At 49.5% G+C, this 119,823-nt stretch overlaps 6 protein-coding genes and 1 pseudogene across 6 annotated transcripts; 5 read left to right on the top strand and 2 right to left on the bottom strand.

Moving 5' to 3' along the window:
- Positions 1 to 6,639: 6,639 nt before the first annotated feature.
- On the bottom strand, positions 6,640 to 24,462 carry LOC117007084 (zinc finger and SCAN domain-containing protein 2-like). The gene is made up of 4 exons (XM_033079965.1): positions 24,384 to 24,462; positions 23,585 to 23,941; positions 15,696 to 16,373; positions 6,640 to 7,093 (listed from the first exon to the last, which is right to left on the bottom strand). Exons 1-3 carry the CDS (start codon positions 24,460 to 24,462, stop codon positions 15,706 to 15,708), a joined length of 1,104 nt encoding a protein of 367 aa, XP_032935856.1. The 3' UTR covers positions 6,640 to 7,093; positions 15,696 to 15,705.
- Positions 13,085 to 15,690, top strand: LOC117007085 (flocculation protein FLO11-like). The gene is given in 3 exon segments (XM_042779975.1): positions 13,085 to 13,089; positions 13,479 to 13,688; positions 13,690 to 15,690. Coding segments are annotated over 3 exon segments (954 nt in total). The 3' UTR covers positions 14,429 to 15,690.
- Positions 24,463 to 32,092: 7,630 nt separating the features above from the next.
- On the top strand, positions 32,093 to 60,452 carry LOC117007151 (DLA class II histocompatibility antigen, DR-1 beta chain-like; the record flags this gene model as incomplete). The annotated part of the gene is made up of 4 exons (XM_042779974.1): positions 32,093 to 32,537; positions 59,554 to 59,835; positions 60,162 to 60,268; positions 60,369 to 60,452. Coding segments are annotated over 4 exons (843 nt in total), but the record flags the coding sequence as incomplete, so codon positions are not given.
- LOC117007148 (zinc finger protein 180-like) lies at positions 33,049 to 43,261 on the top strand. The gene is made up of 2 exons (XM_033080087.1): positions 33,049 to 33,136; positions 38,989 to 43,261. The coding sequence occupies exon 2, from the start codon at positions 39,012 to 39,014 to the stop codon at positions 39,918 to 39,920; it is 909 nt and encodes a 302-aa protein (XP_032935978.1). The 5' UTR covers positions 33,049 to 33,136; positions 38,989 to 39,011; the 3' UTR covers positions 39,921 to 43,261.
- A 228-nt stretch (positions 60,453 to 60,680) lies between the features above and the next one.
- LOC117007150 lies at positions 60,681 to 64,049 on the top strand (annotated as a pseudogene).
- A 3,609-nt stretch (positions 64,050 to 67,658) lies between these two features.
- Positions 67,659 to 75,555, top strand: LOC117007149 (gastrula zinc finger protein XlCGF49.1-like). Its single transcript, XM_033080088.1, is given in 3 exon segments — positions 67,659 to 67,720; positions 74,644 to 74,993; positions 74,995 to 75,555. Coding segments are annotated over 2 exon segments (741 nt in total). The 5' UTR covers positions 67,659 to 67,720; positions 74,644 to 74,669; the 3' UTR covers positions 75,412 to 75,555.
- Positions 75,556 to 75,828: 273 nt separating this feature from the next.
- On the bottom strand, positions 75,829 to 78,221 carry LOC117007083 (flocculation protein FLO11-like). The gene is given in 3 exon segments (XM_033079964.2): positions 75,829 to 77,417; positions 77,419 to 77,623; positions 78,215 to 78,221. Coding segments are annotated over 3 exon segments (951 nt in total). The 3' UTR covers positions 75,829 to 76,678.
- Between the last annotated feature and the right edge of the window lie 41,602 nt (positions 78,222 to 119,823).

The following is a 119,823-nucleotide window of genomic DNA, read 5'->3' as shown; positions in this document are numbered from 1 at the left end:
GGTGACAGAACCGCATTGGGCCCACAATCATCTGTCCTGCTGCGACGTGACAGGTGAGCTTGGCGAACCGAACTACGGGACAGGACATGTCCGAGGAGAAAGACCATAATAAAACCATGCTTGCTCTTCTGGGGAAGTTTGGCTCCCCCATCCTAAAGCACGACTTTAAGTGACTTTTACGATGGGTGTCTCACATGTTTCCTGACACCACCCCTTCTTCTATTTTTACCCTCCTCTACTGGGACAAGGTCAGCATTAAGCTCTGTGACCTGGCTGCTATGGAACACAAGTAGGCAGAGCATATGCTCCTGGCCTGGAGGGTGATTTTTGAAGCATTTAAAAAGGAAGAGCAGTCTCAGGGTGTATCCTCTGCAGATGCCGCCTGCCCCCTGCCCGCTCTGACTCTCCCTGGCACTCCTGGTACTGCAGAGTGGCCGGAGCCATCAACCCCGCCTCTGCCCAGACAAAGGAGGGAAAGGCATTCTGTCTCACGGTCCTTAGCAGCCTGTATTGCCGACTGTGGCTCTAGCAGTGAGGAGAAGGGGTTCCCCTTCAACCCGGGACCAATAGATCCAGATGTTGGGCCTGACCTATTCCCTCCTGACCATATGGAAACAAAGGACTTCCAAATGACAAATGAATGTGATTATGCAGAAGTTGATTTATTGTTTACTTTAGACCCTACTTATACATTCTAAAACTACTGTTCACATGATCACGCTTTTTTTTATTGGTGCCTCTATCTTGTCCACACACCTTGCACGTGCTTTGCAGGTAAAATAATTGTTTGTAGTCCAGCACATCACCACTCACCTTTAGCTTAGTTCTTCTAATCTTGGCATTCTGTTTTTCAGTTTCTTCTCTCCCAGTTTAGCACAATTTATGTTTCAGTAGCCTTGAGGAGCACCAGGGTGTTTGAGAAAATTGCAGAAAAACAGCTAAAAATGGCTTGGCTGGTGCACCTGGTATAAACTATGGCCTTAACTATTCAAATGCATTGCTACATGACCCTCATGAAAACTGGGTACAATTAAAGAGAAAGGCTCTGAAGGAGGGGGATTTTGATAGCGCAGCAAAAATAGTTGCTCCAGTCATGTTTCGTGGTGCCAAGGGAAATATCCCACGGTGGGAACCCCTCGCTTCTCTGGAAATTAAGGAACTAAGCTGCACGGCCACAGAACATGGGCTGGGATCTCCCTACTTTGCTAATCTTGTATGGTCTATGTTGTCAACTCATCTTATGATTTAAATCTCATGATTTAAAGGGACTGGAGAACTTACTGTTAACCACAACTCAGTATGTTGTTCTTGATGCTCAGTGGAAAAAGGGGTTAGAAGCTTTGCTTGTGAAATCTGTGGGGCTTGCACAGCAGAGTGGAGCACAGCCAGCCCCAGCCCAGCCGCCACAAGCAGCCTTGGCCGGACCGTCGCTGATCTACAACCTGCCACAGCAGGGAGCGCTGCAACTCTGACACAGCAATGTTCCTTGAGTCATCTGTTCCTTTGCTTCCCACAGGAGCTTTTGGACCACCGGGGCAACGTATGCATAACACCCCAAATATGCTGGGTACAGCCTAGAGTAGAACAACGCCCCACATGCCAAGGTACCCTGACATTAAAAGGACAAAAGTTATCCCTTGTCAGTCTCACAGACACAGAGGTTGTTACTGTTATCTCCCAAGCCCAACGGCCCTCACGATGGCCCCTTGCTGAAGTGCCCCAGGCACTTTCAGGCACTGGGGGAAGCAGCCTTAGCTGTCAAAGCCTCCATTTGATACAGATCGATAGCCCGAGGAGCACCTCGCCTCAGTCAAACTGTTGGATTACCAGTTGTTTGGCTTTTACTCCTAAGTTTTAGCAAGTTTTTTATTGTGAAACTTTCCGTACACTCTTTAGTAATTCAAGTGTAATTATTCTTCCTTGCTAGGTTTCAGTATATGAAGGACCACAAATAGAGTAAACAGCAGCTTACTCTTTAGAACAAACTGAACCCTTAACTTTGTAACTGTTTGTATGCAAGGATCAGTCTTACACACCCACTAAGCTAACCAAGTTACTTGTGTAAAACTCATTCTAATTGTTACAGCCTTCAGTATTTATATCTTACTGCTTTTATTAGGTCGAACTCAAATCTGTCGTACAAGCATTCTTTAAAAAGCTGCAGTAGTTGAATTCCTACAGTAAATTCATGTTGCTACTATCTCAATACAGTTGTTTACTTGCATGTTTAACTGTTGTACGACAAATTTTCAGTAACTTTTTGTAATGATAGAATCAAAATGAATTAAGATTCTGTTAAGGTCAAGTACTGTTAATTTTTGCTAAGATTAAGTATTAGACTAAGCAAAATTAAATTTAAGTGCTATTCAATTTAAGTCCTATTATTTTAAGTTCTGTTAAGTGCTATTAAGTTCAATTCAGTAATGTTAATTTCGAGTTCTCTTAGGTGTGCTTCTATTATATCTAAGTAAGGTTAAGTTTCAGGGAAATTAGTTTTAAGTTCTGTTAAAATATGCTTGTTTAAAATATAAGATGCAATTCTTATGATATAGAGATGAGTAATGTGCAGTTTGCATGGAGCTAACTTCTGTTAAAATCTGTTCATTTAAACTTCAAGATAGAGTTATTTTATTGTAAACATAAGACAGAACCAATTAGTTAAGCGATTTAGTACTTTCTTTTTTGCTTTTTTGCTTTAATGTCATATATGAATAAATGTCTAAGAAAATATTACCTCAATTTCTTAAGACAGTTACTACTGATATATTAATAATCCTGTTTATGTTGTTAATCTCATTATGTGAATTCACTGAGTTTTTGTAACAGGCATTGTCCATTAAGATATTATTACATTACTAATTTGCTATTTGTCTATGGTAGCTTTGACTTTAGCTGAAGATAAATTACAAAGCTGGTTGCTTTACAGACTTTAACATATGCTTGTTTAGCTATCTAAAAACTTCCTAACTATTATTACTAAGAAGATTTTAGAATATGTTAGGGAGACTCTTCCAGTTAAGGCCTGGACCTTGGCTACATCTCAGCCTTTCCTGGTCAAGAGGTATGTCAACAACCTGGGTTTCTTCTGCATCAAAATTATACTTAACTCATTTTGAATTGCTGAATTTGGACCTATAATAGCTGGAACCCTTTTTAGATTGAACTTGGAAAATCTTACCCAGGAATGGTTCTCCAAGCCCTTACTCTAAAAGGAGGCATGCCAGTTACTGCAGACTCTGGGTCATGGTACAGTATTTAGGGAACTGATAATGCATTGCTTTTAATTACCGTTCTATCTTTCATGTACTACAAATTTTGTGTTTTATCTAATTTATTTTTGCTTGGTGTGAATTTATGGTTATGCCACATGGGTTTGGTTTTTTTTGCTTTTTATGTTTCCTTCATTTTCAATAACAGGAGACACATTGTTGTTTAAAAACAAAAGAAGAGGGAATACGGCCCCTGAAAAATGTTTAAATAATGCAATATTTATACTAAGAATTTTAAAATTAAATTGAATCAAATCAAATTTAATCCCTGGCAGAGTGAGACTGCTTTGAAGATTTACATGTGCAGAGGCACTTTCTAAAAGTTTCTATGTAAAGATCCCTAACTGAGTGTACAGTGATGAAGCCTAACTGATTTACTGACTTAGGGAGATGTCGCTTCTCCCACAGGGGATGTGCCGGTGACACCGGGGGACACTGCAAGTAACCCCTCGAAGGGACTGCAGGGTCGGGGTGGCTCCTGGAGTCCCCCCCTGTGTGACAGCTGGGGGACCCAAGATGCTGTGGTGACAATTTGGGGGTTGGGTGCACGTTTTGGAATCTCCAGGGTGGGTCCCAAAGTCCTCTCCTATCACTGCAAAGTCATCCCCCCAGCTCGTGCCTCAGTTTCCCCCTTACTCCGCAGGGACCACCTGGAACCGATGTTCTGATATTGGATTTATTTGGGGGGGGTTTGGGATTGGGGCTACTGGGATGGGTTGGTGGGCCAGTGGGGTGGGCCAGGCTGGTGGTCTGCACCACCCTCATCTGGGCTGGGGGCTGGCCAGGCTGGGGGTCTGCAGGGTCAAGTCCACACCAGTGTCCACCTGGGATCAATCCAGACCAGCGTCCATCCAGAGTGGGATCCATGGGTCTGGTGGCCATCTGGACAAGTGTCCAACCTCTCCTGCCCCTATCCATCCCATACTCCCTGGCCAGGGCTGCTCCTCACTGCAGAGTGGACAAGACTAACAGTCAATCCCAAGATGACCCCAAACCCCCTCCCACCAGGAAATGCTTTGCCATGGCCAAGATGAAGGTGCTGGTGGCACTGTGGTGGCACAGGCAGTGGCACTGATGCCATCCCAGTTCATGTCTCCATCCATGTCCAAGTCCCCTCATGTCACTCTCAAGTCTGTGTCCCCCCATGCCCACATCCATGTTCCCCATGCCCTTACTCATGTCCATGTCCCCACCCAGGGCTGTGTCCTTACATGTCCCCACACATCCCCATTCACGTCTTGCCGTATCCCCATTCATGTCCTGCCATGTCCTCATCCATGTCCAAGTCCCCGCATGCCCCAACCCAAGTGAATGTTGTCCACATGTCCCGATTCATGCCTTAGTTCAACGTCTTTGTTCTTACAATTCTGCAATTTCAGGGCTTTTGAAGGGATGAACAAAAACCTTGACATTTCAAGCCAAAACAAAAAGATTTACATGTTCCTGCTGACAGAGCATTCATGTGCTTGGTTGGGTGGGAAGAAGCTTTTGTGGAGGGATTTCCAACCCACTGTCTCCAGAATCATGAGGTTTGACTCAATCTGTCCCCATTTGTCTGTGGAAGATGATGGTGGGCAAGAGAGAATTAAAATGCAGGACTTATGTTGGAGAAGACCTCCAAGGCTATCCAGTGTTGCTTGATGCTCGCAGAAGATGAAAAAAGTGAGATTTTTCTGGGGTCAGAAGAATCAAATCTGCATCCCACAATGGATTTCTGATGTTGGTCTGAGGATGTGTCAAAGTGCCCATGGGGAGCCAGGATGATGTGGAGTCCCCCAGACAGGTGTGTTCCCAACACGGATCAGCGACACCAGAGATCACCAGCCTCTGCCCACCAGGAGTCACTGGGGATCATCCAGCACAGATCCTGCCACGGGGGATGGAACTGGAGCAGCGCACAAAGCTCTCCCCACACTTGAGGCACTTGCAGGGCTTCCCTTAGTAGAGCCTCCATTGGTGTTGGATCAAGGTAGAGCTCTGTGAGAGGCTCTTCCCACACTTAGGACACTTGGAGGGCCTCTCCCCAGTGTGGATGTGCCAGTGGATGATGAGGGTGGAGTTTTGCTTGAGGACCTTCCTATAGTCAGCCAGTGTGAATGCTAAAGAGCAGGAGAAGATGGGTGTTGTGGGCTGGTCAGGTTTAGAAATTTTTCCCATTATTATGTTAAGCTAGCCGAGATGGCTCCCCTATTAGCCGTTAAGAGCTGAAGACAAAGGAATGGCTGAACCAGCCCGATGGCTCCATTAGGGAAAGGTGGAGTCCTGCTTTTGTCCTTCAGTGAGTAGGAGGACACTCGCAGCTCGCCGACGGAGAAGAGAGGTTGTTTCTTCTCTGTGTTTTCTTCCCCGCTGGACTCGGACTGCAAAAGCTTCCTGCTTCTGAGAAACAACGCCGAGAACCCATGGGACGCCCACAGTGAGCAGAGTTCTTTCCTCACCCTTTCTTCCACCTGGGGCGGTGCCGCCACCTCGCTCCCCTGCTCCTGCAGCAGCCGCGACTGAGAGGTCGCCTGCCCTGCTCCATCGGAGAGCCATCAGTGACTGAAAAAAAAGGGACTGGGACTGAGTTCCGTTCTGTTCTGTCATTGTTTTTTTTCTTTCATATAGCTGATGCTGTTTTTGTTTGTCTTATAAATATATCAGTAAAGAACTGTTATTCCCAACCTATACCTTTTTTTCCTAAAAGTTCCTGAATTTCCTTTTCCTGGCAATACTGTCCCTTTAAACCGGGACAGAGTTCCCCTGCTCTCGCAGCAGGTGGGGACACGAGCCCACTGGCACCTGTGGTGGCGGCGGCATGAGGGGACGGGAGCCCGCTGGCACCCATGGCAGCAGTGGCAGGAGGGGACAGGAGCCCCCCTGCTCCCATGGCGGCGGCAGCAGGAGGGGAAGGAGCCCCCCTGCTCCCACGGCGACAATGGCAGGAGGGGAAGGAGCCCCCTTGCTCCCACAGCGGCAGGCAGGGACGGAGCCTACTAGCACCAACGGCGGCGGTGGCAGGAGAGGAAGGAGCCCCCCCTCTCCCACGGTGGCAGACAGGGACAGGAGCCCTCCGCCTGCCCCTGAGCCGCGGGGCCGTCAGGAGGGAGCCCCCTGCCGCCCTCCTGAGCCGCAGGGATGGCAGCACGGAGCCCCTGCCTCCCCCGGGCTGCGGGAGAGGAGGGAAGGAGGGAGCTCCCCTGCCTCCCTCCCTGTCCTGCACTGCCAGCATGGATCCCGGCTCCACCTGCTGCGCAACAGAGTAACCAATTTGTAACAATCGCGTAAACCCGGGTTTTACTGGCTGGTGCTCGGCTCAGCACCTCAGTTTGCACTTCTCGGGTTGGAAATGTCAGAAAAACATTCACATATTAGCTGCCCCTGAGTGTAAGCCGCATTTCTGGTGTGGGAGCAAAATTTTAGTCAAAATGGTGCAGTTTGTAATCATGAAATTACTGTAATCATTTTATAGTCCTTTTCCAAGGCGAGTGGCCTTTGGCCAAAAGGTGGGGAGATTTATGGACTATTGTATGTGGAGAGCGTTGCTCCAAGAAACAGGTGCAGGACAGAACACTACAGCCAGTACTCTGCTTGCGAGCAGCGTACCATGGCAAGCAGCAGGCACTGGCAAGCACACCTGCACACAGTCCCTTGGCAAGCATCCACCTCGCCTAGGCCAGAAACTCCTGTCTAGGGTGAGAGGTGGGGTCCTGGGGTCTCAGTCTCTGATGAGGGTCGTGAGGCAGATCAGGGAAACTTCGGACCAACCCTTACAGCAAGTGATATCCCAGGAAGATCCAAATGGGCAGAACCAGTAAGTATTGCACTCAAACCAGGAGCCGTATCTGTAAGGCAAAAACAATACCCTGTGAAATTAGAGAACCATAAGGGATTGGTATCTGTAAGTGAAAAATTCCTCCAACACAGGTTACTAGTGCAATGTGAGTCCAAACACAACACCCCCAAGTTAGCTGTTAGAAAAGCAGATAATAAGAATTATCAATTAAGACAAGATGTAAGAACAATTAACAAAATTACAGAGAACATACACCCAGTGGCAGACAATCCCTACACCCTTTTGACCACAGTGACAGATGAATTAGGGTGGTTTGCTGTTGTAGACCTGAAGGATGCCTTTTTCTGCATTCCTGTGCACTAAAACAGCCAAGAGCTTTTTGCTTTTGAGTGGAAAAATCTTGAGACAGGGAGGAAAAGTCATCTTGGACAGTTTTACCCTGAGGTTTCAAGAAGAGCCAAACAATATTTGGAAACCAGCTAGCAAAGGAATTAGAAGACTGGAAAAGACAAGAGTCAGAAGGAGTTATTCTTTAATATGTGGGTGACATCTTGATTGCAGCCAGAACCAGAGATGACTGCATGCAATTTACCCTAAGTTTATTAAACTTCTTGGGACTGAGTGGGTACAGAGTTTCTAAAGACAAAGCACAGATTGCCAAGGAAGATGGGGCTTGAGATCATCCGTAGACACAGTTCAGCAAAGAACAGAAAGAAGCCATCTGTCGACTCCCAGGGTCCCATACTTTGAGAGAGATGCAAGCTTTCCTGGGAATGGTAGGTTGGTGTCATTTGTGGATAACAAATTATGGACTGCTGGTAAAAGCCCTCTGTGGAGTATTAAAAGCAGCCAAAAAAGAAATTATCATATGGACAGAAAACACTAGAGTAGCTTTTCAACAGCTGAAACACTCTCTAATGGCAGCTCCTGGCACTGCCAGACCTAACTAAACCTTTTGAACTTTTTACATATGAGAGGCTGAACGTGGCTTTGAGGGTACTGGCACAGCACCTTGGGAACCAATGCAGGGCTGTGGCCTCCTTTTCCAAACAGCCAGACAATGTTGCCCAAGGCTGGCCAGGATGCCTAAAGGCCGTGATGGCCACTGTCATCTTGATGCAGGAGGCCCAAAATCTCACCCTTGGTGACACATTGCAGTGTATGTACCCCATGCCATGGCAGCTGTACCCAAACAAAAGGGGGACATTGGCTGTGCAGCAACTGATGCTTAAATACCAATCACTGTTATTAGAGCAGGATGATGTTACCTTGAAAACAACTTCTGTTGTGAACCCTGCCATGTTTCTGTCCTCCAGCTGAATTGATGATGTGCCTGAGCAGGACTTTGCAGACAATTGAAGAGGTCTATTCCAGCTGACAAGACCTGAAAGATGTGCTCCCAGAAAATCCAGATTGTGAGCTTTTTACAGATGGGAGCAGCCTCGTGCAAAATGGTAAAAGGCTGACAGGTTATGAAGTAACCATGCAAGACAAGGTGACTGAAGCAAAGACCCTGCCAGCAGATGTGGCATCACAGAAAGCTGAACTGGTTGCACTAACGAGAGGCCTAGACCTGAGCAAAGGAAAGAAGATAAATACATGGACTGACTCTAAATATGCATTTAATGTTGTCCTCACCAATGGAGCCATCAGGAAGTAGAGAGGACTTCTGAACCCTCAAGGTAATCAAATCAAACATGCTGAACAAATACAGTAATTTCACGACCATAAGGCGAACCTCCGGGAGTCAGCAAATTTCGCAACTTTGTACATTATATAAGGCGCACTGGACTATAAGGTGCACTTTCTCTTTGCTGTGAAGATTCGTGCCGCACGCAACAAAGTAAAGAATTAGTAACGGAATCCCGTGGGAATCCCGTGATCGTGGAGTTTACTGACAGGTGCTCAATTTGCAAACATTTTTCACAGATTGGTGTAGCCTTTAAACACAGCACCAAGCGCCCTCCCTGTGCGCGGGGTGTGGCACTCCCGCCCGCCTCCAGCTGGCAAGGTGGGGTTCAGGGCGGTCACAGCTCGCGGCTGCCGCGGTTCGGGGCAGCTACGGCTCACACCTCGGGGTTGCTGCGGTTCAGGGTGGCTTGGGGCTGCCCGCAGCTCGGGACCATCCGCAGCTTGGGGTAGCGCGGCGCTGCCCGTTCCCTCTCTCCCTGTGCTACTGCTGGCTGGGGGCTGGCTGGTGCCGCCCAGTCCACGCAGCTGCTGCTGGCCGGGGGCTGGCCGGTCCCGCACCCCCTCGTGGCTTGGTGCTCCTGTGGCGCTGCCCCGCCTCGCGGCTCGGCTCACGGCTCGCACTTTTTTTTGCACTCCCACCCAGCTCTGGTTGGCGCAGCTCGGCTTGCGGCTCGGCCACCACGGCCGCCGGCAGCTCCATCCCACCATGCCCGGGCTGCAGCCGCCGGCTTCTTCTTCCCCCTGTGCCCAGGCTGGGGCCAGCGGCAGCTCCCTCCTTCCTTGCGTGGCAGCCAGGGCCGGCACTGGTGCTGGCTCCTTCCCTCCCTGCGTGGCGGCTGGGACCGGTGCCAGTGTTGGGTCCCTCCCTCCCCATGCAGCTCCTGCCAGCTGTGGTCACCCGCTCCCGCCCCCCCTCGCAACTCGGTGCTCCTGCGGCACAGCCCCCCTTTGCAGCTCACACTTCTGGGCTGGCAAATTTTACAACTTTGTCCATTATATAAGGTGCACCAGACTATAAGGCGCACTTCCGGGTTAGGGGGAAAATTTTAGGCAAAAGGGTGCGCCTTATAGTAGTGAAATTACTGTACTCGCCCTGTTAGAGAGCATTAAAAAACCTGCAGAGGTAGCTGTTATGCATTGTAGAGGTCACCACAAAGAGAAAACCACTCCAGAACTGGGAAATTATTTTGCTGATAAAGTAGTAAGAGGAATTGCAGAAAAAAGTACTCTCATAGGAATTCCACAAAAAGAGATTGATTTGTCAGGGTTCACCCCAAAATATGACTAAGTAGACCACAAACTAATTAAGTTTCCTAAAGCTGAGATCACAGAAAATGGATGGACTGTAACATCACCAAATCAGATTGTAGTCCCATCCCTGATCCTTTGGGAGCCAGTTCAGAGAGGACATGAAAACACACATTTTGGGGTTGAAAATATTCTGAAACATCTAAAAAAGGTAGAAATAGGAAAAGGAATGACTGATATTGTACAATCAGTAACGAGTGAATGTGAAATCTGCTGTAAAAACAACCCTGGTGTGAGGAGAAGAGTTGTGTTAGGAGTAACAAAGACAGGGGATCTTCCTGGAGATGACTGGCAAATGGATTTTGCAGAGTTACCATACAAAGAGGGATACCAGTACATACTGGTATTGGTTGACACCTTCATTGTGTGGCTGGAAGCTTTCCCCTGTCACACTAACACAGCCAAGGAAGGGGTGAAAGTTTTGCTCAATCATACAATTCCAAGGTTCAGGGTTCCATTGGGGATGTCATCAGATAGGGGACTGCACTTTGTCACAACAGTATTTAAAGGAGTTAGCCAAATTTTGGGAGTTACAGTAATTTCACGAGTATAAGGTGCACCAGAGTACAAGACGCACTTCCGGGTGTCAGCAAATTTCCGAACTTTGAGCAGACCACCATATAAGGTGCACTTCTTTTTTTGCAGTGAGGATCTGCGCACAACAAAGTAACGAATTAGTAATCGTGCGACCACAGGGTTTACTGGCTTGGCCCCACTCAGGGCCAGGCGGGCTTGGCTTGGGGCTGCTGTGAGCTCGCACTTCCGGGTTGGTAAATTTCCAAACTTTGTCCATATATAAGGCGCTCCGGGGTATAAGGCGCACTTCCGAGTTCGGACCAAAATTTTAGTCAAAATTTTGATGTCTTACACGCATCAAATTACTGTACTTCGGATCTGCACACACCTTACAGATCCCAATTGAGCGGTAAAATTGAACATATGAATAGGATTTTCAAAACAGAAATTAGTGAATTTTGTCAGGAAACGTCCATGACATTGGTTCAAGCCTTGCCTAAAGTTTTACTGGGAATCCACATCCAACCGAGGCATAGGGATAACAACAGTCCCTGTGAAATACTGCATGACAGCCATATCAGATCCCACATGTTCCAGGTGAAATTCACATGAAGGGGAAACTTGATTTGCAGAGATATCTAATGATTTTAGGTTCCATGTTACAGAAACTCCAGAATTACATCGTGCTATCCAGACCCATAGGACTGGACACACCTGCACCTCACTTCCAGCCTGGAGACTGGGTCAGTGGGAAGTGGTGGGACAGTGATCGTCTACAAGCCAAGTAGAGAGGACCATTCCAAGCCCTGCTGACCACCCTCACCACAGTCAAAGTGACTGACAAAGGACCCTGGATTCACTACTTCAGAGTCAGGAAGGCATTTGCGCCTAATAACAACTGAAAAAAACAGAGACTGAAGTAGATACAAATATGTTTTAAATTATTCCTCTTCCGTTCCCAAAGAACTGTTCATAATAATCATTATTCTTCTTTGCATGATAGCCAACTGTGCAAGACATTACTACTGTTAGATATTTAGTTATAGTTACTTATCCATTATTAGATATTTATCTGTTGTTAGATGTTTATTGTTGTTCAATACTTATCTGTTAGATATTTATTTACTTTTAGTTATTTACTGTTTGGTATTTATCCATTTGTTAGGGGTTAGGTTTCTTTTGTTTTGTTCCTTCTAAGCTATAGAATTTTTTGAGTGAGTTGCTAGAAAATGCTAACTGCTGATATTTGCTGGTGCTTGAGAAAACAAACATTGGACCGGGTCGAGTGAAAAGGAATGGGGGCAACTACTCGCTCTCTCATGGCTTTCAGAAGACACACTTGGAGCTGCTGTTGCTTATGGAAATGAAGTCGACATAACCCAGCATGGAGTTGCTTCTTTTCCTTCTCCTTCTCCTTCTGTGGGGTGAGCCTCTGCCCATAAGAGCAGCCACTGACCTAAGACCTTATTAACACCCACCTCACTAAAAGAGGGATCTGTCACCATCTGTTTGAAGCCAGCTGCCGCTGCCCGCTGCTCCTTCAGCACTGCTCTGAGTTTCTCTGCACTGAAGCCCCACACTGCCCTGCCCTGCTGGGATGTCCTACTAGTTCCAGCTACTGCCACAAAGTTCTCTGATACATCTCGTCCACCAGCCCAAGATCTGTTGTTCATTCCTGCTGTTCCAGCTTATGCTGTTCCAGTGCTTTTCAGAGTCCTGCAGGGCACTGGGATCAACTGCCCCGGGGCTTTGTGAAGCAAAGCCTCTCCTCCATCCTTTCCCATCTCAGTCAAAAGGGTTGTCACAGGGTCCCTGGTTGTGTTTGTTATTAATTCCTTAGTAGTTGCTGTTTTGTTTGCCTTGTTATGCATACTAGTAAAAAATTGTTATTCCTACCCTCATATCTTTGCCTAAAACCCACAAATTTTAAAATAATAATAATTCAGAGTAAGGGGCTTTACATTCTCCAATCTGAGGGAGAGTCCTGCCTTCCCAAGCAAACACCTCTCTTTCAAACAGAAACAAATTTTGACACCCAACAGGGAGCCTAAGGGCATAAAGAGAAAAGAGTGAAAAAAGAATAAGAGTTCTTTAGTAACCTAGATTTTTTTTGTGTGCAGAATTTGGAAACTTTGTTGGGTGCCACCATGTGGTCTAGCTTACCCTAGTTCAGGTAGCACATAGTCATGGCTGTATTTCTCCCATTTGCAGCATCTTATCTGCCATTGAATCATTAAAATGGATATGTTCATGGACAAAGATTCTCTAACGAGTTAAAGTCAGAAAGTGGTTTATTAAGACACCAATGGGCTGTATGGGGCCAGTCCCCTAGAGACATGGAACCCCCTACAAGGCTCCTTGACCTCTATTTATTTTCTAAAGTCTTACACTCTGTACAAATGCATAACCCCAGCACCTCCCATCCCTGCTCCGTATTAAAATGAGGCTATTAGTCTTTCACACATGCACAATTCTTCTCTTGAATTGAGTTGGTGGTCTCAAATTGAGACAGTAGTCTTGAAGGATGAAGTAAGGAATGTCTTCATCAGGTCTCCGTGACTCTCTGGCACAATCTCATGTCCCCTGTTTAGTGATTGATTGGTATAAAGTCCAGGTGCTGGTCAATGTTCTACTGGTTTGAATCTGTTCTTATAAAGGTTCACTAACTCCATCTCTTTCTAGAAACAAAACTGAAACAAGATCATAACAGATAACAATACCTCTATTATCTCTAGCTTAAGCATCTAATAATCATCAGCCTATCATTTGTTTATCAAACTTACACCCTGACAATATGAATTGCTTCTAAGCCTTAGCTAAAATCTTAACTCTTACAAATCGTGAATCACTGGAAAAGAGGAATTGGGACCACAGGAAGAAGGGTCCCTTGATGGCCGTGGGGCACTGGGGGTGTGAAGTCGGGGTTGCCCTGGAGCTCTTGGCTACTGTGGTTGCTGGGGGGTTGCTGAGGGGACACCCCCGGACCTGTGCCCTGCACACACAGGGCTGTTCCAGGAGATGGTTCAGTCCCAGTGTCACTTCATTAATGGCACTGACCATGGGAGGTTCATGGAGAGGAACATCTCCAACCGGGAGCAGTTCCTGCACTTGGGCAGCCATGTGGGGCTGTAGTGGGGACACCTCCTTTGGGGACAAGGTTGCCAGGTACTGGAACAGCGACCCGCAATGGATGGAGTACAGACAGGCTGCGCTGGACAGGCACTGCCAGCACAACTCCGAGTTGTCCAGGCCGTTCCTCGTGGAGCGCAGAGATGAGTGTGGGGCAGAGCGTGTCCCCTTGGGCCCTGACCTGGGAATGACCCTGGAGCCCCTCAAAACCTCCCTGGGAATCACCCGAGACACCTCCGCCCTTCCTGTGCCCATCCCTGGAGCCTCCAACCCCCTCCTTCCAAGGGACTCCAGTGGCTCTCCCAGTCCATCCCAGTCTCTCCCAGTATCCTCACAGTCCTTCCCAGTCTCACCAGAGTCCCTCCCAATTCCTCTCAGTCCACAGTCGTTCCACTCCCAGTCCCATTCCAGTCCTAACTGCACTCCCGGGCCTCCACTCTCTTTTCCACTGCCATGCCAGCGCCCCTCCAAATCTCTGCTTTCTCTCCCAGTGAACCCCCAGTACCTCCCAGTCTTTTCCAAGTCCTTTTCAGCCCAGTCCCAAATCTCCACCCTCTCTCCCTTTGCCCCAATCCACTCCACTCTCTCCAAATATTCCTCCAATCTCTCCAATTTTGTTCCTAGTCCTTCTGAATGCTGCACCAGCCCTCTCTCATTGGGGAACAGATCAGTGGCCACCACATGCCCCAAAAGCTCCTGCTGGCCTTGGAAGCACCTCAGCTGGATCTCGGCAGGGTAGAAATCCATCACAGTATAGAGCAGGCAGCTGGAGCTGGGCTGAGAGCTCGAGGGCCACAGTGAGATGGACACACTGGGGGGCACTGGGAGAGAGTGGGGACACACTGGCATCAGCTGGGGGGAACTGGGAGGGCACTGAGTGAGCCTGGAGGAGCTGGAAAATGACCAGCGATTGGAAAATGGGTTGGGATGAGGTTGGTTGTGCTGGGAAGAGACTAAGAGAGTCTTGGTGAGTCCTGGTGGGGCTGGGAAGGGTCTGGGAGAAGGTCTGGGGGCCCTGTGGTGGTGGAGGACAACTAGGAGGGGGTTATGAGATCCTGAGAGGGACAGAAGGTGCTTTGGTGGGTCCTGGGGAGGCTGAGAAGAGACAGGGAGGAGGTTTCAGGGGGTCTAAAGAGGGCTGGAGGCTATTGGGAGGGTGCTTGGAGGTGGTTGGAGTGTTTGTGAGAGGTTTTGGAGGTCCTGACTCCTGTTGAACCCTGAGGTGCTGCAAGATGCTGCTCATCTGCCAGCAAGATGCTGGGGGATTGGGGGCTCCGTGTTTGGTTTCGTCTTTCTGGCGCTGGGTCTCGTCTTCTTACCTGTGCAAGAAGGTGAGGGGGGATCCCTCCCCCAGACTGTGTGTGCTCTCCCTGGGGCCCCTAGACGACTGTCACTCGTTATCTCAGCCTGCAGAGCACCTGACCCAGCAGAGGCTGCAGCCCCTCCCTGTGGCCTCGGACACAGCCAGGACTCCCTGGTCTGTCCCCACGCTAATTCTGGGGAGGTCGTGTGTCGCCCCCAAAGCTGCTGTCACTCTGGCCCTGCTGGCGGCTCCCAGTGTTCCCAATAAGGCTTCCCAGTTAGACCCAGTTCCGCTTACTGAGAGGCGAGACTGGGGAGGGACTTTGGGGGACCCCGTGGGGGAATCGTGATTGGGGGGGGGGGGGTCCAGGTGGGGAACACTGGGTCCTGCAGGTCTGCCCGGCAACCGGTGAGTCATCAGAGCTGCTCTCTCTGATTGGCTGACTCTTCTTCATCGCATTGTCTGATTGGCTGAGGAGAGGCCCGGGAGTTGAGAGAAGGAACAGGAGAGATCCCGCCCCAAGAACCGTCAGGGGAAGAACAGACCCAGCCTGGGCACGGGGAGGGAATTTATTACCAACCAAATCACAGCAGGACAAGGAGAAGGGAAAGAAATCTCTCCAAGACATTCTCCACACCCAACACGGATAACTGGGACCAGGGCTCTGCCCAACAGGGATCACTGGGGATCATCCAACACTCACAGGGCTTCCCTTAGTGGTGCCTCCGTTGGTGTCGGGTCAAGTTACAGCTCTGTGAGAAGCTCTTCCCACACTCAGGACACTCGTAGGGCCTCTCCCCGGTGTGGATGCGCAGGTGGACAGTGAGGGTCTTGTTCTGCTTGAAGCCCTTCCCGCAGTTGTGGCAGTGGAAGGGCCTCTCCTCTCTGTGAATCCGCTCATGTACAATGACACAGGAGCTGGTCTGAAAACTCTTCCCACACTGAGGACACTCGTAGGGTCTCTCCCCGGTGTGAATGCGCTGGTGTCTTTTCAGGTGGGAGCTGTTCCAAAAGCTCTTCCCACATTCCCGGCAGGTGTAGGGCCGTTCCCCAGTGTGGACCACCTGGTGCAGCATCAGCTGAGGTACTGTCCTGAAGCTCTTCCCACATTTCCCACACTCGTAGGGCTTCTCCTCACTGTGGATCACCAGGTGCCGGATGAGCCTGGACCTGTAGCTGAAACCCTTCCCACATTCCAAGCACTTGTGGGGCTTCTCCACCAGCTCTGAGCTCTGCCTGGATCTCCGGCCACCTTCCCAGCTCAAGGAGGGTCTTTCCTCCTCACAGCTCTCTGGGCTGGGTTTGCAGCCCCTCCTTGTCAGGGATCTCTGCGTCTTTTCCTCCTCCATCTGCCCACACTTTGGGAATGAAAAATCCTGGACTGGGGGAAAAACAAAAGGAGAGGGTCTTGTGCTGGGGGTCCCTCCTTGCTCAAGTGCAACTCATGAAGACATTGGGCATCTTGTGTCTGTAAGAACCTCCAAAACACAAGGATTCAGCCCAAAAATCCTCCAAACATCATGAGAGAGATCAAAAACCCCCCCAAACACCATGATTCAGACAAAACCCCCTCAAAAATAGAAAGATTCAGCCCCTGCAAAAAAATCAAAGCACCAACATTTAGCCCAATAAAGCTCAGACAGACCATGATTTACCACAGAGAAAATCATGGATCCCCCTACGCTGTCACCTGCTGCACGTGATGAGGACAATGCTCCTGGGCCCTGGGGAGAGGCTGGAGGTACAGGGACAGGTGCAACCTTGTGCTGCTTCCTGTTTCTGCTCCTGCTCCTCCTGTGTTCCTGCTCTTCCTCCCACTCCTCTTCGTCCTACTATTCCTCCTCTGCCCGCACAATCCCACCTTCTCCTCCCACGTCCATAGTTTGACCAATTTTTTCTTCAAGCCTGATTCTTCATCCCTTCTCCTCCTGCCCCCAGACGCAGCACCCACTGCCGGCTCCCTCTTCCCCCCAAACCCACAGCATCCCAGCCAAGGGGCAGGGATGGAGCTGGGGCAGCAGGGGATGGATGCTGTTAGTGTGCTGGGAAAGGATTGGGTGAAGGGGAGTGTGCAGGAATACCTTTCAGGCAAGAAGCAGCAGGAGCAATCTATGTGGGAAGAAGGAGGAGAGAGAGAAAAATACTGAGGATGGGGATGTTTTCCAGCAGGCTCTCATCCTCAGAAGTTGCCAGCTGATGCACATCCTTTGTGTCCCCGGTTGCCAGGCCAGGCAAACAAGGAGGTCAGGATTCCAGGGGATTTCTCTGTGCTGGGCAGCGGCAGGAGCGGGCACAGAGCTGCGGCACCGGGAGCACGGGCTGGGGGCCTGTGGGGAGCTGCGGGGCCGGGCCGGGGCTGTGGGGCAGCCGGGGCTCAGCGCCGGGCGCTGCCTGAGCCCAGCACCCCCCGGGCAGGGCCGGCAGTGGCCCCCGGCCCCCATGAGGCTGCGGGACGCCCCGGCCGCTGCCCGGCCCCATGGAGCTGCCGGCCCTGCCCGCCGGGGGGGCCGCGTTTGGACACTGCGGCAGGACAGGCACCGGCTCTGGGATACAGGTTGGCCAGGGCACGGGGAGCACAAGGACAAGGAACAGCTGGGAAATGGGGATTGGACCTGGAAGGATCAAGATCAGCTTTTAAGCATTTTGTTTGGATCACTGCAGAAAGGAATGGTTTTGCAGCAAGCTCAGCAGCTGTCAGAGGATGAGCACCCCCAGGCACTGAGGGGGCTGCAGGAGGGGCAGAAGAAGCCCCTGGAGCAGTTGCTCACAAAGGCACAGCAGGGGAATGCAAGAAGGGATGAGGAAAAGGCCAAGGGGAAGGCAAAGGCCATGGCAGAGTTTCTACAGCCCCTGAGGGATGAACCCCAGGGCCCAAGGGGGCCCCAGCACCCAGGGGACGGGGTTGGCCACAAGGACCTGGCACAGGCATTGCCCTCCTCGGCAGGGCAGAGCCGACCCAAACAGCCCCTGGGAAGGAACCAGGGTTCCATCTGCAGGGCACAAGGACACTGGAAGCAGACACAGGAGCACCCTCAGGAGGATCAGGTCCAGCCCTTGATGGACATGCATTGTTAGGGGTCTCAGAGCTCCCATTACACCTGGGACCCACCTTGAGAACATTCAGGGTGGCTCTGGATTGAGAGAAGGCCTTGCCTGACGGACACAGGGACCTCTCCATCCACTCTGAATCTTTGACATAAGGGGGTAAAAATGGCAAAAATGCCTTTGATTCTTCAGGAGATAAGCGGGAAAGATGAGCTGCTGTGTTTTATTCAAGCACTGTTAGCAGAGAAGGGGGATGAGTTTGAAATGCAAGAGTTTTTATTTGCTCCTAATTGTGATTGTAATTTACTGGCAAGGGATTTGATGGTTAAATTGGGAATGCAAGTTAATAATGGAAATGGTGATACAGAGGATGGTTCTGCTGTGCCATTGTGTCAAATGTCTGGCAAGGCCCGTGCTGAAGTGAAACCAGAAGTGTGGGCAGCTCCAGGAAAATAAGGAAAATGAGATATGGAGCCTCTCTAAAATAGTTTGAAGAACCAGGACAAGTGGCGTCTGAAAGAAATAACCTATTCCAGGGGAGGGAAGGAAGGGTTTACAGCCTGTAATTGTGTCCTTGCTAAAGACAGGGTCAGTCAAGAAACTGGATGGATGAGCACCAGGAGGAAAGCAGAATGATTAAGTGGTTAAAAAGCAGACTACAATAATTTCATGACCATAAGGTGCATCGGACTATAAGGCGAACCTCCAGGAGTCAGCAAATTTCGCAACTTCGTACATTATATAAGGCGCACTGGACTATAAGGCTCACTTTTTTTTGCTGTCAAGATCCCTGCCACACGCAACAAAGTAAAGAATTAGTAACGGAATCCCATGATCGTGGAGTTTACTGGCAGGTGCTCAATTTGCAAACATTTTTCACAGATTGGTGTAGCCTTTAAATGCAGCCCCAAGCACCCTCCCTGTGTGTGGGGCCTGGCACTCCCACCCACCCCTGGCTGGCGAGGCGGGGCTCGGGGCGGCCGCGGCTCGGGACCATCTGCAGTTTCAGGTAGCGCAGCGCTGCCCGCTCCCTCTCTCCCTGTGCGGCTCCTGCTGGCCGGGGGCTGCCCGCTCCCTCTATCCTTGTGCTGCTCCTGCTGGCCGGGGGCTGCCTCCTCCCTCTCTCCCTGTGCGGCTGCTGCTGGCCCAGGGCTGCCCGCTCCCGCCCCCCCTTGTGGCTCGGCTCACAGCTCACACTTTTTTTTTGCAGCAAGGAGCTGCGCCATGTGCAACAAAGTAACAAATTACTGGCAGGTGCTCAATTTGCAAACATGTTTCACAGATTGGTGTAGCCTTTAAACACAGCCGCGGCTCCTGCCTACCACCACATGGCTGTGGGTCCCAGCTTCCCCAGCCTGGCGGCCACAGCTGCCACAGGCCCAGGCACTCCTGCCTGGCGCTGGCTGGTGGTCCCCAGCTTCTTGTTCCCCCCGCATCCGAGCCGGGGTCGGTGCTGGCTCCCTCCCCGTGCAGCTGAGGCTGCAGCCAGCGCTAGCTCCCTCCCTCCCCGCGCAGCTCCTGCTGGTTGTGGCCGCCCGCTCCCACCCCACCTCGCGACTCGGCGCTCCCGCGTCACCAGCCCCCTCATTGTGGCTCACACTTCCGGGTTGGCAAATTTCACAACTTTGTCCATTATATAAGGCGTACCTGACTATTCAGCACACTTCTGGGTTCGGGGGAAAATTTTAGTCGAAAGGATGAGCCTTATAGTTGTGAAATTACTATAAGTGAGCCTCCTGTCCTGGCCCTACCAGACAGGGAAAAAGAATTTGAATTACAGGTGGATGCTAAACAGGGCCTTGCCAAAGGAATTCTCGCACTAAAATGTTTAACCCAGGAACCAGACTGGCCTCATTGTCTGCAGAATTGTGCAGCCCCAGCTTTAACGGGACCTCATGCCCAAAAACTGATGGCAGGACGATCTCCTGTTGTACAAGTCTGGCACCAAGTTAAAGCTTTGAGAACCAAAAAGCCTCTACACGGATGAGCAATGCTCAGTGACTACAGAATGAAACTTGTTCAGTGGCACAGGAGGATTTAGAATTGAGGACAGGGGAAGGGTCTAACCCAGCCTCCTGTTTGAACAACCTGCACAGAAGCTGGCAACAAACCCATGGCTGCATTCAAGGGACAGAGCTCCAGAGCCAGGACAGGAGAGATTGAGGAGACATTCCCTGGCCTCAGGGACAAAATGTGCTTATGGATGGGTCTGCAAGGGCAGGAGAAGGCAAAAGAGTTCCAAGACACACTGTGATTAAGGAAAGGCAATCAGACCAAGACTTACACTCTTCCTAAGAGTGCCAAGAAGCACCACTGGTGGCCAAGTGCCGTGGCCCATCCCAAGTGTCCCTGAGCACAGAAACAGCCGCCAGCACAGCTCAGCATGGGGGACCCCTCACCCTGGGCTCAGGGGCTCTCAAGCCCCGCATATTTGGACTTCCCGGCTGCAGCACCAGCGCGGGAGGCGCCGCTGAGCCTGCACTGAAGGCAACGCAGCAGCAGCCAGGGCTCCACATCGGGCCCAGCCCCTGGGCCTGCCCACACATCCTCTGCTGAAATCCTCTGCCCGGGCACCCTCCTTTGGCATCTCCAGCCACTGGGGCCAATCCTTACTGCCACTGCTGGAGCTTCGTTGCTTTCTGTGCCTGCACTGCCACAGCTGTGGGGAACACAGCGGCACAATTCCACTCTGGCTCTCAGTTACACTCACACACTGGGCTGCCTGGGATTCGACTGCTGGAAAATATAAGAAGTGGAATTTTTACAAAATCTTACATCCCTACTCAGGCTTGGTTTGCCTTTGCCTTGGGGAAAGGAATTTTAAAGTGTTTTTTTTTTTTATGGGATGTTACACCATTCACCAGAGATGAGTTTACCATCTCAACAGACTGGGAATAGCCCAAAAGATACCCACAAAGTTCAAAACCAGCAACAGAACATCAGCGACCATCAGCAAACATCAAGCAACATCCACCCCAGACACTGCCCCGGCAGAGCTGGAGACACCTGGTCTGGAAAAGGCTGAGAAGGAAAATCAGGAATGTGGAACTAACATCAGAGGAGGAGAAATCCGGGTGCAATAGTAAACCAAATACTAAGAACTACACAACTGGGAAGCAATCAACATTAAAGGAATGGATTTCAATGGGTTCAGACTCTGTAAAGCGTAGGAAAAACATGATAAAACTCATGAGTCATGGAATGATTTTCTCTGCACACCAGGGCTATGTGTGCATGAAATGATTTCTGTTGCTCACCCTGGACAGAATCAAGGAATGTCTTAACTCTCTATACATTAAAGATATTGTTGGAGAGTTTTTGTTTTTCCTGCAGTTTCAGTGACAATTCTACAACATTAGAATAATTTTTCCTAATAATCCTACTTTAATATTGTCAGTTAGGTTTAGGCCAGGGGTGCAAGAATCAATTTTTTCTTCTAGGAGAAAAATTTAAAAAAAAAAAAATTATTCATTTGTACTATTTTGCGTATGTGTTTGAGTGGCTGCTAGAGATTGCAAAATCTTGGTGTCAATTTCATGGTGTTCACATTTAGGTTGCAACAGCAAAACTGGAAGGCCTTTAAAGGTGACCCTTTAATGCATAAACAGTTAATAGTATACTCAAAAGAAAAAAAAAACAACACCGAAAAAGACCCTGACTTTTGTGGGGGTCACATGTGAGTCATCCAATGGCTGCTCAGGAAGAGAAGCAGGGCGTCAGGACAGCCAAGAGAGGAGCTTTAGAAATGCAAATTAACACTGCTGGAGCAAAGTGTGGACAATGTACCAGGGTCTTCTTGCCTGGGGGAGCAATTGGGCTGATTCCCTCTGTCCCTCACCCCAAGCTCTGCCTGCTGGCACAGAGGGAATTTGCACAGCTAAAGGCAGAGCCCACAGTGAGGATATCTGACTGCAACAGAAACTGGTTAAGCTGCAAAGGGAAACAGCAAATGCAGAATGTTGTGAAAACTTCACTACAAAAGTGGGGGAGAATCATCCCTCTCCCCACTCCAACATGTGCTGTCACTGTCTAGGTCATACAGGGTGTATTAGAGCACTGGGGTGTTTTTGTTAGTCCAGAGTAATCAGTTGGGAATCCAAGTATTTGATGATTTAATTAGAGAAAAGTGGTCACTTGATGCAGCCCTGGCTGGAGGGAGTGACCAAAAATGGGGAAAAGATGAACAGACACCAGAACAAATCCTACAACAACACCAAGGACCAGCCCTGTGAACCCTAACAAACACATATCAGCAGAAAGAAAATCCACTCATAATTTGACTGGTATAATTAGGTTATAAAGTAATTATTATTATTATGATTATTATTATTTCCTAAAGAATATATGATCAGTACTCGAAATAATAACCAACCAGACAGATCCAGCTCCTGACCTTCCTGCCGACCAAAGCATTCCAAGGAAGAAGGAAACATTTCACCATTGGATGGGATCAGATTATCCATGAGCACAGGAGGAGTTTGTGGAAAATTAAATTACTAAAACTGAGGTTTGTAAATAGAGGACAACCGAAAAGTGGTGAAAAAGACAACAAAGGAAATATGAAAACAGCTCATATTAGGGTCCAAATATATAAAGTATGGGAAGTAGTGGGAAACGTTTTTGTGGTTGACTGGCAGACCACAGGTTAAACGAATGCTGTTTCTCCTCTGATGTGCTGTAGCAACTCTAATTTTTTTCCCATGCACGATACCTTGCTGAGTGCAGCTCATTCAGCAGGTGAGCAAGAGGATGATGGTGGCAGCCAGGCCTCCTGATCCAGAAACGGCTACAAAAGGACAGGGAGTGTGGTCACTGACAATAATTCCAAAATCAAAAAGGACCAAGTAAGGGTCAATGAGTGAATCTGCTTGGAGACAGGGCCGAGAACTTGTACATGAGAAAGCAATGGCAGAAATCTTCACTTGCAGAAAGTTAAATATTGCTAATTGACACGGACTGCTGCTCAGCAAAGATCCTGCTCCATTCCTGAATTTCGAGAAGGAGAAACACTGAACAGAGCCGTGACCATCGGATGTTATACAAAAGGAAGGGTGCATATTAACGAGGACATGCAGCAAGCAGATCGGGAATTCTGAACCTTCCAAGTACCTCAGCGAGTGCGGAAAGGGAGAGGCAGATGCAGCCGGGAAAATGAGGATAAAAAGGAGGCTGCGTTTTAGAGACCGCATGGCAAATGCCGCATGGCCTCTCCCTTTGTTCACGAATAAAGTCACTTTCCCAGGACTCCTCTGTCTCCTTTGGGCACACAAACCTCTGGTGACGGGTATTTTCATGCCCAGCCCCGGGCCCAGGGCAGCCACCTCTGTGCTACCGCCAGGAACCGGGACGAGCCAGCGCTGCTCCGGCAGCGGCTCCTGCCGAGGCCCCAGCGGGAAGGAGAGCGCGGGCAGCCGCTCCCGCAGCGCCCTCAGCCCAGAGGGAACACGAGCCGGCCATGACACAACGAAGCCGCCAGAGCCCCCTGCCGCCCCCTCCGCCCGCCCGCAGCGAGTCCCGAGCCCCTGCAGAACCAAGCACAGCCCTCACCTGCGCTGGGGCCGCCTCCGAGCTCCGCCGCCGCCTCAGCAAGCCCGCACAGAAACCCCCCACGATAGCGCCTGCGCTGCCTCAGGAGCGCCCTGGTGTCGGCCCGGGGGCTGGGCTTGTCCGCACTCTGCCCAATCAGCGCGCGAGAAGGAGGAGTGACGGCAGAATCAGCCAATGGCAGCGAGGGGCGGGCTCTGCACACGGCCCAGCCTCGGCCCGCGCTCTCAGGACCCCCCGGGCTGTGCGAGGCAGAGATGAGGAACAGCCCTGGAATGCGCCGGGCCCGAGCTGGGATTGGCCTCACAACACAAACAAAGTTCTCCGCAGCTCCCAGGTCTGCATGTTCGCTGGCTAAGCCTTAGCGGGAAGCCCTGGAGACTCACTTCTGCTACCTCCTAATTAGGAGCATCAGTGTATGGCTTTGATTCTCCTCTAAATCGGAGAAACTGCCCCTTTGGATGAGTGGAGGAGGGGAGCGATTTCTGGCAGAAAACTCCACAAACTCACAGCAGGATAATGAGAAGTAAATGAAGACCCTTCAAACCAGCTTTCCCCCACCCCTCCCTCCTTCCAGCTGCACCTCCTACCCCGGCAGTGCAGGGTGAGAGAAACGGTGCTCACTTTGCAAAATTTTAAAGGATAAAACCTTGACGAAATGTATTAAATGACTTGTGAAAAACGACGCTCATTTTTTTAAATTTTAGAGGTTTATGAAACCTTAGCAGAAAAATACAACAAAAGTCTGAAGAAGGAGAAAAATCCGTGCTGAGAGCACAGGACTAAACCCCCCCGTGCTCACCTACAGAATGGATGTTCTGCCTTTTATGCCCCCGGGCCCTCCCAAAGTCTTGTCGGTGAACTCCTTCTCTGCCGTCCATTGCTGGACACTTTCTTACAGCTGGACTGGAGCTCAGGTGTAGGAACAAGCCGGCTCTTGGGGGTTGCTTTTTTCCTTCCCTCTCTGCCTGTGGAATTTTTTCCCATTGACATGCTAAGGAGCACTGATGGCTCGGTCCTAGAGACCTTGAGATGGGGCAGGGAGAGCTTCCCTGGGTTTTTTGGGAGTTTCTCTCGGAGGAGGGCGGTGGGCGAGGGCTGTGGGGGGAAGGGTTGGAAGTGCGCGAGGTTCGAGGCGGGTAAAGGAGAGTTGGGGGCAGTGCTGGCACTCGCTCGCTTTTGGCTCTCGGAGCAGAAGCTGCTGGAAAACCTCGCCCCGCCATCCCAGCGCCGGGAGCTGCCTCTTCTGGTGTTGGGTCCCTGCTAGGACGCTCTCCTGCCTCAGCCTGCCCTCTCCAAGCGTCCGCTTTGGAGCACCGGGAGCAACACTCCCAGGATCATTTTTCCTTCTCATATGGCATTTGGCTCAAACAATTGACTCTTATTTTCAATTCTGAGGATTCATTCTTACTTTTCAAAATTGAGTTTTTTCATACTAGCATCTGTTAAGGTGGGTGAGGACAGTGGGAACAGAAAAATCTCAGCTTTTCCTTAGGCCCAAATTATTCATAATGGACAAAAGGGAATCCCAGAGGTCTGGTGTGGCCATTTCCATGCTGATGGGGTAACTGCCCATAGCAGGTGTATCTTACCTGTTAAACACCAATTGAGGAATGGCAGAGGTCTGCTATGGCCTTTTTGCCCGCACCTTACCATGGCTATAGGGTTGCCATGTACAGGGCTGTACAATCTTCTCAGTGGTGAACACAGGGGCCAGCCCGGTCTTGCTCTCTATTTCTTGTCTGACTCCACTTTTTGGTTCCTAAGGAAACAGCCCCAGCACTTCTTACGGTTCCGTGTGAACTTTCCCTCAACAGATGCTTGTAATTTTCATCCATTAAAACAGGACAATTACATTAATAACTGATATGGTTCAAAAACCCCACCAAAGTGTTGTTAAACCAATCTTTGAGCTGGCTGGTGGAAGCTTGACCCCCTTTTCGGATGTCCTCGTACTTCTTTGGTTATCTCTTGGTCTCTGCTTGAGAGTCAATTCTATCTCACCCCATCTGGATGTTATAGTTTATTCTTTGGGTTCTTTTGCTGGGCCTTTCATTCTGTTGCCACGAGTCCACTCCCACTCTGCAGTTCCCAGAGCCCATTCAGTGGTGAGCAGTACCTGAAAGGGACCTCCCCACTGAGGGGTTAAAAGCTGCTCTTTCTCTAAAAGACACACACTGCAAACAATGTACATCAGGTAGCATTTTTCTACACAGCAGCTTCCTGTTGTGTCCTGTTGTGAACAAGGAACTGAAATGCTTAATGTGTCTGAGACTCAGACAAAGGTGGAGAGCAGAGACTTAGGAAGCGTTGTTGAACAAAGCCAGATTAGCAGGCAGTTCTATTCTTCATGGCTATTTCCACCCCAGCACTGCCCCACATGCTTCACCCTAAGGCAGTTGCCCACCACTGCTGACACAAGGGAACTGGCTGAGGGAGCATTACAGTTATAGAGAGGTTTGCACCTGGCATGGCCTCTTGTCCTGATGGCTGTAGTTTCTAGGGGATGTGGGCGAGAGCAGTGGATGCACATAATGATGCCACTTGTGACTTGGTGCATTTGAAACACTCTTGTTTGGTATGTTAGATTTAAAAGGTCAGTATAAATCAAAACTTTGGACATGACAGTGAAATCTATTTAGAGAACAAACTGCCATTCAGAAACACCCGTGCAAAGCATGCACGGATTACAGGGATTCAATGGAAACTTAAACACACTAAATTTGATAGAAATCACTGTACACAACCTTATATACATTTTTAGCAAAATTATACTTAGGGGTCAATTCCTCTCCCTACAAGAACACAGTGTACACAGGGAGCCAGGGGCCACTGCATCCAGCTGAGCCCGCAGTGACAGAGAGACAGACACACAGACACACATGTACACTGTGCAAAGTAGGACGGGTACACTTCCATCTGGGCACACTAGAAAATGCACGTGTGTGCAGTTCTGCACACTGACACACGTGTGCACTGCGGTGTCTGTGTGCACACAGAGCTGGGCACACTGGCACACACATGCACAGCACTTTTCCAGAGCCCTCCTGGCCCTGACCCCCCCTGTGGGTCTCTCTGTGGGATCATGACACAGTGGGGATGGGGACAGGAGAGGGGACTATGGGTGGGACATTGTGGCTCAGTTCATGCCTACAATTAGTTAAAATATGTCACAAGAAGTTCTTCTCACTTCCCCAACCCTTCCCCATACACACACTCGAAGATAGGTCCTGCATTCCTGCAGGTAACACAAGGCTACACAGAACCCTGTCTTCGGGGACAATTTCTTGGTTATTTCCCTCTGGTGAGGCTTAGGGGGGGACATTGGGATGGTTCCTCTCCCCTGATGGTCTTAGGGGCAACCAATCCTGTTCCTTTCTTCATCTCACTCTCTACAGAGCTCTGCCCACCATCATTCACCTTTATTGAGGAAACAAAAGGCAACCTAGAGATCTCCCTGCCAGTGCAAACAACACACAGAGAATCTGTGCTGCAAAGAGAGCACCCACAGTGAACAGTGAGCTCACTCTGCACAAACAGGAAAGGCCAGGCCAGTGCTGACATGAGACGAGTCCCATCCAGTGCTTGCCACCCTCCCAGGCAATATTCAACTGCTCAGCCTCACAGACCGATGTTCTAGCACTGCCAGTGGGGTCCTGGAAAGAGAATGGAGGCACATCTACTGCCTGCTGCCCCCCTCTGGGCAATATGCCACTGTTTAGTTCACAGACTGATCTTCCAGCACTCTTAGTGGGGTCAGCAGAGCCACTTCCTACTGGTGGGGGCAAAGAGCCCCTCAGTGCCTTTGCTGTGGGAGCAGACAGTGTTGTCTCAAAGGAAAGGTCAGAGAGAGACCATGCTGGACCTCTGCCTCCTGCCCCTCACCCCACAAAGGCAGGGGGGCACCAAACTGAGCACCTTTTTATTTATTTGGTCCCATCTTTCCCAGGACCTTGAGTAGCTTGAAGGAGAGGATTAGACGGATTTCTTGAGGCTCACTGCCAGTGCACAGCACACATGGCATCCCTCACCCCTTACTCATCATGGAATGTAGGGGTAGGAACCAACAGCCCTACCCCACTGCTCCAGAAGCCAAAAGCCCCATGCAAGCATTTAGTTATGGCTTTCTTAGAGAACCACATTCCCACCCAAATCTTCCCCTCTGCAGCAGCTCATTCCCCCAGGATGGGCAGAGCAGATGGGGTTTGTCCATTGGCTGGCTTCCATTGCAGTCTTTGCCCTGGAGCTGGCACAGCAGTAGAAGGACTCTGGTGAACCGTCTCCTCCTCCCATGTAGGCTCTAACCCAGCTGCCAGAACTTCAAGTTCCCAGAGCACTTCTGGGCTTTGAGCAGCGGCCATGGGAGGAGGAGATGCAGCTCCAAAGGCAGCAGTTCCCAGGCCCAGCTCCTGCTATCCCAGTGGGGCTGTTGGGTGGCTCAGGAGAGGAAGGGAAGGTGAAGTGCAGGTGGCAGTAGCTCATTGTGGACTGAAAGAGGGAAAGGTGATTTATTCATTTTGAAATCACTGCATTCAGGCTCTGATCTTCACCTGAACGAGAAGTAGCAGCTGCTGGTGTTAAATTTGTGTGGAGAACAACTGTTACACTTGATATGGTAAGCAGTTAAATTATCTGAGGGAAAGGGTACAGCTAAAATTTAGTGTTAGAGAGAGAGAAAAAGGCAGGAGGTGGCAAAAGGGAGGAGGAAAACAAAGCACAGCCCAAGCCAGTGTTTTTCCCAAATCCAGGATTTTCTGTTTGTACAGAGTAGCTTTCCCTTGAGATTCAGGACTGAGAGGCCAGAGCTGGAAAGGTTGTTCAGTGAGAAATCCCCTCTCCCAGATCTCTACCAGGGTTGTTCCTTAGCTTTTACATGGATGTTTAACACCTGACATATCCATTCCTCATTTGACTCATCTCACCGCCAGTACATATAGTTGGACTTAACTTCTCTCTTAGTCTATTCTATTATACAGTACTGTACCATCTTAACTTCTTTGGTGCTGAAGCCATATTTCCACATGGCTAGTTTTCTTCCCAGAGTGCTATTTAAGGGTATATCTCTGATATCTTCATATTTCTTTTTCCCCTTGGGGATTCCTTACTTGCTCTTAGTCCCATTCTTCCTGCCAATCACTGTTCTCACAACAAAAGCCTTCCTGACAGCCAAGTACAGCTCCTCGTAAGAAAAGCTTGCCTTCCCAATCAGCTAGAAGGAGAAGAACGGACAAGAAAGAAAGGAAAAAGAAGGAAAGGAGAAGGAAAAAAGGTTTTACATTCCTCTCGAAAAGTAAAAACAATTTCCCGACGATCCAGGGACCCCATAGCACCTGGTGGGTTCCGCCGTTCCTCTCCTCCTTGGCTCGGCGCCCCGGTCCCACGGCTTTGTGCCGGCGGCTATTCCAGGGGAACCGCTCCAGCCCGGCACCCTCCCCCTTGCCGGTGCCTTTTGGCTTCTCAGCGTGGGGCAGCTGCCGAAAAGCCCCTCCCCGCCGTGGGCTCTTGCGGGCCCGTGTTGTTTTTTCTGCCGGCGGATCCCGCAGGAACCCGGCACAGTTCGGGTGCCCCCGGCTCAGCCCCGCTCTCCAGCGGCGGCCCCCGCGAACCGCGCCCGGCGCCGCCGCCCCCAGCCCGGTGCTCCGCGGCTCCGCCCGCTCCGATCCCGCTCGGCGCGGCGGCGGCTTCATGGGGGGGGGCCTGGAGAAGCCCCTGACTCGAGCCCTTGCACAGTGCCGAGAGCAGCTTGGACTGGGCTGGCAAGCTCCGCGCTTTCCGAGACCCCTCCCGCACAGCCAGGCTGGTTCTCCACCCTCGGCCACGCTGCCCACGGCACCTCTGGGCTGGGGAACACCGGGAGTTGCTGGGCTGGGTTTGGTGGCCGCCACTCAACGCTTTTGGCCGCTGCTCCCGCGGCACCCTGGCGATTTTCGCTGGCAATCAATGCAAATTGGCCAGGAAAATCCAAAAATGGATCCCAAGGGCATTCCAGAAGGGGTTTCCTGCAGCCAGACACACAGCAGCAATTTCCAGGAGCTGTCACTTCCTAGTACGCCGCTTTCAGGATGCTGTGGCGGTGCCACAGGAGAAGACCCTTGGTGTTGTGCTGGAACAGGTTCCTCCAGAAGAAAAGGTGATGTTCCCATGTGCAGGGAATTCTGTGGTATCAGCAGTGGAGGAGCAGGGTGAGGGAGATCTCCAGCTTTGGGATATTTCTGCAAGAGCCTTCACCCCTGCCAGAGCCTGGGTGAGAACTGCCAGAGTGCAGAGGGTGGCAGCCCTTTGGACAGGCGTCCCTGCTCCCTCAGAACCATGGCTAGGAGACAAACAGCCTCATCCCTGAGGATGCAGATGGACAGGAAAAGCCCGGAAGTAAAAAGGGGAGCCCAGCCGTGTCCAAGAAGCTGTTCCCAGAAGCAGTGTCCTGGCAGGAAGTGTCCTGGAGCCACTTGTGTCCAGCCTCCAGTCAGTTCCCAGAACGCTGTCCCTGTTCCAGTGGGGAACCCCCCATGCTTTGCAGCAGGAAAGATTCACATGAAACCAAGGAGGTTCTTCCATCTGCAGGAAAGCTCCCCCACTCTACTGGTCAGATGGCCTCTGACTGCCAGGAATGTGTTAATATTCGGAGATCTGATCTTCTTAGGAGCATTAGTGTTAAATAAATTAGGATTTTCTCAGAGAACTGTCTGAATGTTCCCACTGGTTTGGATTTGACTGGGCTTCCTTTCTTCCCAGAAAGTGGCACAGTGATGGGATTGGATGCAGGATGGCAATGCTGTGTATGACAGGGAGAGAATTTGGGTGTTGCCAAGCAAGGCTTGCTCTCCTCAAGGACTCTGCAGGGTCCTGGAAGCCACTCAATATGCCATGCTCTGCCATCGAGGAGGTGACAAAGAGCCTGGAGGGAGCATGTCCAGGAGAGCAGAACAGACTGGACAGAGGGATATTCCAGGTGCTGGGAGCACCTGGGTGTGGGAGCAGGCAGCTCCTGCTGCCTTTTAGTGGTGCCTGAGCAGGGCTGTGACAATGCCAGGGACATCCTGCAGTGACATCTCCCCTGTCCCTCTGGGCATGCACTCGGTCCCAAAGCTCACCCTGATCCTGATCTCAATCTCACTCCATGTTCAGACACACTCACACTCCTGGATTTAATCTCATCCCAGTTCCAGACTTGTGCAGTCCCAGAGCCCATCTCAGACCAGGCCTAAGGAAAATGGCGCATTTAGCCTTAACCCCAGTTCTAGCTCTAATCTAAAACCCTGGCCTAACTGAAAAGACCATCCCCAATTCCAGCCCCTTGCCAAATGCTCAGCCATTTACCAAATACCATATTTACCCCTAAGCCAAAAGCCAGCCCCAACTGCAACTCTAAGCCCAACCCCAATGGCAGTCTCAAGCCCTAAGTGCAGATTCAAGCACCAGCCCACACTCCAATGCCAGCTTTAGCTTGAACTCAGCCCCAATTCCTGCCCAAAGGCCAACACCATTCTTGGACCTAAGCCCAATGGCAGCCCCAGTCACACTCCCTAGCCCAAGCCCGGCTCGAAACTCAAGGCCACTGTGATAAATATATTAGTGTTGGCTTTATCAATTGTTAGAGTGAATACTATGTTTTTTATAAGGTTGACTGTTATAAAAGAAGTTTTGCTAAAGTTTAGAGATCTTCTAATGTGAATGTTGTGTTGTGATACCAATGCTGGTGAAGAGTTGTTGACATGTTAACATTTAACCAACGAGGGAATTGAAAAGTGTTGAATATATTGAAAAGTAACAAATGATCAGGACTAGGACAACAGCATATTCTTGAAAAACGTGGGACTGGGGAAGAACTATGTTAAAATGTCTGAATATGCATAACCTTTTGTAAACATGTATTAAACTGATGCAATACCCACAGGGTCCGGGGGTAGTGTCTGCCCCACTGATTTGGGGGGACTGGAGCTGGCTCCATAATCCTCTGATTTGGGGGATAAGCATAGCCCGTGTTGTTGTAGATTAGCAGTGTGATGGTTGGCTCTCACTGTTAAAAGATGAATACTGTAATTATGTTAAAAATAAATTTTGAGGATCTCTAGTGATGTTACTGTAGTATATCCTCCCATAATCCTCTTTCCCCTCCCCCTTGTATTGTTGTCACCACCTGGCTTAGATAGTCGGGCACTTGGGCAGGGCTGGCTTGTTCCTACACCTGAGCTCCAGTCAAGCTGTAAGAAAGTGTCCAGCAATGGACGGCAGAGAAGGAGTTCACCGACAAGACTTTGGGAGGGTCGGGGGGCATAAAAAGCAGAACATCCATTCTGTAGGTGAGCACGGGGGGTTTAGTCCTGTGTTCCCAGCACTGATTTTTCTCTTTCCTCAGTCATTTGTTATATTTTTATACTAAGGATTAATAAACCTCTGAAAGTTTAAAAGAAGCATTGCTTCTCCCACCCTGCACTGCCGGGGTAGGAGGTGCAGCTGGAAGGAGGGAAGGGTGGGGGAAAGCTGGTTTGAAGGGTCTTCATTTACTTCTAATTATCCTGCCCTGAATTTTTAGATTGTTTGCCAGAAATCACTCCCGTCTCGCAATCACCAACAGGGATTTGGAGAAGTTTTCCTTTTTGGGGGGCAAGTCAAAACCTTGCACTGACGCTCCTAATTAGCGGTAACAGAAGTGAGTCTCCAGGCCTCTCCGCTGAGCCGGAGCCAGCGAACACTCAGGGCTGGGAAAGGCGTGCCGGCAGCTGCGGAGAACTTTGTTTGTGTTGTGAGGCCAATCCCGGAAGAGCCCGCCCCTCGCTACCATTGGCTGATTCTGCCGTCACTCCTCTTTCTCGCGCGCTGATTGGGCAGAGCGGAGAAAAGCCCGTCGCCGGGGCCACTCCCAGGGCCCTCGTGAGGCAGCAAAGGCACCATTTTGGGGTTGTTTGGGCGCGTCCGGGAACGGGGGCGGCGGAGCTCGGAGGCGGCCCCAGCGCAGGTGGGAGCCGCGCTCGCTTCTGCGGGAGCTCGGGGCTCGCTGCGGGCGGGCGGAGGGGGCGGCAGGGGGCTCTGGCGGCTTCGTTGTCGCGTGGCCGGCCCGTGTTCCCGCTGGTCTGAGGGCGCTGCGGGAACGGCTGCCCGCGCTCTCCTTCCCGCTGGGGCCTCGGCAGGAGCCGCTGCCGGAGCAGCGCTGGCTCGTCCCGCTTCCTGTGAGTAGGACAGAGGTGTGTGCCCCGTTCCCGGGACGCGGCGCTAGGACTGCCTCCGAGCTCCGCTGCCGCCTCACCGGGCTTCGGCCGCTGCCGCCGCTCCTCGGCCCGCACAGTCGCTCCGTCACCGGCGGCTTTGTCGCGCCAGGTGCGCCCTTGCGACGGGGCCGGGCTTATGCCCGTTCGGTCCAATCAGCGCGCGTGGTCATTGAGTGGCGGCAGAATCAGCTAATCGCAGCGAGGGGAGGGCTCTGCACACGGCACGCACTCCCCTCCCCGAGCTCCGCCATTTCTCGCAAACCTCGCCTGAGGAGCTGTCTCGGAGATGGTCCCGGCCCGTGCATTAGGGCAAAGAACCGCTGCTGTCCTGAACCACCGGTAACTCGGGGTGAGCGGGAGCTGAGCGCGGTGGGAGCTGGGATTCATTCCGGGATAGAGCCGGGACCCACCTGCAGGCTCGGTAGGAGCCCGGGCCGGAGGAAGAGATGTCTGAAAGAGGCCAAAACCTCTCTGTCACTTCCCTCCTTACCCTGGGTAGGGAACAGAACACATGAGCAAACACTTGGGGATCTGGATAAAGGTAGGGACAGTTCAATCACTGCTTAGAGTTACTACACACTTGACTTGGGGACATTAATTGAATTTCTTATAAAACAAATCAGAGCATGATAATGACAAATTAGCCAAATCGTAAACAAAGATCTTTCCCCCCACCTCTCCCTCCTTCCCAGGCTTAACTTCATCCCATATTCCCTCCCCACCCAGAGGCACAGGGGATGGCGGTCACAGTCAGGTCATGTCACAGCCTCCCCTTCAGGGACAGGAATCCTTGTTCTGCTCCAGCCCGGGCTCCCCGCCACGGGACACAGTCCCTCAGGAACAGGCTGCTCCAGCGGGGATCCCCCATGGGCTCACAAGTCCCGCCAGGAGCCACTTCCATGGCCCTGCAGGGCCTTCCTACGAGCTCGGGGCATCTCTCAGGTATCCCCTGCTCCGGCTGGAACTGCAGGTGGGTCCTTACTCGATCCCGGCCTCGGCGGGCGCTCCGAGCGCCTTCAGCTCCAGCTCAGGCCGAGCTCCCGGCGGTTCAGGGCAGCAGCGGCTCCTCGGCCTCAGCCCGGGCCGGGCCCTGCCCCAGTCTGGGAGCGCGAACGGGCTGAGAGAGCCCCGGGGCTGCTGCGGGGATGGGCCAGCCCGCCCCTCGCTGCCATTGGCTGATTCTGCCGTCACTCCTCGTTCTCGCGCGCTGATTGGGCAGAGCGGGACAAGCCCAGCCCGGGGCCGCCCCCAGGGCGCTCGTGAGGCAGCGCAGGCGCCATGGTGAGGGGTTCTGTGCGGGCTCGGTGAGGCGGCGGCGGAGCTCGGAGGCGGCCCCAGCGCAGGTGAGGGCTGTGCTTGGTTCTGCGGGGGCTCGGGGCTCGCTGCGGGCGGGCCCAGGGGGCGGCAGGGGGCTCTGGCGGCTTCGTTGTGCCGTGGCCGGCCCGTGTTCCCCCTGGGCTGAGGGCGCTGCGGGAGCGGCTGCCCGCGCTCTCCTTCCCGCTGGGGCCTCGGCAGGAGCCGCTGCCGGAGCAGCGCTGGCTCGTCCCGGTTCCTGGCGGTAGCACAGAGGTGGCTGCCCTGGGCCCGGGGCTGGGCGCCAAATTCCCGTCGCCAGAGGTTTGTGTGCCCAAAGGAGACAGAGGAGTCCTGGAAAAGTGACTTTATTCCTGAACAAAGGGAGAGGCCATGCGGCATTTGCCATGCGGTCTCTAAAACGCAGCCTCCTTTTTATCCTCATTTTCCCGGCTGCATCTCCCTCTCCCTTTCCCCACTGGCTGAGGTACTTGGAAGGTTCAGACTTCCCGATCTGCCTGCTGCATGTCCCTGTTAATATGCACTCTTTCATTTTGTATAACATCCGATGTTCACGGCTCTGTTCAGTGTTTCTCCTTCTCGAAATTCAGGAATGGAGCCGGATCTTGGCTGAGCAGCAGTCCCTGTCAATTAGCAATATTTAACTTTCTGAAAATGAAGATTTCTGCCATTGCTTTCTCATGTACAAGTTCTCGGCCCTGTCTCCAAGCAGATTCACTCATTGACTCTGTTTTTCCTTCCTTGGTCCTCTTTGATTTTGGGATTATTCTCAGTGACCTCACTCCCTGTCCTTTTGTAGCCGTTTCTGGATCAGGAGGCCTGGCTGCCACCTGCATCCCCTTGCTCACCTGCTGAATGAGCTGCACTCAGCAAGGTGTCGTGCATGGGAAAAAGATAAGAGTTGCTGCAGCACATCAGAGGAGGAACAGCATTCGTTTAATCCGTGGTCTGCCAGGGAGCCATGAAAATGTGTCCCAATTCCATCATTTCCCCAGCACATGAGCTATTTTCTTATTTCCTTTGTTATCTGTTTAACCACTTTTCCATTGTCATCTATTTACAAACAGCAGTTTGAGTAATTTAATTTTCCAAAATCTCCTCTTCCTTCTGTTAATAGATAATCTGATGCCATCCCATGGCAAAATGTCTCATTCTTCATGTCAGTGGATTGGTTGACAGGAAGGTCAGGAGCTGGAGCTGTCTGGTTGGTTATTATTGCAAGGACATTTTTTAACCTAATTATGCCACTCAAATTATGGATTAATTTTCTTTCTCCTGCTATGAATTCTTTAGGGTTCCCAGGGGCTGGTCTATGGTGCTTTAGGATTTGTTCTGGTGTCTGTTCATCTTTTCCCCATTTTTGGTCACTCCCTCCAGCCAGGGCTGCATCAAGTGACCACTTTTCTCTAATTAAATCATCAAATACTTGGATTCCCAACTGATTTCTCTGGACTAGCAAAAACACCCCAGTGCTCTAATACACCCTGTATGACCTAGACAGTGACAGCACATGTTGGAGTGGGGAGAGGGATGATTCTCCCCCACTTTTTTCGTGAAGTTTTCACAACATTCTGCATTTGCTGTTTCCCTTTGCAGCTTAACCAGTTTCTGTTGCAGTCAGATATCCTCACTGTGGGCTCTGCCTTTAGCTGTGCAAATTCCCTCTGTGCCAGCAGGCAGAGCTTGGGGTGAGGGACAGAGGGAATCAGCCCAATTGCTCCCCCAGGCAAGAAGACCCTGGTACATTTTCCACACTTTGCTCCAGCAGAGTTAATTTGCATTTCTTAATCTCCTCTCCTGGCTGTCTGCAACCAATGCTTCTCTTCCTGAGCAGCCATTGAATGACATGTGGCCCCCCCCACAATCTGCTTTTTTTTTTTTTCCTTTTTAACTGTGTTCTATTAACTGTTTATGTGTTAAAGCAGCACCTTTAAAGCTTGTCTGGTTTTGCAAAATCCATCCTAAAGGTGAGCATCCAAAAACCCATAAGGAAATTTTGCCATGACTAAGAGCCACCCACAAATATATACAAAAAAATTCCAGTGCAATCAAGTTTTTTCTATTTCTTCTGCTAAGAGTAAAAATTTATTATCACACCCCTGGCCTAAACCTGACTGTCAGTAAAAAAGTAGGATTATTTTGAAAAATTATTCTAATGGTGTAATCTTGTCACTGGAACTGCGGGAAAAACAGAAACTCTCCAAAAATATCTTTGGTGTTAGAGAGTCAAGGCATTGCTTGATTCTGGTCAGGATGTGCTACAGAAATCATTTCATCCACGTTTCCCAGGGGTGGGGGATGCAGAGAAAATCGTTCCCTGACACGTGAGTTTGTTGGGGGTTGGGTTGTCCTCTTCCTTTTTCTGTGGAATTTTCCCCATTGTAATGTTAAGAAACTTGTTAGCTACACCCTAGGATGATGTTTAAGGACAAAAGGAAGGGTGGGGAGGACACCAGGGAGACCGGGGTGGGGTGGGGGAAGGAGGGGGAGAGCTAATTGTGCTCTGGGGGACTCGCTGGACCGTGGTGGTTGGAGGAAGATGTCCGAGGGCTGTGACCTACCACCCCCTGGCATTCCCAACGCAGGGAGCCACGTTCGCTGCTGCACTGCTGCTTTTTTCCGATCCAGCCTGCCACCTCTGGACAGAGGCGAGCACCACACTCCACACAGTAAGCAGAGGGAGTCCCTCCTCTCTCCCTCTCCATCCTGGGCCGCTGCTGCCATTGTTCCTGCCCTCCGTGGCTGCGGGGGACCTGCCCTGCCCCACCGCCACCGGGACTGAGAGCAGGGAGACAGCGTCTGCGGCCGGGAAGGACTGGAACTGAGTTACACTGTTCTGTTTTGTCGCTAATTTTCATAGGTGGTGTTGTTTTTGTTGTCATGTAGATATATTAGTAAAGAACTGTTATTCCCAAACCCATATCTTTGCCTGAGAACCCCTTAATTTCCAAATTATAATACATTGGAGGGAGGGGGTTTGCTTTCTCCATTTTGGGAGGAGCTCCTGCATTTTCTTGGCAGTACCTGTCCTCCAAATCACGACAGCGTTTTACTAGATTTTACTTAAACTTTATAGAGTCTGAACCCACTGAATCCATTGGTTTAATGTGCATTGCTTCCAAATTGCATAGCTGTTAATATTTGGTTTCTTATTGGACTTTGATTTCTCCTCCTCTGGTGTTAATTAGGTCCCACTCCTGGATTCCCTTCTCAGCCTTTGGTGGGCCAGGTGTCTCCAACTCTCCACAGCCGCATTTTGGATAAGTGTTCCTCGATGTTTGCTGATGGTCGTGGATGTTTTGTTGATGGTCTATTACTTTGTGGTATTTTTTGTGCTGTTCCCAGTCTGTTGAGGTGTTAAACTCATCTCTGTTGAGTGGTGTAACAACCCTTAAAAAACCCATTCAAATTCCTTTCACCAATGCAAAGGCAAACCAAGACCATGTAGAGAAATAAAATTTAAAAAATTTAAGTGAGCTATATTTTCCAACACTAGCCCAGTTTTTTTGTGCTTTTCTGATAACTGTGAGCCAAGTGTGTGAGTGTAACTGAGAGCCAGAGTGGAATTGTGCCGCTGTATTCCCCAGCAGCTGTGGCAGTGCAGGCACAGAAAGCAGCGAAGCTCCAGCAGTGGCAGCAAGGATTGGCCCCAGTGGCTGGAGATGCCAAAGGAGGGTGCCCAGGCAGAGGATTTCAGCAGAGGATGTGTGGGCAGGCCCAGGGGCTGGGCCCGATGTGGAGCCCTGGCTGCTGCTGCGTTGCCTTCAGTGCAGGCTCAGCGGCGCCTCCCGTGCTGGTGCTGCAGCCAGGAAGTCCAAATGTGCGGGGCTTGAGAGCCCCTGAGCCCAGGGTGAGGGGTCCCCCCATGCTGAGCTGTGCTGGCGGCTGTTTCTGTGCTCAGGGACACTTGGGATGGGCCACGGCACTTGGCCACCAGTGGTGCTTCTTGGCACTCCTTAGGCAGAGTGTAAGTCGTGGTCTGATTGCCTTTCCTTAATCACAGCGTGTCTTGGAACTCTTTTGCCTTCTCCTGCCCTTGCAGACCCATCCATAAGCACATCTTGTCCCTGAGGCCAGGGAATGTCTCCTCAATCTCTCCTGTCCTGGCTCTGGAGCTCTGTCACTTGAATGCAGCCATGGGGGGAGTGCCAAGTCCGGCCGCCCCCCGCGCTGTGGTGGTGGGAGCGGCTGCAGTGGGGACCGAGTGCGCGTGGGAGTGGCCGAGAGCCCAGCGCTGCCCCAGACCGAGCTGCCCCAGCTCCATCCCTGCCCCTCGGCTGGGATGCTGTGGGTTTTGGGGGAAGAGCGAGCCGGCAGTGGGTGCTGGGCCAGGGGCAGCAGGAGAAGGGAAGGAGAAGCAGGGTTGAAGAACAAAATGGTCAAACTATGCAGGTGGGAGGAGAATGTAGGATTGTGCAGGAGGAGCAGGAATAGTAGGAGGAAGAGGAGTGTGAGCGAGAGTAGGGACACAGGGTAAGAAGGAGCAGAAATAGGAAGCAGCACAAGCTTCTACCCCTCTCTCTATCTGCATCCACTCCCCAGTCCCCACCAGTGTTGTCCCCATCACATGCAGCAGGGGACCGGAGAGGGGGATCTGTGATTTTCATTGAGGTGAATTGTGCTTTTTCTGAGCTTTATTGGGCTAAGTGTTGGTGCTTTGGTTTTTTGCAGGAGCTGAATTCTTTTCTTTTGGAGGGGGTTTGGGTAAATCTGTGTGTTTAGATGGTTTGTGATCTGTGTGGTGATGTTGGGAAGATTTTTGGGCTGAATCTTGGTGTTTTCGGAGGTTCTTACAGATACAACATGCCCAATGTCTTTCTGAGATGAACTTGGCCAAGAAGGAACCCCCACCAAAGCCCCTCTCCTCTTGTTTTTTCCCCAAACCAGGATTTTTCATTCCCTAGGCAGATATGGAGGAGGAGGAAAAGCCCCAGAAATCTCTCACAAGGAGGAGCTGCAAACCCAGCCCAGGGAACTGCGAGGAGGAAAGACCCTCCCTGTGCCTGGAAGGTGGCTGGAGATCCAGGCAGAGCTCAGAACTGGTGGAGAAGCCTCATGGAGGGGAGAAACCCCACAAGTGCTTGGAATGTGGGAAGAGCTTCAGTCATAGCTCCAGCCTGAACCGCCACCAGAGGATCCACACTGGGGAGAAGCCCTATGAGTGTGGGGAATGTGGGAAGGGATTCAGAGACAGCTTCCATCTGATCCGGCACCAGAGGATCCACACTGGGGAAGGGCCGTACGAGTGTGGGGAATGTGGGAAGAGCTACACCGACAGCTATGGCCTGATCCGGCACCAGAGAATCCACACTGGGGAAGGGCCATATGAGTGTGGGGAATGTGGGAAGAGCTACATCGACAGCTATGGCCTGATCCGGCACCAGGTTACCCACACTGGGGAGAAGCCCTACAAGTGTGGGAAATGTGGGAAGAACTTCAGCAACAGCTCCAATCTGATCCGGCACCAGGTGATCCACACTGGGAAGCGGCCCTACACCTGCTTGGAATGTGGGAAGAGCTTTGGATGGAGGTCTGACCTGAGAAAACACCAGCTCATCCACACTGGGCAGAGGCCCTATGAGTGTCCTGTGTGTGGGAAGAGGTTTCAGAGAAGTTCCACTCTCATCAGACATGAGCGGATTCACACAGATGAGAGGCCCTTCCGCTGCCCTGTGTGTGGGAAGGACTTCAATCGCAACTCCACCCTCACTCTCCACCGGCGCATCCACACCGGGGAGAGGCCCTACGAGTGTCCTGAGTGTGGGAAGAGCTTCTCACAGAGCTCAGCCTTGACCCAACACCAACGGAGCCAGCACTAAGGGAAGTCCTGTGAGTGCCCCGAGTGTGGGAAGAGCTTCGTGCTCTGCTCCAGCTCCATCCCCCATGGGAGGATCGGTGTTGGATGATCCCCAGTGACCCCCATTGGGCAGAGCCCTGGTGATCCATGGTCCTGGTGATCCATGTTAGGGAGACACCTGGCTGGGGAGGTCTCTGCATCATCCTGTCTCCCTGTGGGCATCTGGATGAATGCAAGGGCAGGAGCATCCATCAGGGCAAACTGACATTGGGAATCCATTGGGGAGAGCGGATTTGTTGACTTTTAACCGCAGAAAATCTGTGTTGAATCCTATCTTTTTTGGCATCCAGGAATACTGAATGGTCTTGGAGGCCTTTTCCAGTGTAGTGGTTTGTAAAGATTTCCTGAAATCTTTTACCTGCCAGGACCTGGGCAGTCTCCCTTGTATCTGACCAGAACCAATCAGTATTCGATTTTTATTACTGACACATTGTTACATCAATGAGCAAATTTATACATCTCTGTGAAACACACATGTACAGACAAAAAGCCCCGGGGAAGTTCTCTTTCCCTGCCGGCCTCTCCCAAAGTAACAGCATCTCGGGCCGGGCAGGGGCAGGCGGGCTCTGACTCAGAGCTCAGGAAGCCGCCGGGCCCCGTTTTCCAGCAGGGACTCCGATGTGCAGGGCAAGGAAAGGCCAGGCCCGTTGCTGCCATCCCTTCTCCCCCCCGGCATGGCTGCGACTCAGCAGAACCCTGCCCTGGCCCGGCCCGGAGCGGCTCCGAACGGCCGGGCCCGCCCCGCTGCCCCCGCGGCCTGGGGGAAAAACAACTGAGCCCCGTTCTGGCAAGGCCCCGACAGCCTTGTCTGCTGGGCAGGGGGGAGGAAGAACCCCCGGCCCGCGGCTGGAATTGAGTGCAGCGGGCGCTGGAGAACAGCCATGAAAGCAGAAACTCATCAGCGCTTCTCGGGTTGAACCCTGCAGTCCTCAGCCAGCCCCAGCGGGGCCTTGAAAGACTCTTTATGGTAAATAACTTCGACTGCCCACCTGGAAAAAAATCACAGAACCCTCTGCTGCCCGGGCAAGGTATTAACTCTTTCAGTGCCCAGAGTAAACCTTTACAGATGATACTTTATTCTCTCTCTGAAATAATAATAAAAAAACCAAACCATAATCAAAATAGTAATACACACAGAAATAATATAAAAACATCAAAATCAAACAAAAAGAGAACTCAAATCCTAAATAAAGAAAGCAGAAAAGTCATGAACTAAAATTTCTCCTTTTTTAAACTGTGGAGAAAAAACTCTTGTTTCCTCTGTAAGACATAAAAATGTTATGACATGAATATGACTGTTCCAACTGGAAATATAAAGAAAAGCATTATTATTAAACAAATGTTAAAATTGCTGTAATCCCCCAAGTTTAAATAATAAGATAACCGCTTACTGCTCCCCCAAAAAAAGAGAAGGAAAAAACCTTCTCTTCTCAGACATAAAGTATGGTTTTGTTTAAAAATATAATCATTAAAGTATACCCCATAATTTAACATAGTCCACAAAAAAAGTTACGAGAAAAACTGTTAGTCTGAAAAAAGGGTTTTTTACATATTAATCAGATTTCCATTCTCCCAGGTGGCTAATGACTGTAACATCAAAACCACCAAAAAACTTTCTTGTGAGGAAATCTCCATAGACTGAAAAAAACCTCTCCTCTTTCAAGTAAATTAGTAAAAAACTGTTTTAACTAACTGAGTTGTTTTTGTACTTTTTCAGTATTAAAAAGAAAAAAGTGTGTGGAAGAAAAAAAGTAGTCTGAAGTTTTATTTTAATTTTATTTTTCTTATAGTTTCTAGTAATAAATTTTCTCTGTATGCCATTTAAAGTTAAACCTTTTTTTGTCTTCTTCCTAATCCTATCTCACAACAAAAAATTTCAAATTTATAAACCAAACCACTACATCCAACCTCAGTGATTCCCGGGTTTTGATTTCCTATTGCCCAAGGGTATCTCCTGCAGCCAAATGCTGATGAACTGGGGAAAGACCAAGATTTTGGAGACAGTGAGGTGGAAACCCTTCCAAAAAGGTTCTTCCCTCCCTCCTAAGCACCTGGATCCTCAGCTCGCACAGACACGTGTTGCAGTGTGTTTCTTGTTAATGGTATATTCTGTTATTGCCCAGGTTAATGGTTTAGTCCAAAATTATACCCTCCAAACCACCTTGTCAATCTATCCTGAATTCCCTGTCAATCCTGCTTTGTGCTAGCCCCCTGCTTGGAATTCCCCTTTGGAAATCCCCTAAAAGTCGAGGTCTCCTTAGTCCATGTGACCCAGTTTTCCCCCCTGTCTCTTTCATTGGATAATGCCTTTGTGAACCCTACCCTTTATCCCTCCCCAGAATTTCTCCAATATCCTAAGTATTTGTACCTTCCCCTTGAACCTCCTTCATATTTAAGTTGTTGCACCTTTGCCATTTTTGTCTTTTGCCCCGCAAATTTCCCAGAGTAATAAATCCTTTTAATCCTATGCAAAAGACTCCCCTCCTCCTTGCCTCCTTCAAATGCAATCTGACAGCCAAAAGGCTGTGGAGCCACAGCTCAAGCCACATCTAAGGCCTCCTGTTCCAGAGTGTGACCCACTCTGGGCATGGGACCGTGTGCCAAAGTGATTTCAGATCTGGCCTTGTGTCAGTTGGTGCCCACTGTTTGGGTCCCCAGTGAGCAGACCCCATGGATGAACTGTGGATCTTAATCCACAAGAGTTCTGGCTGTCAGCTGCCTTGCAGTGCAGCTGGCTGGAAAGTTTTCTCCAGCAGCATGTTTTGGGGAGGAAGTGATAGCCCTCTGGCTCCTGAGGAACGCTTTCCTGAAGGAGGATTTTCCAGTGGACCAAAAGGAGGCTGAGTATCCCCCAAGTTAGCCTGAGGGTGCTCCAAGTAGAGGGAAGGGTGCATTGGCCCTCGGGTGTTGAAAGGGGGGCCCATGAACCTCCAGGCTACAGCTGCTGAGACAGCTCCCTGTCCCTGAAACTAAAACTGGCCCTGGGCTCTTATGTTTAGTCTCCTGTTTCTGTTTGCTGCAATGAAAAGTGGAATTTTGTTGTGCCAACGTAGCTTAAGATCAGGGAATAGTGGGTGCGAAACCGTCTGCACAGCAGAGGGGGACTCATTTCCTCATTGTGGCTTGGAGGGTAGGAAAAGAGAGTTTTCAAAGCAGTTGTTAAAGCAGTTTATTCAATGACTTTTCCTCTGCTTTCCAAGGGTATCCTCTGAGGCAATACCAGCCATTCCTCTTTGGGACACAGTTGAAAGCAAATTGACAGAGTTAACAAATAAAGGGGATGCCTCAGTTACTAAATTCTTATCATTATTTGTGCTAATTCAGTCAGTGTTAGTTGTGGAAAGGAAAGTGGAGGAAAAGCTCGAACTAATCCTCCCAGCTCCCCTGCCCCCTGATCCAAAACCTTTGTCCCCTACACCAGAAAGTCTGTGCCAGGCAAACCGCAATGCAGCGCAGGAGAGCCACCAATTCCCTGGCCTCCCACAGACTTTTCAGTACCCTTGCCTTGATAGTGATGGCCAGGCTGTCAAGGACCTTTCCCCAGATCCCTCTTTGCCAGCTGTTAACCCTCTGCTTCAAGTTACAGTCAATTCACGAATACAAGCCGCACTGAGTATAAGCCGCATCTCTGGGTGTTGGCAAACATTTCGGTTTTTGTCCATAAATAAGCCGCACCCGAGTATAAACCGCTCTGTTGTTCGCAGCGAGGACCCGCGTGCAACAAAGTTGCCAATTAGTAACAGAACCACGGGAGGGCGGCGTTTACTGGCTCAGCTAAGGCTGTGCAGGCTCGGCCCGCTCGGGGCTGCCGACGGGGCCAGGTGGCCCAGCCCGGCACTGCCGCTCAGCGGGGCCGCTCGGGGCCAGCCGCCACTCGGGGCCGGCCGCCGTTCGGCACCACCGCTCGGGGCCGGCCGCCGTTGCCACTGGGCTCGGGGCCGGCCGCCGCTCGGCGCTGCCGCTCGGGGCCAGCCGCCGCTGCCACTGGACTCAGTCACCCCGGCCCGGCGCTGCCCCACGGTGGCAGGCAGGCAGGAACGGAGCTTCCCCCGCTCCTACGGCAGCGGCGGCGGGCAGGGACAGAGCTTTCCCGCACCCGTGGCGGCAGCGGCGGGCGGGGACGGAGTTTCCCCGCTCCTGCCGCGGCGGCGGTGGGCCAGGATGGAGCCTGCCTGCTCCTGCCATGGCGGGCGGGGATGGAGCACCCTGCCTCCTCCCCAAGCCACGGCAATGGTGGCATGGGGCCCCCGCTGGCTCCCCGAGCTGCGGCAATGGCGGCGCGGGGCCCCCACCGCCTCCCCGGGCCGCGGCAATGGCGGCGCGGGGCCCCCTCGTCTCTCCCCCGGGCTGCGGCAGAGGAGGGAAGGAGGAAGCTCTCCCGCCTCTCTCCCCACCCCCTGTGCTGCCTGCAGGGATCCAGGCTCCACCCACGGCGCAACAGAGTAGCAATTTGTAACAATCGCGAAATGCCGGCTTTGCAGCTGCTCGACTCGGCTCCGCACTCTGCCTGGCACTTCTGAGGTTGTAAATGTCAGAAAATTATTCACATATTAGCCGCTCCTGAATATTAGCCACATTTCTGGTTTGGGAGCCAAATCTTAGTCAAAATGGTGCGGCTTGTATTCGTGAAACTACTGTAATACTCTCAAACAAGATTCCCAAGTTTTCCCTGAGGCCGTTCAGAATGGTTCCTGAGAGACACAAGATGGTAGAAGCCAAGTGGCTCAGCCCCTCCCTCTTCTTCCCAAAATCCCTTTCACTCTGTCGCTCCCAATCCCTTCTCATTCCCTGATCCTGCCCCTGCCCACATCCCTCCCCTCCCCTGTCCCCAAACACTGTCACCCCCCTGGATTCCTCCCCTTCATTTCCACCGGCACTGTCTCCCGTTCCCATGACATCATCTGTTCCCACGATGTCACCTGTAAACAACACCCCCCCTTCCAGTTGTTGTCCCATCCCTGTTCCCTCCTCCTTCTCTGGCAGCTCTCCTACTTTTCCAGCTTCAGGTTCCCACAATGTCATGGGAACCAGAAGCAATGAGCTCAAAGAACAAAATGTGGTACAGGAGACCATTCCCTCTGCTGCATCTTTTACTTATACACAGGCAAGAGGAATAGCTTGGTGGGAACCTTTTGATTATCAACATTTAAAAGAACTTCGCAAGGCTCAGAAGGAGTTTGGGAGGAAAAGTGAATATTTTAAAGGCCTTCTAAAGGCCACCTTTTCCTCAAATATATTAGTTCCTGATGATATCAAGGATTTGTTTGCATGTCTCCTAACCCAAGCAGAGTATCTGTTGTGGGAGAGGACATGGAAAAGATTATTACAGGAGCTCCTTCCTGAGCTCTTGCAAAGCCCTGACTGTCCCATTGATGCAGATAACAATAATATCTCAATGGATCACTTGTGTGGTGAAGGGAATTGGTCACAAGCTAGAACACAATCTGAAAAAATACCAGAACCTGTGTTAGAACATGTGAAAAGAGCTGCCGAGAAGGCCTTTATCCTTATGCCCACAAAAGAACCTAAACAAAGTTATGTGAGTATTAAACAGTCTCCCTTTGAGGCTTTTATAGATTTTTTCGAAAGGCTCTGAGCCGAGGTGGAGAGGCAGGTTGAGAGTTGGCCCCTATAGGAACAGATAATATTGGAGGGGGCCCAAGCAAATGCTGATGACATCTGCAAGATCATCCTGGGCCTGCCGTTCGTATTGCTTCTGACTCTCCACTTGATCATTGAAGCCGGCACAAAGAGAGCCACTATCCCAGAGCCTCGAGGAAAAGGACACAGAGTGGAGAGAACAGCTGCTGCTGCTGCTCCAAAAATACACCAACAACCTTTTCAGTGCTTAACTGTGGGCAGGAGGGACACATAGCAAAAGTTTCCCCAAAAAGGCAACTTCTGCAAAATAAACCTATAAATTCACAGGGGGAGGGAGACAACCACTTCCAAAAAACTAGATGGGGAGTGGGCGCCTGCCTCGCATGTAGAAAGAAATGAAGCAGGTCAAAATCAGGACCCAGAGAAAGTTTGGAAGCCACAAGCTCCTTTTAATGTGTTTCCTTGACACGAAACATACTCTTTAATACAGACCACTGGCAAGTCGTGCCACTTGACAAGGATTTATTGGACTGGACTGTAAGTATGTCGTTTTTGGAGACACTAAGCACACACCCCAAGAGATTGCAATCTCTCCGGAATCATAACATCAGAGCTGGAAGCACTCATTCTCATGGTGCGTTGTGTTTTTTATTCCATGGGGCCAAATCATCACCCAGGTGATTCCATTGCCAAATGAATTGCCAGTGGATGATTCTTCACCAGATGTCTACTGGGCAGAAGTCATTGCAGAAAACAAACCTTAGATAAAGTATGGACTCCAGAGAGGTGAAGATTACCTTCACCTCCGTGGAATGTTGGACATAGGGGCAGATACGATGCTCATCTCCACCACCAAATAGCCGTCAGATTGGGAATTGCAACCTGTGATATGTAAAGTAGAGGGTGTTGGGGGTACCCAAGTAGCCAAATGATCTAAAAACGTCCAAATTGAAGGGCTGGATGGGCAATTGGCCAGTTTATACCCATTCATTTTAGACTATAAAGTTCCCCTGTGGGGGAGAGACACCATGTCCCAATGGGGAGTGAAAATTGAAATCCCAAATACCCCTCGGAATTTTTCATAGCGGCCGTTCATGTTGCCCTGCCCAGAAGCTGAACTGGAAAACTGACCAGCCAGTCTGGGTAAGTCAGTGGCTGCTGAATAAACAAAAATTGAAGACACTCAATGAACTTCTAGAGGAACAGTTAGCAAAAGGCAACATTGTGCCAATCACTAGCCATTGGAATTCCTCAGTCTTTGTTATCAGGAAGTGGGGAAAGGACAATTGGCGGCTCCTCCACACCCTCAGAGAAATTAACAAAGTCATTGAAGACATGGGTGTCTTCAACCAGGATTGCCCTCCCCATCTATGATCCCCCAAAACTGGAATTTAGCAGTTATTGGTATAAAGGACTGTTTCTTCCAGATTCCCCTTGACCCTGCCGATGCCCCACAGTTTGCCTTCTCAGTTCCCTCCATCAATCCAGGAGCCCCAATGAAGCGCTACCATTGGAAAGTTTTGCACAAAGGCATGAAGAACAGTCCCAGTATCTGCCAGCAGTACGTTGCTTCATTGCTGTCCCCAGTGCACGCCAAAGCGAGGGAAGCCATCATCCTGCACTGTATGGATGATGTGCTCGTGTGTGCCCCTGATGATGATACACTACAGCACGTGCTTGATCTAATTGTCAGTGCTTTGATCATTGCAGGATTCGAACTCCAAACAGACAAAGTTCAACTGATGCCCCCTTGGAGGTATCTGGGGCTCCAAACTAGCAAGAGGATCATTACTCCTCAAAAACTGACAATCAGAAACAACCCAAAAACCTTAGCTGATCTCCACCAGCTGTGTGGGTCCTTAAATTGGGTCAGACCGTGGCTGGGCTTGAGAACAGAAGACCTAGCCCCCCTTTTCAGTTTATTGAAAGGGGGAGAGGAGCTGAGTTTCCCTAGGCTCCTGACCCAAGAGGCCAAGCTAGCTCTGGAGAAAGCTCAAGAAGCAATGGCAAAAAACAAGCTCATCGCTGCCTACCAGACTTGCCGTTTAAGTTTATTGTTTTGGGAGAACTGCCACACCTCCATGGCCTGATTTTCAACTGGCACCAGGGTCAGAAGGATCCGTTCTTAATTATAGAGTGGATATTCCTCAGTCACCAATGGTCCAAAAGTATCACCAACCAGAGTTGATGGCTCAATTGATCCGGACGGCCAGGACAAGAATGTGAGAACTGGCAGGGTGTGACTTCACATGCATCCATCTCCACTTACCCTAACATCAGGTAAGTTAAGAAAAGAAGTTTTGGAGCAGTTTCTTCAGGAAAATGAGACACTCCAATTTGCTCTAGATAGCTAAGCTACCCAGGACAAATTTCTAATTTACAATCCTGGACATAAATTATTTAATTTGGCATTCAAATTAGTCCCCAGGGAAAAGCAAAGTCAGAAGCCACTCAATGCTGTGACAGTTTTCACAGATGTGCCTGGAGCATCCCACAAGTCAGTGATGACCTGGATGGATCCTCAAACTCAGCAATGGGAGACAGATGTTAAAGAGGTTGGGGGCTCCCCTCAAATTGCTGAGTTAGACACAGTCGTCAGAGCCCTCGAGAGGTTTTCTGAACCTTTTAAACTAGTCAGTGATCTGGCATATGTAGCAGGGGTAGTATCTAGAGCCAAGAATGCTGTTTTAAAGGAAGCCTCTAATCCCAACCTCTTTAAGTTGCTATCAAGATTAGTTTATCTTGTTTCCCACAGAGAGCAACCTTCCTATGTGATGCATGTGAGGTCACACACCGACCTGCCAGGTTTCATCGCAGAGGGGAACAGAAGAGCAGGTGCCCTGGCCATCCCAGCCAAAATGGTCAACCTGCCAGACATTTTTCAGCAGGCAAAGTTGAGCCATCAACAATTCCATCAAAATGTACCTGGCCTGGTACACCAATTCCATCTAACGCGGGACCAGGCCAAAGCCATCGTAGCTCCATGTCCCAGTGTCCAAAGGTACACAGTACTGACCTTGAGTGCCAATGTAAATCCAAGAGGCCTCAACAGCTGTGAGGTGTGGCAGATGGACGTGACTCACGTCCTGCAGTTCAGCAGGCTGAAATATGTCCACGTTTTGGTAGATACTTTCTCCAGGAGGGGTCTGTGCTTCTGCCCATACAGGGGAGAAGAACCCCAGATGCACAAGAACACCTAGTGCAAGCCTTCTCTGTGCTGGGGATCCCCAAAGAAATTAAAACAGATAATGGTTCCCACATATACCTCCAAGGCTTTCGGGGAGTTCCTGCAGAAATGGGGAGTGAAACACAAAACAGGCATCCCCCACTCCCCCACAGGTCAAGCCATTATTGAACTGGACACATCAGTCACTCAAGAGAGTCCTAGAGCAGCAGCAAAGCAATACCACCAGTGATCCACCACAAATTAAGCTCTGTAAGGTGTTGTTTACCATGAATTTTTTGAACTGCTCGTTTGAACACTTAAGCCTGCCTGTTGTCCGCATTTCAACAATAACACACAGCTGAAATTGAAAGAACACCCCTCAGTTTTAGTAAAGAATCCTGAAACAGCAAAAGTAGAGGGACCATTTGAGTTTATCACCTGGGGTCGCAGGTACACGTGCGTGTCTATGACCTCCAGGTTAAGATGGGTCCCTCACAAGTGGGTCAAGCCGCACATTCCCAAGTCTGTACCACGATCGGGCCAGTCCACCAAAGATGTAGCTGTGGCTTCCCTCCACAGGCACCGGCGCCAAGGAACCAGAAAACCCGATCCCCTACTTGATTGTGCCAAGTTGTCCCTGACTGTTCCTTTTCCCAATGATATGTCAGATGTTTTTAGTTAATGTTTACCCCGTCTCTGATTTCCTCTCCGCAGAAGAACACCATCCTGTTTCTTGCTCAGTGCACTTGTCCCAGAATGTTCTTGGAGTAAGAGAATATGTTTTTGAATGCCATTTGGATCCTGACTCTCCTGTGCCAGTCCTCAGAAGCATGCATCATCCCTCAGCCAAGAAAAAATGTGTGGGTCACCCTAGCCAGGCCCTGATCAAGATCACATGTGCCTGTCGATGGCAACTGCTGATGACCCATTGTCACCCTGCCTAGTGGGGATTCCATTTAAACCTAATGAATACCCAGAAAGTTTAAAAACCCTACACACAGAGATGAACTCTCGAAAGCCCCATCAAACTCCTGTTGAACTTAACTCGTTCTAATAGTAACATTTACTCCACAAAAATGCCTGTAACAAACCCACTTATTTTATGGAGAAATTGGATCCAAAATTTACCTGTAGCTAAGGAAGAACCCCAAGAGTTTGAAATTTTGGGATCCTCCTTTCCCTCTTATTGTGTTCAGTTCGTGTATCAGCCACAATAAAAAAAAAAAAAAAAAAACCAATTAGTTTCAGTTATTCAGTATAAAAAAAAATACATTGCTTCCAATTGGTACTAAGCGATCAGCCATATAAAAATATCTTCCACTGAAAATTACCACCCCTAAAGTTAGACAAAGGCACCTTCTTAATTTGCGGTAGTCGGGCATGGCCAGGAATCCCCTCTCACCTTCTTGGAGGCCCATGTACTTTGGGCAGCTGTCACCGTTTTCTCCCAACAAAATTAGGAATTGGCAAAACTAAAAGAATGTTTCCATCATCCAAAAATGAAGTATTAAGTATTTGGACAAAGATTGCTATTCTGAAATGTTTAATTGGTCACACTTCGAAAGATCTGCTGTCTCTCCCTTTTTGCCTTGGGGTAGCCTCAGCAAAAGCTCTAAGTGGACTGGGCCACTTAGGGTGTTGAGTTACAAAACAAGCAAATTTTACATCAACCACTAGATGACAAGGAAATAACCAGGAAAGCAACCTTATAAAATTGTGCTACCATCGACTTTTTTGTTTCTTGCACATGGCCATGGGTGTGAAGACTTCAGAGCACTTTGTTGCTTTAACTGAATATCCAAAAGCAAACGTGTCCATGCTTCCATCAACAAAATGCAAGAACTCATCGGAGACATCAAACAAGAAACTGAGGACTTACTCGGTTCCATCTTTAAAGAATGAGGACAAACAGGATGGCTAGCTTCTATTGTCAGGACCATTATGTTGATTTTCTTAGTTGTGTTCCTTGTTCTAATTTCCTTTCCTATTCTGAAGAGAGTTCTGTTAAAAACTGTCCAAAATACCATCTCTCCCACCAAAGAAGTCAATCATGTGGCAGTATCCACACAGCAGTCCTGGTAGGAAAATGTGTACCAGCAACAGAATCTATTCCACAATGCCACAACTCATCTTCTTAAACAGAAAACAGGGAGATGCTGCAGTGTGCTTCTTGTTAATAGTATGTTCTGTTATTGCCCAAGCTAATGGTTTAGTCCAAAATTATAACCTCCCAACCACCTTGTCCACCTAAAGCACCTGTCAATCCTGCTTTATGCCAACCCCCTGCTTGGAATTCCTCTTTGGAAATCCCCTAAAACTCGAGGTCTCATTAGGCCATGTGACCCAGTTTTCCCCTTAGCTCTCGTTGAACAATACCTTCGTGAATCCTACCCTTTATCCCTCCTCAGAATTTCTCCAATTTGCTAAGAAATTGTACCTTCACCTTGAACCTCCCCCATAGTTAAATTGTTGCACCTTCACCATTTCTGTCTTCTGCCCCATGGATTGCCCATAGTAATAAATCCTTTTTATCCCATGCAGAAGACCTTCCCCTCCTCCTTGCCCCTTTGAATGCAATCTGGCAGCCAAATGGCCATGGAGCCACAGCTCGAGCCACATCTAAGGCCTCCTGTTCCCAGAGTGTGACCCACTCTGGGCACAGGATCGTACTGGTAAAGTGAGTTCAACTCTGGCCATCGCTGTCACCGCCACCCTCTCCCATTACCCCAATCTACTCCACCCTCTCCCAGTGTTCCCCCATTTTCTCCAATTTCATTCCCAGTCCCTCTCAGTGCCACAGCAGCCCTCTCCCATCTCTCCCAGTTCCCCCAGCTGATCCCACTGTGTGTCCCTGCTCTCTCCCAGTGACCCCAGTGTGTCCATCTCACTGGTCCCTCGAGCTCCCAGCCCAGGCTCGGCCACCTACCCTGCTCAGTGATGGATTTCTACTCTGCCAAGATCCAGCTGAGGTGGTTGCAGGGCCAGCAGGAGCTCTCAGGGGCCACCAACCTGAGGGAAGATGAGAGCACCTCCTTCATGAGCCGAATTTATCCAGCTGAAGTTTGGTGCAAGATCCTGCCGAGCTTCGTCTGCAGGATCAGAACCACCAGTGTCCTTTGGCACCTTCCCACTGAGCAGACGGGACCAGCTGGAGCTCCAGGTACAGCTCTTGCTTGGTCACAGCTGAGCCTGTGGCAAGCTCCAGGAGCTCCTGCCATCTCCTCCCCGTTGGCAGCTCCCTCCCTCCATTCCTCAGGCCCTGCCCATCCCCTGCTTTGCCTCCCAGCTCACCCCTTCACTTTGCCTTCCCTTGATAAAGTTTGGTTTGTTCACTTCACCCACGTCTCTGTGGAGCTGAAGCGGCGCCAAACCTGAGCCCTGGGACACACAGTGCCCTACTGCCGTTCTCTGCCACGCTGTGTTCTGTGCACGGACAGAGAGGAACAAGGGCAGCTCAGGCTGCAAAGGTCCTTGTCCTGCAGGTCCCCGTGCACAACAGCGTGGAGTTAAAGGTCGTGCTGAGCACGCTGAAGGGGACGAGGAGCCTGGGTTTTAGAAGGGCCAGCTTGAGCATGCCCTGAGCCCAGCCTTGAGGGATTCCCTGGCAAGCATCCACAGAGGGCAAAGGAGCTTGCAATGCTGGAAGTCTTCACAAGGTACTTCCTGAATGCACAGCAATGCTCCATCCCCATACAGGGATGGGAAGAGGGCAGAACCAGAGGCCATCGTAGCCTACCAGTGAGCTTTGGGTTTGCATAAAAGTAAATGAAGCAGCAGCAGCAGCAGCGGCAGCAGTGACTGAGACTCAGAGGCGCGACCATGGCAGAGGACGGAGCGCTGTCAGGCAGTGCCTGCACGCTGGGTGAGGTTCTGGGGATTCTGGTCTCCCCACAAGCGAGGAATGGCAGCCCCTGCCTCAGAGCCAGTCAGAAACCCAAGTGAGACCAGAGGCAGGGCACTGTCACAATGGCCAGAGCTGAACTCACTTTGGCACTACGGCCCCGTGCCCAGAGTGGGTCACACTCTGGGAACAGGAGGCCTTAGATGTGGCTTGAGCTGTGGCTCCATGGCCTTTTGGCTGTCAGATTGTATTTGAAGGAGGCAAGGAGGAGGGGAAGGTCTTTTGCATAGCATAAAAAGGATTTATTACTTTGGGGAATTCGTGGGGCAAAAGACAAAAATGGCAAAGGTGCAACAACTTAAATATGGGGGAGGTTCAAGGCGAAGGTACAAATTCTTAGCAAATTGGAGAAATTCTGGGGAGGGATAAAGGGTAGGGTTCATAAAGGCATTGTCCAATGACGGAGGTAGGGGGGAAACTGGGTCACATGAACTAATGAGACCTTGTATTTTAGAGGATTTCCAAAGGGGAATTCCAAGCAGGGGGTTGGCACAAAGCAGGATTGACAGGGAATTCAGGATACATTGACAAGGTGGGTGGGAGGGTATAATTTTGGACTAAACCATTAACCTGGGCAATAACAGAACATACTATTAACAAGAAGCACACTGCAACACGTGTCTGTGCAACCTGAGGATCCAGGTGCTTAGGAGGGAGGGAAGAACCTTTTTTGGAGGGGTTTCCACCTCACTGTCTCCAAAATCTTGGTCTTTCCCCAGTTCATCAGCATTTGGCTGCGGAAGACACCCTTGGGCAATAGGAAATCAAAATCCGGGAATCACTGAGGTTGGATGTAGTGGTTTTGGTTTATTAATTTGAAATTTTTTGTTGTGAGATAGGATTAGGAAGAAGACAAAAAAAGGTTTAACTTTAAATGGCATACAGAGAAATTCTATTACTAGAAACTATAAGAAAAATAGAATAAAACTTTAGACTACTTTTTTCTTCCACACAAATTTTTTTTAATTCTGAAAATGTACAGAAGCTCTCTGCTAGTTTACCGTCTTTAAAGTAGTTTTTTACTAATTTTCTTCAAAGAGGAGATTTACTTTAGTTACAGAAATTTCTTCACAAGAAACAGTTTTCTTTTGGTTTTAATGTTACAGTGATTAGCCACCTGAGAAAATGGAAATCTGATTATTATGTAAAAACCCTTTTCTCAGACTAACAGTTTTTCTCATAACTTCATAGCCCAGGTAAATAACTGTTTCTTTCACCATCTGGGCTTTCTTTTGGGATAACCGATACCCCTGCAGGCCCAAAAGTTTAGGAGGCTTATCGTCCAATCCACACATGCCTCCTCGGTCCGGGTGGCTATTAAGAGGTCATCCACGTACTGAAGTAATTGTCCTTCTCCTGGTGGAGGTTCCCAAGACTCCAAATCCTTTGCCAGCTGTTCTCCAAATACGGTAGGGGAGTTCTTGAACTCCTGGGGTGGTACACATCATGTGAGCTGAGTTTTACATCTAGTTTTGGGATTCTCCCATTCAAATGCAAAAATTTTCTGGCTGGCTTCACGGAGAGGGAGGCGAAAGAAAGCATCCTTCAAATCTAAAACACTAAACTAGGTTAATTAAGGTGTCAGATGAGTTAACAATGTCAGTTATTTTATTAACATCTTTTTAATCTTGTCCTAACCTGTTGAATTCCATTTCTATCTTCCCTCTTCACAGCATATTGTTTAGCCCTCAACGATTGTTTTCCTTCTTTAAGCCATATTTGTGCTGGTAGAACATTCTTTGCTCTCCCTGGTGTTTTATAGGCTCACACTCTAAGGAACACCGCATTCATGTTTTCTTAATATTTTTCTTTATTTTCAGCTTCAATTTCATTGGTTATTAACCTTAGGCTTAATTTTACATCTTGTTGATCTTTTACCTCCAAACTAATTTCTCCATCTTTAAATATTATTTTTGCTTCCAGCTGCTCTAGCAGATCCCTACCCAAAAGTGCAGCTGGAGCTTTAGGCATATACAAAAATCGATGAATTCTCTACTGTTTCTCCAATTTATACTTTAGTGGTTTGTAAAAATATGCTTTTTCAAACTGGTCAGTAGCCCCCTTTATTATAACATAATTATTTATTATAGATATCAGGGCTTTATTTAACATCAAATATGTTGCTTTTGTGTTTACTATAAATTCCATTTTTAGGTATCTTTGACTTATATATTTATTAAACTTAAAATTTTCAACAAACTGCACAACAAAACACAACTCACAAGTTAAAGTCACAGCTCTTTCTTGGACAGGGAAGTTCCTTTGGCTTGGGATCATTCTCTGAACTTTTTATTCTTTAACATGTAATTATACCAGCAAAGAGAAAAGGAAAGAAATTAAAACAACCAACAAAAAACGGTTAACATGAAAAACCAGCGAACCAACTCACTTAAAATAACTCTTTTAAAGCTCAAGTCACTGACAAAAACAAATGGTTACTTTTTTTCCAACACAAATTGGCAATAGTTTTTGTTTCAAAATGTTTACTACACACACTGCACAACTAAAGAGAAACTCTTTTTATTCACCTCTAAGCAAACTCATATCACAACCAAACACTCTCAAACACTTTACTTACAAAACTTACATGAAATAACAAAGCAAAAATTTTTTTTTTCTTTCCTTTAAATTGCTCATTACAGGTTGCTAGTAAACCAAACCTTTCTCGTTATATCTTGGGTTAAATATTCATAAAGCTACACCAAAAATCTGTCAAATTTTGGCCAAGACACAGTTTCTCTGCGGTGGGGGGGGAGCCAGCAGCTTTGGACTCATGTCGCTGCCTCACCCCTCTGCACTTAGAAACTAACTCTTTACACCAGCAATTCTAAAACTTCACAAATAACTAGCTATATTTTTCACAGTTAAAACAAACAGCCAAAATTAAAACTTTTCAAGGTTGAGCAGAAACAGAGACGTTGTCTATGCAAAAACTTGGATCACCCCACCAATGTCTGTTGCCGGGATTACACTGGACTATGTTGGGCATAATTTTTAGACCGTGTCGCACTGCTCACTTCTTTTAAACACAAAACAAACAGCTCAATCACACACAACTGCTATTCTCACTCAGTAATACGCTGTCTACAATTCTGCTGCTTACACGCACACAGTCAAATTACACATACAGCTTAGCTCATGTAATTCACACAATGCAACTGCTCCAAATTCCTCAATTTTTTAGGTGTCTACTACTCAGGCGTAAATTTCAAAATTCTTTCACAACTTACACACACAAAACTTTTGCCAACACACTCTCAAAAACACAAAAAATAAAACACGTACAGCGTGCCACTAACTCACAGTTGAAGCACACAAAGCTCACAAAAACAAGTTGCATGCTCAAACACACACATTCGGCGCACACAAACTGCAATCGCTGTATTCTGCAAACCAAAAATGCAGTCATCGCACCCCAATGCCCGTAGCCGGTGCCTCAAGCTGGAAATCACCACCGCACTTCCTTTAAACTACAAATAAATCTGAAGCCACCACTGCTCTTGTACCACAACAATGCTGGCATTACATACCAATGCCTGCAGCCAGTGCCCTAAGCTGGAAATCACCACTGTGCTGCCTTTAATCTACAAATAAAACTGGAGTCACCACTGCTCCTGTACTACAATACTGGCAATGCTGTTATTACAGTTGCCCGAGCTCCATCGACCCCCGCCGTGAGAGCTCTACCTTCGGGAGCCGCTACTGGCCCACCGCTACTCCACCACTACGGGGCAAGAATTCCAGCCTTTCCTGGAACACAATCCAGTTCGAGCTCTGCCGAGCCGGTGCCGTGTGAGCTCTACCTCTGGCAGCTGCTACAGGCCTGCCACTACACCCCCACTATGGGGCACAAATTCCAGCCTCACCTGGAACACAAACCAGTACCAAATTCCATGGAAATTTGCAAACAAATCCACTTTAGGCCTTTCCACTGTGCACACGATGTCTTGCAGTGTCTTATGAGTTTGGTTCTCCTAAAGGAACCTATCTTTAATTTTTAAACATGCCTTTTTGTCCGTCTCTCCGGCAGTTCCAGTGCTAACGAGGAAAAGGAGCCCTCCTCCTAGGAAGATCCCAGGTGGGCGCCCTAGAGCGGTCCTGAACCTCGCTGGCCCCTCATCCAGAGAGAAGTGTCCCACCAGAGTCGCCAACTGATTTACCAAAATATGAGTATTGGTCTAGTACTGATACTCAGCTGTGACAGAAAAAAGACTCTCTAACAATTTAAAGTTAGAAAGGGTATGTTTATTCAGCGCTGGGCAGCAGCATGGGGTAGCCCCCTAACACGCACTGCAAAATTACAGGTGGTCACAGAGTCTATTTATTGACAAAAGGTTCAAACAAATACATATTCATAATACCAGCCCTTTCCATCTTCCCTGCTTCCTATGGTAATTAGCTTGAATAGCTATTAAGCATGCGTGATTGGCTTCTTGAATTAAGTCTGGGGTCGTTTTTTGTGGGGAGGGATCTTAAAAGGAGGAAGTAAGGTGAGTCTTCCTCACCCTCACCTTTTCTATTAATGACAATATAAATGGCTTTTGGGAAACTCCACTTTTGCAAAGAATGAGTTTCTGGTTGCAATTGTTTGTGTTCTTTGGACCTAACTACTAGTTTCATCTTTTCCCATTGCAAGCACAGCTGAGCATAATATAAATTGACAGGCAATCAATTATTTAAGTTTCAGGTAACTATCTCCAGTCCAGTTTCTTTTAACTTTTAACTTTTAACTAAAATCCTAATTTCTTTAAGATAAGTGTTTCAGGCAGAGCTCTGCAGAGAGTGAGATGAAGAAAGGAACAGGGTTGGTTGCCCCTAAGACCATCAGAGGAGAGGAACCATCCCAATATCCCCCCCTGAGCCTTGTCAGCAGGAAATAGCAAGAAATTGTCCCCAAAGGCAGGGTTCTGTGCAGCCTTGTGTTACCTGCAGGAATGCAGGACCTATCTTTGAGAGTGTGTGTGGGGAAGGTTGCAGAAGTAAGAAGAAGTTCTAGTGACATATTTTAACTAATTGTAGGCATGAACTGTGCCACAATGTTCCACCCATACTCCCCTCTCCTGTCCCCATCCCCACCGTGTCATGATCCCACAGAGAGACCCACAGGGGGATCAGGGCCAGGAGGGCTCTAGAAAAGTGCTGAGCACGTGTGTGCCAGTGTGCCCAGCTCTGTGTGCACACACAGACACCGCAGTGCACAGGTGTGTCAGTGTGCAGAACTGCACACACGTGCATTTTCTAGTGTGCCCAGATGGAAGTGTACCCATTCTGCTTTGCACACTGTACATGTGTGCGGGTGTGCACAGCACTGTTCACATCTGCGCCCTGCTGTGTACACATGTGTTGAGTCTGTGCACAGCTCTGTGCTTGTGGGTGTGCACAGCTCCACAAGGGTGAGCCTGGCTCTGTGTGGGACATCCGTGTGTGAATGACATTGCACGGATCAGTGTGCACGAGCTCTCTGAGTACAACAGCTCTTGTGCTTGTAGGCATGTGTGCATTGGTGGAGACTGTGCATGAGTGGGTATCTGTGTAGCATGGATGTGCTGTTCTGCACGGGTGTGTGTGTGTGTGTCTGTGTGTGTCTGTGTGTGTCTGTGTCTGTGTGTCTGTGTGTGTCTGCCTCTGTCACTGCTGGGCTCTGCTGGCTGCAGTGGCCCCTGGCTCTCTGTGCACTCTCTGTTCTTGTGGGGAGAGGAATTTGCCCCTACATGTAAGTTTGCCAAAATGTTTATAAGGTTGTGTACAGGGGTTTCCATCAAATTTAGTAGTGTTTAAGATTCCATTGAATCCCTGTAATCCGTGCATGCTTTGCACAGTGTCTTTGGAGGGGAGTTTGTTCTCTCAATAGATTTCACAGTTGTGTCCAAAGCTTTGATTTATACTGACCTTTTAAATCTAACATATCAAACAAGAGTGTTTCAAACGCACCAAGGAACAAGTGGCGTTATTATGCGCATCCACAGCTCTCACCCACATCCCCTAGAAACTACTGCCATCAAGACAAGAGGCCATGCCAGGTGCAAACCTCTCTATAACTGTAATGCTCCCTCAGCCAGTTCCCTTGTGTCAGCAGTGGTGGGCAACTGCCTTAGGGTGAAGCATGTGGGGCAGTGCTGGGGTGGAAATAGCCATGGAGAACAGAACTGCCTGCTAATCTGGCTTTGTTCAACAACGCTTCCTAAGTCTCTGCTCTCCACCTTTGTCTGAGTCTCAGACACATTAAACATTTTAGTTCCTTGTTCCAATACTTAACAGGAAGCTGCTGTGTAGAAAAATGCTACCTGATGTACATTGTCTGCAGCGTCTCTCTTTTAGAGAAAGAGCAGCTTTTAACCCCTCAGTGGGGAGGTCCCTTTCAGGTACTGCTCACCACTGAATGGGCTCTGGGAACTGCAGAGTGGGAGTGGACTCATGGCAACAGAATGAAAGGCCCAGCAAAAGAACCCAAAGAATAAACTATAACATCAGACCAGGTGAGATAGAATTGACTCTCAAGCAGAGACCAAGAGATAACCAAAGAAGTACGAGGACATCCGAAAAGAGGGTCAAGCTTCCACCAGCCAGCTCCAAGATTGGTTTAACAAGACTTTGATGTGGGAAGTGTTGAACCACATCAGTTATTAATGTCATTGACTCATTTTAATGGATGGAAATCACAAGCATCTGTTGAGGGAAAGTTCACAGGGAACTGTAAGAGGTGCTGGGGTGGTTTCCTTAGGAACCAACAAGTGGAGTCAGACAAGAAATAGAGGGCAAGACCGGATTGGTCCCTGTGTTCACCACCGAGAAGATTGCATACATCTCTCCCAGTGCCACCTCAGTCCATCCCAGTCCCTCCCAGTTCCTCTCAGTTCCACATCACCCATCCCCTCTCTCTATTCCAGTTCCCCCAGCTGATCCCAGTGTGTCCCCACTCTCTCCCAGTTCCCGCCAACCTGTCCATCTCACTGGTGTCCTCAAGCTCCCAGCCCGGCTCCAGCCACCTGCTCTGCTCCATGATGGATTTCTACCCTGCCCAGATCCAGCTGAGGTGGTTCCAGGGCCAGCAGGAGCTCTCAGGGCACGTGGTGGACATCGATGTGGTGGCCAACGGCAACTGGACCTACCAGCTGCTGGTGCAGCTGCAGATCGCCCCCCTGCGCTGGGTCACCTACCTGTGCCAGGTGGAGCATGTCAGCCAGGAGCATCCCCTGAGACAGCTCTGGGGTACGGGGCAGGCACTGGGAGAGAGTTTTGGGGTGCTGGCTGTGACTGGGAGGGAGTTTGGGGGTGATGGGTGTAACTGGGCAAGGATCTGAGTGAGCCTGGAGGGGCTGGAAGGAGATTTGGGATGGGAAAGCGGCATGTGGGGTGAGGTTGGTTGTGCTGGGAATAGACTGGGAGAGGTCTTGGTGAGTACTGGTGGGGCTGGGAAGGGACTGGGAGAGGGTTTGGGGGTCCTGAGTGGGCTGGGGGCGATTGGGAGGGTGCTGGGAGGGGCTCGGGGTGTCCATGCGAGGTTTTGGGGGGTGCTGAGCCCTGCGCACCCCCAGAGATGCCGCCGGACACTGCCCACAGCAAGACGCTGACGGGGATCGGGGACTTCATGTTGGGCTTGGTCTTCCTGGCGCTGGGGCTCGGCTTCTACGTGCACAAGAAGGTGAGGGGGGGTTCTGGGGGTCGTGTCCCCCCTGTCCCGGAGCGTGTGCGCTCTCCCTGGGGCCCCCAGCCCGGTGTCACCCCCTTTTCTGTGCCCACAGAGCTCCTGAGCCGGCAGCGGCCGCAGCCCCTCCTCGTGGCCTCGGACCCGGCCGGGACCCCCTGGGCCATCCCCACGCTGATTTTGGGGGGCTCGTGTGTCCCCCCCAGCGCGGTGTCACTTTGCCCTCGCCAGGCTGCTCCCAGTGTTCCCAAAAAAAGCTTCCCAGTTGGATCCAGTCCTGTTTATTGGGGAGCACTGGGGAGGGATTTGGGGGAGGGGATGCCATGACTTTGGGAAAACGGGGGGATGCCAAGGGTGGGAGTTGGGATCGGGTGGAGCGGGAGGGATGGAGGAGGAGGAGGAGGGGGAGGGGGAGGAGGAGGAGTGTTGGAGACTGAAAAACCGAGGCCTCTCTGAGTTCCTCAAAGAAACGTCAAAATGCAGGGTTTGAATTAAAGCTTTTAGAGTAATTAAAATATATTCAGCCACTCATACATGAAATAGAGGTGTAAGTTTAAGTAGGGAAGATTATGTTTTAAGTGCCTTAACATACATAGTCCTCGACATCAGTGGAGAAAAAGTCTCAGTAAGTCTCAGTAAGAGATTAAAAACACAGTCCTAGATATCAGCGTAGAACACAAGTCTGAAAAGTACCTCTCAGTGAGAACTCGAAAATATAATTTCAGACATAATAAAAATAAAGTAAGAATATTACTTACATTTTCCAGACAGAACCAATAGGCCATAGCAGAGATTATACATAAACTTTCGTACTAGACAACTGGAATTCTAATAGGTTAAGAAGAAATGCTTCAGATTGGTGTTTTTTGCTTATCGGGTAATTTGTAAATGAGAATCTGTGCTTTGGGCACAGACGCTCTATAGCTCTCTCGCTTTTCTTCTTCACTCACCGCCATCAGCACCGCCCGGAAGAAAGAGGAGCACCCCAAGGTTCCCCCTCCCCAAAAATCCCCACCCGGGCCCGCAGCGTCCCGGAACCGCCTCAGCCAATGGCGAAGCAGGCGGAGCGCGCTCAGCCAATGAGAGTGCGGAGCGGTTGTTGCGTCATCACCTCCCGGGCCGAGCCGCTGCCAAACGGGTCCCCAAAAGTGCCAAAAGTGCTCGGAGCCAATGAGAGCGCGCGGCGCTGCTGAGCCCGCGCTGCTCCGGCCTGGCGCTCCCAGCGCAGCCCCAGCGGCTGCTTTGGGGCTGGCGGCACCTGCCCGGCGCTGGCCATGGGGCGAGGGGCGGCAGCTGGGGCCGGACTGGCGGCACTGGTGGTGCTGGGAGCCCCCCCTGGTGCGGGCGCGGAGCTCTCGGGTGAGCGGGGGGCGGGAGGCGGTGGGACAGGGGGGAGAAGGGGGAAAAGGGGGCGGGGGGAGCCCGAAATGGAAGGGGGAGGAGGAGGAGGGGAACCCCCAAAGGAAGAGCGGGAGGGGCTGAGGATTGGGGGAAGGTGAGGAAGGGGTAGGAGAGGGTGGGACCCCAGAACTGAGCGGGAGTGGGCTGGGGGTAGTGAGAAACGGGTGGGAAATGGCAAAATGAGGGGAATGTGACCCCAAAAGTGGTTTGGGGAGCAGCTGGAGGCGAGAGGGCAGAGGGTGTGAAAGGGGAAATGGGGAGAAGAGTGGGAAAGAGGAAGTGGGAGCGTGGGCAGGAGGGTCCCGTGACGGCCGTGGGGCACAGGGGGTGCGGGGTGGGGATCCGGGGTGGCCCCGGTGCTCTCGGGGGTGCTGGGGGCCACGCCCTGACCTGTGTCTTGCACACATAGGGGTGTTCCAGTTCATGTCACTACATTAAACAGCACGGAGAAGTTGAGATTGATGATTAGGTTCATCTACAATCGGGAGGAGTTGCTGCGCGTTGACAGAGACGTGGGGCTGTTCGTGGGGTTCACCCCCTTGGGGAGATAGAGGCCCTGCACCTGAACAGCAAACCGGAAATACCGGAGCATTATCGGGCTCAGGTGGGCAGAGTTTCCCCACACAACTACAAGATCATGGCCCCGTTCCTCGTGGAACACAGAGGTGAGCGTGGGGCAGAGCGTGTCCCCTCTGGCCCTGCCCTGGGAATGACCCTGGAGCCCCTCAAAATTTCCCTGGGAATCACCCCAGAGCCCTCAGCCCTCCCTGTGCCCATCCCCGGGGCTTTCTGCCCCTCCCCCAGTGACTCCTGTGGTTCTCCCAGTCCATCCGAGTCCCTCCCAGTGCCACTTCAGGTCATGCCACTGTCCCCATAGTCCCTCCCAGACCCTGCCCGTCTTTCTCAGTCCATTCCCAGTCTTCTGAGTCCACTTCCAGACCCCCACCCTCTTTCCCAGTACACCCTAGTGCCTCCCAGTCCATTTCCAGTCCGTCTCAGTGCCACACCAGCCCTCACCCATCTCTTCCAGTTCCCCCCAGCTGATCCCGGTGTGTCCCTGCTCTGTCCCATTGCCCCCCAGGGTGTCCATCTCACTGTGGCCCTTGAGCTCCCAGCCCAGGCCTGGCTGTCTACTCTGGTCTGTGATGGATTTCTACCCTGCCCAGATCCAGCTGAGGGGTTTCCAGGGCCAGCAGGAGCTGTCAGGGCATGTGGTGGCCACCAACCTGGTCCCCAGCTCCTGGTGCACCTGGAAACGCCTCGCGGTTTGGGGTCACCTCCTGTTGCCAGGTGGAGCAGATCAGCCTGGAGCACCCCAAGCCAGCACTGGGGCACAGCCAAAACCCCACGGTGAGGGGGGAGTGGGGATGCACTGGGGGAGCTGGGAGGGAGTTTGGGTGTGCTGTGTGTAACTGGGAGGGATTTGAGTGAGCCTGGAGGGGCTGGAAAAAAATCAGGGATTGGAAAGTGGGGATTGGAATGAGGTTCGTTGTGCTGGGAAGAGACCGGGTGGGTCTTGGTGAGTCCTGGTGGGGCTGGGAAGGGACTAGGAGAGGGCTGAAGATACTGGGGCAGTGGGGAGGGTAATGGGGAGGGGGCTGTGGGATCCTGAGAGCGACAGGAGGGGTTTGGTGGGTCCTGGGAAGGCTGGGAATAGACTGGGAGGAGGTCTCAGGGAGTTCTGGGTGGGCTGGGGGCGAATGGGAGGGTGCTTAGAAGGGCTTGGACTATCTGTGACAGGTTTAGGTGGGTTCTGACCCCTGCAGACCCCCAGAGCTGCTGCCAGACACCGCCCATAGCAAGGTGGTGATGGGGATCAGGGGCTTTGTGTTGGGCTTGATCTTCCTGGAACTGGGGCATGGCTTCTACCTGCGGAAGAAGGTGAGTGGGGGTTCCAGGGAGTCGTGTGCCCCAGCTGGGAGTTGGGGGAGTTTTAGAAATTTTTCCCATTATTATGTTAAACTGGCCGGGGCGGCTCCCCTTTAGCTGTTAAGTGCTCAAGACAAAAGGAATAGCTGGGCTGGCCTGATTGCTCGATTTCGATTTCGAGGGGGTTTGAGGGGTGGGAGGTGGATGGTCGAGGGCTGCTTTGTCCTTCTGGGAGTGGGCAGACACTCGTTCTCACCGGCCTAACGCAGAGGAGAGAGGTTGTTTTTCTCCGTGGTGGGACCAGGCCCTGCACTCCGACTGCTAAAGCTTCCTGCTTCTGAGAACAGCTCTGAGAACCGGGACGCCCACGGTGAGCGGAGTTCTTTCCTGCACCCTTTTCTCCCACCTTGGACGGCCGCTGCTGCCTCGCTCCCCTGCTTCTGCAGCAGCTGTGACTGAGAGACTGCCCTGCCCTGCTCCATCGGGACTGTGCGGAGGAGGAGGGCATCTGTGACTGGAAAAAGGGGCTGAGACTGAGTTTCGTTCTGTTCTGCCACTGATTTTTTTCATAGCTGATATTGGTTTTGTTTGTCTTGTAGATAGATCTGTAAAGAACTGTTACTCCAAACCCATACCTTTTGCCTGAGAGTTCCTTAATTTCCAAATTATACTAAACTGGGAGGGAGGGAATTTTTCACTCCATTTTTGAAAAAAACTCTTGCCTTTTTCTTTTTCTGGCACTACTGTCCCTTAAACCAGGACAGATCTTGGCGCCCGAACAGGGACAGAGGTTAAGGAATAACAGTTCTTCAGTTGCCTGAGATTCTCTTTTTGTGTGCTAGCAACATGTGGTCCAGCAACATGTGGCTCAGTTTAATCTGGTTTGGGCTGCACGTGTTCATACATGTATATCTCCCATTTGCAAACCCTTACATAAACATGGGCCCTGTAACTAAGGCTACTGTGACTGTTATCCAACTTGCTTTATGGGTTGATAAGGTGAGAAAATAATGGATTTTTAACTTCCTTTGGAAGGCGAGTGCATGGATTCAGGGATACCACACACTAACTGCATGTTTTTGGGGTTACTTTAATAATGGCACCTACTATGAGGGAATAACACCAGGGGAAATTTTCTCCCAACACTTCACCCAGATTTTTAGGTCTACCCCACCAGTTTTTGAAGGGTTCAAATCTCCTCTGAATGCTAATGATATCATACAGCGGCTGGTGGGGATTGAGCTGGATAACAACCCTGACCTACTCCAGGAAATAGGGATGGTGCTGCAGACATTGACCCTGCCCCAGAGACTAGGGATGCTGCCCCAGAGCCTGACCCTGCCCCACAGCCCACCTCAGAAAGGAACGACCCGGAGTGGGTAGGGGTTCTAGTGAAGGAGATAGGCCAGATGATGAAGGAGTACCTCTCCCCAGCTGGTGAGAAGCCCTGCCATAAAGGGGGAGAATCCAGTGATGCTGTAGTGGAACCCATAGATGTTACATCTGCCCAGGTTCCAGCTGAATTGCAAGAACACTCACAGCCAGCAGCAGTCGCCCCTGTAGAAACTAGGAAGTCTAAAATGAAAACAAGGCACCTAGACAAAGGACCAGAGAGGAGGGCCCTCACAACCAGCAGGGGAGCCAGAGGTTGAAATAATCACTGAGTCCCTGTCTTATGAAAATCTCCGCAATCTGCGGAAAGATATTGCAAATCAGGGCTGGGAGGCTTTGACAACTTGGTTACTTCGGGTCTGGGACCTTATGGGTACAGGTGTGCACTTGGATGGTACAGAGGCAAGAAATTTGGGATCCTTGTCCCAGGACTCAGGTGCGGACCAGATATTCGTAACGGAGCCAGGCCCCCTTCCCCTCTGGGAGCGGCTTTTAATGAGTGTAAGAGAAAGGTTTGTCAACAAAGAAAGAACGAAGGAGCACAACCATAGAATGCATTGGAAAACCCTTGAGGAAGGAATTCAACAGCTGAGAGAAGTGGCAGTACTGGAGGTGCTCTTTGGGAGGGATGGACAGCATGACAATGACCCTGGCAAACCGAGGGCCATCTCAATACACCACCTTCGTTGCAATGATTAATGCTGATGAGCACTGAGAAACAGTGAGCTCTGTTGCTAACAAGCTTAGAGATTTTCACAGTATGATGAATGGCGCAGTGCAGGCCCAGGTTTCCTCTGTGGTCAAGGATTGCATACAGGCAGGGATAAGGGAGGAGATGAAGGATGTGAGGGGGATGAGAGGTGACATAAGTGAGATGAGGGAGGAGATCAGGAAGATCAAGGCAGCACCAGTGCGAGCCTCATACCCCAAGGTTACAGCCCCACGCCCCCCAGCTAGTGGAAGAGGGTACACCCCACGAGCTGACCTATGGTTTTTTCTGCATGATCATGGGGAAGACAGGGGAAAATGGGATGGGAAACCCACTTCTGTCCTGGCAGCATGGGTGTGTCAACTCAGAGAGGGAAATGCTAACTGAGGGAGCTACACTAAAGTGAAGGTAGCCTCAACCTCCCATGACCAAGGTGCTGGGCATTACAGAAGGGAGGATGATCTGTCAGACCCACTTGAAAGAACCTCCACTATGTATGTTCAGGAAAGGAGTAATAGCCAGGGCTAGAGGGGCCCTGCCTCTAGCCAGGGAGAGGCACGGGATAACAGAGTCTATTGGATGGTGTGGGTCCGATGGCCTGGCACATCAGAACCACAAGAATACAGGGTATTAGTTAATACTGGTTCACAATGCACTCTAATACCATCAGAACATGTGGGGGAAGAGCGTGTTTCCATTGTTGGGGTGACGAGGGGATCACAGGAATTGTCTTTGCTGGAAGCTGAGGTGAGTCTGACAGGGGAGGGGTGGCAGAAACATCCGATTGTGTCTGGCCTGGAGGCTCTGCACATTCTAGGCATAGACTTTCTCAGGAGTGGCTATTACAAAGACCCAACGGGATACAGATGGGCTTTTGGAATAGCTGCTGTAGTGGCAGAGGGCATTAAGCAGTTGAACACCTTGCCTGGACTGTCAGAAAGCCCATGTACAGTGGGACTCCTGAAGGTGGAAGAGCAACACCCCTCGCCCACTGCCCTCCTCCAAGAGAAACTCCCAAAAAAACCCAGGGAAGCTCTCCCTGCCCCATCTCAAGGTCTCTAGGACCGAGCCATCAGTGCTCCTTAGCATGTCAATGGAAAAAATTCCACAGGCAGAGAGGGAAGGAAAAATCCCACCCTCAAGAGCCGGCTTGTTCCTACACCTGAGCTCCAGTCAAGCTGTGAGAAAGTGTCCAGCAATGGACGGCAGAGAAGGAGTTTACCGACAAGACTTTGGGAGGGCCCAGGGGCATAAAAGGCAGAACATCCATTCTGTAGGTGAGCACGGGGGGGTTTAGTCCTGTGCTCTCAGCACGGATTTTTCTCCTTCTTCAGTCCACGTTGTATTTTTCTGCTAAGGTTTCATAAACCTCTAAAATTTAAAAAAATGAGCGTCGTTTTTCACATGTCATACGATACATTTCGTTAAGGTTTAATAAACCTTTAAAATTTTTCAAAGTGAGCACCGTTTCTCCCAGCCTGCACTGCCGGGGTAGGAGGTGCGGCTGGAAGGAGGGAGGGGTGAGGGAAAGCTGGTTTGAACAGTATTCATTTACTTCTCATTATCCTGCTGTGGGTTTGTGGAGTTTTCTGCCAGAAATCTCTCCCCTCCTCCACTCATCCAAAGGGGCAGTTTCTCCGATTTAGAGGAGAATCAAAGCCATGCACTGATGCTCTTAATTAGGAGGTAGCAGAAGTGAGGTTCCAGGGCTTCGCGCTGAGGTGGAGGCAGCGAACACGAAGGCCTGGGAAGGGTGTGCCGGGAGCTGTGGAGAACTTTCTCTGTGATGTGAGGCCAATCCCGGCTCGGGCCGGGCCCGTTCCAGGGCTGTTCCTCATCTCCGGCTTCGGCCTCGCCCAGCCCGGGGGGCCCTGAGAGCGCGGGCCGAGGCTGGGCCGTGTGCAGAGCCCGCCCCTCGCTGCCATTGGCTGATTCTGCCGTCACTCCTCCTTCTCGCGCGCTGATTGGGCAGAGCGGCCCCAGCGCCCTTGGTGCACCCTCTGCGCGGGCCCGGCAGCGGCGGCAGCGGCCGGAGCCCGGTGAGGCGGCGGCGGAGCTCGGAGGCGGCCCCAGCGCAGGTGAGGGCTGTGCTTGGTTCTGCGGGGGCTCGGGGCTCGCTGCGGGCGGGCCCAGGGGGCGGCAGGGGGCTCTGGCGGCTTCGTTGTGCCGTGGCCGGCCCGTGTTCCCCCTGGGCTGAGGGCGCTGCGGGAGCGGCTGCCCGCGCTCTCCTTCCCGCTGGGGCCTCGGCAGGAGCCGCTGCCGGAGCAGCGCTGGCTCGTCCCGGTTCCTGGCGGTAGCACAGAGGTGGCTGCCCTGGGCCCGGGGCTGGCCGGCAAAATTCCCGTCGCCAGAGGTTTGTGTGCCCAGAGGAGACCGAGGAGTCCTGGCAAAGTGACTTTATTCGTGAACAAAGGGAGAGGCCATGCGGCATTTGCCATGCGGTCTCTAAAACGCAGCCTCCTTTTTATCCTCATTTTCCCGGCTGCATCTGCCTCTCCCTTTCCACACTCGCTGAGGTGCTTGGAAGGTTCAGAATTCCCGATCCGCCCGCTACACGTCCTTGTTAATATGCACCCTTTCATTTTGTATAACATCCGATGGTCACGGCTCTGTTAAGTGTTTCTCTTTCTCAAAATTCAGGAATGGAGCCAGATCTTAGTTGAGCAGCAGTCCGTGTCAATTAGCAATATTTAACTTTCTGAAGGTGAATATTTCTGTCATTGCTTTCTCATGTACAAGTTCTTGGCCCTGTCTCCAAGCAGATTCACTCATTGACTCTGTTTTTCCTTCCTTCGTCCTCTTTGATTTTGGGATTATTGTCAGTGACCTCACTCCCTGTCCTTTTGTAGCCGTTTCTGGATCAGGAGGCCTGGCTACCACCTGCATCCCCCTGCTCACCTGCTGAATGAGCTGCACTCAGCAAGGTGTCGTGCATGGGAAAAAAATTAGAGTTGCTGCAGCACATCAGAGGAGAAACAGCGCTGGTTTAACCCATGGTCTGCCAGGGAACCACAAAAACGTGTCCCATTCCCATGCTTTCTACATTTGGACTGCAATATGAGCTGTTATCTTATTTGTTTTGTTATCTGTTTTACCACTTTTTGGTTGTCCTCTATTTGCAAACAGCAGTTTGAGTCATTTAATTTTCCACAAACTCTGCCTCCTTCTGTTAGTAGATAATCTGATCCCATCCCATTGTGAAATGTCTCGTTCTGCATTTCTGTGCATTGCTCAGCGGGAAGGTCAGGAGCTGGAGCTGTCTGGTTGGTTATTATGTGTCAGGAAAATTAATCCACAAACACCAGAGGAGTCCTTTTTGCTTTATTTGAATAAAGGGAGAGGCCATGGGGCATTCCCCTGGCATCTCTCAAATTTTTGGAGGACGCAGCCTCCTTTTTATCCTGTTTTCTCGGACACATTTCCCTCTCTTTCCCCATTGGGTGAGGTACTTGAGAGGTACAGACTTCCCGGAATGTCTGATACCTGAGATTCCTCTCTAATGGATAACCTTGCCATTTAATTTTTAATTCTTATAGAATTCATAGTTTTCCCTCATTGCTTTTTTCATCTTTCAATATCCAGTTTCATTTATCAGCAAACTTACAGTTTGTTTGTAAAGGCTAACATCTTTTTCCATTCATCAATCAGTGGGAATCCATTCCCATTGTTTCTTTTATTTCTCAGTGCTAGTCTTATCTAACAGCAGATCCTCAGCCCATTTGTAAAGACAAATCCAACATTCCTCTCATTTCGAGGGCAGTTTTTAACCTAATTATGCCACTCAAATTATGGATGGATTCTCTGTCTTCTGACATGAATTCGTTCGGGTTCCCAGGGGCTGCTCCACGGTGTTGTAGGATTGGTTCTGGTGGCTGTTCATCTTTTCCCCATTTTTGGGTGCTCCCTCCAGCCAGGGCTGCATGAACTGATCACTTTTCTCTAATTAAATCATCACATTCTTGGATTCTCAGCTGATTCCCCTGAATTTGAGACATCAAAAACCCCCCAGTGCTCTAATACACCCTGTATAACCTAGACAGTGCCAGCACATGTTGCAGTGGGGAGAGGGATGATTCCCCCCCAGTTTTTTTCATGAAGTTTTCGCAATATTCTCTGTTTGCTGTTTCCCTTTGCAACTTTATCCAATTTCTGTTGCAGTCAGATATCCTCACTATGGGCTCTGCCTTTAGCTGTGCAAATTCTGTCTATGCAAGCAGGCAGAGCTTGGGGTGAGGGACAGAGGAAATCAGCCCAATTCCAACCCCAGGCAAGAAGATCCTGGTGTGTTATCCATGCTTTGCCCCAGCAGTGTTAATTTACATTTCTAAAGCTCCTCTCCTGACTTCCTGGAACCGATGGTTCTCTTCCAGAGCAGCCATTGGATGACTCATATGTGGCCCCACCCAAAATCTGTTTTTTGGGGTTTTTTTTTTCTTTTCATTTTTGTTTTAAAAATATTCTATTAACTGTTTTTGCGTTACAGGGACACCATTAAACCTTTTCTAGTTTTGCAAAATGCAACCTAAAGGTGAACATCGAAAAACCCATACCAAAATTTTGCCATCACTGAGAGCCACACACAAAGATACACAAAAAAAATTCCAATGCAATCAAGTTCTTTCTACTTCTTCTCCTAGGACTAAAATTGATTCTCTGACCCATGGTTCAAACCTAACTGATAATAATATAAAAGTAGGATTATTTTTAAAAATTATTCTAATGGTTTAATCTTGTCACTGGAACTGCAAGAAAAACAAAAAGTCTACAACAGTATTTTTAGTGTTAGAGAGTCAAGGCATTGCTTGAATCTGGCAAGGGTGTGCAATAGAAATAATTTCATCCACATATTGCCTGGGTGTGCAGAGAAAACCATTCCATGACACAGGAGTTTTACAAGATTTTTCCTGAACTTTATACAGTCTGAACCCATTGCAATCCATTGGTTTGATGCTCGTTAGTTCCAAGTTGTGTAGTTCTCACTATTTGGTTTCCTATTGGACTCAGATTTCCTACCCTCTGGTGTTAACTAGGTCTGCGCTCCTGGATTTCCTTCTCAGCCTTTTCCAGACCAGGTGTCTCCATCTTTGCTGGGGGCAGTGTCTGGGTGGGTGTTCCTTCATGTTTGCTGACGGTCATTAATGTTTTGTTGATGGTCCTTAACTTTGTGGATATCTTTTTGGCTACTCCCAGTCTGATGATACCTTAAGCTCATCTTTGTTGAGTGGTGTAATATCCCTTAAAAAAACCCTTTAAAATTCCTTTCCCCAAGGCAAGGGTAAACCAAGCCTGACATGAGAAATAGATTTTTAAAAATTTAAACTCGGTATATTTTCCAACAATCTTATATCCCCCAGCCCAATGTGTGAGTGTAATTGAGAGCCAGAGTGGAATTGTGCCGTTGTGTTCCCCAGCAGCTGTGGGAGTGCAGGCACGGAAACCAACGAAACTCCACGAGTGGCAGCGAGGAATGGCCCCAGTGGTTGGAGATGCCAAAGGAAGGTGCCCAGGCAGAGGATTTCAGCAGAGGCCCAGGGGTTTCCCCCGATGTGGAGCCCTGGCTGCTGCTGCGTTGCCTTCAGTGCAGGCTCAGTGGCACCTCTGTGCTGGTGCTGCAGCCGGGAAGTCCAAATGAGCCCAGGGTGAGGGGTCCCCCCGTGCTGAGCTGTGCTGGCGGCTGTTTCTGTGCTCAGGGACACTTGGGATGGGCCATGGCACTTGGCCCCCAGTGATGCTGCTTTGCAGTCCTTAGGTACGACCCATGTCCTGCTCGGATGTTGGGAAGAGCAAAGTGCCAAGGCCGGCTCTGTGCCAGCCCAGCTTCCTGTGGGAGAGATTTCACAAGAGACAGGATTCTGGCTCAGACTGTTTGAAATCTACATCCCTTATCTCCACACCCCACTAAGTGGAGAATGACCAGGGTAAGGAATTCCAAATACCAATTCCTAGGGAGATCATTGAATATGTGCCCTGGGTCTGGCTCTTATTCTTGCCAAAGCCAATGGCAAAAGCCATACCCATGGCATCTTGGTTTCTATCACCAGCTTCCAAAGGTGTTTCTTTATTTCCCCATTCATTCTTTCTACCTGAATTGAGCTCTGGGGGTGCCAGGGGTTGTGGAGGTCCCACTGTATTCCTAAAGCACCCAGAACCCTACTGAAAGATCCTTCCTGTAAAATGAGCTCCCCATCTGAGTCTGTTGCTTCCAAAATTCCTATCTTGGCATTATTTGTTTTAGAAATACCTCAATAAGTGATCCAGTGATTGCTGAAGAAGTCAGAATTGCTTTTGCCACCCTTTTAGCTCACATGTGTCACCAGAAGATGTTTGCGCCTTCCTGCTCAGGGCATTTCAGTCCCAGGCTGTTCCAAGCACACCCAGCTCCACTGGTTGAGCTGACCATGCAGGCAGTGACCTGTGCTTGGTCTGATTCCCTTTCCTTAATCACAGCGTGTCTTGGAACTCTTTTCCCTTCTCCTGCCCTTGAAGACCCACTTGAATGCAGTCATAGGTTTCTTCCCAGCCCCTTGTCCAGGCTGTTCCAACAGGAGGCTGGGTTAAACCCTTCCCCTGTCCTCGATTCTAAATCCTCCTGTGCCACAGAACAAGTTTCATTCTGTAATCACCGAGCCCTGCTCATCCATGTAGAGGCTCTTTTGGTTGACAAAGCTTTGACTTGATGTTGGACTTGAACAATAGGAGATCCTACTGCCTTCAGTTTTTGGGCCTCAGTTCCCATTAAAGCCATGGCTGCACAATTCTGCAGACAATGAGGCCACTCTGGCCACTGTGTTAAGCATTTTACTGCAAGAATTCCTTTGGCATGGCCCTGTTTAACACCTTCAGCTCCACTCATTGCCCCTGTCCCAGATGGGGGAAGGAATTCCAGCTGAGCCCCAAGGTGTGTGGAAAAATTCACATCACCAGAGGTTTCTGTCCACAAAGAAGACAGGAATCCTGTAAAAGTAATTTCATTCGTTAAAAAAAGGAGTGACTGTAGGAGAGTGTATGCGGCGACAGTGTGTTGGACAGTTGGGACAAACAGAGAGATTTTTATCGGCAGGTTTTGGAACTTGTGTTTATTGTAAAAGGGTGTGGGTGAAGAGGGCCTTGCTGGGAGCTGCTCATTGCAGCTTGGAGTAGGGCAGTAAGAGATGGGGGAGTAGTAAGATTTTAGAGGGCTAATGGTTGTTAGAGGTAAGAGGGTGGTAAGAGAGGGAAGTAAGAGTTAAGAGAGAGAGCTAAGAGCCGGAAGTAAGAGAGTGATGGTTTTGTTACAATACAATAAATTTTCTTATGTGTTGAATATTTTAATTTCTACTAACTAATCTAATACAAGGCACAAATTTTATAACATTTGTATACAGCTTGTAATAATTATTGCATTACCATACTGTGTTATACTTTAAACTTTACAAACTACTTTTTGGACCTCTTCTGCTAAGCTAGTAGGGTTTTTTCTGACCTTTGGACCTGCTCTCCAGCAGAAGGCATTTTTTAATCACGGGGGGAATTAGTTTCGGCTGGCTATTTTATTGCCTTCTAGTTGTTTAGTAACTAAGGTTTGGTATCTAAAAGATGGCTTTCATTGCAATCTCGCTTATGGTTTCCATATTCTCAGAATCTTTTGCTTGGCAATCATATTGATAAGGTTTTCCTGATTCATTCTTCCCAATAAGAGACCATGGGCCATTTCCTATGGGGTCTCTGCAGATGCTGGAGGACACAGCCTCCTTTTCATCCCAGTTTTCCCAGCCACAGCTCCCTCTCCCTTTCCCCATTGGCTGAAGTACTTGAGCGGTACAGAGTTCCCAATCCACCTACTGCATCCCCCCCTTAATATGCACCCCACTTTTGTATAGCTAATAATATTCATGGCTCTGTTAAGTCTTTGTTCTTCTTCTGTAAGTTCATGAATTTAGCAGAACCTTGGCTGGGCAGCAGTCTGTGTGGTCAATTTTGTGAAACTGATGGCTTCTGCTGTCACTTCCTTATGTACCCGTCCCTGGCCCTATCTCCGAATGGTATCTGTTTGTACAGACCCTTTGCTGTTGTTCCTCCCATGGGGGTCCCCCGTTTCGGGGCCATCCCCCCTGGAGCAGGGTGTCCCCCCTTGGTGCAGCCCCGCCCCTGGGGCAGCGCTCAGCCAATGAGAGCGCGCGGCGCTGATGACTCAGCAGTGTCCAGGCAGACCCGCAGCTCCCAGCGTTCCCCACCTGGACCCCACCTGCGCCCCCCGGGCCCCAGCGCCCCCCGCCAGGGGAATTTGGGGAGGTGGGAGGGGGGCAGCGCCAAGGCCGGGCCCCCCCGCGCTGTGGTGGCGGGAGCGGCTGCAGTGGGGACCGAGTGCGGGCGGGAGCGGCCGAGAGCCCAGCGCTGCCCCAGGCCGAGCTGCCCCAGCTCCATCCCTGCCCCTCGGCTGGGATGCTGTGGGTTTGGGGGGAAGAGGGAGCCGGCACTGGGTGCTGGGCCTGGGGGCAGCAGGACGAAGGGAAGGAGAAGCAGGGTTGAAGAACAAAATGGTCAAAGGATGAACGTGGCAGGAGAATGTGAGGTCGTGAGGGATGAAGAGGAATAGTAGGAGTGTGAGGAATGAGAGGAGGAGCAGGGACACAGGAGGCATAGGAGGAGCAGAAACGAGGTAGCGCAAGGTTCCACCCCTCTTGATGTGTGCGACCTCACCCTCAGCCCCAGGAAGGTGACTGTAGAGGGGGATCCACCATTTTCAGAGGGCTGAATCTTGGTGTTTCTGAGCTTTACAGGGATAAACGTTCTCGTGTTGGTGTTCTGCGTTGCCTGATTGTATTTTGGAGGGGGTTTTGGCTAAATCTTGATGTTTGGGAGGTTTGTATCTGTGTCTTGATGTTTGGAGAATTTTTTGGCTCAATCTCAGTGTTTGGTGGTCCTTACAGACACGCGATGCCCAATGATTTCCTGGGATGAGCTTGGGCAAGGAGGAACCCCCAGCTGAAGGCCCTCTCCTCTTATTCTTTCCCCAATCCAGGATTTCCATTCCCAGTCTGTGCGTGGATGGAGGAGGAAAAGCCCCAGAGATCCCTCATGAGGAGAGGCTGCAAACCCAGCCCAGGGAGCTGTGAGGAGGAAAGACCCTCCCTGAGCCGGGAAGGCGGCCGGAGATCCAGGCAGAGCTCAGAGCTGGTGGAGAAGCCTCCTGGAGGGGAGAAGCCCCACAAGTGCTTGGAATGTGGTAAGGGTTTCAGGCAGAGCTCCCACCTATTCCGGCGCCGGAGTATCCACGCTGGGGAAAAGCCGTATGAGTGTGGGGAATGTGGGAAGAGCTTCAGCCAGAGCTCCAACCTGAACCGGCACCAGGTGAGTCACACAGGGGAACGGCCCCTACACCTGCTTGGAATTTGGGAAGAGCTTTGGGTGGAGGTCTGACCTGAGAGACCACGAGCAAACTCACACCGGGGAGAGGCCCTATGAGTGTCCTGTGTGTGGGAAGAGGTTTCAGAGACGCTCCACTCTCCTCGTACATGAGCGGATTCACAGAGAGGAGAGGCCTTTCCGCTGCCCTGACTGCGGGAAGGGATTCCAACACAACTCCAGCCTCAATGTCCACCGGCGAATCCACACCGGGGAGAGGCCCTACGAGTGTCCTGAGTGTGGGAAGAGCTTCTCCACGAGCTCAGCCTTGACCCAACACCAACGGACGCACCACTAAGGGAAACCCTGAGAGTGCCCCGAGTGTAGGAAGAGCTTCGTGCTCTGCTCCAGCTCCATCCTCCATGGGAGGATCGGTGTTGGATGATCCCCAGTGACCCCCGTTGGGCAGAGCCCTGGTGATCCGTGCTCCTGGTGGTCCCTGTTGGATGAAGGGGAAGGGTTTTTAGAAATTTCTCTCCGTTCTCCGTGTCCTGCTGTGATTTGGTTGGTAATAAATTCCCTCCCCGTGCCCAGGCTGGGTCTGTTGTTCCCGTTCGGTGCTCGGGGCGGGATCTCTCCTGTTCCTGCTCTCAACTCCCGGGCCTCTCCTCAGCCAATCAGACAATGCGATGAAGAAGATTCAGCCAATCAGAGAGAGCAGCTCTGATGACTCACCGGTTGCCGGGCAGACCCGCAGCACCCAGTGTTCCCCACCTGGACCCCACCCTCCCGCCCAATCACGATCCCCCCGCGGGGTCCCCCCAAGTCCCTCCCCAGTCCGCCCCAGCATTGAACTGAACTGGGTCTAACTGGGAAGCTTTATTGGGAACACTGGGAGCCGCCGGCAGGGCCAGAGTGACAGCAGTGTTGGGGGTGACACACGACCTCCCCAGAATCAGCGTGGGGACGGACCAGGGGGTCCTGGCTGTGTCCGAGGCCACAGGGAGGGGCTGCAGCCTCTGCTGGGTCAGGTGCTCTGCAGGCTGAGGTAACGGGTGACACTCGTCTGGGGGCCCCAGGGGGAGCACACAGAGTCGGGGGGAGGGATCCCCCCTCACCTTCTTGCACAGGTAAGAAGACGAGGCCCAGCGCCAGGAAGACGAAGCCAAACAGGGAGCCCCCGATCCCCCAGTTTCTTGCTGGCAGATGGGCAGCATCTTGCAGCACCTCTGAGGGTCCACAGGAGTCAGGACCCCCAAAACCTCTCACAGACACCCCAACCCCCTCCAAACACCCTCCCAATAGCCTCCAGCCCACTTTAGACCCCCTGAAACCTCCTCCCTGGCTCTTCTCAGCCTTCCCAGGACCCACCAAAGCGCCTTCTGTCCCTCTCAGGATCTCATAACCCCCTCCTAGTTGTCCTCCACCACCCCAGGGCCCCCAAACCCTCTCCCAGACCCTTCCCAGCCCCACCAGGACTCACCAAGACCCTCTCAGTCTCTTCCCAGCACAACCAACCTCATCCCAACCCCTGTTTTCCAATCCCTGGTCATTTTCCAGCTCCTCCAGGCTCACTCAATGCCCTCCCAGTTCCCCTCAGCTGATCCCAGTGTGTCCCCACTCTCTCCCAGTGCCCCCAGTGTGTCCATCTCACTGTGACCCTCGAGCTCTCAGCCCAGCCCCAGCTGCCTGCTCTATTCTGTGATGGATTTCTACCCTGCCAAGATCCAGCTGAGGGGGTTCCAGGGCCAGCAGGAGCTTTTGGGGCATGTGGTGGCCACTGACCTGTTCCCCAATGAGAGAGGGCTGGTGCAGCATTCAGAAGGATTAGGAACGAAATTGGAGAGAGTGGAGGAACATTTGGAGAGAGTGGAGTGGGTTGGGGCAATGGGAGAGAGGGTGGAAATTTGGGACTGGGCTGAAAAGGACTTGGAAAAGACTGGGAGGGACTGGGGGTTCACTGGGAGAGAAAGCAGAGATTTGGAGGGGCACTGGCATGGCAGTGGAAAAGAGGGTGGAGGCCCGGGAGTGGAGTTAGGACTGGGATGGGACTGGGAGTGGAATGGCTGTGAACTGAGAGAAATTGGGAGGGACTCTGGTGACACTGGGAAGGACTGTGAGGACACTGGGAGAGACTGGGATGGACTGGGAGAGCCACCGGAGTCACTTGGGATGAGGGGGCAGGAGGCTCCAGGGATGGGCACAGGAAGGGCTGAGGTGTCTCGGGTGATTCCCAGGGAGGTTTTGAGGGGCTCCAGGGTCATTCCCAGGGCAGGGCCCGAGGGGACACGCTCTGCCCCACGCTCACCTCTGCGCTCCACGAGGAACGGGCTGGACAACTCGGAGTTGTGCCGGCAGTGCCTGTCCAGCGCAGCCCGTCTGTGCTCCATCCATTGCGGGTCGCTGTTCCAGTACCTGGCAACCTTGTCCCCAAAGGAGGTGTCCCCACTACAGCCCCACATGGCTGCCCAAGTGCAGGAACTGCTCCCGGTTGGAGATGTTCCTCTCCACGAACCTCCCGCGGTCGGTGCCGTTAATGAAGTGACACTGGGACTGAACCATCTCCTGGAACAGCCCTGTGTGTGCAGGGCACAGGTCCGGGGGTGCCCCCCAGCAGCCCCCCAGCAGCCACAGTAGCCAAGAGCTCCAGGGCAACCCTGACTCAGCACCCCCAGTGCCCCATGGTCACCAAGGGACCCTTCTTCCCGCAGTCCCAGTTCCTCTTTTCCACTGATTCACGATTTGTAAGAGTTAAGATTTTAGCTAAGGCTTAGAAGCAATTCATATTGTCAGGGTGTAAGTTTGATAAATAAACGATAGACTGATGATTATTAGATGCTTAAGCTAGAGATAATGGAGGTATTGTTTGCCATTATGACCTTGTTTCAGTTTTGTTTCTAGAAAGAGATGGAGTTAGTGAACCTTTATAAGAACAGATTGAAACCAGTAGAACAATGACCAGCACCTGGACTTTATACCAATCAGTCACGAAGCAGGGGACATGGGATTGTGCCAGAGAGTCACAGAGACCTGATGAAGACATTCCTTACTTCATCCTTCAAGACCACTGACTCAATTTGAGAGAAGAATTGCACACACCTGAAGGACTAATATCCTCATTTTAACAGAGAGCAGGGATGGGAGGTGCTGGGATTATGCATATATACAGAATGTAAGACTTGGGGAAATAAATAGAGGTCAAGGAACCTTGTAGGAGATTCCATGTCTCTAAGGGACTGGCCCCATACAGCTCATTGGTGTCTCAATAAACACACAACTTTCTGACTTGAACTAGTTAGAGAGTCTTTGTCCATGAACATATCCATTTTAATGATTCAATGGGAGATAAGATGCTGCAAATGGCAGAAATATAGCCATGACTACGTGCTACCTGAACTAGGGTAAGCTCGACCACATGGTGCCACCTAACGAAGTTTCTTAATTCAGCACACAAAAAAAAATCTAGGTTACTCAAGAACTGTTATTCTTTTTTCACTCTTTTCTCTTTATGCCCTTAGGCTCCCTGTTGGGTGCCAAAATTTGTTTCTGTTTGAAAGACAGGTGTTTGCTAGGGAAGGCAGGACTCTCCCTCGGATTGGAGAATGCAAACCTCTCCCTCTGAATTATTATAACTTTGAAATTAAGGCGATTTTATGCAAAGATATAAGGATAGGAATAACAATTTTTTACTAGTAGACATAACAAGGCAAACAAAACAACAACAACTATGGAATTAACAAACAGAACCAGTGACCCCATGACAGCATTTTTGGCTGAGATGGGAAAGGATGGAGGAGAGGCTTTGCTCCACAAAGCCCTGGGGCAGTCGATCCCAGTGCCCTGCAGGACTCTGAAAAGCACTGGAACAGCATAAGCTGGAACAGCAGGAACGAACAAAAGATCTTGGGCTGGTGGACGAGATGTATCAGAGAACTTTGTGGCAGTAGCTGGAACTGCAGGACATCCCAGCAGGGCAGGGCAGTGCAGGGCTTCAGCGCAGAGAAACTCAGAGCAGTGCTGAAGGAGCAGCGGGCAGCGGCAGCTGGCTTTGAGCAGATGGGGACAGGTCCCTCTTTTAGTGAGGTGGGTGTCAATAAGGTCTTAGGTCAGTGGCTGCTCTTATGGGCAGAGGCTCACCCCACAGAAGGAGAAGGAGAAGGAGAAGGAGAAGGAGAAGGAGAAGGAGAAGGAGGAACATCCTCTCAAGAGTGAGTAGTGGCCCCCTGCCCCTGCCCCCCTTTTAACTTTGACCAGGCCAACCTTTTGTTTTCTCAAGTACCAACAAGAAGCAGCAGTTAGCGTTTTCTAGCAACTTGTGGGAAAAAATCTTTTGATAAGAAGAAACAAAAGAAAAGAAACCTAACACCCAACAAATAGATAAATATCTAGTAAATATCTAACAGTAAATAGTAAATAGCTAACAGTAAATAAATATCTAATAGATAAATATCAAAGAGCACTAATCATCTAACAACAAATAAATACCTAATATTAGATAAATATCGCACAGTAAATATCTAACAGTAGTAATGTCTTGTACAGTTGGCTGTCATGTAAAGGAGAATAATGAGTGTTCTGAACAGTCCTTTGGGCACAGAAGAGGAATAATTTAAAACATATTTTATGCATCAGTCTCTGTTTGGTTCAAGGCTTGAACCAATGTCATGGATGTTTCCTGACAAAGTTTGCTAATTTGTGTTTTGAGAGTCCCATTCATACGTTCAATTTTACCACTCGCTTGGGGTCTATGAGATGTGTGCAGATCCCAAGTACACTAATTTCATGACTATAAGGCTCACCCTTTTGACTAAAATTTCAGCCCAAACCCAGAAGTTCGCCTTATAGTCCGTTGTGCCTTATATATGGACAAAGTTCGGAAATTTGTCAACCCGGAAGTGTGAGCCGCGAGCCACTGGAGGAGCAGGCAGGGCTGCGGCAGTCGGGTGGAGGTGGGGCTGCGGTGCTGCAGCAGCCAGGTGGGGGCGGACCCGCGGGGCCACGGCTGCTGGGTGGAGGTGGGGCTGAAACCAGAAACTGCGCGGGGAAAGTCAGCGGCGGATCCTCGCTGCAAAAAAAATGTGCGCCTTATAGTCCTGTGCGCCTTATATATGGGCAAAAGTTCGGAAATTTGCCGACACCTGGAAGCGCGCCTTATACTCCGGAGTGCCTTATAGTCGTGAAATTACTGTAATTCCCAAATCCCAGCTAACTTCTTTAACCACTGTTGTGACAAAGTGCAGTCCCCTATCTGATGACATCCCCAATGGAACCCCGAACCTTGGAATTATATGATTGAGCAAAGCTTTCACCCCTTCCTTGGCTGTGTTAGTGTGACAGGGGAAAGCTTCCAGCCACACACTGAAGGTGTCAACCAATACCAGTATGTACCAGTATCCCTCTTTGTGTGGTAACTCTGCAAAATCCATTTGCCAGTCATCTCCAGGAAGATCCCCTGCCTTTGTTACTGCTAGGACAACTCTTCTCCTCATATCAGGGTTGTTTTTACAGCAGATTTCACATTCACTCATTACTGATTGTACAATGTCAGTCATTCCTTTTCCTATTTCTACATTTTTAACATGTTTCAGAATATTTTCAACCCCAAAATGTGTGTTTTCATGTCCTCTCTGAGCTAGTTCTCAAAGGATCAGGGATGGGACTACAATCTGATTTGCTGGTGTAACAGCCCATCCATTTTCTGTGATCTCAGCTTTAGGAAACTTAATTAGTTTGTGGTCTGCTTGGTTGTATTTTGGGGTGAACTCTGACAAATCAATCTCTTTTTGTGGAATTGTGCAAAAATACCTTTTTCTGCAATTCCTCTTGCTGCTGTATCAGCAAAACAATTTCCCAGTTCTGGAGTGGTTTTCTCTTTGTGGTGACCTCTACAATGCATGACAGCTACCTCTGCAGGATTTTTAATGCTCTCTAAGAGGGCGATGCCCCACCTGGTTTCAACGAATGGCCCATTAGCAGAACATCTCCCATTGAGATAAGGATCACTGCCCCCACCCTCAACAGATGGTGATAGAATAGACCTTTTATCATACGCTGTATTGTAACGTTCGGCTTATAATCAGGTGCGGTTTATATATGGACAAAAAACGAAAAGTTGCTGACACCCGGAGATGCGGCTTATAGGCAGTGTGGCTTATAATCGTGAAATTACTGTTCTCTATAGTAGTTCTACTTCTCTAACCCATAAAATTAGTGAAAATCATAGTACAGAAGATAAAGCTGCATTTTATTCTTTGCTAGCTAAGTACAATTCCAAACCTTCTAAAGGGGAGAAAGAATGGGCACACAACAACTGGTTCAATTTAGAAAATGTAATCAATAGAATAAAATTTTTACAACATGATACAAAACTTAAACTGGGCAGGAATAAAACTATCCTTTGCTCAGTTTTGGGGGCTTGTCTTACAGCTGCTGTAGAAACCCACCTTAAGCAAAAAAGTCAGGAACAAACAGTTATTGACTCCTTACAAAATCTAGTGGAAATTTTACAAAAACAATTAGATGAAGAAAGGAATACGAATTATGTTTTAAGGGATGAATTTAATATTTTAAAAGCCTCCCTAAGACAAGAACATACCCAGACATTAAAACACACTGACTCACCAATAGAAGCAGAAGAGAAGGAAATTAATCAAAGAAATCCTCAAAAAGAACTAACTCTAATGAGAAATTGTCGGGAACATTGCTGCCCTAGCTTGAAACCCGCAATTAAAACAGAATTGAATTGTATCAATGATGAGGATTTTGACCCACAAGTAACCACTAAAGAAATCCTGTTCACTGCTACTGAATTGTCAGAACAAGTAACTAGTGGGTACTGGGGACTTAACAACGGGAGACAATGGCCTTAATCAGCCACGTGAGCGAAAAATACCCACAGGTAAAAGAGAAAGATTATGCCAAATTATGGAAGCACACCAGTACTGGATTATATCCAGTCAAAACTTGCAAGGATGTTGCATCTCCAGGTGAGGTGTGGGAGCCCCTCAATAGTCTACTGTGACTTTTCTTTTTTGATCCCTGGTGGTATTTGCCAGGACCAGAGAGTGCTAACATGTAGCTATCTCTCAGAAAAGCTCACATTTAGCCAGCAGAGAAAAACCGGAGGCCTTACTTGATGAGTTCCACAAGAATCTTTATTTCATGCGAAGGGTGGTCAAGCAGGGATCTCTCAGAACAAAGGGCAGACAGCTGTATTTATGGGTTCAGGGAGGATTCAAACTACAACCAATAAAAGTTTATACAAAGAACAACATCCAATCTAAGTGAGAAGTTCTAAAGGTAAACTGACCAATTACACAGACTAATTTCTAACCAATTATCTTCCAAAGTGTTAGGAGAGTGACCAAATTCTTAAGGAATTTGGCTCAACCTTGGTATCTAGGATACCTTATCTATTATAGCAAGTTCCAGGGGCCAGGGGAAGATGGCTTTGGAGGAATTGTATCATCCACAGTCTACCACCTCCATACCTAAATCCCGCACCCCAACCTCTCCCGGCTCCGGCACCTTTTCCCGCACCCCAACCTTTCCCGGTTCCAGCACATTTTCCCGCACTCACGGATTTCCCGTGCCAACCCGTGCCAGCCCAGGCAATCCTGGGAGCCCCGCTCTCCCAGGAGCAGGCACCCGTGGATTGGGCGTGCAGAAACCCACTGGGAGGACAAGGCGACCAGAGATGGCCCAGCATGAGACCGTCGTGGGATGCTCAGACGGAAGAAGGCAGGCTAAGAATGATAGAGCTAAGGGGCGTGGTGATACAAGGCATGCGGGAGGCGGTACTGAAAGGGCAGAACTTGAGTAAAGCGCTGGGGGAATGTCAGAAGAGGGAGGAGTCCCCAGTTGAGTGGCTGGAGAGATTGAAAAAAAATGTATTCAGGGACGGATCCCGACTCCCCTATAGCAGAAATCCTCCTGAAAACTCAGTTTGTTACAAAATCGTGGGAGGATATACAGAGGAAGCTTGAGAAGATAGAGGGTTGGCAGGAGAAGGGATTGCAGGAGTTATTAAAGGAGGCCCAGAGGGTTTATATGAAAAGGGAAGCAGAGCAACAGAAGACAAACACGAAAGTGTTAGTGGCCGCTGTGAGAGAAGCCCAGAAACAGGAACAGACCCAAGGCAACCCAAGACCGGCACCAAATCAGCAGGCACAGAAGAAACTAAGCCCTCCCCAGAAGAAACAGGCGGACAGCCAGGGAGAAGCACCTGAGTGCTTTTACTGCAAGAAAAGGGGTCATTTTAAAAGGGTCTGTAAAAAGCAAATTAAAGATGACAAGATGTTTCAGGAGGATTAGAGGTGTTAGGGGCTTTTTCACTTAGGGTCCAGAACATCCCGGGAGCCCCTGGTAAAGCTAAGAACAGGATCCCAGAAATTAATTTTGGTATTTTTAGTAGACTCTGGCGCAGAGTGCAGCACTGTTCAGCAGTTGCCTTCAGGATGTGTATAAAGTAAGGAAACTGTGACGGTTATTGGAGCAAAGGGGGAACCTTTTGAGGTGTCTGTCATTAAAGATGTTGAAATAGAATCGGAAAACAAGTTTTGTTTAGGGAGTCTGCTATTAGTAGAAGAAGCTGACTATAATTTGTTAGGGAGGGATTTGATGGTATCATTAGAGATAAGCTTGATTGAGGAAGGTTCCAGGCTTATGGTGCGTTTATTCAGATTAACAATAGAAGATGAAAAAAGAATTGATTCAAAGGTTTGGCACAAGCAAGGGGAGGCGGGGAAATTAGAAATGGAACCAATACACATAGAAATTGATAAACCAGAGGAGCCCATTAGAGTCAAACAGTACTCCATCCCTATGGAAGGAAGAAAGGGGTTGAAACCTAATGGGGGATATGGTGCGAGCTTTGGTAGATTCTATGAAGGGACAGGCCACGAAATACTGTACCGGGCCTGGCTGCCTAACATTTTTGTGGGAACCAACTATGAAGATATGGACATGGAATACGAAGACATGGACTTAGGCTATGTGACCGGAGACACAGCCACTGACGAATGTAGCTGTAATTGTAGCTGCGATTAAGGAAACCAGCTGGGAGGTAGTGTCCTTGGACCATTGATAAGAAGACAGATCAAAAGAAGGGAGTATAGGCAGCTTGAACGCCAGTGTCCAGGGGTCCGGGAAGTGGCTTTGACTATAGGCCAGGGTCCCACGCCAGCTTGCCAAGCTTACGTTATCATGTATTCGCATGATCAATATACACAAACCAATTGCTGTTAGCATATAGACACGTGGACAATAGCCACAAGCCAATCATATGTAAGCACAAAGCGTGTGAACCCTTGCTTTGCACTATAAATGTAACCCTCAGATGCCCAATAAACTGAGCATTGACTATACCTCCAAGAGGCTTCGTCTTTGACTCCAAAACGCCCTCTCGCTGCAGACACCTGTCATAGAGGACCTCCTAAACAAAGGAACTTTGGAAGCTGGTATGTCCAGGCATAACACTCCTATCCTAGAAGTCCGGAAAGCTGATGGCAGCTACAGGTTAGTCCAAGATCTTAGAGCAGTAAACATGAGAACTAAGACCTTGTTTCCCACAGTCCCAAACCCATATACTCTATTAAATAACGTTTCTCCAGAAGACACCTGGTATAGTGTAATAGATTTAAAGGATGCATTTTGGTCTTGTCACCTGGCTGAGGACAGTAAGGACTATTTTGCCTTTCAATGGGAGGACCCAGACACAATCGTAAGCAACAATACAGATGAAACTTCTTGCCTCAGGGATTTGTGAACTTACCCAGCCTGTTTGGTCAGGCCCTGGAACAGCTGCTAAGCCAATTTGTGCCGGGGGAAGGGACTAAATTGCTACAATATGTAGATGATTTACTGGTGGCCGGTCAAAAGGAAGAGGACGTCAGGACAACCTCCATAAAGTTGCTAAATTTTTTGGGAGAAAAAGGATTAAAGGTCTCTAAATCAAAGCTACAGTTTGTTGAACCAGAGGTTAAATATTTGGGGCATTGGTTAGTAAAGGGAAGGAAGAAACTGGACCCAGAAAGGATAGTAGGGATTATATCTTTACCCTCCCCACAGACAAAAAGGGAGGTAAAGCAATTAATTACTGGGACTCCTGGGCTATTGCAGCCAGTGGATTGAGGGATACAGTGAGAAAGTAAAGCTCTTATACAAGAAATTGACTACGGATAAGTGGACAGAACAAGATGAGGAGGAGTTCGAGGAGGTGAAAGAAACTCTCCTAACTGCTCCCGTGTTAAATCTCCCAGATGTTAAAAAGCCATTTCAGTTGTTTATGGATGGTAATAACCATACTGCCTGTGGAGTTTTAACACAGGAGTGGGCAGGAGCTAGGAAGCCGGTGGGGTATGTGTCAAAGCTTCTGGACCCGGTAAGCAGGGGTTGGCCCACTTGCTTACAAGCAATTGTAGCAGTAGCATTGTTAGTGGAAGAAGTGAAGAAAGTAACATTTGGGGCCTCACTGGTGACATATACTCCGCATGATGTAATAAGCCGCACTGAGTATAAGCCGCACTTCTGGGTGCCAGCAACTTTTCATTCTTTGTCCATACATTAGCCGCACCTGATTATAAGCCGCACATTACAATACAGAGTGTGATAAAAGGTATCTATTCTATCACCATCTGTTGAGCGTGGGGGCAGTGATCCATATCTCAACGGCAGATGTTCTGCTAATGGGCCATCCATTGAAACCAGGCCTTTATCTTTTCACAATCCATCCTTCCTCTAGTGAGTCATTTTCTGCTAATGGCCCATTGAGTCCCACTGGGTGACTGATAAAATTACTTCATCCCATTGGAAGTTGCTCCAGACAGGGGGAAGAGCCCAAGATTTCTTACCAAGATAAAAATAGAGGTTTTAGGACACTAAGAGAGCCCCTTTCTCCACTGGACTCCAGAGGAAAACCGGGTTTCTCCACATCATCACTGGACCTCTAGAGGGAAACTGCACTTTCTGCAGGATCACTGCTTCAACTGAATCACATCTGTCACTGTAGGAGGATGCAGCCACCATTTAATGGGACTGCTACCAACACCTTGCCTGATGGGGTGTCAGGTTGTACTCTGACTTTGTCAGGGTTTGGGGTTTGTTTCTTTGTAGTACTGTATTTGTATTTTACATTCCCTAGAAAAGAATTGTTATTCTTAATTCCCATATTTTTGCCTGAAAGCGCCTTGATTTCAAAATTATAATAATTTGGAGGGAGGGGGTTTACATTGTCCATTTCAAAGAGAAGTTCCTGCCTTTCTCAGCAGACACTTGTCCTCCAAACTAAAACAGCAAGTTTTAGTTCTTTGTCCGTATATAAGCCGCACCTGATTATAAGCCACACTTTGAGTTCAGAAAAAAATTTAGTCAAAATGGTGCGGCTTATAATCATGAAATTACAGTAATTTCACAACTATAAGGCGCACCCTTTTGACTAAAATTTTCCCTCGAACCCGGAAGTGCACCTTATAGTCCGGTGCGCCTTATCTGATGTACAAAGTTGCGAAATTCGCCAAACCGGAAGTGTGAGCTGTGAGCCATGGGGGGAGCCAGGGGGCCCACCTGCCGGGTGGAGGTGGGCCAGGGGGCCCGTGGCACCGCCCCTCTTGGGTCCAGGCAGTCCCGGGGGCCCATGGCTGCCAGGTGAATGCCGCCCAGGGGGCCCGTGGCTCCTGCCTTCCCGGGTCCAGGCAGTCCCGAGGGCCCATGGCTGCCGGGTGGAGGCGGGCCTGTGGCACCGCCCCTGCTGGGTACAGCCGGGCCCGGGGGCCAATGGCTGCCGTGTTGAGGCGGGGCCTTGGCCAGCAACTGTGTGGGGTGAGCTGGGGGCGGAGCCTCGCTGCAAAAAAAAGTGCGCCTTATAGTCCGGTGCGCCTTATAGTCGTGAAATTACTGTACTGTATGTTGCAAAAAAAGCGGATAAATGGCTCACAGACGCTAGCCTGTTAAAATATGAGGCTACACTAATAAATTCACATGATTTAGAACTACGAACAACCACTGCAGTAAATCCAGCACAATTTTAGTATGGGGAAGCATCAGAGGGACCAACCCATAAGTGTGCTGAAATAGTAGAATTACAGACAAAAATCCGAATGGACTTAGAGGAAGACGAACTCGAAGTGGGGGGGGAAATGGTTTGTGGATGGTTCAGCAAGAGTGGTAGAGGGAAAAAGAAAATCAAGATATGCAATTATAGATGGGAAAACTGGAGAAGTAGTTGAATCAGGACCCCTAAATGCGAGTTGGTCAGCTCAGGCGTGTGAATTGTATGCAGTTTTACGGGCATTAAAAAGATTAAAAGGAAAGAGAGGAACGATATTTACAGACTCAAGATATGCCTTTGGGGTGGTTCACACTTTTGGGAAAATTTGGGAAGAAAGAGGTCTAATAAATACTCAGGGCCGGGGACTGGTCCATGGAGAAATAATAAAGCAAATCCTAGAGGCTGTCCGAGAGCCAGAAGCAATCTCGTGCATGTGAAGAGACATCAAACAGGAATACAGTTTCGGATTAGAGGAAACAATTTAGCAGATAAGGAAGCAAAAAATGCAGCACTACTAACGGTAAGTACCCCAGAATTTGGGGATAGCAGGACTCAGGGATATCCCCCTTGTCCCTCCCAAAAAGAGATTGAAGAATACAAAAAGATAGGAGGTATATTAGAAGAAGGTAAGTGGAAATTATCAGATGGAAGGGAATTAATATCTAAGGATTATACCAGAAAAATTCTAAAGAGACTACATTTTCAAACATATTGGGGATCACAGGCTCTGGCAGAACAATTTCTGAGATTCTTCGGGTGTAAGGGGATTTATGAATTAGCAAAACAGGAAGTGCAGGGGTGCCTGATATGCAAAAAGGTTAACAAAGCCAGGACACGACAGGTAATTTGGCCTATAGCCTATCATCCATTTGAAAGAATCCAAGTGGATTTCACTGAATTACCAAAGGTTGGGAGGTATAAATTCTTGCTGGTACTAGTAGACAAACTAGCTCATTGGGTAGAAGCTTACCCAAGCTCAAGGGCTACAGCCCAGACAGCATCTAAATTTCTTCTGGAAGAAATAATCCCTCTGTATGGTATAATCAACTATATAGACTCAGACCAAGGAACACATTTCACCTCAAAGGTTGTTAAACAACTGGCTGAAGCCCTAGGAATTCGGTGGGAATATCATACACCATGGCATCCCCAGGGTTATGGACAAGTTGAGAGAATGAATCAGACTTTAAAGGCTCAAGTATCAAAATTAATGATAGAAACAAAAATGTCCTGGCCAAAATGTCTCCCCTTAGCATTATTAAATATTAGGACGATGCCTCACTCTGAGACAGGGCTATCTCCTTTTGAAATGTGATATGGCATGCCGTATGATCATGGGATGCCAGTAGGACATCCAAAAATAGAAGATGGACAAATACAACCCTACTTGATAACAATAAATAAAAATTTACAGGAATTGCGAAAACAGGGAATTGTCACACAAAATGCTCCTTTAGGGTTCGCCATGCACAAAATACAGCCGGGAGATCGGGTCCTCATTAAAACCTGGAAAGAGGTTTCTCTTTCTCCTCACTGGGAAGGTCCTTTTCTTGTCCTTTTAACCACAGACACAGCAGTCCAGACAGCAGAAAAAGGCTGGACACTCGCCTCCAGAGTGAAAAAGATAGAGACAACCGAAGAAACACCCAAGTGGAAAGTGGCTTCCTTCCCTGGAGACCTCAAGATAAAATTGTGCCTAACAAACCAATGAGCAACCTAGATCAGATATAGCTTCCGGGTGCAGGTGTTTTCCTTTTGCTCATTTCAGGTGCCAGATCTGTCGTGGGGTTTGGGTTACACATTGTGTACGGGGGATCCGACCTGGAGGGCTCTGTACTAAGTGTTTTGAAAAAGAGCTGTCTCTGACTGACCGAACTCTAGTACTCGCCACTGAATTGAATATAATTGAATTAGATTCTGTAGAGTGGTTTCTCTTATATCAATACGGGATTAGTAGGAAACTAAATTGCAAGGCTGAAATTTTAAGAGTAGAGTGCTGGAGAACAAATAAGGTACCTTGTTGGACGGACACGATAAAATTATCGAGGTGGGATGTCTCTAAGAGGCAATATGCAGCTCGGACTTTGCATTGGTCCCCTGAAGAATACCTCTGCTGCCAAGAAGATGGTTTCCCTCGCCGCTAGCAGCAAACTAGTGGGCGTAGGCAGAGGCAGAGAGGTACGCCTGTGGAGAATCCTGGTGAGCCTGAGCCTAGTCATGTTCCCACCGATTAACGCATACCCAAGGAACTCTGCAAGCCCTGCGGCACGAAGCCGTAACAATGAGTGTGGGGGACGCCCACTAATTAGCACACTGTCCTGGCCGACTGCACCTGTAAAGGAAAGGAGGAGTACTGTACCTTTAACGGTACTCAGTATTTGAAGTGTAAATGGAGAAAGAAAATGGTATGTTATGATCTCAAGGCAAGACATGGGAAAGGGCAGTCAGAGACATTTGCTCACAATATCCAGAAGAGAAATGCCAATCAAACACCTCTTCCCACTTGTAGTCAATGCAGTCGCTTGGTGTGGGTAAAGGGAAAACAAAAGTCAGTATTGGTGGCTTATTTTCAGGTGAATGAATTATGCTATGACAATACCTGATTAAATATGTGTGTCATAGAAAGAAAAACATATTGGGTGGGCAAAAATCTTAAGTTTGAGAATGGATTGATCTCGGATGGTAAACCAATCATCATTGACCCTCTTGAAGAAAATGACGAACGGGTTTGTGCCCAATTCAATAACACTTTTTGTTTCTCCAGAAACAAGGAAGACATGGATCCTGAAAGCAAGATAGAACAAATAGCCTTAGAAATGAAAAGACAGGAGTCAGAAATGAGAAAGAAGAGACTAAAACAGAAAAGGTTGAGAACCTTAAGTGAGCAATATGATTTACTAGAAAAACAGTATGACAATTTTTGTTTGCCAAGATCGGACAAAAATTTGTTTATCGATTTGATGCAAGAAATTGCATCTGAATTGGGATTGTCCAACTGCTAGATTTGTGGAAAACTCAAGTCAGCAGAAAAATGGCCCTAGAAAGGTGAGAGTTTAACTCCAGAGCAGCTCCTAATGTGGGACAAAACACGAATCACAAAGTCACTCCGAAGACCCGAGGGTTGAGTCTTAGATAAAAGGGTAATTGGGACCATTTGTGTCAGTCGGGAGGGCAAGGAATATACACAGGTGGTGGGATACACCCCATGCATCTCCACCCTAGCAGTAAACTCAAACAACAAAAGCAAAACTTCGCAACCAGACATCCCTGCTGGATACTGGAGCCTAGAAAGAGGGAATAATTGTGAATGGAGTGACAAAATTGGACTTTGTTGGAACAAAGGCTCTGGAGCTAACCCTTACCAATCACTAGGGGAGTTAAGTACTTATTGGACCAAACCAGAAAGCACAGAAATTACCTGGAAAGCTCTTTATGGGATATACTGGGAGACTGAATGGTAAAGCATCCAAATTACTGAAATTGGGAGAAGGGAAGGTGGATACTAGTGCAGTAGAAGCACTTGCAAAATTTGAAGAGCAAATGGCGAAAAATAAACTCCCTTACATAGATTATTGAGAAGAGTCAATAGAGGAATGGGATAGCAGTGATGAATCTGAAGAAAACTGAGAAGGGAACACGAATTAATTTGGTTATATAGAAGGGGAAGGATTGTAATATATGTTGTTATAATTCATGTTTATATATAAAAAGGTTGTATAAAATACAGAAATAAGTACGAAAACCTTTCAGACACTGCTACCCGCATCCGTAGCCATAAACAAAGGCCTTAATTAGCATATCAACAAACCTAGCTCAATGATCCTGAAACCATGGACAGGAAAAGATCATCGATAAAGAACTTGTCAAGTACCACATATCAGACAGCCGATCACCTCCACCGGTTCCCGTAAGCGAGAAACAGCACTCCCAAGGAAAATTACACATCAATACGGAGCAGACACAGCCCTCATCAGGATTCATCGACGCGCAGGAAGGACCTTTGTCCAGGGCAGCACGAGGAAAAGGATTTAATCTAAATATGAGAATCCACAGCAGAAACAAAGGAAACTCTCGCCTCAGGCCAGAAAAACTGTATAAAAGCTGGGCTCCCCAGGATGGTGATGTGAACACAGGGGGATCTGATGCGATAGAGGTCAGATCAGCGTGTGTGCTCACCTGGCACCGATTCCCGAGCTCAATGCCGTTGTATTTCGTTTGTGGCTTCCCAAGACCGTACTTTTGGTCGCAAAAATAAAAATTGCTGTTTTACTATTTAATTCGGCTTGATTCGGTTATTATCTATAACATAGTGATGCATGACTACGAATATGCATAACAAAATAGAGATGCCTTTGAGTATGAATAACAGTCCACAACTGACAGCATGACAAATAATGGCTTGTGTCTGCTGTTATACAACACAGCTTGATCTAAAGGTCTAACTAACATGAACCAAATCAGCAGCTATATGCACAGAATTAGGAAACAAGATAAATACCAAAAACACAGCACAAAGTTCAACCAATTGTGGAGACCCTTGTTGAATCATCACTTCATATTCCCAATGATCATCCTTTATCCAGGCCACTGCAGCCTTTCCAGTTTTCCCTGATCCATCTGTAAAAACTGTCATACTTTCCACTGGGGCAGGAGAACAGATTTGCTTCTCCTGGAAAGGAATATCTCTGATCAAAGACAAAAGAGGATTAGAAGGCAAATAATATATTATTTGACCTATAAAATAAGATAAAGTAGATTACAATTCATGATGATTCTGAAAACCCCATTCAAAGTAAGATTGTTGTACAGGTATTACAGTAGTTACAGGATCATGGCCTAAGATCTCATGACAATGTCTGTGACCTTTAATGATGATGTCTGCAAAAAGTTTTTAAAGTTCTGGAGCTGTTTTCCAGGATCTGAAAGATAAAAAATTCACTCCAAAATATGAAATTTATCTCCCCACTCATCATGCCATTGACACAATATTTCACATGGCACTTCATGATCTTTTAAAATAAATAATTGCACTCCAACAGAAGGATCTATCCTGTTAACAAATTTGTATGTCAAACCCAGTTCAATTTCTTTGATGCTTTGATTTCTTTTCTGCTACATCAGGAACAATTTTAACTTTAATATCTAATTTGGCAGGTCCAGGCACAATCTGAGTATTGGCCATTACCAACCCCAAATACTTCCAAGGCATCTGTTTCTGTACTTTCTCTGGAGCAAAAATTCAGCCAAAAGTTTTGAAATTTGTAACAGCACATTGTTCAAGAGCTGACAATTCTTGTTCATTTTCAGGTGCCAACAAGATATCATCCATATAATGATAGCAATACCCAACTCCTGAATTGCTCTTGCTCCTTTGATAAGGCCTGTACCACAAACCATTGATAAATAGTGGGAGAATTTTTCATCCTCTAGGATAGAATTTTCTACTGATATTTTTGTTAGGTTCAACATGACTTAAAGAGGGCACAGTATAAGCAAATTTTTCCTTATCTTGTCCAGCCAATAGAATAGCAAAAAACCAACCTTTTAAATCAATGATAATTATTTTCGATCCCTGTGGAATCACTGTGGGTGTTGGAAGATCCTGGTTGTAAAGCTCCCATTGTGGCCATCACAGCATTTATCTGCTGTAAATCGTGCAAAAATCTCCATTTCCACTGACTTCATTTTTATCCCAAAAACTGGGGAATTCCATAGGGCTGAATGATTCTTCAATATACTCAGCTTGAACTGTTCTGCTACTGAATTTTTGCAGGGCAGTAAGCTTTTCTACAGGGAGGGCCCAGACAGGCTTATCTGTTAACTATGCCAGGGTCACAGCTGGACACTGAGGATCCTGCAGCACAGTGGCCCTTGCTAAAAGCCCACAGTGATTTCTACACCCACTGAGATAAACAATCTGCTCCCCATGGATTATACAGAGCATTGGTAACACAAGGCCTGATGTTGGCTTGTGGGCCCTCAGGATGTCTCACATTAATTACAGCAGCAGACAGACCACCCACAGTTACAGCACTCAATCCTACAGCTCCAAAATCTGCTCGAGTCAGGGGCCACGGTGAAGGCCAAAAAAGCTGTGAAATAACAGTCACATCTGCCCTGTGTCAATCAAGCCTGTGATAATTACACTCTCTGGATGATGTCCCTTGGCTGTGACAATGCACTGTTGTTCCAGACGATGATCTGTCATTTTCTTAAGTCCAAAATACCAGAGGTGCTCCTGCAGATCCCAAAACCTCCTGTGCCACGACTCCAGTCCACTACAATTGGAACACAACTCACAAAAGGAGTAAGTTGAACAGTACAAATTCCTTTTCTATTCATTTCATATTCATCTTCAGAAAAACAGCACAATGTAGCAGGCAAACAGAACATTTAGCCAGTTATAATTACAAGAGGGTCACTAACTGATACCACAGCATAAATTGGTCCCAAATAATCAGAATCAATAACACCTAAATGAACATTAATACCCTGAATGGTACTACTAGATCTTCCTACTAAAAGAGCACTTAAACTCTCCCCTATAGGGCCATAGGCACCAAAGGGCACCTTACAGATTTGTTTTGTCAAAATAGTCACTGTATCTGCAATGAACATTTTCCATTGTCTTAATTAAAGCACTCAGGCTGAACAGCTGAGTGTGTGCCAAGACCAAAGGATCTCACCTGGCCTGTAAATCCCAGTTAGTAAAAGATTTCTCGTAAAGCCTTTGGCTCAGCTAACTGTCTCCAGGTGTTCTGAAATACAATATATTGTACTGGTTAAAACAAAATCATAGCAAAATACAGAATGAAATTATCTTATTAAAGTTGTAAGGCAAAAAGCAAGCAAACAAAACAACACAGTATCATCTGCCCATGCTGTGGAATTCCATGCACCAATTATAGCTAAGCTTCAAATATCTGTGGGAGATAAAATTCAAGGTTACAGAACCTAGATAACTGCTCTGCAGTCTGGGCACGGAAAATACTTGCTCTTCTGCTAGCATACATGTAAAACATTTCAGTAAATAATTTTAAGTATATAAGTTTCTAAATCATGACCTAGCAAAAAACCCAGTATCAATTTAGTGTAATTCTATAAGGTCAATTCTATCAACATTTCTATTAGAAAGCTAAATCTTGCCATGTCACATACACACAGATAACTCTAAATCACTCTAGTAAGTCCTATTAAAATCACAAATCACTAAAAGGACAAAGTGAACTCTAACAAACACATTTCAGGGGGTCTCTCAGGCAGTCTGATAACAGTGCCCCATGGCTTCAGCAGACAGAGCTGCTCGGCTGCTCTGCAGCAGCGCCGGGGCAGAAGGAGCGGGAGGGAGGGGGTGAGGAGGGGGGGATTGCACCGCGCCGGGGAACCGAGCAGAGCAGGGCTCGGGGGAGGCAAAAGAGCTCTGAGGAGCCGGGGGGGCTCCCAGCCCAGGAACCAACACAGTTCTGCAGGGTTGTTTGTCTGTTTGGCGGCTTTGTTTTTTTGTTGGATTTTTTTTTTCGGTTTTTTAAATTTTTTTTCTTTGTCCCGCAAACACCAGAAGCCCCGATCTCTTTTAGCTGTACTGGCATCTTGCTTTCTGTCAGATTGCGAACAGTCCTTCTCATTTTAGTCTTATCTCTCATTATTTGTAAGCAGAGGAAAAAGAAACGATTTTATGAAAACAAATCTCAGCAATAAATTTCAAAGCAGGTGCCATATAGTTCGTGATTCCGAGGCCATCCCGTCTTCCCCTGCAGCTCTTCTCCCGTTTAGATTTCATATCCCGTAATTTTTTTTCAGTGTTTTTCCAAGCACTACAGAGAGTTCTTATCGGCATTTAAAGTCATGCAATCCCCACACTCACATACAAGGGCAGAGTCGCTGGTTAACCCCTCTTCTTTCCAATCAGGTCTTCCCTCTCCGGTTTTCCCCCCATTCAGGGCAGGGATCCAGGGCACCGTGACCCCCCGGGAAAGATGCTCCATCCCAGTCGACACCTCCATGAAAGGGAGAGGAGAAAAGCAGGGTGCAAGAAGAAAGCAATGTGGAAGGAAGGAACTTCATAACCTGAAGCTGTAATTGGACAATGAACCCCAAGAATGGAAATGGATCTAAACTTATAAAAGTGTGAAAACCTGTGACCACGTGCATCTTGTGTCTGTCTTGGGTAGAGCCACAGCCGGGCTCTTGTACTGCCCAAGGTGAATCCTTGGAAGGCTTTTAATAAACACCGACTTGATTCCTTGAACACTGTCCAGCCTCTGTTCCAGGCAGCCTCTCCCAGGCATCGCCTTCCCAGTGGAAAACATTGCACTGTACCAGGGGACACTGCAAAGCCCTTGAAGAGGGCCAGCCCTGCTCAGCAGAAAGCAAACCACCCCTGTGTTTGATCCAGCCTTGCCGTGCAATCGCAACACGTGCCAGCTCTTGGGAAGAAAGAAACCGCATGGCAGCCAAAACCAGACCAGGGGGGTCCTGGGGGTGATGTGCCCCCTGCCCGCAGGGTGTGCGCTCCCCCGGGGACCCCTTGCTCGGGGTCACTCCCTTTTCTCTGCCCTCAGAGCTCCCGAGGCGGCAGCGGCCACAGCCCCTCCCCATGGCCTTGGGCAGGTGCGGGCCCGAGAGAGGAGAGATGCTCCGTGAGCGCCTGCAAGGGGAGATCCAGCTGGGAACAGCCAGCACCGTGTGCCTGAGCAGCTCCTGCAGAGACAAAGGGAGGTGAAGCTCCTCTGTGTCTGGGGAGCGCTCCTGAGCTGGCAGCGGAGCGCAGGAAGAGATTTTTGTTATTTTTGTTGGCAGCTTCGGCCTCGCCCAGCCCGGGGGCCCTGAGAGCGCGGGCCGAGGCTGGGCCGTGTGCAGAGCCCGCCCCTCGCTGCCATTGGCTGATTCTGCCGTCACTCCTCCTTCTCGCGCGCTGATTGGGCAGAGCGGCAAAGGCGCCCTCCCGGCGCCCTCTAGGCAGGCCCGGCAGCGGCGGCAGCGGCCGGAGCCTGGTGAGGCGGCGGCGGAGCTCGGAGGCGGCCGCGGAGCTCGGAGGCGGCCCCAGCGCAGGAGGGAGCCGCGCTCGCTTCTGCGGGGACTCGGGGCTCGCTGCAGGCAGGCCCAGGGGGCGGCAGGGGGCTCTGGCGGCTTCGTTGTGCCGTGGCCGGCCCGTGTTCCCCCTGGGCTGAGGGCGCTGCGGGAGCGGCTGCCCGCGCTCTCCTTCCCGCTGGGGCCTCGGCAGGAGCCGCTGCCGGAGCAGCGCTGGCTCGTCCCGGTTCCTGGCGGTAGCACAGAGGTGGCTGCCCTGGGCCCGGGGCTGGGCGGCAAAATTCCCGTCGCCAGAGGTTTGTGTGCCCAAAGGAGACAGAGGAGTCCTGGAAAAGTGACTTTATTCCTGAACAAAGGGAGAGGCCATGCGGCATTTGCCATGCGGTCTCTAAAACGCAGCCTCCTTTTTATCCTCATTTTCCCGGCTGCATCTCCCTCTCCCTTTCCCCACTGGCTGAGGTACTTGGAAGGTTCAGACTTCCCGATCCTGCCTGCTGCATGTCCTCGTTAATATGCACCCCCACTGCGATATTAATCTTACTGCTTTCACTCCCTCCTCTTCTTATTTCCTCAGGAATTGTATTTACAATATTTTAATTACTATTGACTCAATCTCTTTTCCTGGGTCCTCTTTGGTTTTGGGATTATTCTTGAGAGGAATGTTGGATTTGTCTTTACAAACGAGCTGTGGATCTGCTGGTAGATAAGACCAGCACTGAGAGATAAAAGAAACAATGGGATGGATTCCACTGATTGATGAATGGAAAAGATGTTTGCCTTTACAAGCAAACTGTAGGTTTGCTGATAAGTGAAACAGGATATTGAAAGATGAAAAAAGAATGGGGCAAAACTATGAATTCTATAAGAATTAAAAATTAAAAGGGAGGTTATACATTGGAGGGAATCTCAGCTATCAGGCGTTCCAGGGAAGTCTGTAATTCCAGATAAATGGGTACTTTGCCCCAGCAGTGTTAATCTGCATTTCTAAAGCTCCTCTCCTGGCTGTCTGGACTGATGCTTCTCTTCCCTAGCAGCCATTGGATGACTCACATGTGGCTCCCCCACAATCTGCTTTTAACTTGATATCTTTGGTGTTACAGAGTCAAGGCATTACTTGATTCCTTGCCAGGATGTGCAACAGAAATCATTTCATCCACACATAGCCCGGGTGTGCAGAGAAAATCATTCCATGACACGTGAGTTTTACCAGATTTTTCCTAAACTTTATACAGTCTAAATCCATTGAATTTCCATTGGTTTAATGTTCATTTGTGCTAAGTTGTGTAGTTTTTATGATTTGATTTCCTATCGGACCCGGATTTCTCCTCCTCTGATGTTAATTATGTCCCAGTATTGGATTTCCTTCTCAGCCTTTTCCAGACCAGGTGTCTCCAACTTTGCAGGGGCCCTGTCGGGGGTGGGTGTTGCTTGATGTTTGCTGATGGTCTAGATATTTTATTGATGCTCTTTATCTTTGTGGGTATCCTTTGGGCCATTCCCAGTCTGTTGAGATGTTAAACTCATCTCTGGTGAGTGGTGTAATCATTAAAAAACCCTTTAAAATTCCTTTCTCCAAGCAAAGGCAAACCAAGCCTGAGTAGAGAGATAAGATTTTTTAAAAATTTAAGTTGGTATCTTTTCCAACAATCGAATCTCAGGCAGCCCAGTGTGTGAGTGTAACTGAGAGCCAGAGTGGAATTGTGCCCTTGTGTTCCCCAGCAGCTGTGGCAGTGCAGGCACAGAAACCAGTGAAGCTCCAGGACTGTGGCCACAGACTGTTTGAAATACACATCCCTTATCTGCACCCTGCACTAAGTGGAGAATTACCAGGGTAAGGAATTCCAAACACCAATTCCAAGGGAGATCATTGAATATCTGCTCCTGGGTCTGGCTCTTATCCTTGCCAAAGCTAATGGCACAAGCCCTACCTGTGGCATCTTGGATTCTATCACCAGTTTCCAAGGGAGTTTCTTTATTTCTCCATTCATTCTGGAGGTACCATTGTATTTCTAAAGCCGCCATATCCCCCTGAAGGATCTTTGCTTGTCAAATGAGTTCCCCATCTCAGTCTGTTGCTTCCACAGTCCATTATCTTGGAATTACTTGTTTTAGAAATACCTTAATAAGTGATCCAGTGATTTCTGAAGAAGTCAGAATTGCTTTTGGCACCCTGTTAGCTGCCATGCTGTCACCAGCAGATATTTGAGCCTTCCTGCTCAGGGCATTTCAGTGCCAGGCTCTTCCAAGCACACCCAGCTCCGCCGGTTGAGCTGAGCATGCGGGCGGTGACCTGCGCTTGGTCTGATTCCCTTTCCTTAATCACAGCGTGTCTTGGAACTCTTTTCCCTTCTCCTGCCCTTGCAGACCCATCCATAAACACATTTTGTCCCTGAGGCCAGGGAATGTCTCCTCAATCTCTCCTGTCCTGGCTCTGGAGCTCTGTCCCTTGAATGCAGCCATGGGTTTGTTGCCAGCCCCTGTGCAGGCTGTTCAAACAGGAGGCTGGGTTAAACCCTTCCCCTGTCCTCAATTCTAAATCCTCCTGTGCCACTGAACAAGTTTCATTCTGTAATCACTGAGCACTGCTCATCCATGTAGAGGCTCTTTTGGTTCTCAAAGCTTTAACTTGGTGCCAGATTTGAACAACAGGAGATCCTCCTGCCATCAGGTTTTGAGCCTCAGGTGACATTAAATTTTTGGCTGCACAATTCTGCAGACAATGAGGCCACTCTGGCCCCTGGGTTAAACATTTTTACTCAAGAATTCCTTTGGCATGGCCCTGTTTAACATTCACATACAATTCAAATTCTTTTTCCCTGTCTGGAAGGGCCAGGGCGGGATTCTCAGTTAATCTGCTTTTTAACATTTGAAAATTCTGCTTTCCTTTTGGTGTCCATCCATCCAGTTTCTTGACTTGTCAGGATAGGAATGTTGTAGGGAGAGATCCCTGGCTTCAAAAACCCTGCTTTTAGCAAGGACTCAATACAGGCTGCAAGCCCTTCCTTCCCTCCCCTGGAATAGGGTATTGCTTTTAGACACCACTTTTCCTGGTTGCTTCAAAGTCCTTTGGAGAGGCTCCATATCTCATTTTCCCTATTTTCCTGGAGCTGCCTGCACTTCTGGTTTCACTTCAGCACAGGCCTTGCCAGACATTTGACACAATGGCACAACAGAACCAGCCTCTGTATCACGTTTTATGATATTAATTTGTATTCCAATTTAGGCATCAAATCCCTTCCCAGTAAATTACAATCACAATTAGGAGCAAATAAAAATTCCTGCATTTCAAACCCATCCCCCACATCTGCTAACAGTGGTTGAATAAAACACAGCAGCTCATCTTTCCCACTTATCTCCTGAAGAATCAAAGGCATTTTTGGCATTTTTACCCCCTTATGTCTAAGATTCAGAGTGGATGGAGAGGTCCCTGTGTCCATCAGGAAAGGCCTTCTCTCAATCCAGACCCACCCTGAATGTTCTCAAGGTGGGTCCCAGGTGTAATGGGAGCTCTGAGACCCCTAACAATGCATGTCCATCAAGGGCTGGACCTGCTCCTCCTGAGGGTGCTCCTGTGTCTGCTTCCAGTGTCCTTGTGCCCTGCAGATGGAACCCTGGTTCCTTCCCAGGGGCTGTTTGGGTCGGCTCTGCCCTGCCGAGGAGGGCAATGCCTGTGCCAGGTCCTTGTGGCCAACCCCGTCCCCTGGGTGCTGGGGCCCCCTTGGGCCCTGGGGTTCATCCCTCAGGGGCTGTAGAAACTCTGCCATGGCCTTTGCCTTCCCCTTGGCCTTTTCCTCATCCCTTCTTGCATTCCCCTGCTGTGCCTTTCTGAGCAACTGCTCCAGGGGCTTCTTCTGCCCCTCCTGCAGCCCCCTCAGTGCCTGGGGGTGCTCATCCTCTGACAGCTGCTGAGCTTGCTGCAAAATCATTCCTTTCTGCAGTGACCCAAACAAAATGCTTAAAAGCTAATCTGGATCCTTCCATGTCCAATCCCCATTTCCCAGCTGTTCCTTGCTGCTCGTCCTTGTGCTCGCCGTGCCCTGGCCAGCCCGTATCCCAGAGCCGGTGCCTGTCCTGCCGCAGTGTCCAAACGCGGCCCCCCCCGGCGGGCAGGGCCGGCAGCTCCACGGGGCCGGGCAGCGGCCGGGGCGTCCCGCAGCCTCCTGGGGGCCGGGGGCCACTGCCGGCCCTGCCCGGGGGGTGCTGGGCTCAGGCAGCGCCCGGCGCTGAGCCCCGGCTGCCCCACAGCCCCGGCCCGGCCCCGCAGCTCCCCACAGGCCCCCAGCCCGTGCTCCCGGTGCCGCAGCTCTGCGCCCGCTCCTGCCGCTGCCCAGCACAGAGAAACCCCCTGAAATCCTGACCTCCTTGTTTGCCTGGCCTGGCAACCGGGGACACAAAGGATCTGCATCAGCTGGCAACTTCTGAGGATGAGAGCCTGCTGAAAAACATCCCCATCCTCAGTATTTTTCTCTTCCTCCTCTTTTCCATCATCCTTTTTCTTCCCACATAGATTCCTCCTGCTGCTTCTTGCCTGAACCATATTCCTGCACACTCCCCTTCACCCAATCCCTTCCCAGCACACCAACAGCATCCATCCCCTGTTGTCTAAATCCCTTCTGGACTTCCCTTATTGCCCCCCTGGGTGTCCCTGTCCTTGATTACCTCTGGGAGAATGTGCAAACTCCCTCACCATGCTCCCAAGGGACCCTTCAGAGATATTTTGGGATCATCATCCCTTTTGCTGGGAGCCCTTCCTGGCTTTCCCTTTCTCCCCTCCATGGGTGCCCTGCCATGTTTAGTCCCCGAAGATCTCACTGTAGTCACTGATGAGATTTTCAGAGCTCTCTGGCTGCCGACTCTTCCCAGCCCCCCTGATCTGTCACTCGTTTGTCTCGTGGTCACTCTCGGGTACCCAATCCATGCCCGGTGCCGCCGGCACCCAAGGGAGCCGATCACCCAAACTGGGTGAGGCACCTTCAGCTCCACTCACTGCCCCCACCCCGGACGGGAGAAGGAATTCTGGCCGAGTCCCAAGGAGTGTGGAAAACTTCATTTCACCAGAGGTTTCTGTGCACAAAGGAGACAGGGGAGTCCTGTAAAAGTGATTTCATTCACAGAAAAAGGGAGAGGCCATGGGCCTTTTCCCGTGGCGTCTCTGCAATTGTTCGAGGACACAGCCTCGTTTTAATCCCGATTTTCCCGGCTGCATCTCCCTCTCCCTTTTCCCATTGGCTGTAGTACTTGAGCAGTACAGTGTTCCCAATGTACCCACTGCATCCCCCCCTTAATATGTACCCCACTTTTGTACAGCTAACGATATTCATGGCTCTGTTAAGTCTTTGTTCTTCTTCTGGGAGTTCATGAATTGAGCAGGACCTTGGCTGAGCAGCAGTCTGTGTGCTCAATTAATAACATTTTCTGAACCTGATGGCTTCTGCTGTCACTTCCTTATGTACCCGTCCCTGGCCCTATCTCCAAGCGGATTCGCAGCATCTGTTTGTACAGACCCTTTGCTGTTGTTCCTCCCATGGGGGTCCCCCGTTTTGGGGCCATCCCCCCTGGAGCAGGGTGTCCCCCCTTGGTGCAGCCCCGCCCCTGGGGCAGCGCTCAGCCAATGAGAGCGCGCGGCGCTGATGACTCAGCAGTGTCCAGGCAGACCCGCAGCTCCCAGCGTTCCCCACCTGGACCCCACCTGCGCCCCCCGGGCCCCAGCGCCCCCCGCCAGGGGAATTTGGGGAGGTGGGAGGGGGGCAGCGCCAAGGCCGGGCCCCCCCGCGCTGTGGTGGCGGGAGCGGCTGCAGTGGGGACCGAGTGCGGGCGGGAGCGGCCGAGAGCCCAGCGCTGCCCCAGGCCGAGCTGCCCCAGCTCCATCCCTGCCCCTCAGCTGGGATGCTGCGGGTTTGGGGGGAAGAGGGAGCCGGCAGTGGGTGCTGGGCCTGGGGGAAGCAGGACAAGGGAAGGAGCAGCAGTGTTGGAAAACAAAATGGTCAAACGATGCATGTGGTAGGAGAAGGTGGGATTGTGCAGGAGAAGAAGGACTAGTAGGAGGAAGAAGAGTATGAGGAAGAGCAGGGACACAGGAGAAGGAGCAGAAATGGGATGCAGCACAAGGTTTCACCCCTCCCTATACCTGCTGCCTCTTCCCCAGCCCCAGAAGCCTTGCTCCCACATCACACAACGCTAACAGGGGACGGGGATTTATGGTTTTCACAGGTGTATATCTCGTTGTTTGTGAGGTTTATTGAGCCAAAAGTTGGGGCTTTGGATTTTTTTGGAGGGCTGAATATTTATATTTTGGGGGACAATGTCACTAAATGTTGCTGGTTTGGGGGTTTTTGATCTGTGTCTTTATGTTCATAGGATTTTTAGGCCAAATCTTGGGGTTTTGGAGGCTCACACACACAAGATGCACAATGATGTCCTGAGTTGCACTTGGGCAAGGAGGAACTACCAGCTGAAGGCCCTCTCCTCTTGTTTTTTCCCAAACCAGGATTTTTCATTCCCCAGGTGTGGGAAGATGGAGGAGGAGGAAGAGCCCCAGAGATCCCTCACAGGGAGGAGCTGCAAACCCAGTCCAGGGAGCTGCGAGGAGGAAAGGACCCTCCCTGAGCCAGAAAGGCGGCCGAGATCGAGGCAGAGCTCAGAGCTGGTGGAGAAGCCTCCTGGAGGGGAGAAGCCCCACAAGTGCTTGGAATGTGGGAAGGGTTTCAGCTGCAGATCCAGCCTGATCCGGCACCAGAGGATCCACACTGGGGAATGGCCCTATGAGTGTGGGGAATGTGGGAAGAACTTCACTGACACCTCCAAGCTGTTGCAGCACCAGGTGAGCCACACTGGAGAACGGCCCTACACCTTCTCAGAATGTGGGAAGAGTTTTGGGTGGATGTCCAACCTGAGAAACTGCCAGCGCATCCACACAGGGGCGAGGCCCTATGAGTGTCCTGTGTGTGGGAAGAGGTTTCAGACCAGCTCCCGTCTCCTCCTACATGAGCAGATTTACACAGAGGAGAGGGCCTTCCGCTGCCCCGACTGCAGGAAGGGATTCATCCACAACTCCAACCTCACTGTCCATCGGCGCATCCACTCCGGGGAGAGGCCCTACGAGTGTCCCGTGTGTGGGAAGAGCTTTGTGCTCTGTTTCAGCTCCATCCCCATGGGAGGATCAGTGTTGGATGATCCCCGTTGGGCAGAACCCTGGTGATCCGTGGTCCTGGTGATCCCTGTTAGGTGAGGGGAAGGGTTTGGAGAGGTTTCTCTCCCTTCTCCTTGTGTTGCTGAGATTTAGTTGGCAATAAATTGCCTCCCTGTGCCCAGGCTGGGTCTGTTGTTCCTGTGCCGGTGCCCAGGGCGCGATCTCTCAGGTTCACCTCTCAACTCCCGGGCCTCTCCTCAGCCAGTCAGAGTCCGAGAATAGAAACGCGAATCTGAGAGCTGCTCTCGCTTTGTACCAAAGGTCCATCTAACCAATCACTCACACAGGCACCCACACAGTCAGGGCACAATCAGAAATAACAGCACACAATCAAAATGGCAGAAATAAACAATAATTTGCACAATTCACCCCCCGAATTGCTAGTGGGTCCTCAGTGACACACCAACTCCTTTCACCGGCATCTAAACCCTTCTGTTGCTTGCAAGCTGACCTGTACAGGCTCACGTTGTGCACAAGGATGTGTCTTGTGACTTATCAAGAGCCTTTTGGCCACACATACACCTTACAGGCTACAATTCCATTGTTTTAAACACACTGTTTGTCCACAGTTTCAGTAGATCTTGTCTGTCCCCACGATGAGCAGCCAGGGAGCAGAGGTTCCCCAGGTAGATCCCAGTGGTGCAGCAGAGACATCCACAGCCCGGTCTGATCTCGCAGCCAGACAGAATCTCCTGGCTGCCTCGCCAGATGAATCACAGAAAGGACTCCCCAACTAATGCTAGTTAGAATATGGTATGGTATAGTTAGAATGTGGCATGTTTATTGACAGCACCAGGCTCACGGGGACCACCCAAAGAAGTATGCAAATTTTACATATTCCTATAATTACCCAGTACACCTATACACATGCATTACCTAGCCCCATCTACCCCGACTTCGCATTAAAATGAGCTCAAAGTCCTTTTATTCTTTTGCAGTCCTTTCAAATGAGTTGGTGGGTCCTTGTCCTAGTTTGGAGGACAGGTGTCTGCTAAGAAAGGCAGGAGCCTCTCTTTGAAAATGGAGAATGTAAACTCCCTCCCTCCAAATTCTTATGATTTTGAAATCGACCGACTCTCAAGCAAAGATATGGGAATTAGGAATAACAGTTCTTTACTAGGGAAATTAAAATAGAAATACAGTACTACAAAGAAACTGACAAAGTCAGGCAGGGTGTTGATAGCATCCGATTAAATGGTGGCTGCAGTCCTCTTGTAGTGACAGATGTGGTTCAGTTGAAGCAGTGCGCCTGTAGAAGGTGCAGTTTCCCTCCGGAGGTCCAGCGCTGGAGAAATCCACTTTCCCTCTGGAACCCAGTGGAGAAAGGGCTACCTTAGTGTCCCAAAACCTCTGTTTTTATCTTGGTAAGAAATGTTGGGCTCTTCCCCCTGGCTGGAACAACTTCTGATGGGATGAAGTAATTTTATCAGTGCCACAGTGGGACTCAATGGGCCATTAGCAGAAAATGACTCGCTGGAGGAAGGATGGATTGTGAAAAGATAAAGAACCTGCCCTGCCTGGTTTCAATGGATGGCCCATTAGCAGAATATATCCCATGGAGATAGGGATCACTGCCCCCACCCTCAACAGATGGTGATAAAAAAGATACCTTTTATCACACCCTGTACTGTAATCCAAGACATCTTTCTACCATCTAAAGTTAAACCTGTTTTTTGTCTTCTTCCAGATCCTTTCTCACAATGAAAAAAAATCATATTAATAAACCAAAACCACTACATCCAACTTCAGTGATTCCAGGATTTTGATTTCCTATTGCCCAAGGGTGTCTTCCGCAGCCAAATGTTGATGAACTGGGGGAAAGACCGAGATTTCGGAGACAGTGAGGTGGAAACTCCACCAAAAAAGGTTCTTCCCATCCCTCCAAGCACATGGATCCCCAGTTCACACAGGCATGGAAATGCTTTTCTGTTGGCCTTGATTTTGGCCTTTTCATTTCTCTTCATCCCTTTAAAAAATCCAACATGGTGGTAAAAATGAAGACACTGAACTGAGACATGGGTGGGGACATGGTGGGACACAGACACGGAGAGTGACAAGGGAACAAATGCACAGGGATAGGGATGTGAGGGACAATGACAGGGATGGAAAGATGGTGGGGACACAGCCATGGGTGAGGACATGGTGGGACATGGCCAGTGACATGTGGGGACACGACCATGGCCAGTGCCATGGGGGGAACTTGCAGGGGCTGTGGGGGATGCTGGGTTTGAGGGAGTTGAGGGTTCCTGGGAGGGTCTTGGGACTTGCTCAGGGCTTTGGGGACACCAGGCCGAGCGGCTCCGGCTGCGCTGGGAGACCCTGGCGGAGGTTCTGGGGCAGCTGCTCAAGGACCCCCTGCCCTGGAGCCCCAGCCAGGCATTGGGCTCCTGGAAGGGAATGAACGTCCTTGTCCCCAGGAGGGAAATCCCAGCACACCCAGGGTGTCGGGGGCAGCTGAGAGGCCACAACAGGGAGGGGAAAGCCAGACAGAGCTGTCCCCCTCCAAAACTGCACCCCAAAAATCCCAGAACTCAGGGACTCCTCTCAGGAAAGAGGTGCCGTGAGGTGCCTGAATAGAGGGAAAGGGGGGATGGGACCCTCAGAGTGAGCAGGAGGGGCCTGAAAGCATCAAAACCAAGCATGGGGGACAGGAGTGGTTGACTGGGGGGCAGTGGGGAAGAAGTGGAAGAACATGGGAAAAGAGGAGCTGGTACCCCCAAAGAGTGGGGGAGCAGCAGGAGCCCCCAAATTGCATTGAGAGAGTTCCCACTCCTCCTCCTCCTTTCTAGTCCTGTCTCCTCTCTGGCCCTTCTCCCACTCCTTCCTCAGCTCTCCTCCTCCTCCTCCTCCTCCATCCCTTCTCCTGCTTCCCCCGGGCCCAGTGCCCATCCTTGGCCACCCTGTTTTCCCAATGCTGTCACATCCCACTGGCGGAGCTGGGGTGGAGCCGGGGCAGGTCTGGCTGGAGCAATGCTGGGCTCTTTGTCCTGCCTGGGTGCTCCCCATGCACCGTCTCCCTAAATTCCCCTGGCAGCTTTGGGCGATCCTGGCACCTTTGGGGTTGGGGTGGTGCCGTGTTGGGGTTCAGGTTCCTCCCAAGGCCCCCCAGAGCGGGGTGAGAATGGGGGGACACAACCTATCCTGGAGGTCCCCATTCCTGATCCAAGCCAGGGCCTATTCTACTGCCCCCATCACGGCCCCCCCGTGGGGTCCCTCCAAGTCCTTCCCCACTGGTCCCTAATAAATGAGACTGGGATTAACTGGGAAGCTTTATAGGGAATACTGGGAGCAGCCGTTCAGGGGGCAGAGTGACACCGGGGGTCTCTGAGGGGAGCACACACGTTCACCCAAGTCCTGCTGGTCCCCAGACAGGTGAGCTCCCAGCACCACCAGTACCACCAGTGCAGTCCCAGCTGCCCCGACACGCCCCATCCCCAGCGCCGGGCGGTGCCCCCAGCCCCAAAGCAACCACACTGTGCTGTGGGGGGGTCCCTGCAGCTCCGCACAGCACTGGGAGCTCCAGTCCAGACCAGTTCAAAGTGTGGGTGGGCGGCATCAGAACCCAAGGAAGTGAGTCCACCACAAGCTGTTTAGAACCCCCGAATTTGGTAGAAAGCCTTGAGGGATTTGCTGGCAAGCATCCACAGAGCGCAAAGGAGCTTGCAATGCTGGAAGTCTTCACAAAGAGCTTCCTGAAAGCACAGCAATGCTCCATCCCTGTAATAAATTACTGAGTGAATTGTTTGTTCATCAATTATTAACTATGGCTGTGTGAAAACTGTGTAAATAACAGGAAACTGCAAGGCTGTAAGAGTCATGTTGAAACCCTTGAGCTTGCCAAGAGAGTTGTGCAACAACGAACTAACCAAATATGGAAAGGTTGTTGCAGGGTCAGCAGGGTCAGTTGAGGATGAAGATTGGAGCCTTCCTCAAGCAACCACAGGAGGCAGAAGAAGACCCCATAGCAACAGCTCACGCAGACGCAGAGTACGCCGGAAAAACTACATGTACAGGAAACTGGGGGGGATAAAAGTCCAGAGACTGAGGGGTGGGGGTGAACCGTTGGTGGAGCAGAGACTCCCCAGCTGCACCCAGAGCTGAGCTTGCCTGCTATTGCTTGCTTCAATTAATAAATTTTATTAATTGGAAACTAAGTGACTGATGAGTCAAAATTTATAACAACCCCCACACAGGGACGGGAAGAGGGCAGAACCAGAGGCCATTGTGGCCTACCTGTGGACTCTGGGTGTGCCTAAAAGCAAATGAAGCAGCAGCAGCAGCGGCAGCAGCAGTGGCTGAGACTCAGAGGCGCGACCATGGCAGTGGACGGAGCGCTGTCAGGCAGTGCCTGCACGCTGGGTGAGGTTCTGGGGGTTCTGGTCTCCCCACAAGTGAGGAATGGCAGCCCCTGCCTCAGAGCCAGTCAGAAACCCAAGCGAGACCAGAGGCAGGGACTGTCACTATGGCCAGAGCTGAACTCACTTTGGCACTACGGCCCCGTGCCCAGAGTGGGTCACACTCTGGGAACAGGAGGCCTTAGATGTGGCTGAGCTGTGGCTCCATGGCCTTTTGGCTGTCAGATTGCATTTGAAGGGGGCAAGGAGGAGGGGAAGGTCTTTTGCATAGGATTAAAAGGATTTATTACTTTGGGGAATCCTCGAAGCAAAAGACAAAAATGGCAAAGATTCAACAACTTAAATATGGGGGAGGTTCAAGGGGAAGGTACAGATTCTTAGCAAATTGGAGAAATTCTGGGGAGGGATTAAGGGGCAGGTTCACAAAAGCATTACCCAATGAGAGAGGTAGGGGGCAAACTGGGCCACATGAACGAATGAGACCTTGTATTTTAGGGGATTTCCAAAGGGGAATTCCAAGCAGGGGGTTGGCACAAAGCAGGATTGACAGGGAATTCAGGATCGATTGATAAGGTGGATGGGAGCTAAACCATTAGCTTGGGCAATAACAGAACACACCATTAACAAGAAACACTGCAACATCAGATTCTTCCCATCTCTCTTGGGCATGACTGCAAATCAGCCGCTGCGTCTCCCTGCGCCTGCCTGTGTTTAGGGCCTGCTGAGCCCAGAGCTGGCCAGCTTGTGCTCTGCTGTCCCCAGAGCGTTCTGGGCAGGCATGAGAAGTGCTGCGTGCACCGAGGAGAGTGCTTGAAGGTGCACAGGAGAGCCTCCTGTGGGAACAGGGCTCTGCTCTCTGGCTGGCAACAGCCTGGTTTGGCTGCCGAGACCGCAGGCGGGAGTTGAGGCCCGTGAAGAGGCAGCAGGCAGCTCGTGTTTGTAGGGGGCCCGGGGCTGCGTGCCTGAAGCCACCCATGGAAACACACTCAGGGGAAGGAAGATGAGCTCGAGCTGGAGTGCCTGTGCTGCAAGAACCAGAAGTAATTCAGCCTTGCCAGGGTTTTCCTAAGTGTGTGTTGGTGTTCCCTAGGAATGTACAAATTTTGGGACATGCCTTTGGAGGAGAGGCTTGCTTCTCCAGGACAGTGCTTCCCCAGGAGCCCCCAGTGGGGTAGGTGCAGCTATCTCCCTTTTGCTCCCTGAGCTGCTTCCAGGGCCTCCTTGAGGCTCCTTGCACTCAGCAGAGGGGCGTGGTAAGGGAGAAGGCTGTGAAGAGCAGCTTTGACATCTGCCTGGGCCTGTGGAGACCAACCCAAGCACCTGCAGCAGGGTGTGTTCCCCCTGTTTGAGCCCCAGAGCTCTCAGAGAGCTGGGAATTCAAAGGCCTTCACTGCACACACTAATGCCATCTTCCCTGTCTGGTGTTTTTGCCTCTTGTCAAGCTGCGTTTGCCTCTTGCTGGCTGGAAGCTGCTCTACTCCAGGGCCAGCAGCGAGCTGGGCTGGGTGGTCAGGCACTGTGGAGAGTCCTTCCCTGAGCATTTGGCCAGTCTGGGTGTGTCCTGGGCTGTCTTAGCACTGGAGCACTTTGGGCACATGGCAGCGTGTCCAAGGGCCCTTTGTGACACGGCGCAGCACGGTCACCGTGGAACGGAGTGGCACAGGGTGTCCAAGGGCCCTTTGTGACACGGTGCAACACGGTCACCATGGAACGGAGTGGCACAGGGTGTCCAAGGGCCCTTTGTGACACGCGGTCACACAGGTGCTGGTGGTGATGCAGCCACCCCAGAGTGCTCGGTGCATGTGACGGGACAGGACGCAGAGAGCGGTGCTGTGAGGAGCCCCCACACAGCCAGCTCGTTCGTGCCTGACCCGGAGCTGTTCCAAGGCGTTACTCCTGCGGCTGCCTCGTGGCCAGACTGCACCACTCTGAGCTTTTCCTAGGCATCTGTCTCAAAGGTGCCTCGAGGTCAGACAGTGGGATGGCGGGCAGAGTGCTCAGCCTGCTCAAGATGCTTCGGGGGAAAAAGAAGAAAGGCCCTGCAGCTGCTCCAGCACAGCAGCCGCAAGAGCCAGAGCAGTTGCAGCTGCTGCAGGACGGTGAGTGGCGGAGCTGGGCCGCAGGGCTGGTGCTCACAGCCAGCTTGGCCCCATCCCATCCCATCCCATCCCATCCCATCCCATCCCATCCCATCCCATCCCATCCCATCGTCATGAGCGGGGGTCGTGATGGTTCATTCGACTGCAGGGTGCAAAAGACACAGCAAGAGACCAAAAGTTTTATTCAGCAGCAAGCAGCAAAGCAGTTTATTGAGGGAGAACCACTCAGTTTTGGGATAATGGTGAGAGGGAGAGAGATAAAGATGACAAAGTAGAGAGAGACAGAGACAGAGACAGAGACAGAGACAGAGACAGAGACAGAGACATGATTTACCAAAATACGAGTATTGGTCTAGTACCGATACTCAACTGTGACGGACAAAAGACTCTCTAACAATTTAAAGTTAGAAAGGGTATGTTTATTCAGCGCTAGGCAGCAGCATGGGTAGCCCCCTAATACGCACTGCAAAATTACAGGTGGTCACAGAGTCTATTTATTGACAAAAGGTTTAAATAAATACATATTCATAATACCAGCCCCTCCCATCCCCTGCTTCCTATGGTAATTAGCTTGAATGGCTATTAAGCATGCATGGTTGACTTCTTGAATTAAGTCTGGGGTAGTTTTTGTGGGGAGGCGTCCTAAAAGGAGGAAGTAAGGCGAGTCTTACTCGCCCTGAACTTTCGACCCTTTTCTATTATGACAATATAAATGATTTCTGGGGATATTTCAATTTTTCAAAGAATGGGTTTCTGGTTGCGATTGTTCATGCTTCTTCAGGCCTGCTTACCAGTTTCATCTTTTCCCATTGTAAGCACAGCTGAGCAAACATGAGATGACAGACGATCAATCAATTATTTAAGTTTAACTAAAATCTTAATTTTTCTACGATTAGTGTTTCAGACAGAGACAGAATAGGGGGAAATAGCTACCAACAGATGGGACGTCTTTGGATCATCTGGCGATGTCTTCTATCCGTGGGGAGAAAAGAAGTCTCAAAGTCTCTTTGGAGAGTAATAATTTTATAGTCATTTTCCAAGGTGAGTGGCCGCTGGCCAAAAGGTGGGGAGATTTATGGACTATTGTGTTCAGAGGACCATGGCTTCAAGATTCAGGTGCAGAAAGTACGACTGTTCTAGCCCCGTACCTGCCCGAGTCCATTATACCGTGACAGTACAGCACACACACACCCCTACACAGTCCCTTGGCAAACATCCACCTTGGCCAGACCAGAACTCCTGCCCAGAGTGAGAGGTGGGGTCCAGGGGTGTCAAGGGTCTCAGGGTCTCAGTCTCTGACGATGATTGTGAGGCAAAATCAGGCAATCTTTGGACTGATCCTTACACCACCCCGTGACTCACGATCATTGTCAGGAGCGCTTCTTCGTGGTGTTGTTCCGAAGTCTTCAGACTCATTTGAGTTGGTAGCACATCCCAGAAAAACAGAGACAGGAAAATGGACATAAGAGTAGAAAAAAGATAAGGGAAAGAAAAAGAGGAAAAGAAAACAAACAAATAATCAATTTTCAATTATTCAATTATTTTTTGTTACATAGAAACAATTACAGTAATTTCACGACCACAAGGCGCACCGGACTATAAGGTGCACCCCCCCGGAGTCGGCAAAATTCACAACTTTGTAGATCAGATAAGGCGCACCGGACTATAAGGCGCACTTTTTTGCAGAGAGGCTCCGCCCTCACCTCACCCCATGAGGTTGCTGGCCAAGGCCCTGCTTAAACCCGGTAGCCATGGGCTCCCAGGACTGCCTGGACCCGGGAAGGGGGGTACCGTGGGGCCCCTGGCTTGCCTTCATCTGGCAACCATGGGTTCCCGGGACTGCCTGGACCCGTGAATGGGGGTGCCATGGGCCCCCTAGCCCGCATTCACCCGGCAGCCATGGGCCCCCGGGACTACCTGGACCCACGAGGGGCGGTGCCATGGGCCCTCTGGCCCTCCTCCACCCAGCAGGGGCAGTGCTGTGGGCCTCTGGGCCCGCCCCCAGCCAGCTGCCGTGGCACTTCCGGCTCCCCCCACAGCTCACAGCTCACACTTCCGGTTTGGCAAATGTCACAATTTTGTACATCAGATAAGGCGCACTGGACTATAAGGCCCACTTCTGGGTTCGAGGGAAAATTTTAGTCAAAAGGGTGCGCCTTATAGTCGTGAAATTACTGTAATTTCTGATTACAGAGAAAATTATCAATTTCAATAAAAATACAATGCAACTAAAATAATAAATTTTAATCAATATTCAAAATATAATACAACTAAACTAGGCAATTTTAAGTTAATATTCAAAATATACGACAATCAAGAATAATCAATTTTAATTAATATTCAACAATGCAGCACAAACGTAAAATAAGCAATTTTAATCAATAACAGGTTCTACAAAAGCAAAACCACACCTTGCAATTTTAGTAAAGTTACAGACACAAAGATTTGAATAATTTTCTGTACTCACTACTAAAACAAGAAAAATAAAAAACAAAAAACTATTACAAGCAGTTTTTAAGCGTGCACACCTATTGCCTGAATACATATACCAGTACTGTTTCAAGGAATTTCGTTTGGATGATTTTCAACGTTGTTTCAGTTATTTTGTGAGAGGGAATGTAAACCACCCAGGGAGGTCAACACTTAGTTTCACACACAACCTTTGTTGTGTTCAACCCCCTCTCTTCCCTGAGTGGGTGAAAGGAGGAACAGAAGTTACACACATATACGAGCTACGCAGAAAGTACCCTTTCTTCAAGGACAGTCAATACAACACATACAACAACAAAAAAAATTGCACCACTTAAACCCTCACCCTGAGTGGAATAGTTAGTGCAGCGCCCTTCCTGAATTCAAGGAAGATCAAAAGACAACACAAACATCAATCTTGCACAGTTAAACACTCACCCTGAGTCGAATAGTGTGTGCAGTACCCCTCCTGACTTCAAGGAAGGTCAATATACAACACAAACACAAACATTCATACACAACCTGCATAGAACCACCCCCTCACTTACTTTAGCAGGTAGTTAATATTACACCCAAACAAGAATAGAGAGGGAGAATGACACGGTCATGCTGTTTGCACCAAGAGGTCTTTTGTGAATTTCTGCAGACGGAGCCCTCAAACGAGTGTAGGGATGCTTTTTAGGTGTGTGCAGTTTGTGGGAAATCTGAAATGCCCCCCTTGCTTTCTAGACAAGCTCACCCCTTTCGAGGTGGCCAGCTAGGTGCAGCTGGAGCAAGACGTCCTTCCCCTTTTACAGACTGCACACAACCAGCAACCCTTCTGTCTGTCAGAAAACCTACCGACTACACCATTTAATGTCACAGTCCGCACAACCTGAGCAGGGGTCGTGATGGTTCATTCAACCACAGGGTGCAAAAGACAACAGCAAGAGACTAACGTTTTGTTCAACAGCAAGCAGCAAAGCAGTTTATTGAGGGACAACAATTCAGTTTTGGGGTAATGGGGAGAGGGAGAGAGATAAAGATGACGAAGTACAGAGAGAGAGAGACACAGAGAGAGAGAGACGGAGACAGACAGAGAGAGAGACAGAATAGAGGGAATAGCTACCAACAGATGGGACATCCTCGGATCATCTGGTGATGTCTTCCATCCGTGGGGAGAAAGAAATCTCAAAGTCTCTTTGGAGAGTACAGTAATTTCACGAATACAAGCCGCACCAATTTGACTAAGATTTTGCTCCTAAACCAGAAATGCGGCCAATATTCAGGAGCGGCTAATATGTGAATAATTTTCTGACATTTACAACCTCAGAAGAGCCAGCCAGAGTGCCAAGCCGAGCTGCTGCAAAGTCGGCATTTTGCGATTGTTACAAATTGCTACTCTGTTGCACCGCGGGTGGAGCCTGGCTGCCTGCAGGCAGCACGGGGGGCGGGGAGAGAGGCAGGAGAGTTCCCTACCACAGCCCGGGGGAGAGACGGGGGGGCCCCGCGCCGCCATTGCCGCGGCTCGGGGAGGAGAGGGGGGACCCAGACCGCCATTGCCGCGGCTCTGGGAGGAGAGGGGGGACCTGGGCCACCCCTGCCACGGCTCGGGGAGGCGGCGGGGGACCTGGGCCGCCCCTGCCGTGGCTCGGGGAGGCGGCGGGGGGCTCCATCCCTGCCTACCACCACAGGGCAGCGCCAGGCCGTGGTGACCGAGCCCAGTGGCAGCGGCGGCTGGCCCCCAGTGGCCCCGCTGAGTGGCAACGCCGGGCTGGGCTACCTGGCCCTGTCAGCAGCCCCTAGCGGGCCGAGCCTGCACAACCTTAGCTGAGCCAGTAAACCCCGCCCTGCCGCCATTCTGTTACTATTTGGCAACTTTGTTGCATGCGGGTCCTCGCTGCAAACGACAGAGCGGCTTATATTCAGGTGCGACTTATTTACGGACAAAAAACGAAGTATTTGCCAACACCCAGAGATGCGGCTTATACTCAGTGCGGCTTGTATTCGTGAATTTACTGTAATAATTTTATAGTAATTTTCCAAGGGGAGTGGCTGCTGGCCAAAAGGTGGGGAGATTTATGGATTCTTGTGTGTGAGGCCTATTGCTCAGGTGCAGAAAGTACGGTTCCTTCAGCCTGCACCTTGCTAGGGTGCAGCGCACCATGACAGTACAGCACCCAACCAAACCCAGTCCATTAGCAAGCATCCACCTTGGCCAGACTCGGTGGCTCCTGCCCAAAGTGAGTGGTGGGGGTCTCGGGGTCTCAGTCTCTGACGATGATTGTGAGGCAGAATCAGGCAATCTTCGAACCGACCTTTACAGCAGGAAAAACCAACTTAGCTAGACAGTATTACTTCAAGGGTTCAAAATATTCTCACAGTTTCCGGGAATCAATTGGCTAAGGAATGAGAGCAACAACAATCTCTGTCTGGGGAAGGGACACTCCTACGGTATGTAGATGATTTGTCAATTGCTACTCAAACTACTAAAGAATGTTTTGAATGGGCAGTGAGCCTTTTGAATTTCCTTGGCCTGAATGGTTATTGAGTATCTCAACACAAAACCCAGCTGGAACAGCAGCAATTGGCCGACCTTGGATATGTGGTCTCCAGAGGACCACAGTCCTTGAGAACTGCCTGGAAGGAAGCATCTTGCCAGATACCCAGACCACAAACCTCTTTCCTTGGAATGACAGGTTGGTGCCAACTGTGGATATAGAGCTGTGGATTATTGATTGTGAAACCTTTATATGTGAGGTTAGAGCTCCAGTGCTCTTAGGCACCAACTTCATTGGGTTATCTTCTAAAATGAGCAAAGCAGCTAATAGTTCCTAAAAGGTTATTTATTGGCAAAGCACATTTGTCACAAAAAGTACAGTCACAGACATTAAAGTCCATGCTAAGTTTTGGTATAAAGTCCTAGTTCAAAGCAGAAGCTGCTCCTGGAGGTCCCACTGGGACCAATGTTGCTGGGCAACTCCTGTCTTCTTCTCGGGTATTGATGATGGCGGCAAGCAAAGCAAAGAAAAAGCAAAATAGTTAAAGCAATGGCAAAAAGCAAATGGCAAAAAACCAACAGCTCTCTCCAATGCATGCTCTTATATAGAATCTTCCCAATGAACTAAGACACAAACTCGTACCACCACTCCTTAACCTATTAGAATTCTATTTTTTAGCATGCCAGGTTACACATAAACTATGCATACGGTCTATCTTGTTCTATCTCAAAAATGTAAGTAATATTCTTACTGTACCTCTATTATGTCTAAAACTATGTTCCTGGAGCCTCCACTGAAAACACTAGTATGTTTTTCAACCTTAACTAGAAATTGCACTTCTACTCTGGCATCTGAACCTTTCACTTACTAAAAACACTAGAGCTCATACTAAAACTTATTTACTGACTCACTTATCCTAAAACTTAAACCTACACCTTTACTTTATGTGCGAGTGGCTTAACATACTTCAATCCATCCAAAGGTTTTAATTCAATCCCTGCACTCTGATTTCTCTCTAAAGAATTCAGGGAGACCCCCAACTCACTGACTCCAGCAATATGAATTGCTGAAAATCTCTAAAAATACCATAATATGGATGCTGGAAGTGAACAGGGCCTTTGAAGAATTGAAGTATGAACTCATGAGGGCCCCTTCTTTGAGGCTGCTGACATGAGTAAACCATTTTGGCTACTGTCACATGAGAGACAGGGAATACCTTTAGGAATTTTTCACATCACCTGGGGCCTTACAAAAGGGCAGTAGGCTACTTGTCTTAACAACTCGATACTGTGAGCTAGGGCTGGCCTACTGTGGATGATACATTTCTTCCAAAGCCATCTTCCCCTGGCCCCTGAACTTACTGTAATAGATAAGGTCTCCTAGATACCAAGGCTGAGCCAAATTCCTTAAGAATTTGGTCACTCTCCTAACACCTTGGAAGGTAATTGGTTAGAAATTAGTTTGTGTGATTGGTCAGTTCACCTTTAGAACTTTTGACTTAGATTGGATGCTGTTCTTTGTATAAACTTTTTTTGACTGTATTTTCAATCCCCCTTGAACCTATAAATATGACTGTCTGCCCTTTGTCTCCGAGAATCCCTGCTTGACACCCTTCATATGAAATAAAGATTCTTGTGGAACCCGTCTTGACTGGGCACCCGGTCTTTCTCTGCTGGCTAATGTAAGCTCTGAGAGATGGCTGGTCAATATTAGCACTCTCAGGTCCTGGTGAAGAAACAACCAGGGACAAAAAGAAAGCTCACAGCCTGCCTGCCTACCTTAGGGCAGTAGTAGCAGTGATCATGAACTTTGAAGAAGCAAGGAAGTTTACACTAGGGCAAAATATTACTTTCTTAGTGTCACACAAGGTGTCACCTGTTTTAAATCAGAAAGGGACCCATTGGCTGTCTCCCTTGAGCTTCCTAAAATACCAAGCAGTGCTGCTTGAACCTGATGGTATTGAAATTCAAGTGATGAGAATTGTAAACCCTGCCTCTTTTCTGCAAGGGAAGTTTGAAGTTGAACCTGTAGTACACGGCTGCCTAGAGACCATGGAAACTGTGTATTCCAGCCGCATGGATGTAAAGAACAGATGGTCCCAGATGCCATGAACTGGTTCAGTGATGGCAGCAGTTTGTGAGACAGGGAGTGCCAAGCGTGGGGTACCCTGTGACTACAGCCTTGGAGGTCATCGAGTCAAGCCCATTACCAGCAGGAACCTGAGCACTAAAGGTTGAGCTGAGAGCCCTCACCTGAGCATTACAGTTGGCAAAAGGAAGGAAAGTTAATGTTTGGACTGATGGGAAATATGCTTATGGGAATTGCTCATGCTCACGGAGCCATATGGAGGGAAAGAGGATTCCTGACTGAACAAAAGATCCTCAAATATGCACCCGAAATCCTCAGGCTCCCTGAGGTGGTGGAACTCCCATCGCAAGTGGCAATTGGACATTGCTGAGGGCACTCTAAAGGGAACACCCTCCCAGAAGCAGGTAGGAAATTTGCAGATTATGCAGCTGGAATCACTGCCGAAGGAAATGAAACACTTGTGGCAGCTCTAATACCCACTGCAGTATTGTTGTGAGTTAGCGAGGTTTAAAAATTTTTCCCATTATTATGTTAAGCTAGCCAGAATGGTTCTCCTATTAGCCGTTAAGAGCTGGAGACAAAGGACTAGCTGAAGCAACCTGATGGCCCCATTAAGGAAAAGTGGAGTCCTGCTTTTGTTTTCAGCAAGTAACAGGACACTGGAGGTAAAAGAACTCTTACAGCTCGCCGGCCGAACTCAAAGAGAGAGGTTCCTTTTCTCCTGTTGGGATCAGGCTTCTTGGATTTGGACTGCTAAAGCTTCCTGCTTCCTCTGAACAACTAGGAACTGGGACGCCCACGGTGAGCAGAGTTCCTTCCTCACCCTTTCTTCCACCTGGGGCGGTGAGGCCACCTGGCCCCCTCCCCTGCCCCTGCAGCAGCCGTGACTGAAAAACCGCCTGCCCTGCTCCATCGGAGAGCCATCGGTGACTGAAAGAAGGACTGGGACTGAATTCCGTTCTGTTCTGTCACTGTTTTTTTTTCTTTCATATAGCTGATGCTGTTTTTGTTTGTCTTATAAATATATCGGTAAAGAACTGTTATTCCCAACCTATACCTTTTTTGTGCCTGCGAGTTCCTAAATTTCCTTTTCCTGGTAATACTGTCCCTTTAAACTGGGACAAGTATCAACTAAGCAGCCTGTAAAACACCAACCTTCTAGTTATAAAAGGATTAATGGAAATAAAGGGAAACTTTTAGAAAATGTGGATTGTGGAAAATTAGACAACAGGTCAGCTAATAATGCCAGAAAAGTTTATGAGTCATAGTGTGAAATCTGAACATGGTAGGACTTGTAAGGGGAGCAGAATCCTTACACCAGTATGTAAAACAACAAATTGCACACCCAGGCTTGCAGGGCATTGTTAAAGAAGTAACATCAAAATATGTGACTTGCTTGAAGAATACTTCAAATCTAACAATTAGGCTAGAACAAGGAGTTATTAGCAGAGGAGCTTACCCTGGAGACTTACGGCAGAGAGACTTTCCTGAACTCCCAAGAAAGAGGGGTTTTGATATTTGCTGGTACTTACTGATACTTTCTCTGGGTGCCCAGAAGTGTTCCCTTGTAGGAGAAATAGAACTAGAGAAACGATAAAAGTGTTGTTGAATGAGATCATTCCTTGGTTTAGTGCACCTAGAGAAATATCGCCTGATAGAGGATCACGTTTCTGTGCACAAATTGTGCAAGCTGTCAGCAAAGCATTAGGAATCCAAGGGCAGCTTCACACGCCCTGCAGACCACAAGCTGGTGATCAAGTAGAAAAATTGAACCATATAATCAAAGAACAGAGAGTTAAAATTTTTCAAGAAATTTTTATTCATATCAAGCTTTATCTATTGCCCTTATCAGACTCAGAAGAAAACCTAGGTCTTAAGAAAAGGTTAGCCCACTTGAAATGCTTTGTGGCAGACACTATGCATTGAATGCTACTCATGATAAATATTTGGCTCATGTTGGTGATCAATATGTCTATGAATATTTAATGGCAATAAACAAACAATTGCACCAGATGTTTAGCCCTGTGTTTGAGAATCGACCTAAGGAGCTAGATCATAAATTGCATACAATTGATCCTGGTGACTGGGTGTATGTGAAGAATTTTACAGGTGATCCTCTGCAGGAAAAGTGGGACAGATCCATTCAAGTGCTCCTTACTACCTTTACATCCATTTGCGTAAAGGAAAGATCCACATGGATTCACTGCACCCCAGTGAAGAAATCACCAACTAAACCCTGGACAACCAAACCTGTTGGGGTCATGGACTAAAACTGAAATTCACTCATAAACCACTAAATTCATATTGTACTTCAGTGTCTTTTTCACTGATTATACTGTCACTGCCTTCGATGTTATCAGCCATGTAATGCTAATAGGAACCACAGTTAATTATACTGAACTCAGGGATTGCTGGCTTAGCAGAGAGGTGCAACAATGGAACCTTCCCTTAACAGGGGTACCATCAAGCAATTGGTCAGATTTGAACCCCTAGAGCTTACACCACACTAGTGCTCGATGCAGACAGGCAGGATCTTCCTTGGGAAAGTCCCTTTTCCAATTACTGCCTATCAACGAGTCAGTCCCATCCATAGGACTGAACAACTCTGGAGCAAATCTCAGCAACTTTTCTGGTAACACAGTTGGGTGGGTCAATGCCACTCAGCCATAGTGGGAAAACTGTCTTGATAGACGTAGCAGAAATGAGTCCGTGAGCATTAACACCAGCTGCAACCTTCCAGATGCATCTTGGTGGCTTTGTGGGAATGGAATAGCATGAAAACAATTTCCAGGTAACTGGAGGGGCCAATGTACCATGACATACCTTCCCCCTCAGTTACAGGCTACAAATCAAACTAATGAAATGACAGGTAGCATTCAAGGACTATGGAAGAACAGACTCACTAAGACAACACCCAATCACTGGTGTGATACAGCACCAGGTATTACAGATTTTTTAGGGCATTGCTCCCAAAGTTAGGAATTGCACAACTGCAAAAGGCCGTTTCAAGCATCTCAGTCAAAATAGAATTGATTGCTAATTCAACAGCTGATGCCCTAAGAAGACTACAAACTGAAATAAACTCACTAAAAGAAGTAGTC

This window comes from Catharus ustulatus, chromosome 25 (assembly GCF_009819885.2).
Source record: "Catharus ustulatus isolate bCatUst1 chromosome 25, bCatUst1.pri.v2, whole genome shotgun sequence".
NCBI classification, from domain to species: Eukaryota; Metazoa; Chordata; class Aves; order Passeriformes; family Turdidae; genus Catharus; species Catharus ustulatus.
Note: the sequence above shows the minus strand (reverse complement) of the source record. Positions and strands in the feature narration are given on the sequence as shown.

What these genes read in the sequence shown, in the direction of transcription:
- LOC117007084 (XM_033079965.1), bottom strand. Translation starts at nt 24,462, where the DNA reads ATGGACGGCAGAGAAGGAGTTCACCGACAAGACTTTGGGAGGGCCCGG. An exon ending in GCAGAACATCCATTCTGTAG is followed by an intron (nt 23,942 to 24,383) that starts GTGAGCACGGGG and finishes CTTCCCGCTAAG; the next exon opens with GCTTAGCCAGCGAACATGCA. An exon ending in CGGAGGCGGCCCCAGCGCAG is followed by an intron (nt 16,374 to 23,584) that starts GTGAGGGCTGTG and finishes TTTTTCCCCCAG; the next exon opens with TCCAGGATTTTTCATTCCCA.
- LOC117007148 (XM_033080087.1), top strand. Translation starts at nt 39,012, where the DNA reads ATGGAGGAGGAGGAAAAGCCCCAGAAATCTCTCACAAGGAGGAGCTGC.